General features: G+C 45.9%; 3 protein-coding genes and 1 long non-coding RNA gene across 8 annotated transcripts; 2 read left to right on the forward strand and 2 right to left on the reverse strand.

The window, feature by feature from the left end:
- Positions 1 to 4,374: 4,374 nt before the first annotated feature.
- Positions 4,375 to 28,216, reverse strand: LOC144114174 (alpha-tubulin N-acetyltransferase 1-like). Of its 2 annotated transcripts, none has more exons than XM_077647732.1 (9): positions 27,941 to 28,216; positions 27,531 to 27,585; positions 27,380 to 27,465; positions 24,265 to 24,430; positions 24,042 to 24,212; positions 21,667 to 21,687; positions 21,429 to 21,481; positions 16,031 to 16,107; positions 4,375 to 4,580 (listed from the first exon to the last, which is right to left on the reverse strand). In XM_077647732.1, exons 1-9 carry the CDS (start codon positions 28,084 to 28,086, stop codon positions 4,441 to 4,443), a joined length of 915 nt encoding a protein of 304 aa, XP_077503858.1. In that variant the 5' UTR covers positions 28,087 to 28,216; the 3' UTR covers positions 4,375 to 4,440. The 2 variants fall into 2 exon arrangements, with proteins under 2 accessions (XP_077503858.1, XP_077503857.1); XM_077647731.1 differs by having other exon boundaries at positions 27,380 to 27,471.
- Positions 28,217 to 28,417: 201 nt separating this feature from the next.
- On the forward strand, positions 28,418 to 58,566 carry Ns4 (Nucleostemin 4). 3 transcript variants are annotated; one of them, XM_077647729.1, is made up of 13 exons: positions 28,418 to 28,502; positions 28,593 to 28,756; positions 28,827 to 28,956; positions 37,504 to 37,600; positions 39,614 to 39,742; positions 39,840 to 39,980; positions 42,550 to 42,748; positions 42,888 to 42,971; positions 46,543 to 46,728; positions 48,855 to 49,033; positions 53,505 to 53,664; positions 55,052 to 55,195; positions 58,310 to 58,566. In XM_077647729.1, the coding sequence occupies exons 2-13, from the start codon at positions 28,672 to 28,674 to the stop codon at positions 58,513 to 58,515; spliced, it is 1,740 nt and encodes a 579-aa protein (XP_077503855.1). In that variant the 5' UTR covers positions 28,418 to 28,502; positions 28,593 to 28,671; the 3' UTR covers positions 58,516 to 58,566. The 3 variants fall into 3 exon arrangements, with proteins under 3 accessions (XP_077503855.1, XP_077503856.1, XP_077503854.1); XM_077647730.1 differs by having other exon boundaries at positions 28,420 to 28,485; XM_077647728.1 differs by having other exon boundaries at positions 28,440 to 28,756.
- A 7,354-nt stretch (positions 58,567 to 65,920) lies between these two features.
- LOC144114175 (uncharacterized) lies at positions 65,921 to 76,314 on the reverse strand. Its single transcript, XM_077647733.1, has 3 exons — positions 74,912 to 76,314; positions 71,600 to 71,720; positions 65,921 to 68,343 (listed from the first exon to the last, which is right to left on the reverse strand). The coding sequence occupies exons 1-3, from the start codon at positions 76,013 to 76,015 to the stop codon at positions 68,156 to 68,158; spliced, it is 1,413 nt and encodes a 470-aa protein (XP_077503859.1). The 5' UTR covers positions 76,016 to 76,314; the 3' UTR covers positions 65,921 to 68,155.
- Positions 76,315 to 122,159: 45,845 nt separating this feature from the next.
- On the forward strand, positions 122,160 to 130,436 carry LOC144093440 (uncharacterized). 2 transcript variants are annotated; one of them, XR_013306277.1, is made up of 4 exons: positions 122,160 to 122,283; positions 122,835 to 122,916; positions 125,768 to 125,837; positions 129,545 to 130,436. It is a non-coding gene; the product is annotated as an uncharacterized LOC144093440 (long non-coding RNA). The 2 variants fall into 2 exon arrangements; XR_013306274.1 differs by lacking the exon at positions 122,160 to 122,283 and adding an exon at positions 122,300 to 122,721.
- Positions 130,437 to 144,179: the final 13,743 nt, after the last annotated feature.

Below are 144,179 nucleotides of genomic sequence, written 5' to 3' on the forward strand. Positions count from 1 at the left end.
TCCCTAGCCCCTGTCAGTGTCTCGAAACTCCTTGACTGCACCGCATCGAAATGCGTCATAATGTTGCATTTCAGTGTACATCATAGAGAACGTCGGCATCCAGTGTGCCAGTGTAGTCATCAGCACGCCTGTCTAGAGCGCTCGAACGCCGCTCTGTCGCACAAAGGAAGTGAAATTTTTAAACAGGTAATCGGTTCTAGAGGCAATGTTAGCCCTGGAACGAACCAGCATAGAAATAGAATTTTGTCCTAGCAAATTCATTGTACCTACTGAGCAGCTGAGTCAAGATCTCACTTTGCTCCACAGCACACCGCTCTGCGCTCAAGACATGTAGCGTGCTGACTATCTGGATTGCCCTGAAAATGGATGTAGGTATGCATGTGGAGTGACCATTACTGGAAGTGAGCACATCCTCACTTGCGTATATGTGTCGCCAGAATCGTCCAAGAAGTGCAGATCAGGACTTTACATCTTCACCGACGCCATCTGTTGTAAGCGAGACTCATTGGCTGAGCTTTCACTCGCCATGGAGGTTTTAAAGTACACACCAAATTGTTGGATGCACTTTTTTAGCCGAGCGCTAGATAATGGTATATGTGAGCCACAACTTGTAATTCACCTACGGCGACTGAATAAGTTATTTTTTTATCGTGTCGTTTCGGTTTCAAAAGCCGAACGGCGGTTGTGACGTACCAGACTCGTTCGGATCACGTGAGGCATGAAAAAAAAAACTGCGATACAATCGCTGTTCATGTTTTGTCATTCCAACTATGAGAGGCCTTGCGCAAGAGTCGATGCGAATTCAAAAGCAGAAAGCAGCGACCATAGTGGAGTTTTTGTATGCGTCACGTAACCTGAACGTGTTTTTTTATGTCACAGCCATCGTTTGGCTGCTGAAACCGAAACCAATCAGCATTAGGGGGAAAAATGAATTATAAATTACCGCTTGTTGGCGCAATCCACAAGGCTCTTAGTTTCCCAAGGTGCTGCGCATCATTCTATAGGAATAACACATTTGGTCTCTACTCCTTTACCGTCGATGACAGGACGAAGACAGATGGAAGGTGACGCAGTTGGGCTCAGCGACTAGGTTCCAAAGGTACTGAGTGTCGCTATGGTTATGAACCTCGGCTACCGGCCACGAGATCGGGAACATGAACTAAGTCTTCGCAGCGACCAAACTGGCTACCGAAGCGATGCTGTAGGTCTCTCTTCAGTTACCATACGCATTTGTTTTACAAGATGCAGGCTGAAGTGCAATAAAAAAAAAAGGCGGGCATTTAGCGTGGTTATGCCAAATGCGAATAAGGTGCGTTAGCACTTTGGTTTTCACTTGTATTTCGGTTCGAGGCTGTTTTCAAGGTCAAGCAGGCTTCAAAGATCGGCGAAATCGAACTTAAGCTTCGCCTGAATGGTATGAGGGCTCGTTCACACTTGAGTCTCAGAGGTCGCGCGACTGTTTTGGTCGAAAAGCGACAGTCGCAAACGGTCGCGTTGGTCGAAAAGCAACAGTCGCTCGCCGCTCGATTTTGCAGCCAGCGACTGGGGGGGGGGGGGGGGGGGGGGGTTCGCAAACCACTCAGCGAGCGAGCCGAGCTTTCGGCAACGACGCCGCTCGCGGGTGGGCCGAGCGACGAACTGCGCTATCTGCTCCTTGGCTGCCGTAGTCGTTGCTAAGCCTAGCCGGTTTCACATCGATGCCGCAACTGAGGGCGTTTCGGAACTGGCCAGCGCTGTAACCAGGATGCTACTTTCGTCACGGCTTTATTGTGAACCCCGTCTCATGATAATATAAAAATATGCTCGATTTCCGCGACGCCTTCAGCAGCGGAGAAAGCAGACGCCAGGCGATCGAGCCGCTTTCGGCAACAGCAGAAAAGAGAAGAAATTTGCTTGTATCCAGCAGCTCGGTATCGGCTAACGACCCTAAAAACTGATTCATTTCAGAATTTCGCCTTCCCAGAGCATGGTATGAACGCGAACAAACAACATACTAGCGCATTTTTCTGACGCTAGCGGTCGGCATTCAGGCTGGCTGGCTGGCTGCTTGTACGGCCGCGGTGCACATTGCCGCTACATCCCCCTCTTAGCTCAGGTCGTCGCAATAGTACATTGCTAGTATCGAGGGGCCAGAGCACTTCCGAGGGCCAAGCGCGAGCGCAGGAGATGCGGCCAAAGCAGACGAAACTCTCGAAGGCGCGCGAACGGCACCATTCCCAGGAGTTCTCATTTCAAACGAGAATCGAACGAGAAGGCGACCCGCGGGTCGCCCTTGGAAGTGTGAACATCGGTGTTGTCGAACTGCGGTGTAGTCGCAGGCGACTACTGGTCACGCGACCTCTGCGGCTCTCAAGTGTGAATGAGCCCTGACACGATCTAGCTAATGGGTTAATGCCCATATATGCGGAATTGGTCATTTTCTACATTCATAGATCGCTGAGAGTCCTCAGACCACTCCTGGCGCAGTAATGCAGCGGTTAAGGGATGCGGCTCTGCCCTGCGATGGCAGGTGCTGCCATCGGTGAGGCTTGCGAGACGAAGGCTGCTCTTCCCGAGCAACCTCAAGGCCACTGAGAGAGGCTTCGGACAACATCGGCGAAATAAGATTGGAGATTGTAGTGATAGCGCACTGAAAGAAGAGTAAAATCATGCACGCATAAAGGAGAACAGTTATGGCACTTTTCAATCGACGATGCTTCGCTCGTGTAGTCAGCCGAAATGTCGCCTTTAGCACGCCAAGCAACGCATTTTGTCCCCAGGAGTTAGGCGCAGTGTGTGCGAGTACCACGAATTCGCCTACTGTTCACGTTGGCGCCCCATTTCGCAACACGAGAAACAACCTCGCGCAAAATGACTGCATCAGTCTAAGTGCAGCGAAGACCCGCAGTCTTTTCTGCCAGCCTATTATTTTTGTGCTATGAGTGTGTTTCGCTTGTTCCAACGATAAACTCCGGGGAAATGCGACACAGAAAGACAAGACCAATCGCATGGGAGTCGCGGCAATGACGGCCGGGCACCGCTCCACGGCAGTACCCCACCTTGGCAACAAACAATGACTCAGAAATAAATTGCACAATCCTTTCCAGAAGGCTTTCCATTGCCGCTGCCTATCACATTCATGGCAGTATATGCGGGCTCCATAAGAGAGGTCTCGGGCCCTCTTGATGTCGGTAGACGATAAAAAGGAAGAAGCTTACCGTACATAGCTTGTATGAAAGACAATATCAGTCAAGCAAGTACCGAAGCCAGTGGGCAGTCCTCTGCCACGCATGGGCTGAGGTGACTGTGTCCCTCGGTGCTTTAGAAAGACGTGGTCCCAAGCGTTTGTCACAATGTATGCGCTAAAACTCTTATTTACCCTAAGGTAACAATTCATACAGTGGGCAGACATCGCCTCATCTTTTCTCGGAGCGTCCACCCTGTTAAAGAGCCACCTTTGAGGGAGAAGTAGAGGCCGACTCCGGGCCCCACAATCGGCGGCCAACGCACGGCTCTTGGGCTGGCTGACCTCGGCGGCTGAAGACTACGATGGAAAACGCGGCACATGCCGCTGTGCTGTCCAGCCGCCCATGTGGGCCCTGAAGGTGATGCTACTCGTGTTGCCTGCGCTGAGCGCTAGCGGCCAGGACGCCCTCGGCGTGGCGCGCATCACTTCAGAGGCGCCATACCTGCGCGACGGTGCCGTCAACCTCAGCTGCAGCATCACGTACGGCCAAGCAGCGCACACAGCGTGGACCATAAACGACAGACCACCCGACGACACCGCGCTCGAGAGCATCTTCACGGGCCGGACGGGCAAAAGGCGCTGGCTTCGTGCCCACGGCCTCGTGATACGCCGCCTCGACCGGGTGCCCTCGGCGTCCGGCCGCTATGAGCTGCGTTGCCTCGCCGTGGCCGACGGAAAGCTGAGCTCCGATTCAGTCTTTGTGGGCTCGCTCTTCAGCGACGTATGCCGCGGACCGGAGCCATGCGTTTCTCGAGGCGCCGTGTGTCGCCAGGGCCTCTGCAGGTGTGAAGGCGCCATGCCGGTGCGCCTCACGTCCCGCCACACCACGTGTCGCCACGCTGCCATGCTCGGTTGGCCGTGCAACTTCGACGAGCAGTGCCTGCCCCGCGGTGCCCACTGCGGCTCGCAGGGCACCTGCGTGTGCCGGCCGCCGCTACAAGTCGTGGCGCGTAGCTGTATGGCGCCTAACGCCAGCCAGTGCCTGCCTTGTGCCCATCCTACGCCGGCCGTCGCGCAAACTGCCGCACAGCAGCAACCACCACTAGAGCTGGAGGCGGCCGACGGCGCCGGTCGGGACGCGCCGACGCTGCTGCTGCTGCTGCTGCCCACGCTGCTGCTTAGATTGCCCCCCTAGGCCAAGGCCCCTGTACACCGGTGCGACCCTCGAGCCGCAGGGTTCTTTATTGAACGCGAATAAATAAATAGCAGCGGCCTCAGTGCCAGCTGGCTCGGCAGTGGTCGGGCGGCGGCAGGCCGAAGATCCCCCATGAACTGGAGCACCTGGACGAGCAACGCGGCTGTAGCGGCTCCCGGGTCGGCGTCCACGAACCTCGGCTTTCAGCGGCACGGCCCTCTGCGAGAACGACTTGACTTCACCAGGGCCCTGTGACTCCTTGATGCAGATCTTCATGTTCTACCACGAACGCCCCGTGATAGATGCCCGGTCGCGACGTCAACATCGCACACCGGGATGCACCCCATAAAGACTCACGAGTGAACGCGAGCGGTGCCCCGAGCTTGTAACGACGCTAGACGCCACAAACGAACCAAGCACAGGGTGCCAGATGAGTGCTTCTATAAAGACATATCAACGTGACTGTGCCTCTTTTCCAATTAACCAGACAATGCATAAAAAGGAAGCACAAAGGAAAAATAAAACAAATCTTTGGCAGCAGATGCTTTAAAAACTGAACAGTGCAACATCAACAAAAGCTGCAACTATTTTTATGGCTTGTTACCAAGGGTCAACCTGAACTGCCTGTACCGAATTTCAAAGATATCCAACTCCTCGGTATCCAGTACTCTAAAAGATTTTACTCCCATTTATACCTCATTACTGCAAATTCAAAGAAACTAATGCCTGCCATTTCTGTACTGCATTCCAATAATGCAGCTTTGTAAATGTATGGCCAGTGTGCACACAGGGTTTCAAGTGAGGAACAGTTTGAGAAAGTTTGAGCCCACCCTGAATTCTTACTCTAGAGGTGAAGTGACAAAATGGTGTTGTCTATCCTTTCAACTGTATCCCGGCAACAAGTTACGCCTAAGTGAATGGCAAAAATCAATTTGCTTTAAAGATGAAGCAGTTCCTGGGAATTCAGATATACTAACCTCATCCGAGCTCTTTAGCGTGCCTATTAAGCATAGGTCACTGGCGACCCACAGAAATCCTGTGCTATATCAAAGCTTCTAATGCACTTTACAACTAGTCCTGCCACCAGTTATACATCCAAAAAAATAAACTTTGGTTTTTGAATATAATTAACTTTTTGCCACAAGGCAATTTTGATGCGGTTCAAAAAGGCATGGTGTGCAACTTTACTTAGTGAGCATGTGAAACTTCCTCACAGCCAGGTCTTTCTGAGAATGCTACTAGGTATCACGACTACTGGGTGTGGAGCAACGAGCCAGGATGATGCCATATAATCTGAGTTTAGTTTGGGCGAACAAAATCCCAAAAAGGCTAGCAGAGAACATCAACTGCTGCAAATCAGGAGGCTTCATTTTCTGCCTGCAGTTCGTTAACTGGTCTTTCAAAATGTTGCATGGATGTTGACAGTATTATGGTCGTTACTATGTGTACGTAATGGAGCCAAGACTAGCTGGAGCCTGCACGGGACAAAACCTTTTGCCCAGAAATAGTTCCTGTATCTTACGATGATACTATGCTGTGAAGACAATGGTGCCATAATGTCAAGCCAAACAGCTCACAAAAGCAATCAATTTTTTCAGGTGGATGATTTTTCACACTAAAAGGAATAGGTTTTGAGCCAGGACGAGTAAGTATGCCTGGATGGATATCCCAAGCAAGCAAGCCGTCACTTTGGGATAAATAAAAAATGTGCTCATGCAGACGCATCATCCATTGGCTTGTTCATTTACATGGGCATTCAATCTCCTATGATTGCATCTCTACTGGAGTGAAGCCAGCTTACTTTCTGGTCTTGTTATTCCCAGGATAATATCAAGGAGGCATTTTTCTTATTCAGGCTAATATCCAGGAGCGCAAACAGACTAAGCTAAAGCTATTTTTATGTATCCCTGTCAGTCACTAATATTTGAAACATTCTGTGCACATTATACATTGCAGCCAATCTTTTTCTCTTGTGATACACACATATAATCCAAATTTCTGCAGTTATACACACTAAACTTTTATATATCAATTTTTCTTGTGCACTACAATTTCATAACAATTAATTCAGCTTCTACTGTTCAGTAGCACACATACATAAACTTCTATTCAAAAATGTTTTTGCAAAGACTCTATATAGAAAAAATTTTTTGTACTGCATCCAAGAAACAGTTTATATAGGGTACCAAACATTTTTGTAGCTCAAATGGTTTACAAACTAGAGCACTGGAATTCCCAAATTCCCAAGTACAGCAGCCAAGAAAAGAAGAAACATTTTGTGTCCCTCAAACTTTCTAAATAATGCAATTTTATGCTATAACCTTATATCATGAGTATTTGACATAATTTTCTACCAATTTTATTGCTGAAAAATAAAATTGCAATGTAGAGCCAAAGATTTCTATATTAGGAACACATTACAAAATAAAGTATGTTCAATTGCTTCATTTTTATGCATTGTACATTAGGTAATTCCAAACAACAATTAAAAGCACCACCTAAACCAACCATTTCTCACAAGATAAAAGAGTTGAAGCATATTATCAGTAAATATTACTGTCAAACCATGTGCAAAACTGCATTTCAAAGATTAGTGCTCAGTCCCAAAACCTTTTCATTATATAGAGATTTTTTTTCTACTGAGAACGCAGGCTTCAGTCAAATTGCAAGTACACTGTAGTCCATTCACAAGTAACAGATGATCCTTTCAGAATACTCAGACTTCATTAGCAAAGAATTTATGCACTACTGTGATCCTACACCAACCACATTGATGCTGGGAGTGCTGAGTGCTCACATTGCACTTTTCCTATTTAGCATGTTCAAAACATTTCAGGCAAAAAAAGCTTTGCGTGCATTTTTTTCAAAAGAAACTTCTTGTATGTACATCTTTCCGTTACAAGATGCCACACTTGCACTGTTGTACATACGCAGTGGGCCACACCAAAGAGAAGATCACACTTTTTGGCATTTCCAACCTAAGTTTTCTCCAGAAAAGCACACACACTAGTTTTTCCCAATCAATGGTGGAATTATAGATCTATGCCAATGTGAGAAATTAAATGGTAATCCCCACGCTTCATGTTCTTTCCCCGTCACCCATGCAAGGCATAAAAGCTGTATTCATTCATATCTGACAAACATCTGATGTGATAATGCTGTCAGAGATATGTACTTCTGCTTTTGTGGGCTACTTCTTTCAAATTAAGCTCACAGTGTGCTAACTCTTTCGTTACCACGCCACTGTGCATCGATCAATGGTGATCGACAGATCTGAAGACAATTTCAGTGCTACCGGGGCCACTGTGGACTTGACGCAACATCTGTAGGTTGTTTAGACACTACTTTCACTTTTTGCATAGTTTGCACTTTTCCCGCACGGCGCTAATTTCTGAAACGCCCTTGAAGAGGAGGTTCCAGCGCAGTGTTCTTGCAGCCCAGAATCTGCCACGGAGACAGTGTGCACTCAGAAAAAAAACCACTTTGTGGGATTCTGCTGCAAATTTTTTCGATGCATCCAGCAGCAGGGACTGACAATGATATTGCTTCACTAAATTTTAATTCTGATGAATAAACTGTGCAACCTAAGCACGAAACATGCACACCTCTCAACCCACAAACTTCGTTTCCCGCTTCGTCTGTTTGTTCCTTCCTGGAGCCGGTTTACGCATCGCACTGATGTTATGAACAATATTTTTGGTTTCTGTAGTGTCTTGACATCAAATGGGCAAGACTTACTTCCGTCTACCATAAAAAAGAACCAAGTTCAGGCTCAGTACATATCAGAGCACCGACCTAGGATTGATGCTCCGTAGTAGCCCGAAGCTCTTCACGAAAGCTCTGGACGTCTTCCGACCATTGGTCGGCAGACTCCCTAATGAGTCGACTCACTCAGGTTCACATTCAAGCCATGATCTTAGTGGTGAATGAGTCCAGACTCACATTCAGATCATGATATGAGTTGTGAGTGGGTCCAAACTCATTCAAATCATGATCCAAGTCAAGGCTCACATCATGGTCTGTGTTTTCGCAACGACGGTGTATGCTTAGCTTTTTCTTCCCTCCTTGTTTGCTTAAAGTGGAAGAGAGGAAAGATTTCTGCCATAACCAAGGACGCTTGAGGGCGAGGCAGCTTGGCGACACCTGAGGAGACTGAAGAATAAGACTCCGCAGAAGCAAGGAAGACTGTTTTGTTCATTTTCCTTTGCTAATTTACGTGGGTGCGGTAACCAGCCACGTGGCAATGTGCCGGAAGCTTCGACAGAGTTTAACAAGTCACTGCATGGAGGGGATCCTTTTTGTGCGTCGTTGGCTCGGAGGCATGCCACTAGGGCACTTCAGTGAGCTCATGTGTGTCTTTAGTCTAAACGAAAGCGCGAGCCCAAATGAGTCAAGTCGAAATGAGTGAGTCCAGATGGATCACGAGTCAAAGTGAGTTGTATGTCGTTAACGAGTGGCTGATCCTGGATGAGGTGAGAGTCAGAAGTCTAAATGAGTTGAGCCTAAATGAGCGAGTTCATGAGCTCGAGTCAGCCTGGGCTTGTACGAGTGAGTTTGAGTGAGCCCATAGGCTGACTAAACTTTTGTGAGTGAGCCTGTCAGTGTGATTTTGCTGTGGTATGCTGATCGTAAATCATATGATATGTCTTCTAATACCCCTGCTACACGGGCATTTCGAATGCCTTCCAACCGAATGTCATTCGACTAGACTGCCAAACCTACACTGCTACACGAAGGCTTTCAACGGCATTTGGTTCAGATGACCTTCGAGCCGACGGAGCTCCGCACCTTCGAAACGCGAACACAGCCCAAACTGACCAATAGCCGTCGCTGCCGCCGCCCCTTCGCCCCGCCCAAAGCCACGCGACTGCTTTCTGTTCTGTGGCTGTTCATTTTGATACCCACTGCTTGCTTTTTTCTGCTGTTCGTTTAGCAAACAGCTTCTGTATAATAGTGCACCAGTGAACATTAACCACGTGAAAAAGAAATTTTCCTATTCCCCGAGGTGCTCCGATGAAGACGACTGGACTCAGTATTGTTTACATCGCTATGTAGGAACAGCTAGTGCCCGTCTGCATGACATAAAACCCAATCTGCGCTTTAGTTCTATTAAATACAGTCGACTGAAAATTAAGACGTTAGATTTTTCGGACATGCTTGATTATTTGGACTTTTTCGCGGCACCGCGACATGGCCCATAGAGCCAATGTATAAGAGCGCCTGAAATTTCGAACGCACCGCAACTGACTGCTCGATTTTTCGGACCTTGATCGCACTCGCTGCCAGTACCCAAGTCGCCATATAAGCTGCCAGTACCCAAGTCGCCACATATTGTTTGTGAGAACAAAATCTTCGATTGTTTGCCCCCTAGAGTCGCAGCGCTCGCTTCCCCAAAAAGGGGAGTGAGAGTTAAAGTCTCCAACTAGCAGATATGGCTCTGGAAGTTCATCTATCAGTTCTTGTAGATCATAGACTGTTAATGTAAAATGTGGAGGAGTGTATACGGAACAGATTGTTAGTGTTTTATAGCTGACGATGCTGACTGCAACCGCCTCAAGTTTTGTATTGAGCTTGATTTCTTGAGTAGGGATGCCGCTTTGAACGACAATGGCGACGCCTCCCTACAGTCGATTTGCCTGCTCTCGATCGTGTCTAAAAGTTTTATAATGTTTTAGGATATGCACATGTTGTGGACCAAGACTGGTCTCCTGAAGACACAAAACTATGGGTAACATTGTCCCTAAAATATGTGTTATGTCCCTGCAAATCCACAAAAGTCCTCTACAATTCCACTGAATTAAAAAAGCCATGCTTGTTTTTGAGAGGAAATGAAAGGGGTGTTACTTAGATGGTGGGCCTGTTATGAGGGGCCTGTCTTTTTTCCGCTCAAGAGAGCTGTTCCACCGCTGCAAAGTGGGCGGACTGGGATTTACATCCATCACCTCGCCAGAGGTGCTGGAGGACCGCGCAGCCGCGGTTGTGTTAGTTTCAGGCCTCTCCTGACGGGAGGAGGTCCTGCAGGATGGTGACCCACGGACCGGCACTCCCTGCTTTGGCAATGACAGGGCAGCTTTCGCTAATTCTGCCTGGGGCGTGGATGGCCCTGCCATAGGCTCTGTGAAAGCGGCTTTGGCAGGTGCCGGATTGCTGTGTGGTGCTACGCCCATGCGCACGACATCAGCGAAGTTTTGTTTTGCTGTGAAGGAGAATGTGTTTGTAAGCGCAAAACGTCTTCTCGCTTCTTTAAATGAAATGTTTTCCTTTGTTTTTATGGCGATTATCTTTTTTTCTTTCTTCCGGGACAGACACGCCCTGGAGTATGCAGCATGGTCTTCACAGTTTGCACAGCTCGGGGCTGCGTCACATCCGTCAGACTGGTGATCATTCGAAGTACATTTTGCGCAAGTTTTGCGACCGCAGCAATTCTGTGAGCCGTGGCCGAACCTTTGACAATTGAAACATCTGCGAGAGTTGGGTATGTATGGTCTTACATTAACTTTCAAATATCCCACGTCGATTGTGTCGGGCGATGTGCTGGTGTTGAAAGTAAGGATCAAGTGTTTGGTGTCTATTTCCTTATTGTCCTTCCAGATTTTGATTCGGTGGACATCTATGACGTCTTGGTCGGTGAGCCCTTCGAGCATTTCTTTTTCGGTGATGTGAACAAAATCATTTTCTGATATCACGCCTCAGGCAGTGTTATGTGATCGATGGGAAGTCACGGAGACAGGATTTTCCCCTATGGACGTTAGGTTGGAGAGCTTAGAGTGTTGGACATCGTCGCACAGTTCGAGCAATAAATCGCCGCTAGCCATTTTTGAGAGCATATAGCCAATGCCTAATGTTTCTGTCAAGCACATTGACACAAGGAAAGGGGATATTATTCTTGCCTGCTTATCTTGTTCTTCACTATGGATCACGTGATATTTTGGAAAACTTACTTTTCTTTTTTGAAAGAAATCGTCTGCCTCGTTCCGCCCTCTTTTGAGAGAGCGATCTGGTTTTGAAAGGGGGGGAGCCATAAAAAAAAATGTAGTTATTCGGTCATGGTGCCAGCCACCAACAAAGAGAGGGGACAGGAACTTGAAAGCAAGTCCTGCCCACGCCAGCTGTACACCTCAACTATAACAAAATATGACGCAACACAGGGTAGTTGGTCACACAAGGTTAACCCTTGCCGCCAGGAGAAAAGGAAAAACCAAGAAGTGAGTAGGGTATAGGAGAGCTGTGAGAAAGAGATAGGAAAGTGAAAGATGAAGAGGAGGATAGGAAAAGGCGACTGCCGATTCCCTCCCCATGTTTTGGAGCATAAATAGTGTCCTACATTCCAGCAATAAAGCTCGCTGCTCATGCAAATGCATTCCAGTACTTGTTTTGGTGCATAACTGGACAATCAATGTATTTCATTTTCCAATAGAGTCGCACGAATTTAATTCTCAGAATCACCCGCCACAAACTAGCATGCGATAATGGGTCTAGATGTGACTGCTTCATACTCTGCCCGTGTGGTGGGGCGCAATGACAGCTCATTCTAGCGCCCATTCGGTAATTCGAACTTCGCTTAATTCGAACCATTTTCCGGTCCCCTTCGAGTTCGAATTAACGAGCTTGTACTGTACGGTCATATGCCGATGTTGACCACGATGGTGTCGTTGTGGAACTAGTGTGAATGCAGTGACCGCCGTCATCGTCGTCGTGTACTGAAAACGAGCTGAAGCTTTCGAATGAGTTTGGAAAGTGTCGTGTAGCACCACGGAAGCCCGTTGAGTCCGAATGCCATTCGACTCAGATGTCACTCGAACATACCCATGTAGCACAGGTATAAAATAGTTTCTTGTAAAACCAAAGCATTCTGCAGCATTTTCAAGTATTTCATTACCTTTTTCAATCTTCATGTCAGTTGATCATCACAAATGTTATGGTGGACACACTTTGTGTTTCTGGAATTTTCTTTCGGCTTCTTCAAAAGCATTCTTAACTCGAACTAATAATGTTGAAAAGTACATTTATCAGGCTATATTTTTATACATTACATTTTACTTAGCAAACGGCCATTTTTCATGAGTGAGAAAAAGCTTTGTAGCTCAAAAAGTTTGAGTTATATTTCAAAACCTTTAGTGGCTAGTTTATAAACAAATTCCAAACATTTTGCACTTTCCAGAATGTTCTTAATACTTTTTCTCCAAAAGATATCTTGTCAATACAACTTTTTTCTTAATTTTCTACTTTCTTGTGTGTTTGCCAATTTTTTCTGCAATATTTACACCATGTAAATGTGTTGAAATAAATGTGTTCGGAAAGTACATTCCACTGCCATGAATTTTGCATTTCTTTTGCACTTCATGTATTTTGCAGGAATAAATTCTGTCTGAGACCTATCAAAAACAGTAATTTTTCCCATGGTAACGAAAGAGTTAAGGAAGAAATTATCGTATTTACTCACACAATTTGAGCACTCTTCCTAGAAGTAAGGCTTCAAAAATGGGGTGCACAAATTACACGGAGATTTCGTGAACATGTCCTAAAAGACCCTACAACAAAGGTCATAATGCTGAATGTGCCATATATGTACGATTGTAATTCAACCCATTTTTCAAAAATTGAAAATCCGAAGTGGGGGGGGGGGGTCGACTAAAAATCGAAAACAAAGCATCGCACCCACCATAAATAAAGGCGAGACAAATGAGATATCAGGCATGCTACAGCATAGTTGCATTTTTGCTGCGCGGCTCCGTCGCATCGCTCTTAGTGCTGGCCTTGAGCAGCTGCTACATCAACGCGCAGAACCGGCATCCCCACCCCACGCGAGGCGGCCGATGGTGGCAGTCGAGTTTCTCTTTGGCTATGACGCATTCAAGTACTGCCGGCCGCGTTTCACAAGTTTTAATGACGTGCGTCATTCGTCATTTGTGCTCTGGGTACGGTGAATGATCAGCGCTCGTTCAGGGCTACATTCAAATGGCTGTCATTCTTCACGCTCAAGAAACGAACTGCATGCCGGGCCGCAAGTTCAACGTTCGCAATGGGTGATATAGGTGTGGCAGCTGCAGCGAGGCAAAATTTTCAGCTGTTCCACACAATGTCGTGATGTGGCTGTTTGCGAAGTGTGGGATTTCACTGCACAATGATGTTAGAGCGATGAGCTGTGGAATCGCAGCAGCTATCACGACGGCAGTGCTAGTGAGGTTGATGGCGCAAGTGTGGACGAGTAGTCCAGTTACTAATATATTTTCATTTTGGAATGTGCCCACGGGCGCTCCCTTGCATGACAGCCGATAGCGGCTGGCGATAACCAGAGGACGCAGGATAGTGCTATTGGGTTCTGTTATTAAATGCCAAGTGTAAACGACCTCCAAGTTTTTTTGTTTTTGTTTTTTTTTTCAGAAATGAGATGTGGAGGGCCGACTTACAATCGCGTAAATACGGTAATATGGCATACTGCCGCTTATAAGTCGACTCCGCAACTCTCGCGCCCCTTTTTTGCCAGAAAAAGCTGACTCCAAATATAAGCTTTCAAAGAAAAACTGAGCCCACAAAAAGCACAAAACTGAAACAGGTGCAGACTTTGCTAAAGTTACTTTTCAAGTTTTTCAAGCACGAGAAAAAGACTGGTAAGAGTTGACGAAAGGCTGGCTAAAATGCTGATGGCACATTTGGCAAAAATGTTCAGTTTCCATGAAAGTCTGCTCTGAGCTCTAAAGAGGAGGCATTAAACTAAAACCAGTAAAGCTGTTCTTGGAAACACCTTCTACAGGCTGCATCCACTGCATGCAATCCACAAGTGCATCTCCGGTCTTCCACTTTTTTCTCCAGCATTTCATGCACATTATTCGGGGAAAGCAGAAAGTTTTCAAAATAATAGGCCCTTATTCCAATTCGTGCCAGCTTCTATTTCATGCCCTTTACCCTTTAAAGCCCGAATTATGAAGGAATCAAAGAAAAAAAATTACCTCAACATTATGCTAGCTAATGTACCCACATTCAAAAACCAATATGAAAATTTTGTTAGTGTCACTAAATTTCTAGAAATCAGCATGTCACCAATCAGCAACAAACAGCATTTGGTCCACTTCATGCAGATGGTCCGAGTTGTGTGAAAAACCAACCCCAAGGCCTCAAACCAACTCAAATGCCCAGGGATAGTAGATAGCTTTTTATCTAACAAATGTCTTGCTATTTTTCCTGCAAAAGTTGACAGAAAATGAGAGATGCGGAGTTGAATGCTGGCTGGAAGTCACACATTCATGTCCCCTTTTTCTTCACACAGCTTCCTCACAGTCACACTATACATTCTGATTGGAAAGCGCTGGCTACTTACATTACAAATCTATTACAAATTATTACAAACCTACTCCACCTTGGGGGATTCCCCTAAACATTTGACCAATACTGAGAACATATTGACATTAGAACTTTATATCTTCGTCAGACCCAAGCAAAACTTCAGCCTGTCAGCATTAATCCTAATACACATCCAAGTTTTGCAGGTCCTGTGAATGTACACACGAAATCTGGCAGCTTTAAGTTCAACAGTCCTTCCTCCTTCCCTAATGAGGTTCCTGCTCTCTGCTATGGGCCTCTGGGCTTAAAAAACGTGAATGTTTCATAGCGTACATTTAGTTAAACACATGAATGACAGAGTAGATATTTAAATCAAAATTACAAGAAATCTCAAGAAAAAGCATGAGCAACTTTGCTGCTGTTTGGTCACTGGGGGCAGGAATCCAATTTGGACAAATTCACCAACTTGAGAGGCTGCTCAGAGCACCCCTATCCTTTTACAATTTTTGAAAAACTGACTATGTGGGAGCACAGTGAGTGCCCTCTGACTTCCAATCACACTTAGGCTGCAGGAGTGATGAGTTTTTTAGGAATTCCGTAAAAGACAAATGCACATTGTAATGGACACCAGGTCTGATGAGAATACGCAGCCTCCAAGTTGTAATGAGTATGTGGCATGCAAACGATACGTCAAGAATTTGCGACAATGAGATTTAATGGGTCAAATTCAACATTTACCCATGCATCCCTTTTCATCAGCCTCTTCCCTTCTACACCATAAAGTTATCAACTGTGAAAAATCTCGCGAGTGGTGAGGAGAGTTTGGGAGAAAATGGTGGACATTTATCACTCCTCAGCAGAGCAATCATTTAGCTTTTTGGCCATATACAATATGAGCAGTTTACAGTATCAAGAAGTGCTTCCAAGGGGCTTTTTCCTTGTACACAGTCAAAAGAAAGTAACTGTTTGGTTAGCATACCGACGGAAGTGGTAAAAATCCAAGGCACCCAAGCCTATCTACCACGACCTAGCAGACACTACTTTCTTGATATGACATCTGCATAAGCAGACAAGTAAAGACAAATGCAAAGTTTATAAATGAAACCGTTTGCTTAGAGTACTGCCGTAGTACAGCTTGATGCCTTGCATAGCTGCAGCACTTTTCCCAACAAAAAAAATGTGGAATGAAAGGTGCCAAGTTGCGTTAATTTACTTTGAAATCCAACTTCATCATTGATTTTTCGTCACTGCAACTGCAACTTCATCACAACTTTTCGTCTGGCCCTAGGCCAGGGGAAGGGTTTTTTTTTGCGTTTAACTGCTCGGATGAAAAAAGCCTCAAACTTAGCGCATTGCATTTATCTGGACAGAAAAAAAGAAAAACTCACGTGCTTGACGGCCACGGTAGACTTGTCTAGAGCGGCTCACCGGTTGAGACCCATCACAACAAGGCCAATCCAAGCAGCTGCAACCAGCCGAAACAAATGTCATAAAATACAGAGCCGTGCTTGCAAATCAAATATAAATATGAACAACATACTTTCAAAATAATAGGCACGCTCCTGCATTATACAAAGCTCCTTTTAGAGTATTCTCATTTTTGCATGTGGTTAACATTATTTACCACAGAACATGAGCACTGTTCTAAAAAGGCAAATTTTTATAATTACACAACACAGGAAACTCGCAACCCTTCTAAATGTGTTTTCTGCAGCATGCCACTGTAAAGCCTTGATACTAATATGCATCAGTATGCAATAATTTGGCATCTTAGAAGGGTGAGGGCATATTTGGAATCATTTAAAAAGAATAGCTTGGCAATTATGTTAAAAAGTATGAAAAAAGGAAACAAAAGGGATGTCTGGACATTGGAGCAAAGCATACACAAAAAAGTACATAAGCACGGCACACCATTTACGAAAAAAAATCAAGATGCACAGGTGTCAATAGTAGATCAGCCTTGGCTGGATGACTATGTCCTATTACAAGCTCTGCTCAATTAATGAGGTAAGTAAGGTGTTGAATGAAGCTAGAAGTGAATGCAATCGCTCAGAAATCAGCATCCCCAAGAAAGGACGGCCATCCTGGCAGTTCACATTATTATAGGTAGAATACTTGCTCGAGGCTAGATGGTCCATTCGAAGGTTAAAATATTTGTAGCACGTAAGTCAAACATGAGCACTGGCTCCTTACTTAATGGAATATCACCACATCAAGCAAAAGGTTAAAAAACACTTATCATAGATAACCAGTTCAAAAGACCAATTCTTTGTCTGATAAGGAAACAGGGCATGATTGCGACCTTCAAGTCAGTCTCCCTGATAAAATAAGCTCTCTTCCTGTTTTTATTTTTGCTTGCTCTCTTCAGAAACATTGTTAAGCTGAACTGAACGGGCAAGCACCCGCTGAAGCTGAGCACCCGCATACCTTACGGTGGAGAGCAAGGTTGAACCCTCATACAATTCCATAGGTAAGGAACGTTCCCATGAACAATCAATTTCTTTCAGTCTGTCTGATGTACATATGCTCACAGCTTAACAGTATCAGATAAACAATGTTTGTCGCACATTCCAGATACCTTGTGGCATGTTTTGTTTTAGTACAGCTTTGGGCTAATCTTTATCAACATCGGAAAGAACTTTCAAAGCTTGCACGAGGTGGAAAAGGTAATGGTCAACTCACCTGCTGGATATACTTTTTACATTCTAAGAGAGGTTATGGATGTTAGGGATCACCTGCACTTTCTTCTGGTTATCAAATGCCTTTCTTGGCTTGTCTTACTGAACTTCTGCAGGAGGCTCTCACACATACCTGCGATCACATCAGATCGAAACCCAGCTTTTCTTCGTTTTTCAACCTGAACTTTAAAACTTTCAGCCGACCTGTGTTAGCAAGAGTTTTGGTCTGCACAAGATAAGATATGAAGGTGATGCTTATAAAAGGACTATTCAAAGGAAATGGTGCACTGCGCCAAAAACCTAAATATGATACACGGAACAATGAGAACTATTAAACTGTTTTCCCAGAAGCATAAACATTCAGCCCTTACTATTGCAAGGGGACTGAAGCTCTGGGCCCAAGCCAGGGGCACATATTTCCTCAGCCCCTTTTTGGCTAACGTCGCTTTGATGTCAGTCAGCTCTTTTTGATTGACGTCACTTTTGATAGATGTGTTACGATTTGATTTGACGTTGCTTTGCGCCCTACCTCAAGCGCAAGGTTTTCGAATGGTGCAAGAAATGGCTCAAATTAGCCAAGCCACAGAGGCAAGGATACGTGCATTTTCGAAATTCTAAAAACTGATACGGCTATTATTAACAGCCGGTTACACATCTCTAATTGCAATCAAGCACCTATCTGTGATAGTTAAAAGTTAACTATTAGAATATAGTTAATTGCTTTACTAGTTAACATAATTCACCTGTTTTTTGACATCCACCAACACTGGTATTATTATGCCACAAAAAGCTCTACTAGTTAACCTAATTCGCCTGTTTTTTTACCCCCAACAGCACTAGTATTATTATTCCGCAAAAAGCTTCCCTTTACCTGAAAAACCCCGATTTTAAAAATTAGAGGCCGTCTTCCCTGAAACACCTGGTATGTACTCAAGTGAAACTTTTCAAACCGGGTACTTCAGAGAATCTTAAAAATCCCACTTCATGTGCACTCTACAATTCTAATGGCAAGAGTAATGCTGCAACTGGTGTAGCTATAGACTGTAGACTTTTTCCAGGCAAATGGCATCAGCATTGCCATCATATGGTGCAGCCAATAACTGTGGCGTGCACCTACTAAGCGAAGAGAACAGTGTCCTGAACCTTAGCCAAAACAGGCACATGAATCTGGGTGAGGACGCTTCCAAGAACAAACCCTTTTGAGGTCATGTGATCCACCTGAGCCTTGGAGTGGACATGCTTATGATGGGGACAGAAGGCTCTTCTGGTAAAGTTATCACTGCCGCTTCACCCTGCTATAACTGATATATAACATCTGCTACAACAAGATAATATCTGCATGCTGACACAAGTAGTTCTGCCCACCAACAAACAAGGCAGTCTTGACTGTGGGCACTTAGTACCTAAGAATTCAGGCATACAATATCTGGCAATTTATCGACTGCTGAATGAGCAGCCAGTCAACCTTCTTCAGCTCTTATCTCTGGCAACCCATGGATGCTTAGTAAGTACGAACTGGAATCGAAATCGAAGAACTTAGCTGTTTAGGCAGTGCAGGAGATAGTGTTAAGATTCACCCAAAAATTATTTGTCATTGTCGCCAATGAAGTGAACAAGCTTTTGTCAGGGAAGGAAGACAGGAAACAGCATGCCTTCATAAATAATGAAAATAAAACAGATTGTGCAACAGACGGTCCAACCCCAGCTATGCCTGCACTTGCCACAGCCGTACTACTGTGCAGCAGTACCCAATCTTCTATACACAAAAATAAAAGCACTTCTAGCGCAGCTGTGTTGGCAAGATCTTGTTGCTATTCAAAGAATGACTCAGTTGGAGGCAGTACATGCCTCTAAAGAGAGCAAGGTTTGACATCAAGTCATTCTTGCTATGAGAGTCTGAAAGTGGCTATATTTGAAGCTCAGTAATATACACGTGGAAAGGCACGAACCTGAAGACCTTGTCAGTAAGAATAGAAACCATCGCACCGGCACTGAAAGTTTTATTGAACCTTGCGGAGCCCCTCCTAGACAAAGGCTACTGCATCACAACAAACAACTATTACACATCCCCAGAACTGATTGACCTCTTGCTCAAGAGATCTACCGGTATGCCTTTCAAAGGGGGCAAGTGTTTGACTGTACAGTGGATGGAAAGAAAACTGGTAACTGTTTTATCAACTGTACACAATGCTGAAATGGTGCCATTTACTGAAAAGATGGGCAAACAAACCATGAAGCCATAGGTTCTTGTGGATTACAACCATACAATAGGAGGAGTCTACACGGCAGATCAGATGCTGTCCAGCTACTCAGTGCCATGGAAGTGAAAGAAGATCTCATACAAGAAGATCTTCCAACACTTACTGGATGAGGTGACTTACAATTCATTCGTCCTCTATCAGAAAGGAGGAGGCAAAGCACCTCGTCTGGAGTACCAGCTGCAATTTGTTGAGGAGGTCATCAGCAAGTACTCAAATACTAAGAACCAAGAAGATACGAACGAAGCGGTAAGAAGTGAAAAAGTGGAAGAAGCAAAACGAAGAAGTGGTACCAAGAAGAAAGGGCAGCCAGGACGTCCCCTATACATGAAGTGGTTTGCTGAGGGCCACTTTCCGTCGCAAATCCCACCAACAGAGAAGCAACAACTGACAAACCACTGTGTAGTCTGCTACACAGCGAGATGACATCTGCAAGGAAACCGGGATCTGGCGCAGGTGGTGCCAGAAGGCCCTCTACGCACTACCATGCTTTGAACGTTATCACATGAATGGTAGTCTAGTTTCAAGGGAACTATGGATCAATAGTGTATTTTGTGCACGGCAATTCAAAGCCAACCTTTACTTTCTGTAGTTTCAGGAATTTGTTTCAGAATACACCTCAAAGGCCCCACGTATGGGGTATTACATGAGGGAGCAAGAAATGACCAATAAAACATTATCATCTGCCATAAAATGTTCTCGCACTCACAAATATTTTTCTGTTTTAAACATGTTACTAGCACTTCACATCATAAAAAAAATTGGCAATTTTGGAACAATATTTTTGTTTAATGAGCCCTTAAGAGGTTAAACTTAAGACTGCACAGCAAACTGCATCAGTCACACAAATCAGGCAGTTTATCAGCATTTGGCACTCTCTATGAAAAAAAAAGCAAACTTTGAATATGTCATTAGTACAAAAGCACGATTGTTCTCAGGAAGATTTATGCCACTTTTAGTATCATCTGCGAATGCAAAGTACAACTTATACCATTTATAACTCTCCCTATGTCCCCAGAAATATACAGCACAAACAGCTGTAAAGAAAAACTTTCTGGCCTCTTCTGGAGTGAACAAGCAACAGCAATAGCAGCACTTTTGCACCTAACCCCCTTGCCCCTCTGAGTGCACCCGCTATGGCACCGACCTTAGCAAAATGACTGCAGGCAACATATTCAAGAGAGTGACTACTCTTGAGCGCAAATATCTCTTGCACCACTGCGATGGTTCAGTGGTTACAGTGCTCGGCTGCTGACCCAAAAGACACGGGTTTGATCCTGGCCGTAGCGGTCACATTTCGATGGAGGCGAAGTTCTAGAGGCCCATGTGCTGTGCGATGTCAGTGCACGTTAAACAACCCCCAGTGGTCGAAATTATCTGGAGTCCCCCACTACGGCATCCCTCGTAGCATGTGCCACTTTGCGACATTAAATCCCATAAACCAAACCACATATCTGTTGCGGATCAGGTCCAGCATTCTTCTTGGGTAGCAGATGAACGGTGATGTTCTTGGTTACAATATATGAAGCATACATCGATCCCATTTAACTCGAAGAAAGTCCTTCATACAACTATCACCATCAAAACATCATTTCAAATGATCTGCCACATAGCAAAATAGATATCGGTTGAAATTAGTGACAGCTACCACAAGAAAAGTGTGGAAAACATTTAAAGAGAAGAAACACAGATGCTTTGACAAACATTTATAATACACGAGCCAAACGTGAGCCAAACATTCCATTTAATCCTTCCTCATTAAGCTATAAGAGGAGCAAAAGTTATACCAATGAAGCCATCCTATTTCCTTCCATAGAAATATGTAGTTATGACAGCTTAATTTAGCTTACCTGCCAACCAAAGAGGAGTCATACGAGTGTGGGCGTCGCAACCGAGTACGCACCTGAACAAAGATTCAATCAGTTAACTTATGCTGATCAAGACAGTAGGTTTACGTGGTAATGCATATCTTATTTTGAGGTGTAGCTTAGCACTGAACACGACCAAATAGAGTAGCAATGCTGCACAGAAGTCTACATGCCATTTATGCACACTTTAAACTTCGTAAAACATGAAAGGCACACTTACAGCTTTTTCACACGTGATGTGCTGAAATAAAGTACAGATAATGTTAGTGAAGCTGTTTGTAAGTATTGATTAAAGAACAGTCTTAGTAGTACATGAATATAATGCACTTGGAAACTACTGTGCAACAGGAACAATAATGGTAAAAGACAAGGTTTTTTTTCTACCTCACAAATGCACAGTTAACGACAGCCATTCTATACTCCGTTTCATACATCAGGTGCAATGCTGTGAAAGGTACAGAAGTAGTCCGTACGCAAAAATAAAGGGAGGCGTGTTACTCCGCGTACTGTCCCAGAGTGGTCTAAGGCACGAGAAAGTGATGGCTAGTCGTCAGCAGCAAGAGTGTATTTAATCAAGCTGATGAGAAATGTGTCATGTAGTATGCCTGCAGGCAAAGCCTTTAATATGTTTCGCTCGCCACAAGGACCTCACTACTTTTCAGTCGCGGATGCAGGCAGCGCAAACAAGAGCACTAGCTTTGACAGCGTTGCACCTGGTGTATGAAACGGAGTATAGGAGGCATTGGATCCATGAGCAAATATGCATTTTCTTCATTGCATGCAGACGCCAGACAACAAAAGTGCTAGCACTGCAAACAATAATTATGCCACACTACTGCAAGTTATTTTGTGCAAGACAAGAGACCTACTATAAAAAGTTATGGCTCCTATGTAAACTAGACCTTTAAATCTACTATATAACCAGCTTGATCTCTATTTCATGGAAGAATAACTTCCATGAACATATTATGAATTAGCAAAAGCAGATCCATAAGCTATTTATATATCTATACTACACTATTAAATGTAACTATCATAGCCTTACCCACAATTGTGAAATTCCTGCAATAAACACGCACCTTAACATACGCGCATGTGTTTGTACTTGTTTGAATTGCAGAACCAAATTCCACGGCCTAACAAGGCCCCTCCCCAATTTGACCAATGCTGCAGGCAATACTCATTCATCTGCATTCCTCTAGTCACAGATAATGACTGCGTCATGATGAAGCATCATGCAGTCAAATTACCATGCTCCCCCCTGCACCTGACGACGTGCGTGAGGCATACATATGTATGCGCAATGAGCAGGACTGAGGGTAAGCATGCGCTGTGATTTGAGTGCACTGTAAGAATTGTAAGACATAGTTTAGTCTTTATTAGTTATTGTTCCCAGCAGTGCACTATAAAAACAAACCATAAACCTGAAAATAGGATTAACTATAGCCATTCATGTAATCAATGGTATATTTGCGGCAATTGTTCTGAATATAAGGCAAGCTAAGAAGCACAGCTGCAACTTGACAATAGTCTGCAGGGAACTTGACAGAAATTGATATTTTACCAATAGCAGCACAACGGTTAGCATATAATATGCTCCTTTTGCCTACATTAATGCATTATAACATTATATTGGCAAATACCTCAGAAAGAAGAACAGATACTGACAGTACATAAAATATGTGCGACTGCGTCTATCACTCACATTCCACACGGTGTGCACACATAGTTCCATTCCTTCAGATAAAAATCTTCACTGTCAAAGCTATTAATGCATTCCATCTCATTTGCATAGGTCCCCTCACATCAATGTTACCAGCACCCATTTTTGTATCCCCTTCCTTTCTGCATTGTGTCCCAGTCTTACAGAACGGCCAAAAAAAATCTCCAGCACAGCATCCACAAAGCACATCCCAAGTAAATTTGCTTCATTGGAGAGATAGCAGCATACCATTGATAACAAGACACTTCTTGGTTGCTGTCTAGACCTGGCCATATTGGTAATGAGACTGCAATGGGCATGCAGTGCTTCCACTCAAGATGGAAACAAACCGCTGTTCTATACATATCAACATAACAGAGGCACACTGACAATGCTTCAGAGCTACAAAGTATATAACTGCTCTTTGGTTGTGTTGATCCTAGCCTAGTCATGATGTCAGTACAACAGAAGCATAGCTAAGATCTGCTGATTATCAACTACATTGTGCAAACTATGAGTGGTGCACTAGACATAGTTCGTGCCGCAGTCATAGTTGCCGCCATCTTTGAGACCAGAAAAGATGAAAACCTGGGTGTTTTGTTAATCCACCTATCACCAATCAGCTTCCACGTATACTGTGGATGCCAGCTTCTGCACTCAAATATGGTGCCCCTGGCATCACATGCAAACTATCTATAATTGCATCTATGACATCACATGCTTTGAGCCTGCAATGCAATAGTTTAGAATTAATATGTCTGCTAGAGTTTTTGAAATAATTTATTTTATATTACTGTATCAGCAGTCTGAGTAACAAGATTTGATACTCTGACCACACAGCATGCTAAGCAGCAACATTAAGTGCAGCGCCCAGCAAGCTTGCGGTGACGTACCTGTTCAGGGGGCCGTGGCTGCTCAACTGAAGACTTGAAAAAACCAGCGAAAACTGCGAAGTGGTTGCTTTGAGGCAGAGGTTTAGTGAGACCGTAATGCCGCTCCATGAATGCCAGCATCTTCTCAGACGGCTGGTCAATGGCCAGCTGATTTGCAGTCACTTTCTCCGTCTGCGAGACCATTCCAGTGTCAAACCATGACAAGTGGAACACCAGCACTTACCTGGGCCATTCGGTCAAAAAGTCGTCGTCCACAACCTTGTCGCTGCCTACTATGGTGCACATAGAAGTCCAAGACGCAGAGTGGTCGCACCTGACATAGTCGGCTGTGCTCATCCCGTAGGAACAGCTGCTTGAAGCCAACCTTCAGCAGGCCCAGCACGATGGCTCTGAAATTTACCAGTCACCCACAAACGCTGTTCAAGCAATGTAATTACTACTGTTGAGCTACATAGCGATTGCACAGCCCCACTTTAGACAGTGCGAGAACAGCACTTCCGCAAAAAAAAAAAAATGGTAGCTGCAAATATAAACACACGAACACAGATGAACACAGCGCTTTGTTCATCCTTCTTACCTTCTTTGGCCTTGTGCCGTTGCGCTGAAAGCTATAGACTTAAATCTACAATACCAACTAGCCAACCACTAACTCTAGTGAAATAAACATTTGCTTGCCACATAGCATTAAACAGACACGGATGCAAGGAGACAAACAGGACGGGCGCTAACTTACAACTGAACATTTAGTGCATGAAACCAGGCAATATAAGCACTTTCTTAACAGTGAAGAATAGGTAACACTCAAACAACGTTATCGTGGAACAACATTATAGGCTTAGAAGACATGAAATGCATTTCTTTGTCAGATAAAAACACAGAGGCAGCACTGACGCACATATCTTCTTTTTGCGACATTATATTGAACGCCTCTATAATTTCCCTTGTAAGCTGATCTGTGTGGCAGTCAATGATAAGAGGGCTTTTAAAATCTGGATAACAACCAGGGCACTTCTTTGTTTTTCCATCTTTTTCTTTTGCGTTGATGTGGCCAGCAAGATGCCCTTTGACACCATTCCTGACGTCATTGTTGTGTTCTCGCAACCTGTCATTGAGGCACCTGCCTGTCTGCCCTATGTATTTCCAGCCGCATTTCAATAGAATAGAATAGATTATATTCTTTTCACAGGTGACATATCGGCCCTTATGCTTCTTTTTACACTTTTCGGCTTTTTTAGAACGAGGGTTCACGCGATTACACAAGTTTGATAACTTGTCAGGAGCAGAGAACACTAACTGTACTTTCACACGGCTCATTATCCACTTTAGATTGTGGGAAAGGGTGTGGCAATATGGTATAGCAGCCACTTTTTGTTTGTTTTTATTTTTTTTTCTTCTCTGGAATAGGCTCTCTCGGTTCGGCCTTTCCGAAATTAGACATTGTATGCTTCAGCAACTTCTGAGCCACAGAAACTAGAAGATAAGGCGGGTAGCCTGCTCCTTTTAGCCTGGTGCACTGATTAAGAAAACAAGACGCTGTACAATGTGTACACGATTTTTTTAGCGCGTTAGAGAGGCATAAGTTAGCAATGGCACATTTCACTATTTTTGAATGCACTGATTGGTACGGAAGGACATTTTTTGCACCGTGGTTAATAAGACCAGCAGGTGTGATGCGCCTGGAGGTGCAGTTTTATGTCAAGGAATTGAATAGATAGATCTCCTGGCATCTCATGAGTTATGGTTAAGGGAGATAAGGCCGTGCTAAAGCATTTTAGGATTTCTTGCAGTGCCGTGAAAGTTCTGTCTGCTTACACTCGTCAAAACCAAATAGTCGTCTACATACCAAAAAATTTTAACCACAGGGAAACCTCCCAGAATCTGAGCTAACTCTGCCCACTGATGCCAGAAAGATGTCGCTTAAGATTGGAGCGATGCAAGTGCCTATAGGAACTCATATTTTTTGAAGGTATATGGTTCCATCCCAAGAGCAAAACGTCGAGGATAAGTACATTGTTAACAGCTCAAGGAACCCTTGGACTGTTCTCCGCTCCTGACACGTTATCAAACTTGTGTAATCGCGTGAACCCTCGTCCTAAAAAAGCCTAAAAATGTAAAAAGAAGCATAAGGACAGATATGTCACCTGTGAAAAGAATGTAATCTATTCTATTCCGTTAAAATACATAGGGCAGACAGGCAGGTACCTCAATGACAGGTTGCAATAATAATAATAATAATAATAATAATTGGTTTTGGGGGGGAAAGGAAATGGCGCAGTATCTGTCTCATATATCGTTGGACATCTGAACCGCGCCGTAAGGGAAGGGATAAAGGAGGGAGTGAAAGAAGAAAGGAAGAGAGAGGTGCCGTAGTGGAGGGCTCCGGAATAATTTCGACCACCTGGGGATCTTTAACGTGCACTGACATCGCACAGCACATGGGCACCTTAGCGTTTTTCCTCTATAAAAACGCAGCTGCCGCGGTCGGGTTCGAACCCGGGAACTCCGGATCAGTAGTCGAGCACCCTAACCACTGAGCCACCGCGGCGGGGAATGACAGGTTGCAAGAACACAACAATGACGTCAGGAATGGTGTCAAAGGGCATCTTGCTGGCCACATCAACGCAAAATAAAAAGATGGAAAAACAAAGAAGTGCTCTGGTTGTTATCCGGATTTTAAAAGCTCTCTTATCATTGACTGCCACAAAGATCAGCTTACAAAGGAAATTATAGAGGCATTCAATATAATGTCGCAAAAAGAAGATAAGTGTGTCAGTGCTGCCTCCGTGTTTTTATCTGACAATAATAATAATTGGTTTTTGGGTAAAGTAAATGGCACAGTATCTGTCTCGTATATCCTTGGACACCTGAACAGCACCGTAAGGGGATAAAGGAGGGAGTGAAAGAAGAAAGGAAGAAAGAGGTGCAGTAGTGGAGGGCTCGGGAATAATTTTGACCACCTGGGGATCTTTAACGTGCACTGACATCGCACAGCACACGGGCGCCTTAACGTTTTGTCTCCATAAAAACGCAGCCGCCGCGGTCGGGTTCGAATTTTTATCTGACAAAGCAATGCATTTCATGTCTGCTAATTCGTAATGTTGTTCGACAATAACATTGTTTGAGTGTTACCTCTTCTTCACTGTTAGGAAAGTGCTTATAATGCCTGGTTTCATGCAATAAAAGTTCAGTTCTAAGTTAGCGCCCGTCCTGTTTGTCTCCCTGCGTCCGTGTCTGTTTAGCGCTATGTGGCAAGTGAACCGTCACCAACTCGCCCAAGCTTCCACTCTGGGAAATAAACATACTACACGCATAACGAACATCAAATGTTAGGACCTCACCCACGGACGCCTGGCTCGACCAGAACGTAGAGACGGTGGCCCGAGTTTTGCAAACGGTCGCTTGTAGTCACCGGCGCTGGCAGGCCCTGCGCCTGCGGCCAGCCCCGTCCAGGAGTCAAGAGGCAAGTAAGAATACGCACGGGCCACTCACCGCGCAGGATGCTTCGCCCAATGCATCAATGACGAGGCCCAGGCGCTCCTGCACTCTGCCGAGGAGTAAGCAAAGGCGCGTCACACACCCACCCACGCAGCTTTCAACGCATTCGTTGTCACAACCTACGCACTCGTCTGTGGCATATGCAAGTTTCATTTGAAGGTATCTGGGCTGCCACAGAAAAAAAAAAGGTCTTCTATTCTATTTGTTTGCAATAATGGGCATCATCACATGCCGTCAATATTGTTGGAGCTGTCAGTGCGCTTGAGGCTTCATACCCATCTCAACTGGGGCTATAAATGGAATATCTGAAACATAACACTCGCGCTTCAACAATGCTCGATGCAACACCACTCGACTATTCAGCCTACACGGGCACATTGTTCGCAAAAGAACTAGATGGTTACCTCGACGATGAGTGTACAGATATATGCTGCTCGTCGTTGGGCAAGTCCTGTAGTGGCCCGACTTTGGACGCATCTTGCACTTTAAGGCCTTTTTCAATTACATTAAACTCAAATTCCAAAAAGTCTACAGTAAATGGAAATTCCATCCCCGAGAAAAGAGTAAAAACAAGGCATCAGAAACGGCACGAAAGCGCAGAGCCATGCAAGTCTTCTAATGCTCCGCGACGACTGCCGTCCTGCCGTTTGCTGCCTGGTTTGTTTTGGCAGCTACGATGGCTTTCGGCTTTCGCATTGGCTACCTTAACAGCTCTGATTGACTCTAAATGACTCTGCATAATGCAAAAAGTTCCTATAACATGTAAGAAAACGTTATTATATGCATATACTTCGCACATTTTTCTTCATTGCAGTTACTATGAATTTTTATTCAACGAGTAACTAGAAGAAGATTTCTTGATCTTGTTTTTGTCCTCTCCTGACCCGTAACAGGGACCATAACATAACTGCTGTAAGCGAAACCGTTGTGTGCGGAGGGTCTGCAAGCAGTAAGGCTGTACCAACTGTACTACGCATTCCTTACTCGATTTCGAGTTAATACAACTTATTTGTGTTATTTTATTCGTGCCAAGTGCATTTCTGTTTACTTTGACAGACTTCCTCGGCGCTGACAGCTTGTGAGCGAGGTACAGACAGCGTGTGCAGTACGTGCAAGTTGTCACCTGTGCGCAAGCATGCCGCAGGGATCAAGAAAGGTGCCTTTCAGCGCCAAACAGAAGAAGATCCAGTTGAAACAGAAACGCGAGCGCAAGAAGCTAGGTAACGTAAGTCATTTTACATGTTGTAACAAAGTTTATTTTAACTGCACTCATGTGTTGGTCCATTCCAGGCCACGAGGGTAGCGGAGCCCCGAAGCCACAGCCAGCGGAGCAAGTTGTCGCAGTTCAGCAAGAGAAGCGCTCTTTGGGCGACGTGATACGCATCAATGCCGAGGGAGATGTCGGGCAGCGATCCAGCCGGTGCGCATATACTGTCCTTCTGAGATTCTCTTGTGCTGCATATTCATAGCTATTATAAAAGTGCGCGCTTTTCGCGGCTTAGATGACATTCACGGAAGTATAAATCGATCCAAGGCACACTAGAGGAGCGAAGAGACCTTGATTACTTTCGCAGAACTAAAGCAGAACGCTCGCGAGTTTATCTTAAGCGCCATTTAAACAGGAATATTTCTTGTGTTATGAAACTTTGTCAACAAAAGTACATTCAGGTAAGTAAAAGCTGTGTACCCAATGACAGCACAGAATTGTGTAGTAGTGACCTTACTATCCACTTTCCTTAATTTTACTGCATATTTTTGTGGTATAGTGGTGCACATTTTCTGTACCTTTATTTGAGAGTGCGATCGTTATCCACTCATGAAAGTGTATCTGCAGTACTGAAGCGTTCTTGCGGGCTAGTTCTTATAGGCAAGCCAGTTGGTAAGTCTAGAATAAAACCTCACTTCTAGCAAAGAGGTAAGTTAGGTGGGTTGATACCAGTTCAGTTGAAAATAAGCAGCACAGAAAAAGGGCAGCAGACAGAGAAGAAAATATGCAAAAAAAAACTCTCTTCTGTAGTCAGATGTAACTTAAATCTGCAGTGAAGCTCCATCCACATTCAGGACTGCTGAACAGAACTCCTCCGTGTCAAAAAGTAGACCGCTGTTAGAGCTGTTCTTGTTACCTAAACAAGAAGCTAACCACAAGACGAAATTTTAAGCTGAAGAATTTTGATGCCTCTGGCTTGTTTGATACAGTCAAACATTAGAAAGCTGATTTTATTCACTGTTGTAATTGGTCAGCGAAGTAATGCTGCGGACCGTTTCCAGTGTTACAAACTGACAAAAAGAGAACAGTGCAAACACAGGACAAAGAATGATCGACACTTTGTTCGTTCTACTTCGTCCTGTATTTGCGCTGTTCCTTTTTTGTCATGTTACACCAACTAGTCCGAAACAGCACCCTCGTTACAAACTGCTGCTTTTTTTATGTTGTATTGTACTATAGTTACATTTGACTGGAAGTTGGATGTAACTATAGTACTGTAAAAGTGCAGTGTAATATGTATGACTATGTTAGCACGTTAGTATCGCCAAATGAACACAATGTTCGAGTGAAACTTGGGATAGGATAGTATGGGGCTATGAGGATTAATTCAAGAACATGCAACTAAATATATTAGCTACTTGGCTCTACTTGACTACATCATTGAATGGTATTAGCATATCTACCTCAGTCAGAGCACATGTCTTCACCTGGAGCATGGCTTACTGAGAGCATTCATAAAAATTAGCAATTGGGTAACTGGGTTAAAGTGTTGACATCACTGAGGTGTAGTAATGAAGAGCTGAGGCCATTGCACACTTTTGTGCATCTTGGCTTGCCATTTTTCTGTTGCAAGTTACGGTATCATAGCAGAGAAGGCTACCAGAGTGAAGAAAGTGCACAAACGATGAACAAGGGACACAGTTACACTGCTTAAGTGTGAATGCATGAATAATAAAAGTGGTAGCAATTATGCTGCATCAAGTGCTGTAGACAGGACGATAGAAAGATTGGAACTATAAAACTTCCTCATGCTTGTGAGTGTGTAAGCTCTTTTCCTGATTTTACAGTAAATAAATTAGTAGTAGAACCCTGTTATAGTAAACTCGGATATAGTAAAGTGAAGCGCGGTCCTATTTCGCTGTCCATAGATGACTACATTTTTTCATTTACAGTAAAGATTTTTTTGCACAAAATGGCTATAGTAAAGAGAGTCTGGCTGTGGCGATGTACCTCCCGCAGAATGGTGACATCGTGGCACGCGTGAAGTCGAGGATCGCGATTCCAACGTTTGGAGACAAATGGATACCGAAAACGATAAAACAGCGTTTTTTTTTTTTTAGAGGGCTTTACCACTATGCTCAAGAGCGCAAGGAGAAGCAAACTTTTCGAAGGCCTTGGGCCGTGAGGCAAAGCGCGTGGTGCGCACGAAAAAAAAAAAGTAAAGCTGGCTATGAATGTAGAAAGAAGGCGACGCTGCTCACTGAGGAAGGAAAGCTGGTAAAAGTGCAGTGATGAGTAGAGAAGGGAAGAAAAGGGCGAACGTTCACAGCACAGCAGTAGCAGCACTGTGTGGGCAGTTTTGCCGTGCTTGACTGTGTCGTGTGCGTTTTTTAACTATAGCCTCTTAAATGACGCTGAGGCTGCAGAAGACGACGCCGTGTTCACGGAAAGCTTTGGTTTTTACATGGAATCAAACTGGCGTTATATTTGTAGCCATGTTGTATTCATGCAAATGCAGTACTTCCACAAGACGTAAGCGAAATTGAAAACATGGTAACACAAAATGTGATTACGAAAATAAATAATTATCACATAAAGGCTCAATAAGAGCAGGCTGGAAGGTATTTATGGGTGTTTCCTTTGTGTTTAGAAAGTAGCCAGAGAGCATCCTCAGAGCCATGCCATCACCAACCACTGATATAGTAAAGACCTTGATGTAGTAAAGGTTTTTGCTGGTCTGAGTGACTTCACTCTATAGGGGCTCTACAACACCATGTCAAGGTAGATAAGATTTACACGTTTTGGGCTCAGTACTCGGTACTATACAGGATTCGAAAACTTTTTAAAGTTGAATACTGCTCAAGAAATGTTTGAAATTTTCAGGAAATCTTGAGTGAGAACTATTAGTTCATATGATGCATCAAGGAAGTAGGGAATTAATTTGCTGATAGAAAATTTTTATATTCATACAGCCCAAGAAAAATAGGAGAAAGTTTTAGTAGGGCTGTTCTGCCTGTCCTCCTGCTTGTGGAACAAGTTTGCACATATCTTGCACTAAAAGTCAGTTGTTGCCCTAATTTTTTAATAATGATCTGAACCACTTTGTTGTGATTTGACAGCTAAAATCTGACGACTATTCAGCTTTGCAGGGGAACACCTGCACATACCTGATCATTGTCTCATTCCTAATATTTCTTCTTGGCCATGATGACCGGTCATTGGTGAAGTGGGTCATCATGTTTCCCAGCTGACTTCTGTTACTATTACTGAAACAAAGTAATAGATAGAAACCAAAGAAGAAAAAAATTGATCCTTTTTGTTGAGGTAAATATTGTTATCAGAAGGTCCAGTGTCATTTTAATGGCACTTCTCTAATTTTCTTGCACAGAGAAAAGAGAGGGTGCATGTCTGAAAACTGTTGAAAAATTCCAAGTGACTGTGCCCATGGTCGCTAATGTGGCAGTTGCCAATTCTAGGTTCACCATGGGTTTTTCTGGCCTCTCATGCTGAGGCGTGTTTGCTGATTGCAAACTTCGCCCGCACACCGTACATGAGGTGCTGTTTGGATATGCATCTGGAATTCCATGAGGCTACCAACCATGGCTTTATATTTTACATGGCAACCATCAGTGGTTAAGTCGGGCATGGCATTATGTACAGTAAACCTCGATACGTTCCCGGTCCATACACTCAAAACCGTGGCAATGAAAATGTCTCATAACGGTACACTATTTTTTCTCCCAGTTAATACGTGCCTGGACAGGATGATTTCTCAGTGACTACTACGTTCAAAGTTTCAGCAAATTCTGGTCATATACCTAATACATTTAGCGGTCAACCACACATGCAAATGGGCCGAGCCTGGAGGCATGCAACACAAGCTGGATTGCAGTGGCATTCGCCCTTAGAGGTGGCTTGTCTTCACTGCCTAGATGCAAAGGGGCGAAGGATCTAGAAACTTAAGTAGTCGCTAGCTTACAAGCAGGCCGTTCCCACGGTGATGCGACATAAAGAGAGACACAACGGCTTCCTCTCAGTGCCTAAGGATAAGGAGGTGAAGCATCTAAGAACTACAATGGTGTGCTTACAAATGAGAGAGCCGGGTCTGGGAAACGCAGCATGAAAAGCAAGAATGCTGCGACAGTCAGACGCTGAAACAGTTTCCTTTCAGTGCAGTGGTGTAAGGGAGCAGAGCGTAAAAAAAAACAGCGATAAAAAGATTTTGGCTGCTTATACCATTGCCAGTGTCCTTCATGCATTGAAGAACTCTGCCATTGCCGTCGACGGACCGTAGGTATTGCGAAGTTTCTTCCGCTAAAGACAAAGCAAATGCTCTAGAAATGCACTGCAAGCACTAGAAAAGAGTTGTTCAGACCTTTTGCCAAGAAAAAATTGTCTTTGTATCTCACTCAATCTTTTCATTTTTCAAATTAGGGAATCGTGCGTTTTTTCCAGGAGCCACCGCGGTGACTCAGTGGTTACGACGCTTGGCGGCTGACCTGAAAGAAGCAGGTTCGATTTCAATGGAGGCGAAATTCTAGAGGCCCGTGTACTGTGCGATGTCAGTGCACGTTAAAGAACCCCAAGCATTCGAAATTTCCAGAGCCCTTCACTACGCCATCCCTCATAGCCTGAACCAGTTTGGGACGTTAAACTCCAGTAAACCCAAACCATGTTTGTTCCAGTATTTTTCTTTTTTACCATATCAGAGAGATTTTACTGCATATACTTCCATAAATTATGCAGTATTTTCATGTATTCAACAACTGTCTCTCTTATTAATCAAAATGGCATAGTGTGGAGCCAAATTAGCTGGTATGAATCACTTTAAAAAATAATCTGTAGGAGGTATGGGGTTCTTGAGTGAGCAACTTCTTTATAGCAGTGTGTCCAAAAAAACGGTAATCGAGATCTCATGATCAGTTTTTGTTTTCAATGAAATTTTATATGTAATGGGCAAATGTGTCGACGCAAGCGAATGGTACTGAATTTTTCAAGACGCGCTGTAGTTTTTTGGGAGGGGAAAAAAATAGTATACCACATGATGTGGAAAAAGTCGATTTTGCGATTTCGTAAAATCACTAATTTGGATCCCTGCAGAAAGTAAAATAAAGTTTTGTGTAACCTGAATACTTTTTCGATCATTGCATGCAAACTTTTCTGTTGGAAGCAGTGCAAAAACATATTTTTGTCTCCTATGATTTTGTAGCAAAAAAATTGCAAACATTGTGGAAAATGAATGCATTCAAATAAAGGCAGTTTTTAGGACACTGGGACAAGAAGGAACAAGAACCTGAGGCTAAAATTTTTTCTCAGTATTAATCTGTTCTTTTTACTATTGGCAGACAAAATTTGTACTTCTAGACTGGTCAGATTTATTTTTAGTCAGGCATTGAAGTCATCTGGAATTTTAAAAAAAGGCGAACTTTGACGAAGGTAAAAAAAAAACATCCGCGCCAATTTTCTTTAAAATTTCTCTGAAAGATCTTTAGTACATGATGATTCTTGATAAAGAAAAAGGTATAGCATTATATTGTTCTAAAATATAAATTAAAGGCTGAATGCAGACCATATTTCATTCAGTTATCCTTAGTGAATATCGTCCGCTAAAAAGAGGAACGGTCACTAATACGACTTTAAACTGAGTGCATGTTGTTGCATTTTAGTTGGGATATTGGCTTGATCTCAGAAGTTACATCGTAAGCATTGATTTGTTTGTTAACCCAGTTGCAATCATGTTCAACGTTGATATAAGTCCTCTATTTCACGTAATATCTCCAGGTCTCGGTAATGCCAGCAAAAACAAATATTATATTCTTCCTGACTTAAATGTGCTAATGTTATCTTATTGTTTAGCAATCATGAGTATTGTTAAGTCATTATATTTCTTTATTTTTTGTAATTTAATGAATTTTATACATCTGCCGATTGCCCATAAAAATTACTCGTGCATTTTAAGATGGTCAACTTTTTCAAATGTAATTATCAGTACCATCATGTGAAAATTATCTTTTAACTGGCCGGTTAATTTAGGCTAAGGTACAAGCCGAAGCAGGTGCACTTACTCCATTACTTACTTTATACAGGACATGGTCAACGCGCATTAGCCCACTAATGCTCTCGTCTCTTGGGTATATAGCGTTTTAGGGTTATGATGGTCCTGCATGCCAAAGTGTATTGACAAAATGTATCCTGCACTGAAGTAATCGTTTCAATTTCAGTGTCGTGGACAAAGTGCAAATGTCTCCAAATAAAAAGCTTTTTCAGGCGTATGACTACATTTCTGTAAACGGTATTATTAAGTAAAGTGGAACCATTCATGTCGCTATCCCCACAAGGATTGGCCCTGCACAAGATGTTAATTTCGTACAGAACTGATTTCACTCCGAAAAAGTGGTGTAGGCCACCTTAGAATTGCCTAAATTGGATTCAGCAGCTTTGCATTCAATACATATGGTTATCGTGTACTTCCTCAGCTCTCTTCCAGCCTGTCCTAAGTGCCAGTAAGCTGACCATGCCGAATGTCCTGAATGCTAATATTGTCACGCGTGAATGCGGAAGATGACTGATCACAAGAGACAGCGGCGGGCTTCGACGAACGTCTTGACCACAGCTCCAGATCTTCTTCTTTTTTACCTCAGCTCCAGATCGCTTCTTCTTCTTCTTTTGAGGCGGCGCGTGCTAGCGGAATGCACCGTGTCACTATCATTTAGCGTTCCTTTCAGTACGCCTAAGAAGCCACTGGCTCTTTCTATGCCCTCATTTCCAATCGAGATCAAGGTGTGTAGCGTTTGTTAACTAGCCCGCCGTTGCCATTACACGCACTTTTTCTGTGCCGTGTGGCTGGAAACATCAGCTTTGTTATTTGATATTCCTTGTGCTGGAGCTCATGAAACTAATATTTGCTCTTTACACGGAAACGCATGTGAAAAACAATAATGTGAGTTTTTTTTTTTTTTTTGCAATGGTATGCTTTGACTTCATTTGCAAACCCAACTGTTTAGTACTGGACAAAACGAAAATGCAAAACTATGTTCTCTACTTATAGCTCTGCCCTCCTTCATGCATAAATCCTGCTGGAATTGATCTTGTGTACTTGTGGGGAGTGATTCGGTGGGCTTCCTTAAAAGTTATTTTAATAGCAGTAAAGAAGTCTCAGCTATGTAATTATCTCATTCGACTCTCAGATTGCCATTACGTTTTCATGGTCACTATAAAATTCAAATTTTTTTCTGGCGAAAGTTAAATAATTTCGTCAACGCTTGCCTGTACCGAAGGCGGCACTGGCATGCCAACATATGCATAGAATCTTCGTATTTCTGGTATTAAGGGGCTTTCCTGGCGCATTTTTGAGTACCAGAAGCACAACTACATCATTTCACGCACCTTTCATTTAATTAAAGGAGCTATCTACGGTTGATCTGAACGCTGATAGTTTGACCTAAGTGTTTAATAAATCGAGTCCCAAGCCAAATTGCCACGAAATACTTTTGAAGTGCGGTGAAATTCTGACTCCCTTTTGACTCCCATTAGCCAATTGTTTACAAGCCACACAAAGAAACAACCATATTCTTGTTCTGACTTTAAAAATGTTTGCCAGCAAAAGCATGCTTCCAGGGTATCTTCTGAGATTATGCTATTGTGCTGACTAAAATGCAGCCACATGCGCTGAGTTCAAAGTCGAATTCATGACCGTTGCTCTTTTTAATGGACAGGATCTAATAAAGGTAACTGAACGAAATATGGTCTGCATTAGGCCTTTAATTTTATAGTTTAAAACAGTATAATGTAATACTTTTTTTCTTTGTCTAGAATTACCAGGCACTAAAGGCCTTTCAGGGAAATTTTTAAGATATCACGTCAAAGTTTGCCCTTTTTTTTTTTCAAATTTTTCGAATTCCAGATGATTTCGGAACCTAATTAAAAATCATCTGACCAGTCTAGAAGTACAAATATTGTCCAGTGGTAGTAAAAAGGACAGATTAATGCTGGGAAAAAATTTCAGCCTCAAGTTCTTACTCTTTCTTGTCCTGTTATTGTCCTAAAGAACTGCCCTTATTGGAATGCATTACTTTTTCAACAACGTTTGCAATTTTTTGCTGCGAAGTTATAGAAGCAAAAGTTGTTTTTGCACTGCTTCCAACAGAAAAGTTAGCATACAGTTACTGAGAAAATATTCAGCTTTTAAAAAATTTTAATTTACTTTCTGCGGGGGATCCAATGTAGCGATTTTGCGAAGTCACAAAAGGTACATTTTACACCTCGTGTGATGTACGAATTTTTTTTCCGAAAAAGCTGCAGCGTTTCTTGCAAAACTAAGTATCATTGCCTTGTGTTGACACATTTGCCCACCACATATAAAAATTTCATTCAAAACAAAAATTGTTCATGGGATTTCGATTACTGTTCTTACCTGAACACACCCATATGCATATTTCTTATGGAACTTGCCACAGTGATTCAGCATCTTTGGCACTCAGCTGCTGAGTGCGGTCACGCATTTCTATAAAGGCAAAATGCAAAAGTGCCCATTTGCTGTGCAATGTCACTGTGCATCAAGGTTCCTGGGTAGTCAGAATTAATACAGTGCCCTCCCCTGTGGTCCCTCATAACTTCTGTGCAGCTTTGGGGTGTTAAGGAGCACAAATATGTTTTTTTTTTTATTTTTCCATAGTGAAATGTGGACTGTAGTGCTTGGCCTTTGAAGCTAGGATAGCAGCAATGCATTAATAACCCCATTTCTTTTTCTTGTCTTTGCAGTGTGTTTCGCTACTGCCTGCAGTTTCGTAGGGAGACCCCACAGGAACTTGAGAGGCGCAAGAAAAGGGCCCGGGAACCATACACTCCCCTAGATGAGGTGAGGGCAGATGGTGATGACATCATTTCTTGCATGTAGGATTTGAGTAGTATTTGTATTAAAGGGCTGCTGACACAAAATTTGAAAGTTGTGATTTCTGTTTGGCTTTATCTCTGTGTGTATCTGACAGCAACTACAAAGAAATAACAATGTTAGCTTAGAACATATTGAAATTGGCTTCACTACTTGTTCTGAGTGGCGAAAATACAGCACATTGCAAAATGGGCATCAACACAATACAGCAAGCCTCCTTTATACACAGCCTATTTGAATCCATAAGAGTTTTCAGTCCATAAAAATTTTGATATGAACACATCTGCCATCTGTTGAAAAAGAGCAGCCATAATAAGCAAGAATGTGCTTTCACTCTTAGATTTTTTTTTTCAACAGTTCATCTGTAATTTAAACTCCGTTTGAACTCTGTGTCTGTCTATCTCTAGTTGTTTGTGTTAATTTTCAAATGCAGTAGAATCTGTAAAGCTTCTTGCGCTGGTTTTCACATCTCTCTGGCCTTTGTTTCCAGCATGTTATTCTAACCAAATATTTACGTCTGTAATTGACTTGAATTTGAATTTCCTTAACATTCTTTTTGTATTAGTCAAGGAGTGGCATTTGTGTTTCACTAGTTTAATAGAGCTGATAAAAGTTTTCATATCACTTTTGCTGACGATTGCACAGATAGTGGTGCATGTGTGTGTGCTCTTTAAGAATTTTAAAGTAATGTCAGTACACTATCTCTACTCGTATAACTTAGCAGTTCACTACAAATAGCACATAACTACCTCTGAGAGTACGATGCTTTCGATCGCTAATTTAACAACACTTACACGAACATATCCTTCGCGTTCTGCTCATAACTGGACAGTGCCTTTCGTGCGAACGACGTTTGGCCAGCAGATGCTTGCACATACTCTGCCCACTCTGTTGAACTATTTTCGCCAAAATAAAGTTAATATTGAAAATGCAAATAAGAAAACAATACATTCATTCTTTCTCTCGCAAATGTAAATTTTTCTTGTTTTCCTGCAGTGTGTTTCTCCTGTGTCTTCTGGATTTTTTGCAGGTTTGTTGCTATGTACAATTGCTGTTATTCGCTGATCATGTTTATCATTCATATTGTGCCTTTACCTTTAACAACAAAAAGACTGAACTATGTGTAGTAAGAGCTACAATGTCTGTAAATGTACTGGGATGTACTGCCTAAATTGTAAGTGCACCAAATGTTATTACCGACACCTCGCTGTTTTGCCATGTAATGGGGCCCGAGCGCCGTCAAGTGAATTAACGTTCACTTTTTGTCTCGGGTCTCTCATTTCTTACTGAAATGGAAATAAACTCCAAACTTCATGTCACTAAAAAATTTGGTAGTTTTCATTGTCTTCAAGTATAGAGGTATAAGTATAAAATGCTTTGCAGGACTTATGTAGCACATTCTAGGACACATTATATATAGTATTAAATGCACTGCTTTTATAGGTCTCTACGAGGTCTCTTGGCTGCTTGACTAGATCATCAAGATATTTGAATAAGGGTGTGCTTCTTCAAATATTTGGATCAAAATAGTTTTTTCGGTCTTTCAACCATGCTTGTGCTGCTTGCACTGTGTACGTCGCAAGTGCAGAAGGTACTAGCTGTTTATTTATTTATTTATTTATTTACATTACCACTCAGGGCCAGTGGCATTACAGAGGGCTGTTAAGGGTAGATGGTCTGTATTTGATTTCTGGCATTATAGAATAAAGAATACCTAGAATACCTAGTTTCCAACATAGGGATACAATAATGCTGTATCAAGAGTCGTAGTTATTTGGTGGTAAGGGTGGAAAATGGAGGTTGGTGATCATTGTGATTTACTGTGCTGATGCATGTTGAGCAGAAATTCTTTCAGTGTGACAGTGCCCTTTTGTGGCCATAAAAGTATTCCTTGTGGATGAAAATGATATCACAGTTCATTTGAAATTTTGGCGAACCTTGCGTCTCAACAAGTGTACTCTGTGCTTTTTCTCTGTGTAGTCAGCCTTGGAAGTCAGCCCAGAGCAGTTCTTTTTGCCTGGTTCTGCACTGGACATGCCTAAACGCCCACCGTGGAACCGTTCTATGAGCAAAGAAGCCTTGGAGGCCAGGGAGGCACAGTATTTTCGAGTGAGTACCGTTCTTATTTCTGTTTTCTAGATCCTGTGTTCGCAAATGGAAACCTGAAATGACACTTTATGCTTTCTGGCCATATAATTGTGTGCAGGAGTACCTGGACAAAATTGAGAATGCCTTTGCCGACAAGGAGCTGAGCTATTTTGAGCTGAACTTGGAGACCTGGCGCCAGCTTTGGAGAGTCCTCGAGATGTCCGAGATTGTGCTTCTAGTTGCTGATATTCGACATCCTGTAAGGGCTGTTCTTTCTTTTACCTTTGATATGAGGGCTTGGGATATTGATCATTGGTTACGATAAGATAAAGTGAAAAAGGAAAATACAGAGCAGGAAGCCAGACTCAAGTTAATTTGGCTATTCTTCGCCGAAAACAAAGGGGGACACAAAAAAGGGGGTTACGTAGTTGAGTATGATATATACATGCATGGGTGTACCTGCAGAGTCTATTAAAGGGGCACTGAGGACAAATAGAAGTTGGCCTGTATTGATAGTGTACTGTATTGTAATCATAGAGAGACGACTCTCACCGAAAACGGAGCTGTTGTGAGCTAGAAAAGGCCAAGAACCGAAATAAAGGTGTTAACATCACCAGCCGATTTCACAAGTAAAATGCATGCGTTGACACCGATTTTTGCCGTGGCTTCCAGAGGCTGCGTTTCATTCCCATTCACTTCAAAACGGTGACAACCCATCCTTTTTGGTAATGACGTCTGGAGTTTGAATCAACTGGGAGGAGGATATTTAAATCCAATGTTCCTGCCAACAAATGCATCTTTTGCTGTTGGACAAACGTCAACATAGCCAGAAAGAACAAGGGGATCAATTTTTAGGTTAACAATAATTGAATGGAGTTGTCCTCAATTTTCTTTCAACAATTACAGGGGCATATCAACTTCAGATACTACAGCGGCACTCAAGCAGGTAGCCATCTATTTCATCAAAGGGAGAGGCTATGGTCTATCAGTCGAAGTTACCATGGTGTTGGTGCCATTAACGTTTTGTTCCTGTGTTATGGGAAGATAGCAGGCTTATGGCTTTTCGTTCACTTTTTCACAAGACTATTAGTTCTTAAAGGGACACTGAGGACAAGCAGAAGTTGGTCTGTATTGGCAGGTTACATCATTCTAATCACAAATACCATAAAAGCTCGTTAATTCCATCTTCAGGGAACCAGAAAATATGTTCGAATTATCTGAAAGTTCAAATAATCAAATGACCCCCAAAAAGTGTCAAGCACTGCTTGCATCACGGTAATGCATCACGGTAAGTTTTCTCACACTCCAGCGGGCAGGTTGTGATGATACCGCTAGGTCACGCGACCTAGGTGGTTCACCTGCCTCCTAGGTTGCTTCTCTGGGCATTTTTCGCTCGCGGTCAGTGACGCTGACAACTCCGCCGGCGGATTTTCTACGACACAAGCTCCTTAACACTGTTGCGTTAATATAACAGTATAAGCCATTCATTTTGTATTCCGAGAAAGAAAGGTTCCTGATCTCCTGAAATTTGTTGGTGACGCCAACTCCTGTACTAATATTGGTGCAGCATGTGTTACTGAAGTTCGTAGTGGGCCTGGCAGGTGGGGCTTTGAAGATGAATGAACTGCAGAGATTGTGGGATGTTGCCTGAGTTGTGTCTAACCCATTTTGCCTCTGTCTGTCAGCTTTGTCTAGCACACAATAAAGGATTCGGTGTAACCGCACTGTACGTTATCTGCTAAGGGCAATCCATTCCTTGAAACAGCCAGTATTCCCGCCAAGCAGTTACTGGCACTTGTTTGCAAGGCTACCCACGGTGATGGCCTAGTGGCTATTAAATTAATCTGCAGAGCCTTGAATTAATCCGGAGACCTACGCTACGGCATGCAGCTCGGGGATGTCAGACAATTCATGCCACCACATTACATTCTTTGCAAAGTACACAGTGCCTGTGACCAGTAGTCCACTCCTCTTCATATAAAGTATGCTTTTGATTGTAAGTTAGGGTGTTGACTAAGGGTGCATACTTGGAAATGGAAGCATATAAGAATAATGTTGTTCATGGTGCAATATTTCCCTGAGGTTTATTTCTCCTCCTTTTCTCTCCCCTTCCAAGCTACAGCTCCCACATGCAAAATGGATGACTAAAGAAAAAAAGTTGCAGTTAGTCAGTTTTGGATGATAGGTTGGGTATTGGATATTTTCTTCCACATATTTGGCAGCTCATGGTGATCACTGCAGCTTTGCATTTAGAAACAGGCCAACGTCACATATTAAAGGGATAGGGTGAGGTCAAGGGATGTAAAACAGAGACACTCAAAGATTAAACAATACTCACTGTGATAATAATGTGAATTGCAACATCAACATGAAATTACCATAGTCAGTTCTTGCTCACAATCTTTAGGAAGTCAGTAGTACATAAATTTAATTGTAATTTATTGATCACCCAAAATAATTTATTTAGTGATTAAAAATGCATCAGAAAGAAAGGAGATTTTGCTGTTCTTTTTTCGTAAAGTAAAATGTTTGGCTTGTGAAGTTTAAGCGTTGTTTTTTTCGATACTGTACATAGCTAGCTTTTGTACGGGTTCCTGGAGTAGCATGCCAGGCCGACAACCAGCCAGTCTCCTGTTCCATTAAAGTTCTTTTCCTCCTTGACAACAGCGCACCTGCACTGAATGTTACAGATTCTAGAAGCTTCATTTGTGCTGTGGTGACTATGCTATGTTGAAAGTATCCAGTGCTTGTATTCCTGTGCTGTGGCACAAGGTGCAAAAATTAAAGTTTTTGAAAGGCTGTTATAATCTGCAGTTTGGTGCATGCAGGTGGTGCATTTCCCTCCAGCGCTGTACATCCACGTGACCAAAGAGCTGGGGAAACGGCTGGTACTTGTTCTTAACAAAGTGGATCTTGTCCCAGACACCCTTACAGCTGCTTGGATAAAATTTTTCCATGAGCGCTACCCAGGTTTGGTGGTGCTTCCTTTTGCATCATATGCAGGCATGACGGCCAAGGGAAAGAAAGGTCAGTACCCTTTTCGTGCTTCTGCTGCATGGGGATGATGAGAGTGATTGTGCACATATATTAAAGCGGGAGTGGGATGCCAACATAGCAGCTTAAAAAAGATAGTCTTTGGTGCAAGGAGAGCTTATGCTTTGCACAGGAAAGCGTCAGGGCAAACTACGCATGGCCTCTGAAGCCTGCCGGGGTCTTCTGGAAGCCTGCCAGGAGATGGTTGGTGATCAAGGTCAGTGTGTTGTTGTTTGTTTTTTTTAGTAATTATGTGGTTCAAATTTTGCATTAGTCAATTGAGTGCAAGTGTGTGCTATCTTGAAATGGTAGATTCATTGTTTTGCAGACTTTTTTGTGCCCAGACACACATGTGGTACATGGTCATATGGTCATGCATGTTGTTTTCTGAAGTATTGCAGACTGTTCAGATGAGGGTTGCTTCATATTTATTTATTTCTTAACTGGTATGCTTCTGTGAGGGCTGTTTTGTGTGCACATAATTAGTGGTGCTGGTTAAGGCCTTCAGTGGTTAAGGCCTTCAGTGCTAGGCCACAAACGAAGTTGATGAGGGTACATGGTACAGAGGTCAAGGAAGTGAAATATAAGATGAGTTGTGTTGTATTTGGTTTTATGGCACATAAGCATCGGATGCCATCATGTGCCAAACACAAAATAAAGGGTGACTTTTGTTAAAAAATGCTGTTGAAGCAGCCGAGGACACCATTACTATTACAGATCACTAGGCTGAGCACTGCGTGTTACGTGTTGAGGGTTTGACTCTCACCAGAAGAGCAAAATCGTATGTAGTTGAACCTCAGTATAACATAGTCATTTGTACTTGCAGCTGAAATCTTCATTAAATCGCGAATTTCATTAAGCCAAGGTTTCTATGTTTTAGTTCAGATGAAGGTACAGGTTCTAGAACGCTCCTAGTAGATGGCACCATGTAAATAAAGTAGAATCTCTATGGTACAAATACGGTTGATCTGAATTTCGTGATGACATGAATTTTATAAAACTATCCCAGCCAGAGCGCGTTATATACAATGCGGTCCGGTTTGGGATGATAATATTTCCTAAAGGGGAGGTGAGTGATACGAGCAAGCAAACCACCAGGTGCCAGGCAGCGAACACTTAAAAAGATAACACCATTCAAAAGGGACTAATTGGTGACATATCACGGGGAAAAAGGTCCAAACGAGCATTAAAGACCTTACCGGCCGAAAATACAGATATATAAAATTCCCGGCATCTTGCAGTGCCCGCGCCAATGCTTCGCAGCACTACATAAGTGACTGGTAGTGGAGTGCACCCACCGCTGGTTTCTTATGTACACAACAGATGGTGCAATGTGATCCTGTTCTGCTCCAGAGACTGAAGCTCACCGGCAACATTTGTGCATAAAAGGGCACATGCAAAGTGCTGTCTTTCGCAGCTCAGGTTTCCATTTTCATCTGTTTGTCAAGGAGGTTCTGGATATGTGCATGCGATGCGTGAGGACTTCGTTAAATAGAAAATATCGTATAAGATTGCTTCGTTAAATCGTAAAAAAATACATTGTTTTCAGTGGGGCAAAGAATGAGACACAATTTGTGAATTTCGTTAAACTGAGGTTCGTTATATCGAGGCTCAAATGTATTTGTGGAATTTGTTGCAGTATTGTGGCTACATTCAAATACCTACATCATAAATCACAGGCATTGTGCATACAGATTTCCTATCTTCCCCATATTACAACGCTGCCAGTTTTCTTTTTTTTTTCTCGCATGGTGTTTTTATACTGTCACCATACATTGAAACACGAACAGGAAAGCTAAACAACAATAGATTGCATGCTTATTGCTCATATTCATGGCACAACATTGATGAGGGGCTGTCATGGCTTTTCATGGCTTTTCATGCCAAAATATGAGCCATTTCTATTGTTCTCATGGGCAGATGTGCAACTTCTTGTATATACTTCTATGTATTGCTGCACTCCTGAACACAGCTGCGCGCTTTAATGGGTTAAACCATGCATAATATTGCAACAGCTGCAATGCAAGGATAGAAAATGACATTATGGCTTTTCATGGCTTTTCATGCCAAAATATGAGCCATTTCTATTGTTCTCATGGGCAGATGTGCAACTTCTTGTATATACTTCTATGTATTGCTGCACTCCTGAACACAGCTGCGCGCTTTAATGGGTTAAACCATGCATAATATTGCAACAGCTGCAATGCAAGGATAGAAAATGACATTCTGCTGGATAGCAAGCCATCTTAAAATTGGCAGTAACAAGAGAGCAGACAGTTATGAAGCACAAGTTAATGACTCTATAAAGGCTCCGTCAAGAAATACACCTGTACATTTGCTAGTCTTTCTCGTGTCAAGACTGTACCAAGTATATACTTGAGAACATGACAAGCTGAAGGGGATAACAAAAATTGGCGGTGGTTTAGCTCTGGTTAAGCCTGTAGTGACACAATAGCTACAGCTGGTCGAGTGGAACTTGCTCAGTTAAATTGCAATGTCAGTCTTTCGCCGCTTCATTTCGCTGGGCATTCCTTCTTCGTCCCACTTGACACGGCGCATGCACACAGTTATGGTAGCTCGGTTCTGCCGCGCGCTGCCGGCAGCAGCAGCTGCTCCGCACCACGTGATTGGTCACGTGGCCAACCAGGTGACGGACCACGTGATCAGCCACAACGGCGTGCCACCAGCAGCTGCTCCGCACCACGTGACAGCGTGGCGGCACAGCCACGGCGTGGCGGTGCAGCCGCGCTGAAGGCTCGAAATGCTACCGTAATGTAGCTATTGCTACAAAACAAAAAGTAAGCTGCACCTTGTAAAACCCATCTTGAGAGAACAGAAATTGTGCTGACACCAAGAATAGTTTATTGAAGTGATTTTATGACACCTTCACATTGGGCACACGCATCTTACACACAACTTAATACTCGTGAAAAAATGCAAGAATTGTTTTCCTGCAAGGAGGCTCGAATTTTTCACACAAGAACAATGTGATTTACTGCGATCTTGTGCGACTATATCACAGTAAATCACATTTTGTTTTCATGTGGAAAAGTGGCAACTGAGCAAGAAAACACTTCTGACAGTTTTATTATGTTTTTATGGAGGAAAAACGCTAAGGCGCCCGTGTGCTGTGCGATGTCAGTGCACGTTAAAGATCCCCAGGTGGTCGAAATTATTCCGGAGCCCTCCACTACGGCACCTATTCTTCCTTTCTTTCACTCCCTCCTTTATCCCTTCCCTTACGGAGCTGTGTCCAAAGATATATGAGACAGATACTGCGCCATTTCCTTTCCCCCAAAACCAATTATTATTATTATTATTTTATTATGCAAGCGTACCTTTTCACATAGCTTGGTTCTTGGGGAAGGTGCACTTGTGGGCTGTTCACTCATTTTTAGTTTTTTAAAAGGCACAGGCAGTTTTAACAAACTGTTTGCAAAATGTTTGGCATTTTTATTTAAAAAAAAGTAATAGATAAAGGCACACCATAACCTCACATTTAGTTTGTGCTTGCTTTAGCTGTTTATGCATCACTAAACCCCATATAACCAACCATGGTCAAGTGCAGAAACGCAGAAGTGCTCATCCTGCTTCATCAGCTTTTCATGTTTCATTGTATCTTGTTAATATACAAGATGGTGGTAAATATTTTTGAGCAGTCCCTTTGCCAGTCATAGAGCAGTTGCATAAAAAATTGTGTGTATTAAGCAATATCTTATGTGATCATTTATGTTGAGCTGCAGTGGGCTGTGCCTGCAAGCTTTCCTACAGTTTTCCTACCTTTGCAGTTGACCTGACCTCCTGGCGGAACAAGATTGAGGAAGAACTTGTTGAGGAGGCAAGAGATGATGATGATGATGATGAAGAAGAACATGATGCACTTGCTTCAGCACCGACAGAAGTTGTGGCACCTGACACCAGCTTTTATGAGGAGGAAAGATTCAAGGGAGGACGCCTCACCCTAGGCTTTGTTGGTCAGAGTCATTTCTTTTACGGCGCCCTTACTTTTGTACTCCTAATTATTTTATTACCCTGTGCTGCCATCTGTATTACTGACAGAACATGGAGTGTGATTAAACTTGTTTGCTTGTTCCTTCCTTCTTTCCTTCCTTTATTTCTCCCTTTGCTATCAATGTTAGTACAGCAGGAAATTACAGTGTTACAAAGTGTCTGGGAAGGCTTCAATGGGTAGTTACAATTCAGTAGAGTCAAACTCTGTAGTTTCATATTTCACTTAGGTTTAAATTTCTGTTCCATCTTTTGTTTAGCAGTCATGAAAACTCCTGTTACAACAGGGAACGCTCATGCTCTTTTCTGCTTTATCAAGGTTACTGTAGTATTACAAGTATACCTCCAATATAATTTAGAACAGAAATCCACCCACATCTTTGGAAACACAGTGATATGAAGATCTTGATAACATAGATGTTTGTTCTGAACTACAACAAACTCAAGGCTAGAGATGGCTGGTCTTTGGAAGCAGCTGCTGTATTTAACTTCATGCAGAAAGGGGCCAACACGTGCAAAATTTCATGTGATAAATAGCGCTACGCAGGCACAATTGTGGCTCCTTTGCTGAGCAATTCCACCACTAAAAAAGTGTTTAAAAATGCTTCAGTGAATGTGACTTATCTTCATTCAAAAACAACATGCAAGCCCCACCAACTATTCCAGCTGCACTGCTCTTACATGGCATGTCTGTTGCAATGATGCCTTCATCAGCACATTTTATGCGGTTACACCCAGCTTTAAGTTGGTGTTCCTGAACAGTGAAAGCCCCTTGACCACAGCAGCACACAATTTTTTTTTTTAGGCAAAGATGAGTGCAGTGTAGGTGGAGTACAAAACATGTATGCTTGGAGACCACGTGCTAGAATGTGCCTTCAGTGCATCCACTTTCAGTTTCAAGGACAGACAGCATTGCCATGGTGAAAGGGTAATGGCTGTGTTATTTTTACAACAACCAAATTTCCATTGCTGTAAATTTTGTCACAGGTGTCATGAATTTCACCGTAGTGGCATTCAATTGCACTGCATGACGCAGCTAAGTTATGATGGCAGGTAGGAATAACTTGGAAAGAAGTAAAAATCATTATGTTCTTATCACATTCAGACATTCTGTGTGTTTTATCATAGGGAAGCCACCGTGGTGGCTGAGTGGTTATGGCGCTTGGCTGCTGACCCGAAAGACGCGGGTTCGATCCTGGCCGCGGCGGTCGAATTTCGATGGAGGCGAAATTCTAGAGCCCCGTGTACTGTGCGATGTCAGTGCACGTTAAAGATCCCCAGGTGGTCGAAATTTCCGGAGCCCTTCACTAAGGCGTCTCTCATAGCCTGAGTCGCTTTGGGACGTTAAAACCCCATAAACCATTATCATGGGGAAAAATTTGAAATTTTGTGTATATTTGAAACCCCCTATTACAACAAAAATAACATGAATGGCTAAAAACATTTAGGAATTCACGCACGCCACACACTTCCAAGCTCACTGAATTTGAGCCCTGTTCAAAAAAATACATTTGTGCCGAATTATACACAAAATAAATCACAATCGTAGTGATGCTGACTGTGCCATTGGGGGACAAAAGTCTTCAGGGCATATAAGCAGCTGGTGAAGCCAGTAGGTCTATTGGGTGGTGATACGACTCATTTGTGGTGGTGAAAGTGTGACTTATACACTCTAGCACATGCTGGCAGCGTAAGCTTATCCCTGTTAGATATGGCACCTATGTGCCTAGATCTCTTATCACATGTTGTGGACACTTTTGGTACCCGATAGTACATTATCAGCTTTTTATTTTATTTTTGTGGCTGGTTTATGTATTACTTTTAGCCCCCTGAGGACTTTGGTAAGTATGTAGATATTAAAAAAACTTTTGGAAAATATATCTATACATATGCATAAGAACTCATTCAACAGAGTGCATGAAGTGTGGGCAAGTGTTTTTTTTTATTTCAGTATCCATATTTTCAACAATTCCTTCAAAAACATAGCATGACTGTAGGAGCTACTCTTTCGCAGCCTTGATTTCAGCATGTATTCTGCATCAAGCTTTGAAAAACTGTTCTGGTCTCGTCTCAAGACTTTTCCTTTCTGCAGGGCAACCCAATGTGGGCAAGTCATCGCTCTTGAATGCCTTAGTAGGGCGAAAAGTAGTGAGCGTGTCACGTACCCCTGGCCACACTAAGCACTTCCAAACCATTTTCCTCACCGAAAATGTGCGCCTGTGCGACTGTCCAGGTCTGGTCTTCCCTAGCTTGCAACCCAAGGCACTGCAGGTAAGACTACTTTTGGTGTGCTTTCACTGTTGCTTGCATGTCGGTCGGACTTATAAGAGACACACTAGCACACACTTACTTGACCTATAAGGCCTTACCTACTTTTATGGTGGCTATTGCTTGTCTCTTACATCAACTTAATAAGGTCACTGCCACCCTGACCTTCTGAGTGCTCCTAGTATATTAGAATGGAGTGGTGAGCTCACTGCCCTTCCTCCACGTCCTTAGTACTGAAGCAGTCAGTATTGTCTGATTTGGAGTTGTAGGAGCTCTGGGTGCTGTGTTCCAACTAGCTCACACTCTCGCGTGTGTGTTCTGTTGCTTGGTTCATTACTGCTAGCTGCTGTTAGTACTTTTGCATGGGGAATGGTCACTGCTTAACATTCATCCTGGGATTTTTGTGGCAGATGTGAGAATGCCAAGTGGTCTTGGGTGAAAACTAACAAGATATTGTGCCAGTCTTGTGCCATATTTTGGCGGAGGGTGGTGCTCATGAGGAGGCAATGATAAACGGCTGTTCTGCCTTGTTAGTGACAGCTGGGGCCATGAGTCAAGGCGAAACACTATGCTTTTTAGCCATCCATCACAGCAGATAAGAGCCTGTTTAGGCCTTTCTTTTCAACAGACTGCTACCACAACCAAACATGGTATGAAGCCTGGGCTACTACAAATGCTACCCTATTGCGAAATTTCAGCTTAAGCTAGCCTGTGCTTTAGCCAGGGGAAGCATATGTACCAGTTTGCAAAAGCAAAGCAACAGTTGGTACATATGTACACACCAAACAAAATAAGTGGCTCAGGCAGCAGAGATGTGTTGAGCCTGGCATCTTTGGAGTACAATGTGTTTAGGGGAATCTGCCAAGATTTGAAATAAAGGAGTAATTATACCCCTTAACCATCCACCCAAGCTATATGGCTGTACTTGTGTGGAATTATGAGTAATTACTCTGTCGTTTCTAGCATTTCTTGCATGCATGGAACAAGCAGTACCTTCAGATCACCCTGAACCAGGATAAAAATGTGTAATGAACTTGTATTTACTTGTATTTGAAAGGTGCCATGCTACTGCCTTGAAGCATACAGAAAAGTAATCGAAGCACGCAAAACCAAAGTTGAGCACACCTTGCAGCACTGTTGTCATTGTTTAGAGCAGGTATCCAAGCGCTTCATTAGGGTGTTTGTGGAATCGGTGTATTATTATTATTATTATTATTATTATTATTATTATTATTATTATTATTATTATTATTATTATTATTATTCCTTTGAGCCACTTGTGGCTTGAATAGGCTTGTTTTATACTGATATTCAAATTTGAGTATGTTGCAGAGCATTATGGTTAGTGGTCGTCATGTTATATACTTCGGCTCAGGGTTAGTTCCAACCATTTAATATTGATATGCTCTGAAATCACAGCACATGAGCATTCGTTCACAGTGTAAGTTTGGCCACTGCATTGAAAGTGTTAATTTCACTTGAGTATTCTGTTCTTTTTTTTTATAGGTGCATGTTACATGTGTAACTCTAGAAGTTGCATGTAGTCTTCAGGAGGAATGTCATGCTTTTGCAGTTTTTGGAGAGTAGTATTTGGGAAGTATTTAAATACAGTCTTGCTCCAGAAGCACTCTATTTAGTCAAATATAGGCCAGCCAGAAATGTAGGTCACCCTTTAATTTTACAAAGGCAGACTAAAATTTGAAGGCAGGAAACCTTTGTTTTGTCATGCATTCAGTAGAATATGAGGCTTGAAAGTTACAGGAAGCCTTTTGAAGCCTTGTCTAAAGAAAGGGAGGCAAAGTGAAGAAGTCAGTTGTAGCTTAGGCAACCAGTGTCGCAATTTGAAGTGGTGAGGGGAGGTGGTCTGCAAATTTGTAGTTGGTTGTGACGACATGTGGGCACTGTTTTATCATAATTACAGATCAGCATCACGAGTTTGGGTAATGTTTCTGGAAAATACAAAGTTTAACTATACAGTCAAGCCCAGATATATCAAATTATTGTTTATATCAAACCGTCAGAACATCTCGTTGAAAGTCCCATCCAAGAATATAGCACTGTTGTTTGCATTTATCAAAATCCCATTCAGAAGAACATTTGATATACCGAACGGCATGTCGCACCCCTGTAAGGGGCGCTTCCCCTAATGGCGCTCTTCGACAACTTCTTGTGTGCGAAGACAAGTCGGCTGCACGGCCTTGGACACCTGCTAGTAGTGCTAGCGCTGTGAAACCACGTGACAAGGTGCACGTGGGGTGTGCCTCAGGGTTGCCTTTGGCCTCGTGCTCGTTTTTCTTGTTGCATTGCTGTCGTGCGGTGAAACCAACCTACTAACTAAAGCTTGGCAGCAGTTCTCGTCTAGTGAGCTTTATTTATTTTATTTATTTGCTTAGAAATACTGTCAACCCTCAGTTGAGGGTCATTACAGGGAGGGATGTTACACATAACGCTCATACAAGAATAAAGAGCCAGATACAAAAAGAAATATGCACATGCACTACAGTGTCCTGCGGATACAACACAGGATACGATATACAGACTATAAGACACATATTCAAATGTTCAGCCATCTGCCAAGCGCACACAAACAGAAAAAAAAAGAAAAACACTTTGCAATATCCACATGGTACAGATTTTAGTAAGGGACGTTGATTGCATATGCAAACAATGTGGTATCAGAACTGCGAAGAATTTCTGCAGGCAGCTTGTTCCACAGCTCTATTGCCTCTGGGAAGAACGAAGAACGAAAGGCATTGGTTCGGGACAAGCACAGTTGAATCGTTTCACTATGATTTAAGCGGGAGCTCAGTCTCCCTGGAGGTTTTAAGTACAAATCTTTATTAATTTTTAGTTCGCCGTGAATTATTTGAAATACAGTTTTTACTCACTGCTTCTTGCACCGATCTTCCAATAATTCAAGACCGCAAGACTTTAACATAGCCGAAACTCGCTTCGCTGCCGAGGCACTGTGGAAACCAGCGGTACCCGAACTTTAATGAAATCTTTTTAATTATAGTGTACTGGTAACAGGATTAAACATCTGGTGATAGGCAGTGGCCAGTTGTAAAGCACCATCTGCTGTGGCTTCAATATGAAGCAGGTTAGGCCTAGCAACACCTGTCAAGCGACTCACTGCCAGCAGGCTGGCGGGCAACACGTCACTACAAGAGGCGCGTCACTAGCATAGGTGTATTGTATCCTTGCTTCTAAGTTTAGGTAAGCTTACCTATTGCCATTTTTTATTTACCAAATTATTGGTAGTATCAAACTATTTCACAGTCCCCTTCTAGTTCGATATATCCGGGTTCAACTGTATTCAAATAAATATGAGACATTAGACATAAAAATACTGGTCAGGGCAAGTTGGTTCATCCTGTCTTGTTCCATCCTGTTGCTAAATGTTTCCTTGTTCATCCTGTTTTCTCATGCTGTTTGTTTGTTGTTTTTTTTAGATATAACAATATGTTGCACATAGAAGTAGCTTGTCATACATTAAAATTAAGCCAAAGCTCTATCCATGTCAGGGGCCGCCGCGGTGGCTCAGGGGTTATAGCACTCGGCTGCTGACCCGAAAGGCGCGGGTTCGATCCCGGCCGCAGCGGTCGAATTTCGATGGAGGCGAAATTCTAGAGGCCCGTGTGCTGTGCAATGTCAGTGCACATTAAAGAACCCCAGGTGGTCGAAATTTCCAGAGCCCTTCACTACGAGATCCCTCATAACCTGAGTTGCTTTGGGACGTTAAACCCCAATAAACCATAAACCAAATCTATCCATGTCACGTTTTATCTTTCGTAGAGGGCACTTTATGGGAGTGGCCCAAGTCACTTTGCTGGAATTACTGTCAGTATCCATAATTTATTTTGTTGTTGGCGTTGTGATCCAAATTATGCTGTTGATGGTTACTTTTGGTACGAGTGGTGGTGGTAGTTGATGATGATGATTGTGGTGGTTGTTGTTGGTGCTGTCTGGAATGGGTGTCCTGAATCTTTAACATTTTGGGCTGAATTCATCCTTCCGCTCAAGGCACAGCTTCTGATGTCATTCCAGTTAGGTTAAGCAGAAACCTGCATATCGAGCTTTATGTGAATTATTTTCTTTGTTTCCGTTTAATGTAGAAAGAGAAACATAACGCACACGAATGTTACTGAGATTAAAAGAGCGGTGTACAGCAGCATAACAGAAGCATTGACGATATTTGGCAGTGTTGTTTGAGAATTTTTTCATTTCCCAATTTTATTCATGATGAATTCAGTACAGTCAGTCAAAGCCAGAGGTATTTTTGGCCTTTGCTGCATGTTGCCACTGTGCTTATGCTGAAGCTGAGAAAGCAAGGTGGAGCTTATGGCAGAATTGTTGCAGTGCATGTCATTTTTTATGTATTTGTGCCTTTCTGAGATTGGGAAGGTGTTGAGTTTGTCAGATCTCTGCACTGAAAGCATGAGACTTATGCGAATTAAATTCTCATTTTGCACAGGTATTGACTGGCTGCTTTCCCATAGCTCAGGTGAGAGAGCCCTACTCAGCCATTCAGTTTATAGCGGAACGAGTGGACATACCTTCCATCCTGAAGTTGAAACCTCCTGAGGGTGCCGGCGACAGTCTCAAGCCATGGTCAGCTTTTGACCTTTGTGAAGGTAGGTTTGAGTTTCAGCATAGGTGCCAAAGTCTCTTAAAAGCTATATTGCTGTTAATTGCAGTGTTGCTAGAATGAAAATGGAGCAAAACTTTATTTTAGTGCGCTAGCACTAGAGCTTCCGCTGATCTGCGTAGCCGTTGTCTGCGCGGTCCCTCCCTGTGGGCAGGTTGTGATGACATCACAAGGTCACGTGACCTAGCCAGCTAGGTTGCTTCTCTCGAGATTTTAGTGTGCTAGCACTAGAGCCCCCACTCACCAATTTCGCCTATATTTGTCCAGTCCCTCTGCAACCTTGAAGAGCTGGATGGCTGGGTGCCACTCGCCTTGGGTGGCAGGTGGGCCACTTAGGTGACGTGACCTTGTGACGTCATTACAACCTGCCCACCGTGGCAGTGGTAGGTGGCAGTTCAGTTAAGGATTAGTCACGAGAGGTTGGTCTGGAAAAGCAATCTGGGTCTCACAAGCCCAACCAGTGGCAGCACCTGCCATCGCATGGCAGAGGCGCATCGCTTAGCCGCTGCACCACTGTGCCAGGAGTGGTATGAGGACTCCCAGGAGTCAATGAATGTAAGGTAGAAAATGACCAGTAAGAGAATGAACTGAAATGCTAGCGTACCTAATTATTCACATCTGGCCTGACCACGCTAAATAGTCAGTCATTTTTTTTCTCTCTAAGATTGCAGCACACCTCATCTGCATGTGGTGTTTCCTCATTTTGCTTCATTTTAGACATTTTGCTCCCAGTATGAGTGGAGTTGTAAAAGGCATTCGGTAGCAGATCAGGTTTGTGGGTCTTGTGAGAGTGCAGACAAGATGGAGCAAACTGAAAGTCAGCATGAAGAGAACAGCTGAAAACAGCACCCGCCTTGGCTGCGGGAAGTGGTTGGTTCGAAACCTACCGCCGGACACCCACTGGTAAAAATATGTATACAAGCGTCCCCCAGCCTGGCGCCCGACTTCCTCAGGGGTGTGTGCTTAGAAGAGGCTCAACAAACCCCATTGTATCCCTACAGGGGCAAAACCAATTTCGAATACCATCAACCTGCAAAGGCGGTTCATGATTCAGTTTGTGAGAGTTTCATGAGTTCGTTCTACAAGAGTTTAGCAGATGTGAGTCTGAACCGTCGAAATGAGTTTCCAGAGTTCGTCATTGCATCAACAAGCATTGTCATTCAAAGCATTGTCATATCAAGGCAGTGCTGTTGCAAGGGCTGTAATTTAAACTGGCAAAAATTGTAGTTCACGTGGAAAAAAGGACTACCTCTGTCAAGTTTCGAGCTCATGCAGTTCATGTGGAGTTGATTGTTGTGGTTAACTGTTTCACTGTTTTTGGAGACAACTACGTTTTGAGCCATTGTGCTTTTCTGTTTTCCTGTTATTCTTAGCCTGGGCTCTGGAGCGAGGATACCTGACAGCGAAGGCAGGCCGCCCTGATGCCTACCGTGCAGCCAACAGTCTGCTCCGCATGGCACTTGATGGACGGACACTATGCCTTGCATTTCGGCCACAAGGTTATTCACAGTGCAAAGGTGTGTGCCTGTCCTTTCCAGAATGTGTGCTTATTAGAAATTAAGGGGAACTAGTCTGCTTCTTAGTGCAAAACCTTGCACAGCTTTAAGAAGCTTTGGCAGGCTAGTTGATTATGAAGCATCATGAAATGAACAGCGCAATCTGAGACACACACACAGTGTTAGGCTCATTCTTCGTCCTAAAGTTGTGTAATGTAGCATGTGAATGTGAACAAAATTTGCACTTATGTGGACCACTTGCATGCTGTGGCAAGTAGGGCTTCTCGTTCCTGACTGCTGTGCCTCTGAAGCAAAGCTGCTTTATAATGTACAAACATCTTCCAAATGATGCTTTGCAAATTTATACCATGCTATGTTGCACGCACCTGTACCTGGAACTATGCGGGCACTGTGATGTCAAGGTTGGAACCTTTCTCGTTATTTTACACCTGCCCTGTTTACTCATTTTTTCCCATATTATTATTACTCTTAAAGTTCTGGTGCGTGTGGGTCCCACTCTCTGCATAGATCTTGTAAAAAATGGCTGGGCATTACAGTATAATTAGTGTCTTCTTCAAAGATTTTCGGGATATATGTATTTTTGAAATTTCTTTGAAATAGGTGAAGAGGGTAGTGATAGAACATGGTGAACATACGAACAGGAGAACGTAGTGGTAGAACATATTGAATATATGAATAGACGAGCATAGTAATATTAGCAGTAATATCAGCATCATGATCAGTCTAGTTGAATGTATTTATAATGCCGTGTCTTTGTATTTGATGTCATCTATATTTTTTCTAACTCTGTGTTCATAAAGTGGTAATTATTGAAATTGTTCTTTGTAAATTTTATGTGGCAATACTTAACTATATTTAAAGGTGTCTGCCACTGAACATGCCAGTCTAGTTGCGAATTCTGTCCAGATTCAACCGCAACACACTGAAGCCATCTTTGTTCACAATGGTAGATGGCATGAGATGCAGTCGTTCTGTTGACTGGAGCCTAAAATGCAAGATATAAATGAAAATCAAAAAACGGCAGTTCAAGGCTTCAGCATTTTTGGCACACCTGGTGTTACATCAGCAGACAACGATGAAGCCCTGTTTGGTACTACCTGCTGCTGGCTTGCAGCCATGTTTCATTTAAGCCATCCAGGAAGCCAGCCATAGGGGGCACCTAAAAATGGTAACTTGGCCAGAAGCTTGTTTCGTGGGACAACATCAGAAATCTTGTAGAAATCAAGAAAGAGTTTTCCTGAAAAGCGTTGTCAAGACACAGTATCAAATAAACCTGATAGTTACAAAGGAAAGGCCTGAATGAAAGCTATGTGGAGCTTGAGTGAGCAAGTTGGAGCTGGAGTGAGCAAGTTAATATTTCGAAGGTGTTCTATCTACTACTGTGCCAGGATATATGATGCAATTCTGCATTTTGCAACGAACAGGAGTTGGAGATATCATCCTTCTGTTAGAAACTTTTATAACAGTAGCTCCACTGGGTGTTTCCTCTGGGGTAAACATTGTCGTCATCACCGTTGTATGTCGGAACTGAAAACCTTCAGGTTCAAGTGGTGGGCAATGAGATTGCTATCCAGGTAGGCTTACGCCGTAGGGGCCATGTTGGCTGGAGAGCAAGTGCAGTTAAGAATGTGCCATCTGTGGTCAGTGGACACTGATGGGTGGGCAGTCTGGTGAAAGGTGCTGTATGATTATCACTGTCTCTTCTTCACCCACGGGAACAGCAAAACATCTGGAAGTTTTGCCTCGGACACCAGCTTTATGTATAGCTCTGTATATCACCAGGTACATTTTCACACAGCAAGGATTGGTTGTTCAAAACAGCTAGTAAAAAAGCACTGTGAGCTGCAAAGTATTATAAAAGTGTTAGAAATGGCCATCTGGTCCATGCACAGAAGTCTGATTCAAATCTGCCTTTTCCACAATACAACCCTAGAAGAAAAATAAGGTAAGCAAACTGGCAGCACTAGCACCATCGACTTGCATCATCTTTCAGTTCGATCAACATCAAATGGCGTCAGCAACTTGTGGCTGCAACACCCTGTATACAGCAAGAAGTTACTTCTGCTTTTCATTTCTTTTTTTTTTATGCACTACATGAGATTGACTTTGATGGAAAGCATTAGTACAGTCTACTCCGCAGCAAGATGCTCATGGCCACCCTTGGGGACCATGGAGCGTAACACGACTGTGAGCATAGCACTTATTGAAACGTGTGGAGTAGTAGAATGGGCATTAGGGATGAGCTGAACTCACACATTGAAAATAAGCAATGATAACATGTATGTTACAAACCTGTTTTCATCTTAGTAGTTATATGGAAAAATGTATTGAAAACCACTTTGGGATTTAGTAGAAAGGTGATTACGGGGTTTATTTTATGATTAGCTATTCCAGTACTCAGCAGACCTTAAATGCTGGATTGTCTCTTGTGCCATATGTCATTTGCACCTCCATTCTGTTTCCCTCCTCTGCAAGCTATAGTTCTTCCTGTGGTCTTTGTGCATGTGCGGGTATGCATTTTAGAGTTCAGTTAACGTAGCTTTGCTTCAGTCGGCTGATATGGCCTAGTCGGTGAACCACTCAAAGTCTGGCTCAAGCAAATCTGGCTCAATTCCCACCTATGCCAACATTTCCCTTCTTTCTATCTTTGAAGTTTTGAAGTGCTAGAGCCAATTAAGGTATGTGCAGGTGCTGCCAAAATATCAGCGTTTGAAATTTTTTCACGCGTTATGTAGAGAAGAGATAGGTAGTTTCTTGGGTTCATACGGGAGCGTATTAGCGGCATGTGCTAAGATATATGTTAAGTTCTTCCCAAAGTTTGCAAGGGAAGGCATGAGAAGAGTTTGATTTTGGCATACTCCATATTATTATGGCCGGGACTGTACATTGGTGCGTTAATGGGTGTGCAGCATAAGTATGCAATTTTTTTCACCACGTGTGCCTGTACAAGCAGCAGCACCATGAATTGCTGCTCTACATCTCATGTTTAGAGACACCAACGTGACCCTGTTAAGAACTTGCCGTTTACTTGAGTAAATAAGGAAAGCAGTACCCCATAGAAAGCTCGCCCTACGCGTTACAGTGATGGAGTGTTTGCCATACATCTGCCTGCAGGCTCTGAAGCAGACAGTGCACTGTTAGCCCACCTTGCGAGAATTCGTGGGGAGCCTCCAGTCAAGAGTGCTTCCTCTGACAGTGAGCAGGAAGAGAGTGGAGATGACGATAGTGAAGACGAAGAAGACGAGGACGAGGAGGAGGAGGAGGAGGAGGACCATTTCCAGAGCAACAAGTTCGCAGCCCTGGCCAATGCAGCAGTGTAGGTGCTGGAATCCATCCTGAACAAATAATAAACTGTATTAAGAAATTCTTCAGTTATGTTCCCAGTTCTATTCTTCGCATGATTTCTTTTTTCTTTGCAAAGGGTTGAAGCCATGCTTTGTGGTTACAATGCTGTCAACAAAAATCTTTATATTATAAACTTGAAAGTGTTATAAAGTGCCCTGCACGGGTTATGCTAATTAGCTAAGAACTGATTAAAAAAGAACCTAACCCCTGCTGCTTTTTGACCCTGTAATGCCCAGACATTGAAAACTTTGGATAAAAGTTACGAACTTTCAGGGTTTCATCGCAATGTTCTCTTCATTACAGAAATGTAAAAAAAAAAACTGGGAGATTTATCAAGATAAATTTATATTTTGAAAGAAAAAGGCAATAAAACAACTAAATTTTGCCTATTCTGATGATTCCTGAATGCCTTAAGATGATAAAACTGCACACCAAATATGCAAGCACATAGAGTAAATCAAGTGCAAAATTCAGTGCTGCTCCATCACCTGCCAGTGCAGCATTAGTCAGAAATTTTTGGTTGTTTTGCTGTTGGGGTTAGCTTTTGCATTAATTTATTTCAGCAGGCGTCCTGCTTCTCTGGCAGCTCACACTTTGACCTTGCTTGGATAACTATGTTGGGAAAGACCATTTGTGCAGTTATATCAGCAATTTATGCAAGTCTGCTTGCAGAAATGGTTTTACGGGGTTTAACATGCCAAACAACTTGGGCTATGAGAGATGCTGTAATGGAGGTCTCTGAATAATTTCTACCATCTGGGGTTCTTTAACTTGCTCTGACATCGCACGGTACACGGGCCTCTAGCATTGCGCCTCCATCAAAATGCAACCGCTGCAGCCGGGATCGAACCCACGTGTTTCAGGTCAGCAGCCAAGCACCATAATCACGGAGCCACCGCTGCAACCTTGTGCAGAAATGAAAATTATTCTCATTATTACATTGTACTGTATGGGATACAAGGGGCATTACAGAGTTAAAAGCAGTAGAATGCAAAAATGTCGCTGCTGATGATTTTTATGCACACCGAATTCCAAGTGATCCTTTGAACAGCCACTAAATGGTCTTTAAATGAGGTCATTGTTGTCTAGAACACGTAGGGTTTACAAATTGAGCAGAAACGTTATTTAACTTATCTGTTCAGAAGGCTTCACCACGCTTTGTTTTGATGCTACATGGCACAATAGAAAAGCTGGCACGTGCTGCCAGGTGGTCATAGTGTCATATCCAAGGCATGAAAATTTGAGGGGACACTTAAGCTCCACCTTAAGGGTGTGATGCAATAGCATTAATGGGTCCCTACACCAGCATTTCACTTTGCAGACAGAGTTATTCTCTACTTTACATTTTCATAGATCACGGGGAGTCCTCATACCATTCCTGGTGCAGTGGTGCAGCAGTTAAGTGATGCGCCACTGCTTTGGCAAGTGTCTGTTAAAACACAGCCACCAATGGAGCTTGTGAGACCCAGGTTGCTCTCCCTGAGCAACCTTTCACAACCAATCATTAATTTAACTGCCACCTGCCATGGTGGGCAGGTTGCAATGATGTCACAAGGTCACGTGACCTAGATAGCCGGTGGACCACCTGCTTTTTTTGCTCAACACCGATACCAGATTTCCTGCAGAACGGAAGACTGTCGCATTAATGTGCAACATGCAACATTTTCTAGAGGGGCCACAGTTAACATAACAACAGTTGTATAGTACCGGTTGTGCGTAAAAAAAAATGACAGAGAATTTTTGCCTAAATTCTATAAACATGCGAAAGTAGAATTGCCTGAATGTTGGCTTGTCTTGTTACTTTGTTGCTGGCTTTTCATGCTATTTTTCATGTCGTAAATGGTAGGGTTTTAACATTGTTAAACCGAGTAGGACAAGCAAAAGCAATTGAGGCAACACCACCTCAAAGGCAATCACATGAAAAGACACTGCACGAGCAGCGCGTGTCCAACGCTGCTGCACGGTTGCTCGCGTGATTTCGACCACGACAGCACTCGTGAGTCGCGAGCGGGGACAGCGAAGTACATCGCAACGCGATGCGGGTGAGAGTATCAGCCAAGTGGGATGCCAGGAGTGTAAATGATGTTGTGGGATGGCGGCACCATCAGCTGTGATGCCGCAAACCCACAAGCATCGCAAGTTCTTGCTGGGGTCTACCCATTGGAATTGTGCTTTTGCAATAAAGTCTTCATTAGCCTTAACATTACTCTGTATGTTCAGCAGCGTTGATAAAAGGCGTCTTGGGCTACTTTAATCTAAAGCTTCCACCCTTGTGCATCTCACTGCCTTCAGCTCATTCTGACAAAAAGCCATAAATTCATGTTACAGTAAACTGTCACACATATTCACCAATGTGAAAGCAGTCGTGAATACTGTTGGTTCTAGAATTTTCATGATGTTTCATTTTGTGACACATTTCCTAAGTTGTGTCTAATTAGGTAAAACTATTGTCCCTGAATATATTTTGCATGTACAGTTTAACCTTGTTATAACGAAGTTGAAGGGGCCTGGCAATTACTTCGTTATAGCCTGTGTTGGCTGAGGTTCCAAGAGGAATCGTCATTCTTTTGTTATATCCAGTTTTGTTATAAACCGTTTCATTGTAACGAGGCTCGACTGTACTATGTACGGGCCGGGTTTCAGGTATTGCTTAGTAGTAAAAAAAACTTTCAAAGTCTTGTCAGCTGACATACACCAAATGAAACAATGCTTAGGTCAGCAAACCGTTCAGTATCACAAACAGGAATGCAGATGAAATTATTCCATGGCAGTCGCTGCTGTTGAATGGGCATGCAGTGTGAAAAATACATATTGCTGCTGTCAGATTGCAGTTCTCAGTAAGTCACGTATGCATATTTTCAGAGCTACATTGTGCATTATACACCACAACTTAATGAAGGGCTCCAGGTTAATTTTGACCACCTGTGGTTCTTTAACCTGCACCAAGGTCACACAGCACACAGGCATCTTTTAAATTTTGCCTCCATGGAAATGCAGTTGCCGTGGTAATTATCGAAGGGCTTTTTTTGAAAAATTCCAGGCCACCTCAAGTGCCCCCACTTGGCAAGCTCCTGTACTTCCCTATCTGTGAAGGTTGAAAAAGCAGCCCTCCTGAACTCCACAGTTGCAGAGTTGCCATTCCAGATTTCAGATGATTTCATTATTGTTACAGCTTTCTGCAGGCCTGGAACGAAATGGCAGTGGAAGGTCGCCACTGTTACAGGATTGGAATAGGAATGACAGGGCTTCATTCTTTGCAGTCTACTAACGCTGGTACACACCTTCTGAAGTATGAAGCTGTTGCAAAAAAGGGCTTGTACCTTGGACCAAGCGTTAGTGCCAAGCATTAGAAAGCATTAGTACCAAAATGAGGACATTGAATTTAAAAGAACCTTTAAATGCTTTTCTCCTTTTTTCTGCTGACATTAGTGCACAGAATTTGACTTTACAGCTGTTGTGTTTTTTTCACTAGTTGCCATATTCTTTTGTATAGAGGATCACAAAATGGGCAAATTTGTCAAGTTTCATTGGAGAACATCGCAGAAAAAAACTAGAGATGGAAAAAAAAAACTTCCCGTTTCTCTCAAGGCGGTGATTGCTAATAGGGTTTGGATTAAAAGTGTGGACTATGAATGGGCCAGAAGAGCAGATAGAGGGGAAACAAGTTGTCCGCCCTCCTTAGTTGCATGAACAGTCATTTTGAAAACACTCAACAGGATCAATCAACATTTCACGTAAAATTTCATGTGCTTGAGGACCTTTTCTTGATAGTTCTGTTTATTATAACTGGAAACAAAAATCTCTAAATAATGAAACTTGCATAATTGCAGGGTTTGTGCACCCACACACCCATGTTCTGCATTTTCAAATTGAAATATTGAAATGCAAAATGTGAAATTCATATTTTGCTATCTGAAGAGAGGTGAGCTTCTAATAAAGTACTTTTTCATTAGCAGCATCACATCAGAGAGAGCTTTAGGCTGAGGTTGTTGAGAGACGGGAAGAGAGCATTAAGCTGTTGCCTGTTTGCCAACTGACAGTGAGGTGACTTATATTTGGGGTGAATTAAGTTTTTTTGCAAAGAAGACTAATCACAGCTTTTTCGTGTACTATCAGGAACAAATGAAATGCAAACAAGAGAACTGAAATGCCAACACAAATATTAGCTCTTGGAGAGAAAATCCAAGTGGGATTAACATTTTAAAGGACAGTCTCCATGCCCTCAAAACAAAATTAACCTGCGCTAGTACTGAGCTTCCCCCAGATAAGATCTTTTTGCTTTACGTGTTTCAGATGCCTTGTTTGCATTTCATTTGCTGCTGATAGTAACTTGCACAGCAAATGAACAAATGGTACTCTTTTGCATACATAGCACCTTTTTAATTTTATGGATTAGTGCACTGGGGCCAAAGAAATGCCTTTTGAGCATATAGTACATGTGCACAGGTGAGAAATCATTTGCTGTATCCTGCACCACTAGGAAGTCAGAGCAATATTGTAACCTCCTGCTGTTCTTATTCCTATATTGTTCACATGTTGCTAATGCTAGGTTGAACTTAGTATTTTAGGATATAGCATTTTTTTTTTTTTACAGAACAGAATTTTTCAGCATGTGGCATTGTACTAGTTTAATTGCCACTTCAAAAATGGGAATTGGCTAGAATTCTGCACTTCCTCACTACCCAGAATAGATTGCATTGGAATTGCTGGTCCTGCTTGGCCTCCCGATCTTCCAGTGCCTATAAAGGACAGGAGCCCCTTTACACACGTTGGCAACTGTTCTGGTCATTCAAAAAGTAGCCTGGAATCCCTCATCAAAATTCTTAGGAGCCATGAACTTCCATGGGCACTTAACCTTTGTGGGCACTGAGCAGTGTGCAAAGTTTAATTCTTGCATCTTTAAAGAGCCCACTCCCATCTCATAAAGTGGAAAAGTATCAATTATATCAATTATGTTTCCGTAATTTCCAATTCTCATGCAGCCTATTATTTACACAGGTAGTGGTGATTGCATTGCCATGATGGTCAAAAAAGCTGCACTGATGTTTCAGACCCTTACTTTGTTTACCGTATTTTCTGGTGTTCAAGGCGCACCTTTGTATAAGACGCACGGTGAAACAAGCCTGAACATCGACCGCAATTATTTCTGCACTAAAAAAAAAAAACGCATATAAGACGCACCATTGTATAGGACGCACTAGCAAAATTTTTGAAAAAAAATAAACGCGTATTATACACCAGAAATTACAGTACTTTCCCTTACGAACTGATGCTTAACCCTTTGCAGTCATTGCTGGGGTGCCACCTGGGTAACTGAGAAAGGAGATTTCAATCAAATGCCGGGCTGTGCCTGCCAAGCTTTTCAACATTTTAGCTCAACTCGACCCTGAGATGCCTATGAAACTACCCACGTTCCAAGAGGTGACAATACTCCTGCCCCGTACAGAGGTTTTCAGGTTTTGGGGTGTCGTAAATGCCCCACTACAAGGCTCAAAAGTAGACCCTGTGGCCTAGGAACTTTTGACACATCCTTTTCCTATACCTACACCATGATCACCATCCTCATCGGCTCGCAACACATCTGCAGATGCTACCTTCATGCTGCCCTACCCTACACCACTGCCCACTTATCGTAAAAGTCACTCTCAGACTCAACCAATATGCATAGTCTGGGTAACTGGTCATGCTGGCTTCCCTGGAAATATGTGCGCTCATGTACTCGCCGAAGAATTATCCCACCAGACCCCCAAGGAAAAGACGCCAAGCTTAGACCAAGACACTCCTTTCTCACTACCCACACCACTCTTGGTGACACTATCCTCACGCTCAGCCAACCCTGGCTCATCAGGAAGCAACTATCTTCGGGAATTTTCAGACTAACACTTTTCCTACACGGCTATTTTATTCCCATGTTCATCCCTCTGTCCTCCTGCCTGTCCCTTTCATGGCGACCATTCCTCCCTCTTCCATATGGTCTGGTAAAGCCAGGCCATCCCTCCCTGCTGTTCTACCATCATTCATCCCACCCACGCCTTTTGGAAGCAGCTAGCCACCTCTGCCCTCACAGACCAGCAATGGTTGGTCGACCGGATGGACAAGGTGGCCACCGCCACTGAAACTCCTAAGGGCTCCACCTGGGGAGGTTGTCTTTATTTACCTAAATAATTGTTCATTCGCTCACTCCTGAGGGCTTTTCCAGCACACATTTTAGTTTCTTCCCTCAGAGGGAAGTGCAAAGCAAGGAAGTAAACTTCAGCACCATAACCGATCATACATTTTCAGTATTAGCATTTTACGGAATCAACTTCCACGAGTTCACTGGTCATGACTTTTTACGACGATGTTCCTCCAGCAGGAGCAACATCATTGTTGCTCAGCACTGCCGTGAGCTCCCTATGACAAAGAATATCGCAGGGAGCTCACTTAACAGCTCCAGTACAGCCAAAAGTGACTCAAAGAAGAGGGCATTTCACAACAAAACACGTAGCAAAAAATTGGCGGTGGTCTAGCCCTGGTTAAACCTGGAGTGACGCGATAGCTACAGCTGGCCGAGTGGAACTTGATCACGTGACGAACCACATGATCAGCCACGGTGCCGCGCCACCCCGCACCACACGACCAACCACGTGACAGCGTGGCGGCGCCACTACGCTGAAGGCTCGAAATGCTACAGTGATGTAGCTATCGCTACAAGAACATTTGCTTCCATGAGGGATGATGCTTCGAGAAATTCCATTATCACTGAAGGACCAACAAACACAGGAGCAAGGTGCATCTAAATGTTTCACTGAGCATCCAAGGATAGCAGCAGTTTTCTTATTGTCCCGGACCATAGCGACCACAAAGTTGGAATAACTTCACGACTGCATTGGGTTAAAAGCATGCCTACACGTCACACACTTCTGTTGCTATACAGCATTCACACGTCTTTCACAGAAGCAGCATTCATTTACATTTACAGCTGTTCTCCAAGTAAATAGCGTGCAGCTAAAGTTCGGCATTTTCTCTAATCTGCTGTAGCTGTACCTTAGTTACAATCGTACGGTCATGTATACTTTGCTAACCAAGTTGTAATGCTCATAGTAACCTGTGCTGGAAAAATTCAGACTAGGAAATTATTTATGCAGGAGACTGCTTGTGCAGTAATTTTTGCTATTTTCAAATGCTTCATTGCAGCACTGCCTTTGTTGAAGTTATTGCTGCTGCACGCTCAGAATACCTGATAAAAGCACAGGTCAAGGTATTTATCAAGCAAATCTGCATCCGAACTGCAATCACTCGCTACACATTGCACAATTCTATGTGGTGTAGGTTGCCGAAAAGTCATGCAATAAACCACGTAATCTCGATTGCCAAGAAGTAAAGAAAAGGCTACATAGCGCTGTGACAGCGAAGTGCCATTTATTTAGCCAGAAAACATTGTGCAAAAAATTTATAGAAAGGTAGGAGCTGTCAAAATCACGCAGTGCAAAGTTTCCACAGTCAAAAAACTTGCGATTGCCACTGTATAGTAGGTGTTAGTATCAACTGGATATTTAAAATACTGAAAGCAATCTTTGGCAGTCAATGTAGCATGGAACCATGGGTAATTGAAGGCCACAGTCCAGGACAGCTATGCTTGCTCCTTACACTTGGCATTAGTGCACTCCAAATATTTGTCTTGTCCATTTAGTCATGAAAATGTATACGTATACAGAGGTCACTGTAGTTGAACAGTATAATTTTAATTGTCTAGTGCAAGAATGCTTAAAAGCATTACCTGAACCTTTAGAACAACAAAGTATGAGCAAATTATTCCATTAACTATGCTACAAGACATCAAATCATTTCTCCACTGCTACTGCAAAAAAGTTCCCACAAGATTGTCACTTCTTAAGCCACAACAGCCAATCAAGTTACAAGCTACAAGTACTAGGTTATCTATCCATGAAACAACTGAACTCCCATGTGGCTACAATCAGCAGGTGGAATTTTCCAGCTTGTAATGGTGCAACACAGATACAAAACCTGTACACTGAAGACACTGCCTCACATTAAGAGCACAAAATTCCTCATGTTTCACGCATAAGATGTAGGCCTAGTGCGAGATGTACCAGTCAGTAGCATGCTTGCACAGGCTACTTCAGCACATGCTCAGTAAGACTCGCACTATCATGGTAAAAGCCTAAATGCATAGACTACTGATCTTGTCACGCTGGTAGCATCTTTACTATATGTCACCCAACAAGATTAACCAGCAAAGTAAAAATGCTTATGACAACATACCTCTTGTATTGCCACAGACAAAGCACAAATATAACATCGATACTTTTTTTTTTTTACAGAGTAGTTTGGAACAGCAGTTGTCAAAAACAAAAGCATTTTACTTTTTTTTCTTCTTGTTACTTTGTCATAATTTTACTACAACACACTCATCAGTAGCTTGAATACCAAAAACAAACTATTACAACTGCAGCAATATGTTCAGACAACGTGCAAAGCGTGCTATTAACTCAATCATATTCTGGCTCAAAGTATTATGTAGCAAACTTGGTCCATGCTTTATTGCAAGCCGACATCTCCTAGGCAGTCTTACACCACTGCAAAGTGAGCATGAAAGCAACCTTCACAAGCAGGGACTCAAAACAAATGTTTGAAAACACGGCATCACTTCACTCTGCTCTCAGTGAGAAAATAGCCTCGTAATAAATAGCCAGTGCCTCTGATGTGGGCACAGCAGACAAGATCAGAGCACAATAGAATACACCCATGCTCTTCACAGCTAACATAAAAAAACCTGAGAGTTGACAGCACACGTAACTAGACATGTAGACCGCCAAACACCTTCTCACAACTGCACATTTTTCAGATCTGTTGGAACACGATCCAAGAACCTGCCAAAAGAATCACAAGCTTTTTTTCTTCTGCACATAAAATCACTATTTTGCTCAAACACAGGAACTTGACTGTGTGAAGTTTTGGCAGCATTGGAACATTGCACATAACAGTAACACTAAATGTGCCTTCAGCAACTTATGCAAAGAAGATAAAACTGGTGCCAGCTCGGTTATTCAGTCAGTCTAACCAAGTACTGATACTAAAAATGAACCAGCTATCTATGCTTGAAAACAGAGGAAACATGCACAAGGTCTCTGCAGCCTATCACTCCCACAAAAAAAAATAATAAACTGCCACTCTTATGCCACTCTTTACAAGCAACAACTTGCGTCAGCCATTGACCATGGAAGTCTGAAATGATCATAAATGTAACACTATGCAGGCTGAGTTCTCTTGACTACAAACATACAGAACAGCTCACAAGAACTTCACTAAGAGGAAGAAACGGAGGCAGAAAGAAAATAACGACCACTGGCTTAGTTACAATTCTTGAGTACAACCAACTAGAAGGTGCCTTGCCGACTGTAGGCACGGTTGCATAAAAGCAAAAAGAGCACTGCAGTAAGGTAAAAACACCACGATCATTGCAATGAAGTGGCAGCATTGCGATGCTGCTGTATACACCCAGCGAGATTCTCAGTAGATCGAGAGGCCCCTGCTGTAAATGAGTCGGCAGGGGCAACCCGCAAGTCAGGAAGGATGCGCAAACAGGAGCCAAACTGACTAGGGGCCAAGGCCTCAAAAGAGCAGGTCCGAACTGGTGGCTGATAGGGACCAGGCCGTGGCAGGGGCGGCTGGTGGCTCCTCAGGTTCAGGAACCACAGGTGGCTCAGGGGCCGGCAATGGTCGGCTCGGCCGGCATAGCCCCAGCTGGAAGCCTTCACCACTGCTGATAGCACTTGGCGTGTAGCTGCCCAGAGAGCCTCCTGCAAATAAGTTTCCGCAAATGAGCTGCTCAGTAATGCAGAGGGCAATATCAGACCACTTTGCATGAGACTTCCTGTGGCAATTTAAACTGCAACATTCGTTAACAGAGGCTAATTACAAGCAATATGTACTATTGGGGACATAAGTATCCAGAATGCACAATAAGCAATCTAGACTCATAAATTCTATGTTTCTCAACAGTACCCTGATGCCACAGCCAAACATTGCAGCACATAAGTCCAACTTTCATCTCCACAAGTGTGGTCTCGAGTCACTGGGCTGATAACAGAGCTATCAGCTTCAGTTGCAGCTCACACACCTTTGAGACCTTTGTACAACTCGAAAATTTGCAGCGCATGTCCCAGCTAGTGAACATCAATGCAGCACAAGTAAAATGCTTCACTGCTCAAAAACCACCAGCTGGCTAAAGCAAGACAGCTGACTAATGGAACATGCTTGTAGTGTGCCGTTAGACAAAACACAAGCACAACAATACAAATCAAAAAGCAAAGATAAAAAGGAATGAAACCATAAAGTTTTTGCCACATAACCAGTACCCATGACAAAATCGTCCTTAACAGCCTCCATCATTGTGTTGTCACATGTAATGGCCTGTTTAGGTTTCATTTGTCTGAAACCCCCAAGAAATTAATGGAACTTAATTTTACCCTTGCCATGCTTTTTGTATACAATAGCAAGCAGAGGCCAAGAGTGGTGCATCTACCTGCATCTACAGCCAATGACTCTCCAACGGATACCAAAACCATTAACCAGTAAAACAGTCCCAGCAAAAGTGAAGGCATAAAACCTTGAGGATGAAGTCTTATGTTCGCATGGCACTAGTTTGCACTAATGATTTTGCTGTCAGGAGCTAAAGTTTTGTGGTATGAACATGGACAAGCTAACCTGAAATGACAGGGTAACAACCAAAGACTGCCATTGACTACATGCAGCTTTGACATGAACCTATAACTAGATAAACACCAGCACAAGAGTGCAGACAAGCATGCCTAGATCAGCATAGTTTGTTACACAAACCAAGGAACGTGCCTCTGTTGCACCTTGCATCATTCCAATAATCAATCCTTGAGCACTTTCTACTACTGCAATAATTCCCTATTACGTTTTCCCTCTACTGCTTAGTTTTGAAAATATGGCTTCACAGGTGTTATCACCGCAGGGCCATTCCACTTAAAAGGATACACAGACAGCACTCTCATGACGGTGTTAATATAGTTACTGGTTCAACAATGGTTGATATTCTTCTGGCTGCACGGAGCCAGCGGTGGTTTTTGACCGTCACACTCACATTTCAGGTTAGCTTGTCTACAAATCTACAAGTCAGGATAGATCTAACTGCATCACTTCGCCATCCAATGTTGCACACTTGAGTGCACACCTACTTTTGAGACGCACATTTTAAGCATGCACATACATCCCTGCTTTTACAGCAGGCAGGCTTGTCTGAGTTTGTTGAATTCAACCCTCTTAGCCAGCAGGATAGAAGCACCGCTTTACAAAGCCAAGGCTATTTTTCGTCCGTAGGCCTGGGATGAATGGCTGAGTCAGTCACTAAATAGAACTGTCATTCATGCTGGTCCTTTTGAGTCGGGTAAGCAGCTCGGCATCTTGAAACGCACTACCTTATGTCAAGCAAGCGCATTGCACAGTAGCTAGCAAACAAACAGGCCCCCAGAATAAAAGTGACTTGGGTGCATAAAGCAGAAATTCTGAGAACAGTACGCAATGTCAATGAAACAGCAATATGGTAGTTGGTAGTTAATGGGTTTTTGCATGCCAAATCAACACTGACAATAAGGCATGTCATAGTGGTGGGTTCTAGATAATTTTGACGAATGAGGGATCTTGAATGTGCACCAGAATACTGGCATGCTGAAATGCAGCGATCACGGTCAGAATCAAATAAACAGCCAGCTTGTGCTCAGTAGCAGCAACTACAGCGGGTAATCGTTAGTTGCTTGTGCAAAATTTTGCTGCCAACACTACTCTCCACAGTTTCCAGCCAGCCTAACCTACACTTAAATCTCCCACCTGAATACTGCTCCTTGTTTAGCATAATTCCTGCAAAGATGAAGTACCATCTTTGCCAGAAGTAATCAAGCAACGGGTTTGTTTCTTAGCCGTGTAGCAGAGCATTTATGGCACCCCTTAAGCTCTCAATCTGCGCAAGGTAAGGAGAACCCTCGTCCTCAATTTGAGACCTTTTGGTTTTTAGGGGTGCCGTAAGGGTTCCATTATACGGCTGAGACACAAACCCCGTTGCCTGGTTACTTCGTGCAAAGACTGCACCTGCCTTCACTCCCCTCACTAAAACATTCAATGACTATTCACAGACTTCCCAAACAAGTATTTATTCACCCAAAACTAAAATCTCATTCTGCTGCTTGCATTTGAAGCATGCTTTGTTTGTCCCCAATGGCACTTCGAATTCTGCATTCACTGCATATCAGCATGAAGCTCTGTAACGGTCTTGGCTGCTGAATGCAGCTTGCACCATTCCTGCAACACCAGCTATGCAATGACAGACCAAACAAACCACAGCCATTAACTGAAGTGCACACTATGGTTAAATTTTTACAACTAGAAGGCAAACCACTAGCAGAGTGTCATAGTAAACTTTCCACGGTGTATACAGCAAACATCATCTCAGTCACAGCTTTTGGTTCAGTGTGCATCTATAGCAGCACAAAACATTCATGCACAATGAACAATCATGATACGCAAAAGCTCGTATACCATGGACAGAATGCTGTACTGCACTGGCAATTGGTGAGTTGTTTCAAGTGGTTTCCTTGTTTCATAAAAATTACTTCCATGCTGGCTAGGCAAGAGGATAAAAGGTTAGGTTTTTACTGCAATGAGAAATCCTGCCACTTTCCTTCCACGTATGCACTTCACAACTATGTACGTAAAAACCATTGGTCCAATTATCTCAGTTAAAAGCTACAACAAGGGTCACTCCACAATGCCAGTTCCATGTAAGAGTGGGTTGTGAATGGCCAGTACTCTAGCTCTCAGCTATCAGCGTGTGTGCACAAACTAACAGTACACAGGCATTTCCAAGAAAAACCACAATAACATCTGGACCTATTCATACATCAGGTCCAGTCTCATAAAAATGCCTCTCATAAGTTTTAAACACTTGTTAAGCCATCTGGACTGCCCACTGCAGATAAGGGATTAAGCAGATGTTCCAGCAAGAAGGAGGCCCCCATAGTGCTGACAGCCACTTACCACAATTCCTGCCATTAACGGTGGGTGCCTCTGAGTCATGGCCATTTCCTCGTGGACTGTGGCATTCTTCAGCAGCATATTCTATGGTCACCAAGGCACTATCATTAAACTGTATCTTCAGCTGAAAAAAAAGAAAATATAAAAATTTATACTACAGTAGGATACTACTTAAAAAAACAGCAGTTGTTAACACTGGGCCGTGGCGTACTATATTACTCCGCTAGCCAGTCACAAAAGTAAACGAAACCAGCTTTTTAATATTTGACTTTATTAAACAAGTCATGTACCAAAATTCTAGACCTTATAAACTTTTTCTCATGATTAGCTTCTTGTTTAGGTGACAAGAGAAGTTTTAACAACGCACTACTTTTTTGTCATGGGGGAATTCTGTACACTGGTCCTAAATGTGGGCGGCGCTTCACTGCAGACTTAATTTGTATCCAACTATAGGATATCATCAACTCAAGTCTGCATTTACCTTGCTATAGCATACTGTGCTGTAAGCAATTTATTTACAGGCTTTTTCATGAGTGGTAGCTTTTACAGGCTATACCACCCAACACTGTTCTGCTGAACATAGTTGCACAAATATCTAAATAACTCAAACTTATTTACTAAAGCTGCTATATTATGCTGAGACACTGTAGTACAAGCACAGTACAGAATTAGTGCAATAAAGTTAACAAACATGGTTGAGCAGCTGCTTTCAGATGATTGTTTGCTGACTGTAAAACAGGCAGTGGATCTAAACCAGCAAGGGCTGCAGTATGCTGGACAGTTCACAGAAGAGATTGGAAAGCCAACATAGCTGTTGATGTACAAAATTTAGGAAATAGTGGATGCACACTTGCATGTGCACCTATGCTTAAGCAAATAAAGAAATAAGGTGTAAACAAAACAGTAAAAAACAATAAACATTTATTGTTTACAATAAGTTTCTTTTCTATTTTGTAACTAAAATTGTACATTGTGACACCAGCAAAACTGCAGCCATAGCAAGTTTTCTTCCCAGAAACGTATGAAAGGCACATACACCCACCTCACTTTCAGTTACTCCTTCCCTCCGCAGTTAGTAATACCTGCATTTTAATTCTGGTGCCTACCACAACTATTATCTTTTAAAATTTTGATAATGATAACCACAATGACGCATACCACAAACAAAAATCAGTCAATCATTAGAAGTAACAAGTAGTTTGCTCTTAAAATCTTTATGTGTATAATAAACTATAAAGCCATTTAATCATGCTACACTAGCATTAGTGCCAATTTGCCTAACCCAGCACAACGGTAGGTAAGGGATGTAATATGAAAAGCATTCTATCCTGAAATAATTCAACATTTAAGACCACTTTATACAGTAAAGCTGAGGTCCTCTGACGCATACGTTTTAAGTAGCTAACATGTATTCATATCATTCATAGAGGACGAAAAGACAAAGCATATACTTAGACTACCCCAACTCTTGAACAAAGATTCAACAAAGCACTACACTTCAGCTTGAATCACTGCAAGGTGAAGTGTAGAATACAATGTGCTACGTTCAGCACATTGTCAGCGGCTTCTCAACAAAGAAAAAAAAAATGTCCCCATAGCATCAAGCGGCGGCTATAAAAGTATAATCAAGCTTTGCACTACATGAGTAAACAAGGTATGAGCTGTGTTCAGGAACAATACATCCTGGCCAAACTCTCAGCTTTCAAGCAGTCATCTCAAAAGATGCCTGGAACTAATCCACCAATAAAGGTACCCGAATATTGCTAAAAATATGTTTTCCATAAAATCTGCGTGCAAAAGAACAGCAGCTCGAAAGAATAACATTGTTGGATTCATTATGCAACACCTGGATAGAGCTAACATGGTATTACTTTTTGAAGCCAAAATAGAGTTCTATCAGTAAGTAATAGCAGTGCATTCACTGCAATTCTTGCAGTACTTCCATTTCTAGTCAGCAATAATTTTCATGAATATAACTCAGAATTTACTGTGATGAGAGGTGACAAGGTATGAAGTGAGCCATATGAAGGAATTGCATGGCTACTGTTAGCACCATTCATTATTTCGCAGCATCCCAGACATTACAACAAAAATGAATTGCAAATGCTGTCCTTTCTCAATACATAAGCACTTACCAGCAGCTTAGGCATGTCACTTCACGAATATTTTGAAATATTTATGTCAGGCATGATTAAATAGTATACATTACATTTATGTGAAAGTTGCTAACTAGTTACCAAGCTGCATTCATGACTGCTTGACGAGTGACTAATACAATATGGCACATACCAGCAGTAGATAGATTAAAAAGCACCACATATGTCTAAACGTGCCCAGGCAGCACAACTGTTCAATTCTGAAGGCTCTAAACAAAATAATAATAACAACGAGATTCTAAGTTATGGAGGCCACACAACCTAAATTTAGAGAGAGTTCTGTTCACAATGAAGACGGAAAAGAAGAATTTAAATCAAATAACCTAGCTGAACCGAATATGTGTGAAGGGGGTAAAGTGCGGAACATGTGGTCGCAAAAATTTAAAGGCTGCAGGCTTGTGCGCAGTGTCCAGTTGTCAGCACCAGACCAACTATAGTAACATTTACCAAACCTCTTGTACACGGCAACTTGGGTTTTCAGTGTGACACAACTGAAATTTTAAGGAGGTTTTGAACTGAAACACTAAGATGTTATCTAAAAGGTTTCCAGAAACATTCGTTGACACAGCAGCGAAAAGTGCACAGAACCTGTCTTGCATGGAATGTCAGCAGCAGTCAAAAAGCATGAACTTTCACAGATGTCAATTAACATAGCAGTCTTGTACAGCTCTAATACGTTAAGGAAACTAATGACTACGATGAAACGACAAACTGCTTACGAAATTCAACACTGCAAATCAAACAGCAGCTCACACTTAGTACAACTCATAACTTTGGAGCTTGTTTGAAAGGTGGTTGTAATGGAATAGAACTGCTAAATAGCAATCTGGCCAGGATTCAGCTGCTTTATGCAGTGTGCAGTAGAGCTGGTTTACTGTGCTATGAAATTATTTTCCACTTCAATGAAGTAAAGTTACATTAAACGGTGGCATGAAGCATGAAATTGGTACGCATAGGTGTTGCCACAGGCGTGTACTGGGCAGCGAAGACTGGTCAGACACTGACTGCTCTTACGTATGACACTCCTGGTGCAACACCTTTGCTCGGCTTGGGCCACTCGGTGCGAGCAAGCCGAACTCATGTCTGTCCATGCAGCCGAGAGAGTCGAGCGAGAAAGAGGGGTGTGCCCCGCCGTGGCCCGGAGGGGTCAGCGGCCTACCTGCTTGTTCCTGGTGGTGAGCAGGGCGCCGCCGCCGACCACCACGTTCTCGCCGACAAACACGATGCCCGACGGGAACGGAAGTGGCTCATCGGACGAGTCCAGCTCGTCAGAGTCCAGCGGACTGCCGCAGGGTGCCCGGGTCACGGCCACGTGCGGCTTCACGTCCTTGCCCCGGAAGTCAAACACCACACTGGTGGCCGCCGGCGAAGCCTGCCGAAGCTGCGGCCAAAGGGGTCCCGGCGCGGCGTCTCGTCGTTCCGGGCGACTTGCAGTGAGGGAGGTTTTCAGCGGTGGCTCATCTTCGTTGGCAGGCGGCTCGTCCTGCTTTCGCAAAGGCTTGATGTTGGCCACGGGCCTGGCAGCCCGCGGCCTGGCCAAAGGCTGGTTGTTCTCCTTGTCAGCGCGCAGGGGGGCCCGAGCTCGCAACACGGGCGGCCGCCGGCGCAGTGGCCGCCGGTTGTCAACTGAGGCCTCGAAAATGCGTTTGCAGGTGCGGACAATATCTGCCCGCGGCAACTCACTGGTCGTTGTGGAACTTCGCTCGACGATAACAACGTCCTCGTTGATGAGCGGATCCAACAAAGTTTCCATGCTGCGGGCCCGCTGGAACGCAGGCTTGGGCGCCGACGCAGGCCGGACGCTGGATTTCGGTTCGAGCAGGTTTTCCACGCTGGCGTAGGCTCGCAGGGGCTGCTGCAGGCCGCTGGGCTCGCGCAAACTTAGGCTGAGAAACTTGCATCGCAGCCGGTCGACGAAGCCAGGGCCGTACTGCCACTCGTGGTCCTCCGAACTTTCCAGCTCGGCCTGGGCGCCTTTGTCTTCGCCCATGCTGGGGGGGCCACCTCCACGGGGCGACTGCGGGCAAACCAGTCCGGCCGGAACGCGCGCCGCGTCGCCAAGGTGAACAGCCTTCTGTACGGTCCGGTCGCCGCCAGAGCCGGCCGCCAGCGCCGCCCAGCTGGGGAATGCCTTCTGCATGGTGCGCTTCTTGCGGAGCAGCTCCCGCTTCCAGTCCGGCATGGCCGCTTCCTGGCGCCCGTACATTTCCGACTGCGCTTCCGTCCGGCCCCTTGCAAGAAGCAACAGCGGGCCGCCGCTCATGGCTTCCGCCCGGCGTGATGCGGGTGCCGCCGCTGGCCCGCGCGCACAACGACCACCGTCACAGCACGCGCTTGTTGACTGTTGTCAGCCGGCCCAGAAAGAAAGCAGCTGAAGCCACCTGTCGGAATGAGTGCGCGACCTACCGCGGCTGGCGCGCGCTGCGTGGCGCTACTGCACGCGAGCGGCGGCGAAAGCGGCTGCCCCGCTGCCCGGCCGAAAGGGGCCAAATTGCTGCAGGCGGTCGGACTGCTCAGCGCAGCGCTTATCGCGCCTTGCAGCGCGAATCTCGTTCGACAACTGTTAGCTCCTTAAGTGCGAATAGCCGCCACGCGTGGGGTGGAAAGCGTTTGTGGCTGGTGTGCAGACTAAATCTAGAATTAGCCGCCGCTCGAAACGCGTACGTGGCACGCTTCCTGTGAACAAACAGGTATTATGACATCATTTGACGCTCGTGGCGGAAGCTACAATCGCTACGATTGCAATGCAGCACCGGCTGCGGGTATGGGCTGTCTCGCCGCGAGATGTAAATACAGCGTCGGCTCATACCTCGGGTCTTGCTCCCTGTACGTACGTCACCGCGTAGAACTGAAGGGGCGTGTCCGGTCAAGCGCGGTCTAACACATCCTAGAAAAATGCTAGCTATGCGAGTATCATTAGCGACCCAAGGAGCCCCCCCTCGCGGAGCCCGGTCCGACGAAGGACAGGATGAATCAATCAGCGCTTCAATGAGAGGTGTGGCGCTTTGAAAACGAGCACTTATAGCTTTAAATGCATTGCTCCTCACAAGACCAGCTGTTTCGTTTCGCATAGTGTACGCTGCCAAATTGCACAAAATGCTGATTTATTTCTTCGTTCGTCTGCTGCCTTGTTCTCTTGCTCTCGTTTATTTCCAATGCTGCACGAGTTCTTCCAGAGCGCGTCCACTACGGCCACGGGCACACAACAAATAGATAAATAAACTGCAAGTTCATTTTGAACAATTACGGAAATCAGACGGAAGTCAACACACAGAAAACGTCATCGAGTGCATATAAAATTCATTAAAAAAAACAATGACGCGTGTATTTCAAGCCGTGTCGAATTAGTTTTTTTAATCACAGCGTTAAATTTGCCGGTTTATTTTCTTCAACCAAATTATCTCCGAGTTGATTATTCCGGTTTGTTACTTCAAGAAAAGGAAAAACAAAATGCTGGCGTACATGTTGCAAGGAAATAACGTTGATGCGTGCATGGTCGGACAGCACTCGAAAGATAATTAAGCTTCCTTGCTCGGTTGTGTGAGTTGGTGAATGAAAATTTGTAACAAATAAGAGGAAGCGGCAGTTCTCATTTTTAAAAATGTGCATAGTTTGCCAAGGTTGAAAATTGAATTTTGAAACGCTAAGGCACCCGTGTGATGTGCGAACTGACACGTTAAAGATCCCCAGGTGGTCGAAATTATTTCGGAGCCCTCCACTACGGCACCTCTTTCTCCTTTCGCTCTTTATACCTTCTCTTACGGCGCGATTCAGGTGTCCAATGATATATGAGACAGATACTGCGCCATTTCCTTTCCCCCAAACCCAATTATTATTATTATTATTATTATTATTATTATTATTATTATTATTATTATTATTATTATTATTATTATTATTATTATTATTGTTATTATTATTATTATTATTATTATTATTATTATTATTATTATTATTATTATTATTATTATTATTATTATTATTATTAAATGCACGCTATGCCATAACAACATATATCAACTCAATGCTTCATTTTTCAATCGTCGTTTTTCTCTGTGTAGCATTCATGCTACTCGCTGAAGACGTAGCGCGCACACCCCCTTAATGGGCATTTCCGGCTAGCAACGTTTCCATGGGTCGGAAAGCGGTCAAAGACGGGGATTTTAAGGAGAAAGGTTTGAAAGAAATCAAATCATTTGTTGTAAAAACACAAGTAACCTCTTCTTCCGGTTTGTAACACATAACTACTACCCCTGTATGAGAATACCCGCGCATGCATTTTAAAACTTAAGCAATGAGACGGAGAATATGTACGTAATTGAGTTTATCACTCTGACGAAGGCCAGACCCTAGCTGAAACATTAGAATAAAGGAAGTCGTTTTTCCACCGTGTGTCAACTCAGTTACTTTTATATCCATCCGAGCTTCACCCCCTGGTTAGCGTGTTTGACCTAAAATTTTGCACTGTTTTTAATAATAGGTTTTTTGGGTTAGAAGAGCGCTTTTTTCGGCATTGCATTGGCAGTGGTGTAGTACATCAGAATACAGGTAAGACGTGCTAACTAGCTGTCTGGTTAAGTAATATTGAATAGTTAACTTTTTAACTATTACTGTTAGGCTCCTTAATTACTGAGAGGCGTGTAGCCCACCCTAAGTAATATCCATATCAGTTTTTAGAATTTTAAAACGCGGTTACCTCGGAGCTGTGGCCCAACAAAAACAAATTTTGGCTATATCGTTCAAAAATACATGCTCTTTCGAGAAGCTTGCCTGCAAAGCAACCTCTCCAGTGCACGTAACTCGTCGAAAAAGCCAAAATTTTGGCTACATCGCTCAAAAACACATGCTCTTTCGAGAAGCTTGCATGCAAAGCAACCTCTCCAGCACGTAACTCGCCGAAAAAGCCAGGCTATATCGTTCAAAAATACATTCTCTTTCGAGAAGCTTGCATGCAAAGCAACCTCTCCAGCGCACGTAACTCGTCGAAAAAGCCAAAATTTTGGCTACATCGCTCAAAAACACATGCTCTTTTGAGAAGCTTGCATGCAAAGCAACCTCTCCAGCACGTAACTCGCCGAAAAAGCCAGGCTATATCGTTCAAAAATGCGTTCTCTTTCGAGAAGCTTGCATGCAAAGCAACCTCTCCAGCGCACGTAACTCGTCGAAAAAGACAAAATTTTGGCTACATCGCTCAAAAACACATGCTCTTTCGAGAAGCTTGCATGCAAAGCAACCTCTCCAGTGCACATAACTCGTCGAAAAAGCCAAAATTTTGGCTACATCGCTCAAAAACACATGCTCTTTCGAGAAGCTTGCCTGCAAAGCAACCTCTCCAGTGCACGTAACTCGTCGAAAAAGCCAAAATTTTTGCTACATCGCTCACAAACACATGCTCTTTCGAGAAGCTTGCATGCAAAGCAACCTCTCCAGTGCACGTAACTCGTCGAAAAAGCCAAAATTTTGGCTACATCGCTCAAAAACACATGCTCTTTTGAGAAGCTTGCATGCAAAGCAACCTCTCCAGCACGTAACTCGCCGAAAAAGCCAGGCTATATCGTTCAAAAATACGTGCTCTTTTTCGAGAACCTTGCATGCAAAGCAACCTCTCCAGCACGTAACTCGCTGAAAAAGCCAGGCTATATCGTTCAAAAATACGTTCTCTTTCGAGAAGCTTGCATGCAAAGCAACCTCTCCAGCGCACGTAACTCGTCGAAAAAGCCAAAATTTTGGCTACATCGCTCAAAAACACATGCTCTTTCGAGAAGCTTGCATGCAAAGCAACCTCTCCAGCACGTAACTCGCCGAAAAAGCCAGGCTATATCGTTCAAAAATACGTTCTCTTTCGAGAAGCTTGCATGCAAAGCAACCTCTCCAGCGCACGTAACTCGTCGAAAAAGCCAAAATTTTGGCTACATCGCTCAAAAACACATGCTCTTTCGAGAAGCTTGCATGCAAAGCAACCTCTCCAGCACGTAACTCGCCGAAAAAGCCAAAATTTTGGCTACATCGCTCAAAAACACAAGCGCCTTCGAGAAGATTTCAGGCAAAGCAACCTCTCCAGTGCACGTAACTCGTCTAAAAAGCCAAAATGTTGGCTACATCGCTCAAAAACACATGCTCTTTCGAGAAGCTTGCATGCAAAGCAACCTCTCCAGTGCACGTAACTCGTCGAAAAAGCCAAAATTTTGGCTACATCGCTCAAAAACACATGCTCCTTCGAGAAGCTTGCATGCAAAGCAACCTCTGCAGTGCACGTAACTCGCCGAAAAAGCCAGGCTATATCGTTCAAAAATGCGTTCTCTTTCGAGAAGCTTGCATGCAAAGCAACCTCTCCAGCGCACGTAACTCGTCGAAAAAGACAAAATTTTGGCTACATCGCTCAAAAACACATGCTCTTTCGAGAAGCTTGCATGCAAAGCAACCTCTCCAGTGCACATAACTCGTCGAAAAAGCCAAAATTTTGGCTACATCGCTCAAAAACACATGCTCTTTCGAGAAGCTTGCCTGCAAAGCAACCTCTCCAGTGCACGTAACTCGTCGAAAAAGCCAAAATTTTTGCTACATCGCTCACAAACACATGCTCTTTCGAGAAGCTTGCATGCAAAGCAACCTCTCCAGTGCACGTAACTCGTCGAAAAAGCCAAAATTTTGGCTACATCGCTCAAAAACACATGCTCTTTTGAGAAGCTTGCATGCAAAGCAACCTCTCCAGCACGTAACTCGCCGAAAAAGCCAGGCTATATCGTTCAAAAATACGTGCTCTTTTTCGAGAACCTTGCATGCAAAGCAACCTCTCCAGCACGTAACTCGCTGAAAAAGCCAGGCTATATCGTTCAAAAATACGTTCTCTTTCGAGAAGCTTGCATGCAAAGCAACCTCTCCAGCGCACGTAACTCGTCGAAAAAGCCAAAATTTTGGCTACATCGCTCAAAAACACATGCTCTTTCGAGAAGCTTGCATGCAAAGCAACCTCTCCAGTGCACGTAACTCGTCGAAAAAGCCAAAATTTTGGCTACATCGCTCAAAAACACATGCTCTTTCGAGAAGCTTGCATGCAAAGCAACCTCTCCAGCACGTAACTCGCCGAAAAAGCCAGGCTATATCGTTCAAAAATACGTTCTCTTTCGAGAAGCTTGCATGCAAAGCAACCTCTCCAGCGCACGTAACTCGTCGAAAAAGCCAAAATTTTGGCTACATCGCTCAAAAACACATGCTCTTTCGAGAAGCTTGCATGCAAAGCAACCTCTCCAGCGCACGTAACTCGTCGAAAAAGCCAAAATTTTGGCTACATCGCTCAAAAACATGCTCTTTCGAGAAGCTTGCATGCAAAGCAACCTCTCCAGTGCACGTAACTCGTCGAAAAAGCCAAAATTTTGGCTACATCGCTCAAAAACACATGCTCTTTCGAGAAGCTTGCATGCAAAGCAACCTCTCCAGCACGTAACTCGCCGAAAAAGCCAGGCTATATCGTTCAAAAATACGTTCTCTTTCGAGAAGCTTGCATGCAAAGCAACCTCTCCAGCGCACGTAACTCGTCGAAAAAGCCAAAATTTTGGCTACATCGCTCAAAAACACATGCTCTTTCGAGAAGCTTGCATGCAAAGCAACCTCTCCAGCACGTAACTCGCCGAAAAAGCCAAAATTTTGGCTACATCGCTCAAAAACACAAGCGCCTTCGAGAAGATTTCAGGCAAAGCAACCTCTCCAGTGCACGTAACTCGTCTAAAAAGCCAAAATGTTGGCTACATCGCTCAAAAACACATGCTCTTTCGAGAAGCTTGCATGCAAAGCAACCTCTCCAGTGCACGTAACTCGTCGAAAAAGCCAAAATTTTGGCTACATCGCTCAAAAACACATGCTCCTTCGAGAAGCTTGCATGCAAAGCAACCTCTGCAGTGCACGTAACTCGTCGAAAAAGCCAAAATTTGTTAGGCCACAGCGCCGACGGTAACCGCGTTTTCAAAATTCTAAAAACTGATTTGGATATTACTTACGGTGGGTTACACTCCTCTCAGTAATTAAGGAGCCTAACAGTAATAGTTAACAAGTTAACTTCTCAATATTAGTTAACCAACCTGCTAGTTAGCACGTTTCAGCTGTATTCTGATGTACTACACCACTGTCAATGCAGTGCCGAAAAAAAGCGCTCTTCTAACTCAGAAAGCCTATTTTTTTAAAAATGCGTAAAGTCTTACGTGAAACACCCGACACACACACACACACACACACACACACGCGCGCACACACACGCGCACACACACACACACACACACACACACACACACACACACACACACACACACACGCACGGACGCACGCACGCACACACACGCACGGACGCACACACACACACGCACGCACGCACAACGGAAAAGTTAAGGGAAAGGGGAGGAAAGGAAACATTTTTCGTTTTTTTTTATTTCTCGCCGTGCGGTGAACAAATAATTTCGGTACACCTAACTTGTTAAAGACATCACAAGTTCAATTTTTTTAGAAGCTCTTAATTTCAAATACAATAAGGAGATATTTGCCACTACTTTTAATCCGGAGATTATGTACCCTATGATACAGATTGCGAGGTCCTTGCTCAAGAATAACATCTTTAATTAAATTGTACCATGTAAGGTAGTGGATTTTTTTTCTTACATATAGAGGCTCAGTCAGCAAGTTCAACTTGAAGCAAGCTCAAGAGGAAATCAGCAAGATCATACTCTACAAGACTTTCACAAACGCCAAGGGGGAAAAAAATAGACGTTGAACGAAAAAGAACTGATATTTCAGCCATTAAGGTACCATTAACCATAGAGTTTCTTACTATTAACTAGAGGGAAAGATAACGGCGCTGCACCTGCCCCTCCATGGGCGCGCAAAGCATCATGGGGGATGAGCTACTTGGTGCGGAACAGTAGGTTTATTTTTTTTAGGAACAGAGAGTGGCGTTACTAAAGATGTCCCATTCGTCCACGGCGCGCTCCGCGCGCAGACGACTTCGGCGTGAAAGTATAGTGAGCAAAAGTCATAGTAGCGAAAACGCAACAGCACAGGACAGCATTAAAAGGTTTTTGTTTTCTGAAATACCGTGGAAAAACCTTTTAAGTTGTTAAAGCGACAAAAATTTTTTTAAAAACATATTTATTTTTAAAATTGCATCTGTCAAGCACGAAATATTGGCTTTTGTGGTCTGCAATGCTTGACCAATAGGAGAGCAAGCCATTGCTTATTTTGAGCAAAATTTTCATTTACATGCTTTTCTGCTCGTTTGTTACGATTTATGGACAGGATATTGAATGATAGGATATTCTTGATTATCGAACAACGTTTCTTTTTTTAAATATTTTTTGGCCAAAAATTGTAGTTCTGCAGTCGGTAGCTCTCCGCCCCATGGTGCTTAGAGCGCCCATGGTGGTGCAGGTGGTCTCGAGGAAGCTCCATGCAAACTCCCATAGGCAGGGTGCCAGCTTTCCCTCTAGTTAATAGTAAGAAACTCTATGCCTTTAACCGAGTGGAGTTCTGCTTCTTATCTTTATCTAAACTTGTGCCCACAATAGTCGAACAAAAAAATCATAACCTCCGTATTACGTGAGCTGATGCGCAGACATTCAAAAGTCCAATGTAAAAGATTTGTTAGCGCTGCTGAATTCTGTGAAATCGGCAATGGGCGGTTGGTCCATTTTGTACCACCAGTCCGAGTTGTGTGGAAGGCATGCATGTTGCTCTTGCTTAGACAGAGGTGCAAATTGCACCTACAGTACGAGACGACAAACCGGAGATAGACAAATTATTTGCCAAAAAGAAACGTTTCAAACACCTGCTTTCGACTGCAGCAGGTACTGGGATATATCTGGTCATTGCATTACAGTCACTTTCTTCATTTTACTGGCAGTGTGACTTTTTCAGGACCGTCTGTTCTCGTCTATTTCACACGTTTTTTTTTTCCACTGTTGCGAGAAACAAACAAAGGCTTTTGTTGGCTCTTGCCCCTGCACTCACCGTCATCATTGTTGCTACCCATTTTCACAGTTAATCTCATTTTGAAAGGTACAGAAAGTGTGAGTCACCATTGTCATCGTCACTCGATCGTGCAGCAGCTCACGGTAGAAGAGCGCGACAAAGATGCTCCTTGAAGCATAGGCTCGAACAAAAGCAGGGAGCAGGAAGCCTTAGATTTTTAGCTTGTTTTCAACGAAATAAAACTTGCCTGCGACTGAGCAATGGGCTTATTCCAGTAGCGCGCCCCTCTAGCGGCCTCCAGCAAAGCCACCTAGTCTAGGTGGCTTTGCCTCCAGTCGCAAATAGAAATTTGCGCTGAGGAAAAAGCATACGAGGAGACGTCATTATAAACGCCTGTGCAGGGGCCATTTGAACTTACTTTAGGGCGTACTGAAAACAGCGCTGGCTCATGAACCATCTGTGGGCACACCCTGCCGCGCAGTACGTTGTCAGTACTGCACTTAATCCATATAATACCTGACTCAAGGACGATTTAGAACCAGACCGCGTGTTCTCAGTTGAAGGCGGTGCGTGGGCATAGAACATGCTAGCGCTGCACCTAATTATTGCTCGGAAGTTTGCGTCGCTGGGCGAGAAAACATCGTCCGTGAAAGAACATGAGCAGCCATGGTAGGAGCGAACTCGTCGCCGATTTTCGTACGGCATGCCATGCAGAAGCGGTGGCGAGGAGGTTATGCGCATGCGCGGGGCGTTGGTTTTACTGGAAATCGCAGTGGGATGAAGGAAAGGGGAAGCTGTGGTGTGGGAAAGTGTAGGGAGGGTGGCGTACGTTAAAGGGGCCATGACAGCCTTTTTTCACGCATACCCTGCTTATCGCATTCAATTCTCAACTAGTTAAATTAAAATTCCCCCAAGTTTCAGTTGATTCTGTGCGGTAAATATTTTTAAAACGAATTTTTTTTCCGTTTCTTCTGCGAACTGCTTGCAGGTCTCGCAACCACTGATCGCTGGCGTCAGAGGGGTAGAGGTGTGCGCCGAGGCATCGGCGCGCCGGCGCCGTCTGCCCTCGCTGCTCCGCCGCCGCCGCCGACGACGACGCAAACTGATCCGCGCGCCGCCGCCGACGTTTTCACTCCATCGCGCCCTCTAAATATGAGTAAATATATTTTCCCCGCAAATCTAGCTGCGTCTGAGAGTTTGTTTTGTCTTGTTTAATTCCCTGCCTGAGGCAGATAATCATGTCAAGAGGTTGAACAATGAAGCAACACAAAACAAACAAAAAGCAACCTTGCTCTCCGCGCGTCTGCGCATGCGTATCGTTACCAGACAACGTAACCTGGGACACCGAAACTTCTCCAAAAGCGCAACATGGCGCGGGTGTACTGAACCGGAATGCCTGGGTTCGAACCCTATCGCGGCGGCCGCATTTCGATGGAGGCGATACGCAAAGGGCGCCCGTGTGCTGCGCAATGTTAAAGATGAAATTGAAATAATAATAATAATTGGTTTTCTGGGGAAAGGAAATGGCGCAGTATCTGTCTCATATATCGTTGGACACCTGAACCGCGCCGTAAGGGAAGGGATAAAGGAGGGAGTGAAAGAAGAAAGGAAGAAGAGGTACCGTAGTGGAGGGCTCCGGAATAATTTCGACCACCTGGGGATCTTTAACGTGCACTGACATCGCACAGCACACGGGCGCCGTATCGTTTTTCCTCCATAAAAACGCAGCCGCCGCGGTCGGGTTCGAACCCGGGAACTCCGGATCGGTTGAAGATCCCCAGCTGGTCGAAATTATTCCGGAGTCCTCCACTACGGTCCTCTTTCTTCCTTTTTTTCTTTCACTCTCTCCTTTATCCCTTGCCTTACAGCGCGGTTCGGGTGTCCACCGAGATAAGTGAGACAGTTACTGCGCAATTTCCTTTCCTCAAATCCAATTTTTTTTTCAAGAAGATAATAATAATAATTGGTTTTTTGGGGAAAGGAAATGGCGCAGTATCTGTCTCATATATCGTTGGACACCTGAACCATCGTTGGACACCTGAACCGCGCCGTAAGGGAAGGGATAAAGGAGGGAGTGAAAGAAGAAAGGAAGAATGAGGTCCCGTAGTGGAGGGCTTCGGAATAATTTCGACCACCTGGGGATCTTTAACGTGCACTGACATCGCACAGCACACGGGCGCCTTAGCGTTTCGCCTCCATCGAAACGCAGCCGCCGTGGTTGGGTTCGAACCCGGGAACTCCGGATCAGTAGCCGAACGCACTAACCACTGAGCCACTGCATGCGGCATTTCAAGTTCAACGACAAGAAATAAAGGTCTCGGAGAATCGGAATCACGACTCGATGGTCGTGGGCACTGTGGCTGCTGGTGTAATCGGCGATATGTCCGAATACGCATCAACGCATCATAACGTGTTTCAGCTGGAAAAATGTTCACCTGGTGCTGCAAAAAAAAAAAGTACTTTAATTCTTTTTTATTTTGGGAAAAGGCCGTTATAAGAAAAGTTCCTTTAAACAAATGGTGATTAATATTCAAAACGAGCGATTTCACAAACTGCAAAGTCGGAAATATTTGTGTTATAACATCTACTCATTTGTTGACAGGTTAAGGGCTGAACCAAGCAAAAGTTGGTCATATAAGAGGTCTGTTTCTTTTTACGTAAAAAATAATCTATAAACACAATCTCATTCAGAACAAGTGGAAGTACGATTAACATATCGAGTGTCACTTGGGTAGGCGTCGGCTTAGCAATTCTAGACGAATTGATTGATTCTGCGCAATGGGAAAAATTAACAGAGGAAAAGCAAAAAAAAGAATATAATTGCGACTACGGCGCTGAAAACAAGAAAGGTTCTGCACTTTCGTGGATTAAGAAATATATAACCACAATCAACATACGCGCTTGAGATATATGCCTATTGTTTTAAATATTGCCCCTAAATAAACAAAAGATTTACAGAATATTTTACATTTCTCTCACCCTTCAAACCGTCTGTATTCTGTCCTCTCAGCCCTTAGTACGAAAAGCCCTAAAATTTCAACCAGTTTAGCAAAGAAGGCTGTGGGGAAATAAATTTTTAAATTTGTGCGTTAGGTTTTCACGCCACCGGCGCCGCCGCCGCCGTCAAAAAATGGCCTTGCGCCGCCGCCGATGAATACCAGGCGCCGCGCCGCCGACGCCGCCGCCGCCGACTAGAAACGACGCCGCCGTTCGAAACCGATACGGCGCACACCTCTACAGAGGGACATACCCGCCCCGCGTCGTCTGCTGCGCGCTGTCGCACACCGTAGACAGCGGTCGCTCGAAAAGTTTTTTTTTTTAGCTCATCGAAATAAAATGCATTTTCAGTGCTTTCTTTTCGGAAGCCGTCAGCTTAGTACGCGACCTGATTGCAGAAGAAACAGAAATCAATGAACTCCTGCTTTATTATTTACGCTCATAAAAATGTTATTTTTATGATATGAGTGTGGTTTCTTGTGAGCAGTCAAGTGCTCCCATATGTGAAAAGAGGCATGTGCCGTGCATGCATTCGCCGATATGCGCCGTGAAAGCCGTGGCGTTTTTTAGCTGGCTATCAATTTCTTGTCCGCTATTCATCGCCTCGATAATTAAACTCAAATTATCACAAGGTGGCAGTAGAGTAACCTTGAGGCACGAAAGGAGCAAAGAAAAGTGCCGAATGAGGCGACTTCCCTGCTGCATGTGTGCATTTGTGAGTCAAACACATTCCCTTCGGTTCCTAGAACCCTTTTGCAGGAACCAAGCCGCTTGCAAAACCCTACGTGACTCGAATGCTTTCACTGCCCGCACCGATGAATAGTCGCCGTCGTCTGAATGAGTGCTTGAAAATAATAGTACATCATTTAACGTTTACTGTGCGTGCGCATGGTGGCCGAGGAATGCGACGATCACGACAACTGCAGCCCCGCGCTGGGGTTGTTTACATAGCTGTGCAGAAAACAGTACTGCTCGTTTGCTCGACATAAAAAGCAAGGTGGGCTCTCCCTATCTTAAATATTACGTAGTATTGCCCACAGATTGTAGTTTTACTCATTTACACAAAATGATAACACTGCAATAAACGCCGCTGATGCTATATCGCCTGCTTGGGAAACGCTTCGCGTAGGACCGGCCCTTCCCGCTAATTGTATCTGCTTGTCATCGGTATGTGATTTTAAAGCGCTTTAGCTAAAAATACGTTCGGGCATTACTTGAATTAATAAAAACAACCATATTTGTTGTCCACAGTCGACGCCGACGGCCGCTTCCCCCTTATTGTACTCGCGCCCTGCGATGTAGGCCGTCGTCGCTTTGAGGGCACTGTAGCCAAAACTACGCTGGACAGCTATTTGCAGGCGCTAAAACTTGCGAATTCGCTCTCCGCAATCGCCGAAATCGCACACACGAATCCTGCGTACTCGCTAGGCCTCGTCACGAAAGGGTACACCGTCGGCCGAAATTCAAGCATCTGGCAGGAGTTCCCCGCTGATTAGTAAGAAAGTGTGAAGATATGAAATGCACTCGCTCGTTTCGCTTTTTTTTTTTGATAAGGATAAGGTACACAAGCGCACTTTTTCGGGCCGTCTATTCACCGGGCGTGAAGCTTTCGCTCGGCCGCACAAGCACTGGCGACGGCGACGAGCGGCACTGTCATGCGGCGTTTTCTGCCCGTGTCGCTCAATTGCATCGCTGATAGGTTCTATGCGCAGGCACCGAGTGAAAGCACATCTTCGCTGGTGCACGCACATCGCGTATGTCGCCGTGGCTAGCATGATCAGGTCCAATAAGTTTTAAAGTTCTTAAGTTTATAGAATGTCATACCAACTAATCCCCCACCGCACTCTGCCAGTTCCCACTTAGTTCACCATTTACACTAATGCGATACGGGGTCGTTGGTCTTCGGCGTCGTCGTGAGTCTAACTTGACAGACCGGTGCGCCAGTGATGGCATTTGCATACCGACCAGTCAATCGACCGCCGATCGCCATCCCATCGGCCTAGCCTAACCGGACCCTACCTATACCGAAGAATAACTGCGTTACTGTTATTAACGCTTTTGCGGCACCAGTCACTCATATATGGGGGACAACTGCTACTGCGATAGCCCGCGGAAGTACAGTGGACAAGAGACCTCGCTGCGCACATTCCAGCAACGAGAACAGACGACGCTGCTCCGTGTACGCCCTAGTGACGTCACGATAGCATTCAATGTGGCTGTCGCTGCCGGTGGGAGGATTTTCCCGTTCTCAATTTCGATCGCATTTTTTGGAATATAGAGCGCTTCCAGGGCAGCCAAATTTCGGAAACTGAATCAGAAGCGCTTGTATTTGTTACTGAAGCACAGAACTGCAATATGAAGAACGACGATGTCATAGCCCCTTTAAGCTTATTTCCAGGTGAAAGGGGAGTGTTCTGGTCAGTGGATTGAGGTTTCCCCCTCCCTCCTGTTGCTAAATTTTATGCATTGCGCAGCAATCGTCACGATGTTTTCTCACAAAACATGCGTGCTTTAGCCTGCTGTGCTCGTAACAACCTGTGCTGCACATTTGTGTACGCAGAAACGCGGAAATTCTTCAGCGGGATGAGTTTCAACATGTTTTCATGAACAAGTAAAGCGTGATGCAAATGCCCAATGTCGCGACAAACCGGAAATAGTCAAATTATTTACCAAAAAGAAACGTTTCAAACTCCTGCTTCCGACTTGAGCAATCTTCAAGGGCGCCAAGGGAGTAAACAGTGTTTTAGCCAGCAAATTCCTCCCTATTCTTCAAGCAGCAGTTCTGACAAAATGAGGGACGAGGAGCTGTTGAACGCTGCATGCAAGTCGCACATTCGCGCCCCCTTTCCTTCACACCCTCTTCCTCATAGTGGCGTTAAGCAATTTGATCATAAAGCGCTGGCTATACTGGGAACGTATTGGCATCAAAATTTCTCCATGGCGTGCAATCGGTAGGTCGCAAATTCGCGACACTGGGAGTTAAGGATTAATAGTGTACTCTGCTGCATTCTAGTACATTTTTGGTGCAGGAAAAGAGTATATTCTTTCGCCTTACCCGCGTTGTACTTTCACGAGAAGGAGTTATCTTACACTTTATAACATTATTTTCGTTCGCACAGCTCAACCTATCTTTACAATTACAGTTGGAGAGCCGTGAAGTACTAAATCCTCAGAAGATTGGTCGTTGTGCTACTGGCAGCGCTACCTTATGATGCCAACCAAGGAGGTGGTGCCAACCAATGGTGTGGCTATTTGATGGGCCAGGTATGGCCCCGGATTGGAACATTTCTCTGTGCGGCACAGTAAGCAGTCAAGGACAGGCTCGCTCTTTTCTTTATTCTGCAATGACATACCGCTTTACTCGTGCTTTATGGACCTTTGTCGCGTGCTAAATTGTTGCTTCAACTTGCCTAACTATCCCGACCGCGGCGGCTGCGTTTTTATGGAGGAAAAACGCTAAGACGCCCGTGTGCTGTGCGATGTCAGTGCACGTTAAAGATCCCCAGGTGGTCGAAATTATTCCGGAGCCCTCCACTACGGCACCTCTTCTTCCTTTCTTCTTTCACTCCCGCCTTTATCCCTTCCCTTACGGCGCGGTTCAGGTGTCCAACGATATATGAGACAGATACTGCGCCATTTCCTTTCCCCAAAAACCAATTATTATTATTTACCCAACTATAGTTTATGGTCAGTCCGGTTTTCAAATGAATGAGTGATATTACTTAAAAACTAAACATTTTGACAGATTTGCCTGTCTGGTTAGGTTTGAAGACATAATAAACTGCACATCTCCAACCAAGAACTTTAATTTTAAACCAACGTTTCGAAGCCGACTCGGCTCCTTCATCAGGGGTGACTGAGGGTAGTAGCTAGCGGTCTTTAAGGGGGGGGGGGGGGGGGGGGTGGGGGGGGGGGTGGGGGGGGGGGGGGGGGGGGGAGGCAGTCAATGGCGAATTTTTTTCGTTGAGTTGAAGAGCGAAGTCGCTGGGCATATACTGGGGGCAGGTTTCCTTTTGTGCGGTTGATGTTGTTCGGGGTGGTTTGGATGTGCCAGGATTCCAGAAGGAGCCTCTTGTGGTAATTTGTTTCGGTTCCGAGGAAGCTGGTTTCTTCGAAGTTGATTATATGGTCTGAGTCCGCGGAATGTTCGGCTACAGGAATGCGCTGTCCTGCGAATTTGCGGACGTTATTTTTAGGTTGCCGAATTCTTTGAGATTTTTGGTTTCGCCGATGTAGCCTGCGTCGCATTCGGAGCAAGGAATTTTGTAGACACTTCCTTGGGTTCTTTCTCTCCGCGGCTGGTCTTTATGAACAGGTAGGCAAAGCGCAACAGTGTTTGTGGGCGTGTGCGCAACCTGGAGACCCCCTTTTTTCAGGATTCGGGCGACGGTTTCGTGGTGGTGGTGATATTTTTAATACGCGCTTCAGCACGAGGTCTAATATCCAAGTTGAACTGTTCAGCAACACACTATAAATAACTGCTTTCAAACAGCAAAAATCATGATGGTATGGTATGTGCAGTTTAACGTCCAGAGGCGACATGTGGACTATGTGGTACGCTGTAGTGGAGGGCTCCGAACGTGCGCCGACATCGCGCAGCGCGTGGGCGTCTCCATCGAAATGCGGCCGCCGCAACAACTCACTAGCCTACTCGACAATTTTCCAACTAAAAACTCTCGTTCGCAGACGGCAATCTCGCATTCGTGTTCGAAAAGGGAGGGGGTAGATGTCCCTTTATCTGTAAGAGAGGGAAGTTGTTGAAAGGACACAGTAGAGCAGGGGGTGCGAACGCGAGGAGCGGGTCGAGACAGGTACTCGTCAAGGGAATGCATCACTGCAACCTTTCGACAACTCTACCTCGAAAGCTGGTGGTGGTTGTCGGGGCTTCAGGTTTACGCAGATTAATGCCGATTCACACGGCGGACTGTTTGCTCGCGGCCCGCGCATCACGTGTTCGTACGTCACCAAATCGAGAGGCGTGCTGTCGGCCCGCGGACTGGACAAGCAAGGAAGTTCAAGTGCCTCTCCCCTCGTGGGAAGTAGCGGCGGCCCGCGAAGATGCGCGCGCCAGCTATGGCAACTACCGCTCTTGCCAGTATTTCGGCTGCCGCATTTCGCTGAGTGGCGTTCAGCTGGCGCGCAGTTTTGACAAGCTGCACTGCGTTCGCTAGCATGACGAAGTGATCGACTCGGCTAGCAAGACGGCCCAGGCCATTGAGGAATTGGACAAAGGGCCGCACCTGCACCATTCAATAGCAGTCATGGGTCGGGAGGAAAAACCAGTTTGACCACCGTTGCCAAACGCTTTGAAATAATCTGGCAACAGTGGTACATCCAGCGCGTCGTCCGCTCTTTTGGGCCGTCGCATCCGCTTGACGTCATGGGATCACAGGCCAGTTTTTGTGGCGCATGAACACGTGTTGCGCGGGCCGCGGGCGAACGGACCGTCGTGTGAATCGGCCATTAGGATGCAGCCCCCCTCACCTTTTCGAAAAAAGGATGCTGTGGAAAGCGAATGACTCGTCTCCCCCCGCGCCAACCCCTTCAGTCAGCAGACATGTAGTAAGAAATTTATGCATTACTTTCAACGCTATTCAAAAACAAGCCATTTTGTTTTAGTTACTTGCTACTAGTAAATAGCTCGTATTGTGACTGGGTCATCAATAAATACGCCGCTCTATTTTCGTGGCGTACACATGCAGAAAAAAGGGCCAGTAGCGATATACCGCGTAGCGCTAAAACAGCGAGTTTTTCCAAATGTTTTCTCGTTTTTATAGAAAGCCAGCAAGAGGTCCTAAACGCGAGGAAAAGTTACCTACACGCATACCAGAAATAGCGACTGATCGTCTGGGTAACGGATTGACCTCTCTCTTTCTGGAAGCGGATGCGGCCTCTCGAGTCGTCCTGTTCGCGGTTCGGCACATATGGGGCTTTTATGGCCCCATATGTGCCCAGACAAATGCCCTTCTGTATATTTCTCATTTTAACTGCGTCTGTGCCCCAACTGACAATGCAGCTGTTATTTGCAGTTCGGTGTCGTTTAGGAGGTCCCCTACATCAACAACAGCAAGTTGCATCGCGGGCGTTACAAATTCGAGCAAAATATGGAGATGAGGTTGTCATCTCTTCCTTCTTTACTTTAATATTATTATTTTTTTGCACAGCCATACGTTCGTCGCAAAGTTTTCCAAGCAGCGCCAACGCGTCGATGATCCGATAGGGCCCGGTGCCGTACGGCGGCGCAGTGATGGCTGCTCACCTAAAGCTTTACACCAATCACTGTCGTTCAGATTAAATATGACGAAGAGGGATCGGGTTGTCGCGCTCGAGCTTGCGGGAACGGATCAAAGCAGCCGTTCTGCTGAGAGCCGCTTGAGCTCTTGTTTCGGCCAAGGCCACGTTGGCCTGGTAACTTTGGCGACATATGGTACTATCAGCAACGAATGAAACGCGAACAAGAAAACTGAGGTAGCAACACAAATGGACCAATATATTAGCTCCTACAGAACAAATACGAGCGAGGTTGATTAACAGTTCTGTAGGAGAGTCTTCGCGCTTTCGAAGCGACATTAACTTCCGCTTGTACAGAGCTTCCCCTGCCAAAGAACTTTTTATTTTGCAGTTCGTGGCTCAGTTGTCTTGTTCGCGTTTCATTGCTTGCTGATAGCACTAATGCATGCTCATGCTGACCGAAGCACTTACACGGCACGGCGCGCCGAAGAAGAGAGGGAAAAGAAAATCTATGTGCGTTGTTCCAGTAAGCAAATGTGCTGATCTTCATTACCACTTCTGGCTATCATGGTGTCACGTATTTTAATTTCTGTTCCTCTTATTTCAATGGAACTGGAAATTTCGAGGAAGAAAATTGCCAGGAACAGCTATTTCCTTCAGTTTATGGGGCAAAATTTTCGCGCATGCTTTACTAAGGATCTGCTGTTATGCGGCAATTTTAATTATCAAGCTATATATAGTCTGCTAAACAGGGCGCCCAAACGGCCGTTTACTATATCATTCATTTACCCGGCGCTTACTGGAATAAATTAGAATGCTATCTGGTCGTATTGTGCGGAAGCGCTGTTTCCTTTATTTCACCAATTGAAGTTGGCAAACTCATGGCGTACCGCTCTGGAGGTATTTTTTGCCTTTTTTTTCATGCAGTTCTCTGTGTTGTATTTCGCTTTGCGCGCAGCTTAAAAAGGGCTGGACGCGACGTGGCGGCTCAGTGACCCTTGTTCTCATGCTGGACATGAATAAAAATGGCTGTAAGTGTGCGCTTGTGATGTGCGTACTTTTGTCCACTTGTGTCTTATCTCCTAAGCAGTGCGTACTTTCCATCATGATCAACCAACTGGCCCTTGTGTTAGCCTTATTAGTTATCTTGCTGCTGAGCAAGAGTTCTATTCACGGCCTCAGCGGCCACATTTCGGCGACGGCGAAACGCTAAAACATTGGCGTACCGATATTTCGTTGCGAGCTAAAAATGTCATGCGGCTGAAGTCAATCCAGAGCACTCCCAATATATACGGCTCGTCTCACAGATGTATCCAATCTGTAACTTTGACACGTGGAAGTTCATTGTTGTCAGCGCAACAACCACGTGCTGTATGCTTGTGAAGTCACATGTAGAGACATCACCTCAGGCGATTGGAATGTTCCCATGCTATAGTGCCGTATCGCTAAAAATTGAAGGCAGCAGCGTTCATGCGTTGAAGATGTCGTAAAGTGTCGAGTTCGAAACGCGCACTATAGCGTCATGAGCTAACCAGGAAGGCGGACATTTTGGCCAGAAATTAGCAGCAGATCATTTGCAACTCACAGTTGAGAATAAATTTACACCGTCAACAGCAACTTAGACGTCTAGAATTTGTGACGGACGTCTGTGAAGGAGAGAACTGCCTTACCTCGTGGAGAAGTCAGAGACCCGCTGCGGCGGCGTCAGCGCGTCCTACCGATCGGTTCGGCGACGCTACGATGTGCATGATTTACTCCTCGTCGGTGCATCATAAACACCCTTCTTGCGCAGTACCGCAGACTTACTGCTCCTAAAATCACCCAGTTCCTGGCTTGTTTACTTGAGATGCGTTCTCCAAGGAAAGTGTCTGAAGCGCAAAAATATAATCTCTCTATAGTCTGACTTACGGAAGCAACGCCTACCAGCGTGGTTTCTCTTTTGACTAGAGCGTCTTCTAGCGCAACCCTGTGGCACCAGCGGTTACAAGTGATAACAGCAAAGCGTGCGTGGTTTTCAGCTGAACTGAAGCGAAAAAAAAAAGTCGATTACGTCTGATGATGAATGGCATACGCCCGCCTCGATGTTAAATTCGCGGGAAACGAAAACGGTAAACATAGAAATTGTGCAGTTTTTCTTGTTTTTTTCTGGCGTCACAGACGCTGTTGGCACACTCGCCCAAAACATCTTCCCTGTGGCTCTCCTTCTCCACCGCGCAGCCAGGCATGGCGTCGTCTTTCGCTGTCACGTGCGCTCCAGCGTATCAGGTCCCCGCTGGTGTCAGTGTCCACGAGCTATTCTCTTCACGCAAAGGGCATTTGTGGCTTGACAACACACGCCAAGAAAGCGAAAAAGGACAGCGCTGAGGGCAGCTCTCTCCGACGGCTGGAGCATGGCTAGTGCGCAGTTATAGGAAACACATCAATCCATTATTTGGTCTGAATCTCTTGCGCACCCGCGCTCGTGCCTTGTAGCCATGCAGAATTCTATAGCAGGTTCTGTCTTCTGTTCTGTTTAGTCAGGTTCTGCAGGTTTAGCAGGTTCTGTTTAGTCAGTATTTCCTCACCATAGGAGTCCTTGAGAGAAAATAAGTTACGGCGGGGATGAAGGCGTTCGCCGGGTATCGCGCCGGTGTAACGAAGTGCATCAGTACAGCGCTCGATGCGAAGTCACGTGCGATTCCGGCCAAATGCTAGAAAGAGAACGTAAGAATTCGTTCTGCGGCACGAAAATTGCACTCTCCCAGGCGTTGCGTAAGACGCGCGAGCCTGAACGTCCGTGTTGAATTAGTGGCGCGAACAGCGTTGCATGCCGTCTGAAGCGGAAAACGCGACGCGAAAGAATCAAGGCGGCAGACGACTCGTTAATCTGCTTTGAAAATGATTCCAACAAGGTAGTCGAATACCTCATTTCAACTAAAAAAAATTTCAGGAAGCACCCATTTTCCGCTGCCCCAGCTCAGGTGCTTCAGTGTCGATGGCAGATGCCGGGGCCAGCAAAAATCTTTTCCTCCCTTTTTATTATTATTTTAATAAAACCACTTCCTACTATACTACTACTACACCCATTTGGGTTTTTATGCGGCTTTCAAGGGAACAATTTTTTTTTGTTTCCACCGTTATATACATTGTTTAGTTACAGCCAGTTCTGTTATGGCAAGGTTTATCTATTATTAACCTTGGCAGAATGTGAACATTACCTCTTTGTTAAAGTTACCATTTTAAAATATCTTGACGAGAAAGTTGAAATGTCTAGTTAACTTAAACGCTATGATGCAAAAAACCCCAACGTCATGTTCTCACATGGCATTTAAAGTAAAGCCTTTCGTCAGAACGCTTGAGAAACTACACACTTCCTATTTAAACAATGTTAAAGGTGTGTTGACTAGACTGAAACGGCGAAACAGCTCAACCTATACATATAATTCAGTACATGCGAGAAAGTCGCAAAAGGACAAGAGGTGGCCATGGACAGTCGTGAGCAATATGAGAGAGCGCAAATTTAGACCAGTTCTTTATTTATTACTCTATAATTATGTGCGGCAAGCACAGTTTTTGTCTGTTTCCTAACAAGTTTTACTCTTGTCGTATAATATGCAGAAGTGATTTTCAAATTTACCGGAGAAATAACCAGAAGATTCCCACTGTTGTGCTAAAAGTTTCTTCCCTCTCATATTGCTAGCGACTGTATACACATACATCGAATTTGCTAACCGCGGGTGCCTTTCAGCTAGATTCAAGAAAACAAACTTTGGTATAATGCTCAACTTAGCAGCAGTTATATGGACTACAAGAAACAATGAAAATATTTGAGTTTAATGGACTCTTGGTTTCGGCCGGATCCAAGTTCGGCCGAAGTCATGGGTGCTGTTTTTATGAACCTGCAGGCGCAAACCCGCCGCATTCCGAGCTTTTGAGAAGTGCTTTCGCAGGCGAGCCAGTCGCCGGTCTCTTTTTGCACTGTCGAGATTCTTCGTCCAAAGCATCCCTTGTCTGCATTCCGGGCACGTTGACGCACCTCGTCGACTGCATCGGCATCCGCGCTGTGGGTGGCAACAGGAATTTTCGCATCGCCACGCGTAGACGAATCACACTTTTCCTCCATCGTATGCGTCATCTGCAGTTGCAGAGTCGGGCTGGTCACTTCTTTCCACGGACCTTGGCGACATTGCACCAAAGGCGCGATCAACTTCGCAGCTGTGCCGTAGTATGCTTTGGCTGCGCGCTATTAGTTTAACTTCTTTTCCACTGTGCTCACGTGAATTGCGTGTTCTTTCGATGGAGGCAAAATTCAAAAATACGCCCGCCTGCTGTTTGATGTGAACCCCATGTGAAGGAAATTAATCTGGAGCCCTCCACTCGGTGATTATGGATTTTTATGGCGCAAGGGCGTCTATGGCCAAACAGCGCCATGGCACAAGGTATTTTTCGATTACTCAAGGTGGGGTCAAAGACCCATTTTCCAAGCATTTCAGCCCTTACTAGCCGAGCACCAGGCCAGGGGAAAGCTTGTACCCATTGTATCACCGGTGGGTACCCGGCGGCACAGGGGATCGAACCCCGCACCTCCCGCATGCGAGGCGGATGCTCAACCACTCGGCCACCGCTGCGGTGGAGCCCTCCACTTGAACGCCTTCCCAGTTCCTCCTTCATTCCTCTTCTCAAGGCGCGGTTGTGGTGTCCACCAAGAGTGAAACAGTTCCTGTCTCACTATCATCATAAAGAATTTTTACCGCTCTTTCCTCATGGCAAAACCGGTCAGCAGCAGCGTTTCACATTCGAGGACGAAACGCGTTCGAAACTGACGCAGTAAGTGGAAAATAAGATGAGAAACGCAGCCAAGTGCCGAGAGGAATGTTTCAGGGCCCCTACAAAAGAAAGGAACCTGCATGGATAAGACAAGAAACTCTAGTGGATAATATCCTGTCCAAAATTAAGAGTAAGAGATGGACATGGGAAGTGCAAATAGCCAAAATCCGGTTTACTATAGCGTGAAAGAGTGCACGGACACCCTGCAGGGAAGGCGAAACGTTGTCGGAGAGAGCAGAAAATCAGACGCGGGGAGATGTTAAGAGGTTCGCAAGAATGCCACTAAAATGCAAGCTGGATGTACAAGAGCTTCGATTTTTTTTATTGTTCCACAGATGCGCAGATGGATACAAACACAGTTGTAAACGTGGCGTGCCAAACGAAGGACGATACATATAGCACACAGCGGCACTACATGAAAACTCAGCTCTGCGGCGTAAACAGCGAGTTCACGACTGCCAAATGGAGCTGTCAAGAATGACAGCGCGAGAAAGCAAACTTGACAAAACAGGACGCCCAGCACTGTCATTGTCAAGTCTTGTGAGCGCGAGCGACTAGTCTAGACTTTAAATAAAAAAAAACATTTTATAATACCATGTGCCCTGAAAATAAATATCGTTGATTGGCGCTTGGTGCGTGCATGCCTTTTTATTTATTTGATCACTTCTATAATATATTTACGAACACCTGTGCGCAGTGGGAATAAAAAAAATAATGTGAATTAGCTCAGCTAATCCAGGAGTGCTTGGCTTGAAGCACTCTGGCACAGGCCGGCCCGGTATCGCACTGCCTCCGGGATCGGTTCTGGGCATATTAGCGCGGCGCGTCTTTTCTGTTGCTCTTTCCTCTCCTATCCTTTACCCCTCCTACTTTCATTACGCGGCAGCGAGCGTGACTCGGCTTGAGCCAGTAGGCAGGCCCGTGCTCTTTCCTTTTCCTTCTTCCTCTCAAAAAACATCAGTCATCAGTCAGTCCAGGGTATACAAAGCGAAAGATGTCGACGTTCACTGTGTTCATTGGCGTTGGCAATGTTCTAGACGGCGATGGCTTTGAGAAAAGCAAGGGCGCATAACTGACTCCCCGGATATGCGGACGCCTCATTGGTGAGAGAGAGAGAGAGATGTGGCCTGAGTGCATTAGCGCTGACAGCGTTGTGGCTGACATGCGGCACTGCAGCAATAGCTAGGCCGCAGCGTTCATTCAGCGATCAATCTCTCGCGACGCAGACAGACAGAAAAACTTTATTGAGCAAGTGAGTTTTAGACCCAGCTGGGTCCCTGGGCCACTGCGCGGTACCGCACTGCATCAAGTAGGTCATGCCAGGACATGACGCCGGCAGCCCGAGTCACCGCAGCAAGCTGCGATGTCGGGTCTGCAGACATGAGCAGGACCTCCCAGTCCTCCCAGCTCGAGATGGCGTGCTGTCCCCGAGGGGTAGGGTCAGCAGGGCAGCCGAAAAAGATATGGGAGAGTGTGGCTTGGAGGTCACCGCATAGGGAGCATGCAGGGGATGTTCCGCAATAGTGGGATAAAAGCTGAGGGGATGACAGAGAGCGGGTCTGGAGGCGTCTGAAGAGGATCTGTTGGGAGTGCGTAAGAGAGGGGTGGGAAGGAGGGTAAGTCCGACGGTCCAAACGGGGTATTTGCGTGAGCTCCGAAAAGGTGTGCGCCCGCTCCCTCGAGAACCCTGGATCGAGACTGTCCTGAGCCCGGCAAATCAAACATCGGGCCAATTTATCGGTAGCCTCGTTTCCAGGGTTCCCAGAGTGACCCGGCACCCACTGAAGCTCTACCCTGCGCGGTAAATTTTGGGTAGGGATGTTCAACAATTGTCAGGCAGGGGCGTGAATCTTGCCCCTGGCAAAGTTGGACATAGCAGTTTTGGAGTCGCTGAAGATGTATTGGGCGTCCGAATGTGCAAGGGCTAGGGCGATCTCCTCTGCCTCCTCAGGCGTAGAGCCCGAGGGAAGACGGTGAGTTAGGGGGTGAGGTAGGGTTGGATTGTATGCAACTGCTACCGCTTCATGCGCTGTACATGCGGCGTCTACCCAAACGGCATCGTGGGCTTGCCCATCATACTTATGGAGGGCATTAGCGCGAGCTACGCGGCGAGGGACGTGATATTGGGGATGGACGTTTCGAGGAAGGGGTTTCACAACGAGAGGTGTATGGACGTGTCGAGGGATGGCTATAAGGGTTGACTGGTTATAGCGGGTATGTTCCTGCGAAGGGAAGGGAGTATATGGCGGCCAGTGGCGCTCGTGGCAAGTCTAAGGTACTGCGTCTGAAGGTGCGCGTCAACTAGTTCCTGAATGGTGTTATGCATGCCTAGTGCAAGAAATTTGGCTCTGATAGTACTACGAGGTAGGTTTAGGGCTGCCTTAGTCGCAAGGCGGATCATTGCATTCACGCGTTCGGTTTCCGTGCGGTTCAATTTGAGATATGGGGTTGCATATAAAATGCGGCTAAGCGTAAATGCGCGCACTACTTTCATGTTGTCTGCTTCGTCTAAACCCTTGTTAAGGGAGGACACTCGGCGTAGAAGCTGCAACACGGATTGCATGGAGGCCTTGAGTTTTTTAAGGGTATGTTCATTTCGTCCAGAATCCTGCAAGTGGAGGCCAAGCATGCGGAGGGCGGGTGTGATGGGGATAGGGGATCCTTTTAAATTGATTTGGATGGGCGAGTTAGCGCCAGATTTTGGCCTAATTAGGAAGAGCGCGGACTTACATGGGGAACATTCGAGCCCGATGGATGACGCGTGAGAGGAGATGGTGTCTGCTTCAACCATTAACTGCATGCCACATCCCAGGGTGGCAGGGAGGGCGCGCTGCCTATTCAGTGTGCGGAACGCAATCAAAGCAGGCTTTTGCAGTTGCTATTTTTAAAGCGAAAGCTTACTGGCCGCGAACTTGCGATTTCGCCGTGACGGTGCTCCGAGGAGGCACATGACGTCACAACGCGCGCCTCGCCGCGGATATTTCTCTCTCTCTCGCTCCCTAGACACTATTGCCACTGTGTAAGAATAACATTCTTGCACCGTGCTATTGCCATGCGCCACTAGTAGCACCGAGCCACAGGTGTTCCGCCGCTGCGCCTTTCCTCAAAATCAAACTTTTTATTTTCAGTTCTCTCTTTCTTCTTCCCTTCCCCCCTCCTTTATCCTTTCTTTTACGACGCGATTCTGGTTGGTTGGTAACAACTTTATTTAAAAGTCCTGCAGAGCTTTCGCCGACGGGGCCTTAGGTCTCCCACGCGGGGACGTCGAGGTGTTGCCTCACCGTCGCCTCGCGGGCCTGCTGGACGGCAGAGAGTTGGTCACCGAAGCTGGGGCTGCACAAGGCAGCGGCCCACCGCGGCGGGAGGGTTCCGGAGTTAGCACCGTCAGGGTTTTTGCTACAGTCCCAGAGCATGTGGGGTAAAGTTGCTATAGCAGTGTGGCAGACCTTGCATATATTTGTCGGGTATGTTCCGGGGTAGAGCCTGTAATATTGTGCCTGATTGGGGTACGTGAGCGTCTGCAGTTGTCTGAGGGCCACCGCGTGCGCCCTGTCCAGCTTGTCGTTGGGCGGAGGGAAGGTTCGGCGGGCCAGGCAGAGGGCCTTGGTAATTTCGTTGTAGCTGGTCAAACAGTCTTTGGTGCTGTCCCATGGACGACGGCCGCCGGCGCGGTTCGCGAGCTCGCGCGCCTTGGCGTGTGCCGTCTCGTTTCGGTTGCGATATGTGTTCGATACTGCTCCCATGCGCGCCGGGAACCACTGGATTCTGGTTAGAAAAACTTCCTCCCACTGGACTTTTCGATTGCTCAGGATTCGGGCCGCTGTCTGCGAGATCCATCCTTTGGCGAAGCTTTTGACCGTTTGTCGCGAGTCGGAGAGAACTGTGGTGCACGTCGGATCAGTGAGGGTGAGGGCCACCACCGCTTACTCCGCTTCTTCTGCGCGCTCGCACGCTACACTTGCCGTTATGCGCGTTTCGCCACTCGAATCGACAATCGCAACCGCGAATCGCGAGCGTTCTGTGTATTCCGCGGCGTCAACGAACCTTGTCCCCGTTACGTCTCCGTGGCTGTGTAGGAGAGCTCTGGCACTGGCCACTCTTCTTCCCCGGTTGTGTTCTGGGTGGACGTTCCGTGGAATCGGGTCGACTCTTAGAGTTTGTCTGATCGCATCCGGAACAGCGACTTTCACGCCTTGTTGTGCATGGTAACGGATGCCGACACTTTCCATGATCTGGCGTCCTGCTCTCGTGCCCGCTAATCTTTCTAGTTGTGAAGTGCGCTGCACCTGGGCGATTTCGGTAAGCGTCTTGTGAAGCCCGAGCTGTAGCAAGCGTTGCGTGCTGGTGGACTCGGGTAGACCCAGTGCTATCTTGTACACCCTACGGATGAGGACGTTGAACTTGGCTTCTTCTCCCTTGTACCAGTTGTGGAATGCCGCGACGGTACGCAATACGGCTCATGACGAAAGAGTGTATGAGTCGTGTGAGACTCGCCTCCCTCATTCCGTTTCTTCTGCTGGTGACCCTCTTGAGGATTCGCATAGCGTTAGCCGTCTTTTGCTGTAATTTAGTCATCGTTTCGCCGTTGACGCCATTGGCTTCGATCATCATGACACTGACCCTAATTCTGCGCACTATCGGGATGGTTGCTCCGTTTCTCGCGCGTAGTCTGATCTCTTCGTATTCTCGTCTGGTCGTTGCCGCATTCCGACCACACCCGGGTGGTCTGTCCCTCTGCGTAGGGCGGTAGAGTAGGAGTTCCGACTTTGTAGGCGAACATCGTAATCCCGTACCCACAAGGTATTCCTCTATTGTCTCGATTGCTAGTTGCAGTGCCGTTTCGATGTGACCGTCGCTGCCTTCGTGCACCCAGTGTTATGTCGTCGGCGTGTATGGTGGGCCGGACGTCTTCGAGTTCTTGTAGCTTTTCTGCTAGCCCGATCATGACGAGGTTGAAGAGCATGGGCGAGATGACAGAGCCCTGCGGGTTGCCGCTGCTTCCCAGCGTTTGCTCTTCTAGCTGGATATCCCCTGCCACTAAAAAAGCTCACCTGTCTGTCAAAAAATTTTTTACGTAGTTGTACGAGCGTACACCTAGGTTTTGCCGCGATATCTGGTGTAAGATCGCTGAGTGCGCAATTCTATCGAACGCGCTTTCAAGGTCGAGGCCGAGAATTGCTCTGGTGCCTCTCGTCTTGCCGTCAAACACCTGGTGCTTCAGTTGTAACATTGCGTCTTACGTGGATAATTGGGGACGGAATCCTATTATGGATGATGGTGTGCCCCTTTCTGCTCTAAGTGGGCTTGCCAGCGGTTAAGCAGTGCGTGCTCCATGGTCTTGCCGACGCACGACGTTAGGGATATGGGGCGAAGGTTGTCGAGGCTCGGCGGTTTTCCGGGTTTTGGGATTAGTATCATTCTCGCAGTTTTCCACTGTTGCGGGAGGCTGCCGCGCTGCCAGCAGTCATTGATGAATGCCGTTAACTGTTCCACAGATCGGTCGTCGAGATTCTTTAGGGCGCGATTCGACACCCCGTCGGGGCCCGGCGCCGATCTGCTGTGGAGGTTGTGCAGCGCCGTCCTGATCTCTTCTACGTTAAAGTCCTTATCCAATTCTGCGTTCGGATCCCCCTCATATGGGCCGTGTTGTGCGGTCGAAGTGTGCGGCAAGTACTTCGCTCGTAACCGGACGGTCACTGCATCTTCACCGTGCTTCTCGAGCTCCTTGTGTAATAGACGTGCGAGACAGTTCCTCTGGTGGGACTTGGTCTTCGTTTCATCCAACAGATGCCTGAGCAGGTTCCACGATTTCCCGTTGTGTAGTTGGCCGTCGACTGCATTGCATAACTCATCCCATTGCTGGCGGTTGAGCGTTCGGCAGTGCTCCTTAATGTTGCGGTTGATCTTCGCTATTTTCTTTCTCAGTCTCCGATTGAGTCTCTGTCCCTTCCACCTGGAGAGGACAGAGTTCTTCGCCTCGATGAGATGCGCCAGGCGGCTGTCCATCTTTTCAGTTTCAACCTCGGTTTCGACGGTCTTGGTTGACGCTTTGGCGTCTGCAACTAGCGAGCGGGTCCAGGCTTCGATGTCCGTGATCGTATCTCCTGAAGACTCTTGTTGGTCTCGTTTATTTCTGAAATCTTCCCAATCGGTCCATTTGAAATTTCGCTTACTGCCCTGCGCCTTGTCCGGAGTCTGTACGTGTATTTAGACGATCATGTGGTCACTCCTTAGGTCGTGAAAGAAGAAAGGCAGAAAGAGGTGCCGTAGTGGAGGGCTCCGGAATAATTTCGACCACCTGGGGATCATTAACGTGCACTGACAACGCACAGCACACGGGCGCCTTAGCGTTTTGCCTCCATAAAAACGCAGCCGCCGCGGTCGGGTTCGAACCCGGGAACTCCGGATCAGTAGCCGAGCGCTCTAACCACTGAGCCACCGCGGCGGGTTGTCAGCGGCGGGCTGATTCGCCAATGACTTTCCTAGAAAATATTCGTTCTGTAAGTGGACCGAGACAGGTTGAGACTATGCCTTGCGATATGCATAAATGGCGTCAGTATGCCGCGATAGTAAGCCGACGACATCTGCTCTGCAATCCATCCTCTTTGCAATGCCATTCGCAGCCAAACCACTCAAGCCATTTTCGTCTTCGGAAGCTTCGCACTCGATCACGTGGGATAACGCATGTATAGCGATGATGACGATCTGTGAAACGCAATCCACTATTCTGAAGCCATGCGATGGTGACGAAATAGGGCACATTTGAGAGTGCTCGCCGCTCTCGGCGAACGCACGTCTACTTAGCCGGCTGCGTTCTGCAGAAAGCCTGCTGCTGGGCTGAATTGTAATTATAGGTGACCGCCTATCCTATCGCACGCGAAAGTCAGCTAGCCGGACTCTCGTTTTCAGTGACCACTAGGCCAGTTTCGCCAGAATCGCTTCCGAGCTCTGTGCCGAAAATATTCGGCGGCCTCGTTTCCGGCCGCCTCTGTCTCGCTTCTGTTTATCTCCCCTTCCAACTTCCTCACGAATGCGAAGCACGACCACTTGAATGACCGCTGGAGCAGTTTTCTCGATCGTGCCTCGCATTCGCCGATATTCCGCCATTACCGCCGCGTATCCATTCGGGGAAAGGGCACTCCCGAGGCGCGGGGGGAGAGAACCAGACGCCGTCGAGTGGCCAGTCCAAATGCGCAGGCTCCGTTGCGAGACAAGCCCAATGGCGGAAGCAGTGTTACGGGGAAACGCAGACGCACCTATAGTGAGTGTTTTTTTTTCTTTCTGGGAAAGCAGCGGAACCTGGAGATGAGAGTTGTTATCGGGCCCTCTGAGATGCGTCGCGGGCGAAGTGGGCAGTGTGTGCTGTGTACTACGTGAGAATGTGTGCATGCACGTCTGTGATGACAGAGTTGATGTCCGCCCGTGGGTGCGCGCGTACGAGCGTGTGAAAGCAACCGCGTGGAGTCGTGCACCACGCTGTTCGGGCTTGGATCGATGGTTGAGAACGATAAACCCTCGCGAACGGGCTCCTCGGACTTCGACTCGACACACACACAGCTTGCCGTATCAAGTTAATCGAAAGTTTATTTCGCTAACACATCAGTGCACGTCCGGTGTACTCCATGGCACCGTTCAAGTGGAGCTGGAATGGTTTCGTTATTGGGAGATGCCGGCCAATATTCCTTGACGGTCAGCTCTGATAGCTAAGCGCTTTCTTTACTTTGACGTGGAAAAAAAGAAAGAACAAGCCGCAGGCTCTCCTTTCTAACGATAATACCTAGGGCACTGCACGCGATGTCATTTTTCCTTGCAATGCTCTCACACACAATGCACACGATGGTAGTCCGGCGCTTGTGACGCCGACGCCCTCGCCTCTTCGGCGCCAGCATCGCCGATATACCCTCCACCGTTTTTCACGGTTCCGCCCGGGATGTGGCAACACATGCGCCCACGACGCCACAATGTGGTTCCACCTAAACCGCGATCAGACATACACCCGAACGGATCGTCTTTAAATTGCTCCTAAGAATTTCCGGCCCACTGTGCGAGCACGAGCGACGTTCTATTGTGCTTCCCTGGCGCGCCGCCATCTGTTCTGCATTGACGCAAGGGCAAGGACATGGCCGCATGTGCCCTTGTCATTTCTCGAGCGCTGCGTCCGCGCCCGCTGCAGGAGATATGTTTTTGTAATAAAGTGTAGGTGTTTTTTATGTGTATAATTTGTTGCGGTACACGGTATAGAAAAGCTCCAGCTATAGCTGTACCAAACTAGTGGCATTTTTCGCGTGTGCTTTGACACCTCCAGCAACCAACGCCCGCAATAGCGTTGCACAAACTGCACATTTTCTGTCTCTACATGCTACCACACTTGAAACCAAAGTATGAAAACAAGTACGAGTGTGCAGGGCGTATTAAAAGAACGCTCTAATTATCCACTGCGAAAAAATAAAGGGAGAGAGAAAAGAACACGCAAACACATGCCTCTGCGGCTGTTGAGCACGAGGTCGAAGGTTCGATCCGGTCTGCGGCGGCCACAATTCGACGGAGGAGAGTGCCATGATTTAGGTCCAGATAAGACAGTCCTTTGTTGTCGAAATTATTCGGGATCACCCCACTACTGTGCGCCATAGCGCACGGGTTTGCCGTATTTTCTGGACTATATAGTCCACACCCGGTGTCCGAAGGGGCAAATTTTGTTTTGAAATAAAAAAGCTTTTGCTTAGATAGTCCGCACCCGGTGTAGAGTATACTCCGCGGGGACGAATTTCGGCTGAAAATAAGTATTTTATATTGTCCGCGGATATTCCAAAGAAGAGGTGTTTTTTTTTTCAGATCTTACAGAGAAGCAGCTTACATCGGTGGTCTTATTTCATTGACGTCAGATTCTTTCTCTCCTGCTCGGTTCGACTTTACCGCTCGCACTCCACCACACTGAGCTCGAATGCTGCCAGGAAGGCTCTTCATCTTTTCGTGGCCACCGCACCGCAACCATTCTACATGAAGGACTTCAACGCCTTCGACGTCATTCATACAAGTTTCTCGCGTGTGCCCACAAATGCAAACACTGAAAGTAGCCACTCTCAGTACCGCCAGCAGCATTCGCTTGTATATCGAAATTGATTGCATATCGGACCTGATTGCGCTATGCGATTTAGCACGGCTAAATGTCGCAGCTGCAGTCGGGTCCGCTTTTTTTCTTATTTTTTTCATCTACAGCCGCGCCAGCGTTTTTCTGATATGACAAATGATCTTAAACAATTATATCATGTGTAGTCTGCTACCAGAGACAGTCCGCACAGCGCGAAATGTCACCTTTTAAACATGCATAGCGGACCATATTCCGCAAAATTCGGTACTTTTATAGATTAAAATTGATCGATTCCAGGACCTTTGTGAAAGCACCACCGTCCGGAGGAGTAAGACGGAAAAACTTTATTGGAGGCCAGTGACTTCGTTAAAAAGAGTGCTTGTTCCGCTAACGTTCGTACGTTAGTCACCCGAAACATGGAGGCGCCGCTATGAAAGTTGCTAGTCGTCCTCGCTATCAGCACATTTTAAAATTTGAAAGTTCATTTTCACCATTTCATGAAATTGCAATTACTTCTTCTCGTAAACAAGCAAAAGCTGAGCAAGGAGATTATCAGGGTTGTCGACCGCTCTTCAACAACGTTGCTGACGATGCTCACAATAGCACTCTCCCCCGTCTTGCGGCGGCTGAACTCGTCGACTTCGCCTCTTCACCAACGATCGAAGCTCGAGCTATAATATGTTTTTCAAAAATGCCCTAGCACTCTTAGGGTGAACACGCGAGTGCTCGGCTACGCGCTTCGACATGGCCGTGCATGAAAGTAAGGTGACACAGGCTAAGAGGGACCTGAAGAGAGGCTCTGCGTCGTCTGCCTCTTCGATGCGCGGCTCCGACGGACGCGCTGGCGCTCCGAGTAGCGCGGCCGCGCACTCGCGTGTTCACCCTAACAGTGGACGACCCTGCACATGTTACGGTTCTGTTTGATAAAAAAAAAGTTCGTGCTCCTGTTTTGCATGACGTGCGCTCATGGCGCTTTCCTTCCGCCATAATGATTTTGTCATTGCTGTCTCATAAGCAAATCATCTGGCGTTTTCTACAAGGACTCTACTTGCCGTCCTGGTTCGCTTGTATATGGAAGCAGGAGGGCGATTAGAGTCACTCTAAGGGTGGCGGGGAAATTAGACGTACGGCAACCGTGCGCGCTGAGTATAGCAGCGTTTTTACCGAACCGAACCGAAACATTAAGGAAAGCAATATTTATGTGGGAACGTACCGAAAGCTGATTTCGCCCTTTTCTGTTTTTTTTGCTTAGCGAAAGCGAACATTAACCGTCATTGTTCTTGACTTCAAAACATAGATTCTGGAGTCTGGTCTCATCGTCCATGTACTCTAAGTGCAAACACCGCATTTAAGATCGCTGACAGGTCTTGCTGTAGCTGCAGTTTGGGAGCCGTATACGACAGAGACGCGAGTATCGTCGAGGTATGTTTGCCTGAGGGCTTTCCGCATGGCAACATGCCCCATGCCCCGGAGAGACTTGAGAAAACGTCGCCAGGGATCGACGCGCATACGTTGAGATTTGTGTCGGTGACGAAATGGCAACGGCAACCATCTTGGTGAGTTAAACAGAGGACATGCATGATCGATTCTGGGAGCGCAGGTGACCGAATCGTAGGCAGCGCAAAGCAATGCTTTTTATTCCTTCCTGTTTGTTGGCTCGCGGATACCGGCAATGAACTCCACCCGCTCTGCCCTTCCTTCTGCCCCGTCACACTTTCTTTCACAGCGAAGCAGTAACAGAAGGCGTGCACTTGCCTTCGCCCTGTCAGTTGCGAAGGGGACTTTTTCGTAAGGAACGATTTTCAGTTCAGTTTCACCTTCTTGTTGGTTTACACACAACCTTGTGTTCCACATGGAAAGCTTCTGCTCCAGATCATGGGCTCAGTGACAGTCGCCTTCCTCCGAAGCCAGGAAATCATCCTTTGGTCGCTCATCGCCCGGCACGTTGAGAAAATGCTGCCAGCTACGCCGTCGAGGGAGTTTGCGTGGAGAACTGCAAAAAGAAAATGTTGTAAATTTAATTTCTGCGTTCGTGCCGTGTGTTAAAAAAAACATTTCGGGACTGTTTTACGCGCAAGAACGAAACGGAAAATGCCCTACAAAGGAGGCCCTCCAGTTAATGGTGTTGGCTGGTTCTCATGACGTCGTGGATAATCTGTGGTTAATTCCCATTCACACTAGGTAAATCCCCCATGTCACGCTAGCATGACATGGGATTAACCACAAATCAGAATCAGAATCAGAATATATTTATTTAACATCATGGCGATGTTGGGTGCACCGGCAAAAAGCCAGTGGCAAGGCTTGACGAGGCCGGCGCACCCTACAGAAGCTTGGCAGTGATATACTTGTTCACGTTAATAAAACAAACGAAAGAAACAATACGAGGGCACTTTCAAAAAAAATGTACAAACATACAGGACATATAACAGTTTTTGGCATTATTTAGCTATATATTTATAAGGATTTCTTATTTAATAAATGTGGGAGAGTGAAGTTCAACATTTGATACCCGTAATTTGTGCGGGTCTTAGGTACAAACCAATTCAAAACTATTCGAGTAGAGTATTTAGACTCTTTGTATTTCAGTCCAGACAGCTGTAACATAAAGCAATTGTTTTTAACAACACTTGTTTCATACCGTCTTAAGAGCAACGTTTCATACAACTGGGGAAGGGGGGTGATGCCGAGTGCCTGAAATATCGGGCCACTATGCTCTAGTCGCGGAGCATTCACAATGCTACGAACAGCTTTTTTTTGAAGAAGGTGCAAACGATTAATGTTGGTAAAAGACGTAGTGCCCCAGACCAAAAAGCAATAGTTAAGAACAGAAGAAAAAAGTGCGTTATACAGCATTTGCTTAATACGCTTCGGCATAAAGTACCTTAGTCGACATAAAATACCGACAACCTTGGACTGTTTGTTTATTACCATTTCGACATGATAATTCCATAATAAGTTCTCATGAAAAATCACACCTAAACTTTTGATGACTGGAACAATCTGGATGAGTGACGAGCCCAATCTTAAAGAAAGTGGCGATCCGTTAATAGGCTTACTGCGAGGTCTGAAGAGCACAGCTTTTGTTTTCTGGGTATTAATGCTTAACAAATTGCATTTAGACCATTCTAAAAGCGAGTGTAGACAATGTGATGCTTGTTGCTGAAGATCTTGTAAATGTGAGGCTCTAAAAAATAAGGTGGTGTCATCTGCGTAAATAATGAAATTTGGCAGCTTACTAATGCAGACGACGTCATTAACATAAAGGAGGAATAGGAGTGGTCCCAAGATACTGCCTTGCGGAACGCCTGAAGTGATATGCCTAAAATCTGAGGAGTCATTGTGTATGTTTACCTGTTGTACTCGAGAACCTAAATAAGACTGAATTATTTGAAGAAACTTTCCGCGAAAACCATAGTGCTCGAGCTTAGCTATCATTATTCTGTGATTCATGCGGTCAAATGCTTTGGAAAAATCAATGAAAATGCCAAGAGTGAGAAGTTTCTGTTCAAAGGACTCTAAGATTAGTTCTTTCTGAGTTAGAAGCGCGGTTTCCGTCGAGAAGTGTTTTCTGAAACCATGCTGACTGGGCGTTATTATGTTATGTTTGTCACAGAAACCAGATATTCGTCTAAACAGGATTTTTTCAAAACACTTTGAAAAAACAGGAAGAATGGATATTGGTCGATAATTTGACAGAATGTTTTTGTCTCCGCCTTTATGTATAACCGTGACTCTGGCAATCTGCATTCTTTTGGGGAATACTGCATGTTCAATGCAACAATTAAAGATATATTCTAACACTGGGCTAATTACATCGGCTACATACTTTACTGGGGAAATTCTGAAACCATCAATGTCAAGTGCCTTGCTGTTGCGTAAAGACAAGAGGCAATTTTTAATTTCAATAGCATCTGTTGGCGATAGGAATGCACTGGAAACAATCCGTACGTCAAGACACTTCACATCCGTGAGATCGTCATTCCCATCCGCCTGAGACACAAAATGATTATTGAAATTATCTGCTAGCTTTTTCCCACTCACTAGCTCATTATCAACAAAAAGTTCAAGTACATCAGTGGCAGCAGAACCTCGGTTTAAAATTCTTTTAATGTTTTGCCACACAAGATCGCTCCTTTTTAGTAAGTCTTGGTTGAATAGTTTTTCCATGTACTGTTTTTTTGCCTGACGGAGAGTAGACGTAACTTGGTTGCGATATGTTTTAAATCGTACAAGATCATCGGGTAACTTTGTTTGAATGAAGCGGTTGTAAAGGTGCGTCTTCTTTTTTATCATTTTAAGACATTCTGCAGTTATCCATGGTTTTCTGGCTTTTCGAGGTTTTTTGAAAGCGACAAAAGGAAAGCTTTGCTCATATATAGTCCTGAATATGGCGATGAAGGCATTGTAGGCATCCTCTGGAGCATTTTTGTTTCGCACAACGTTCCAGTCAACATTTGCAAGTGCGCCTCGAAAGAAATTCAGTGTTTCATTATTAATGCGCCGGTATTCTATCGCAGAAGGTACGCATTGTTTCCTAGATGTTTCACACTCAACAATCAGGTGTATTGGAAGATGGTCACTGATATGGACATTAATTATTCCTGATTTAAGATGATCAGCTGGAGAATTAGTAAAAAACACATCAATTGACGTTGCAGCCTGTAATCGTGTTGGTTCATTTATGACATTAATAAAACCGTTGCATTGCAGTATAGACTCAACTTCTAGTTTGTTAGCAGAATGTGAAAGAAAATCTATGTTAACGTCACCACCTAATACTAGGTTAAGGTTGTTATCTGAGACCCATTGGAGATATTCATCAAGAAAGCAAGCAAAATTTGAGAAGTTGCTTTTAGGAGGCCGGTATATAACAGAGAAGACATTTTTACCACTTTGTAAGGACAGTACTTCGTAGTCATCATGAATTTGAGTGAAATCAGCGAGAATACTGCATTTAAAACCTTTTTCTATTGCTATCAAGACACCTCCGCCTCGTTTGTCATTGCGATTTTGTACATGTGTGTTGTAGTTCGGCAACTGCAGTATTTCACAACTATTTTGATACCACGTTTCAGTGACCATGACAACGTTGAAACGGAAGTTAAGTGTGGAAAAAAACGCCTCAAATTCGTCGCCTTTATTTCGCAAGGATTGTGCGTTGATATGAAAGCAAGAGATAGTTTTTGTTTTCTGCGAGGATGCAGCGTATATATCTGATGGCAGGAAGGAATGACGCGCTGTCTGATTGAAAATGTTATTTAACGTGTTAGCTGTCATGTTCATGCAATCTTAGCTAGGTCCTCTTCTTTATCTATGCGTATTACTGTTCCCCCTTCCATCTTCCTCATGTATATCCTTCCATTGCGCACCCAGACAAAACGGTACTGTTTTTCTTTGGCGGCACACTTTGTCAACCAGTGCAGCTTTTTCACAGAGTATGTGAGATTCTCATTGATGAAAATGTCTTCATCTCTTAGGGCTGTCCTTTTCTCGATCCATTTTTCTCTTTTTGCTCTCTTGAAAAATTTGACCAGTATTGGTGGTTCCTTGCTCGGTTTACCTTTGATTCTATGCACCGCGTCGACTTCATTTTCATCAGGAACGGGAAGTTGGAGTTTGTCAGCAATAGATGCCAAAACTACATCCAGGTCTTCATTAGCACTTTGTTTTATTCCATGGATTTCTATATTGTTTCTACGGGAGTAAGTCTCCAGTTTATCCACCTCCGTTTCCAACTGCTGAAGCCGCGCGTTTGACGTTGCTAGTTGATCTGCTAGGTCGCAAGTCTCTTTTCTTATGTCTTTCAGCTCGGTTTTCTGTATTTCTAGCGACTGCAGGACAGTGTCGTATTGGGAAGAAAGTAGGTCTAGCGATGCTTCCATACCTTGCATTGTCTGATTTTGATGCTCTATACTTTTGTTTGTAGTATCTAGTTTCGTCAGCTGTTCTTCCTGCCTTCTTTCGAGTTCGTCCAGGCGACGCAGTACAGCATCTAACTTTGACATGACACTTGCTAAAGAAGGTTCATCAGGGTCACATGACGATATTTCACTCAAGGAATCAGTGTCCCTGTGACGTGCGGTTCTTGACCTGCCCGCTTTGCAGGTCGAGCATGCCCATTGTCGAAGCATTTCCTTCGACATGCTTTTGAGATTTGTTTTTGTAACGCCCGAGCACTTTCCAACATGATAAGCATTCTTGCATTCGGTACAGATAAGACTTTTGCCATCAGGTGAGATCGCTTTTAAACATGCAAGGCATTCTTTACTTGACATTGCCAAAAAAAAACTGGCGGGCAGTCCAGCGGAGGGAAAAGGCTAACAAAGCAAGTGTGAAAGGCAAAATATTCTCACCTACACAGAAGAAAATACACAAGTGAGCGATGCCCTCGTAATCCGCCGGACTGCAGCCTTCGAAGAGAAGCGGCGGCTTTTATAGCTTGTCGATCCGTGTTGCTTGCGCTGATTGTCCTCGTCCTGGATGACGTTCCACCATCGTAGTTCGGCAGGCCTCGTGGGTAGAGCAGGGTGCACAGCTGATACCACAGTGATATCGCGGTTCGAACACACTCAGCTGTCAATCGATGGCCATACGTTCGTCAGCCCAGAAATCGGTCCCTACACAGAAGAAAATACACAAGTGAGCGATGCCCTCGTAATCCGCCGGACTGCAGCCTTCGAAGAGAAGCGGCGGCTTTTATAGCTTGTCGATCCGTGTTGCTTGCGCTGATTGGCCTCGTCCTGGATGACGTTCCACCATCGTAGTTCGGCAGGCCTCGTGGGTAGAGCAGGGTGCACAGCTGATACCACAGTGATATCGCGGTTCGAACACACTCAGCTGTCAATCGATGGCCATACGTTCGTCAGCCCAGAAATCGGTCCCTACACAGAAGAAAATACACAAGTGAGCGATGCCCTCGTAATCCGCCGGACTGCAGCCTTCGAAGAGAAGCGGCGGCTTTTATAGCTTGTCGATCCGTGTTGCTTGCGCTGATTGGCCTCGTCCTGGATGACGTTCCACCATCGTAGTTCGGCAGGCCTCGTGGGTAGAGCAGGGTGCACAGCTGATACCACAGTGATATCGCGGTTCGAACACACTCAGCTGTCAATCGATGGCCATACGTTCGTCAGCCCAGAAATCGGTCCCTACACAGAAGAAAATACACAAGTGAGCGATGCCCTCGTAATCCGCCGGACTGCAGCCTTCGAAGAGAAGCGGCGGCTTTTATAGCTTGTCGATCCGTGTTGCTTGCGCTGATTGGCCTCGTCCTGGATGACGTTCCACCATCGTAGTTCGGCAGGCCTCGTGGGTAGAGCAGGGTGCACAGCTGATACCACAGTGATATCGCGGTTCGAACACACTCAGCTGTCAATCGATGGCCATACGTTCGTCAGCCCAGAAATCGGTCCCTACACAGAAGAAAATACACAAGTGAGCGATGCCCTCGTAATCCGCCGGACTGCAGCCTTCGAAGAGAAGCGGCGGCTTTTATAGCTTGTCGATCCGTGTTGCTTGCGCTGATTGGCCTCGTCCTGGATGACGTTCCACCATCGTAGTTCGGCAGGCCTCGTGGGTAGAGCAGGGTGCACAGCTGATACCACAGTGATATCGCGGTTCGAACACACTCAGCTGTCAATCGATGGCCATACGTTCGTCAGCCCAGAAATCGGTCCCTACACAGAAGAAAATACACAAGTGAGCGATGCCCTCGTAATCCGCCGGCCAATCTTGACAATCAGTCGATGCTATTGGCGGCCTTAATTGTAGGGCATTTTTTTGTATTTGTTGAGGGGCAGTTGTATCAGACTATACCAAAGCCTCATTTGTGGTCATTTCAGAGACGTTTCAGGGCCCCTTAAAGGCAGGAGAATCTTTACACCTGTTGTTCCTGTGAAGGTGAACCAGAATAAAGAAAAAAATGCGTTTTGAGATGCTTCTGCGGCATTTTAACGCGAGTTTTAGCAGACATCAGAAAACAAGTGAATTATGTTTACTATATATATCACTGTTAAAATTTTCACATAGTTAAAGGGTGCATAATTTCATCCACACTCTTACACCTCACAAATTAGGAACACATGCTCTATCCTGCACCCATGAATTTTAGAAGTTTGCATGAACGGGTGCATGTGACCCTAATACTCCTGGTAGCGCCGTCGAGGTGCAAGGGTGTTCCTATAAAAAATGTCAAGCTGGTTTCACCTCAGTGCTGCTTGTCCGGCTAAATGAGGAAGAAAAAATGATAAAAAACAGAAAATATAGCCCTAGCTCATGTGCTTTACGGAACAAAAATGCTAGTGTAGTTCCTGTGACAACATCACATGCCCATGTGAAGCAGTAACATGCATGTTCAGCATTCAATCCACGTTTTACTAATGCTTCCACGCCACTGCAACATTCCACATGGCGATAAAACTTAATTATGAAAGCAGTACAAATGCGCTGATGGTGCCAATAGTATGCCCTCGTTAGGATTTCACTTTGAGGCATGGTTTAAATTTTGAGCAGCCGAGAACATACATGCAGCGGAAAGAAAAATTTGGTTCACTTGCAGCATAAAAAATGTGAACAAATCTAAAAAAAATTGTTGGAATAATACCTATGCCGTGAATGTGGGGGCTCATTGATTGTTTTGATCATAACGTGCTCCTGTGCTGAATCCAATCTAGGCAAAGCAGTTACGACTGTATCGTAGTGAATAGAGAAATCATTACATTGAAGTCTTGCGACAATATGTTTCAATCGGAGTATTGCCTGCGCCAAATCATTCTGCTTTACACACCAAATCACGCACAAGAAACAGGACCAAACTTAGCTATTTCTTGAAGCAACTACTGTGTCAATTGAAAGAAAGGCAGCTGTGGAGGCCTGAAGTTAATTAGGTCCCGAGAAGAGCTTGAGAAACCCTAAGTGCGTAGTGGGAAAAACAAAAAATTTATTTTGCCTCGACGTACGTAGCTCCCCAAGACTGAACGAGTAGCAGGAGGTGCCTTTGCAACCCCTAAAAAGAAAATGCTGTGATTAGCGGCGTTTTATATCCGAAAGCTAAACCTGGGCTATCGGAGACGCTGTAGTGGAAAGGTCCATACTATTCTCGGCAATCCGGGGTCCTTTAACGTGCACTTGCATTGCACAACACATGGGCGTTTTAGGCATTTAGTGCTTTCAGCTCCCATTCTGGGCAAACTCGCGAACATGGTCTTTGCATCGCAGCGCACCGGGCACATAACCTGAGCTAGAACTGCTAGAACCTGAAGCGATCATTTCCATCCGCCCACTGAATTCGGAACCGGCGCGCTGCGAGTGGAAGCACGCTGTGCGGGCCGTGAGGGCGCCAAGGGGAGCCGAAGGTCTACTGGACCGCAGAAGCATCTGTCGAGCGTTTCGATGGTTTCGATTCGACCCTGCAGTCCGCATTCTGCCCTCTCTTCGGTATGTGTTGCTGTCAATCGCCGCTGCGTTTTGTTGATTCATTTAATTTTATGAAGAGCAATGCTGCAGACCTAGGGGCATTATGCCTATCCAACACGGCACCCTCGAGCCCCTCTTCCGCCTCTCTGAGCCACCTCACCACGAATGCCCTTCCACCGTCCCTGCGCGGACATTCGAAGATTGCTCGGGCTACAAGCGCAGCGCGTAAGCCGAGCGATCTCTCCGCTCGAAAGCCGCGGCGCCAGGACGACGCGCGTACAGACGGGAGGCTGAGAAGGCGCGTGCGGTAAACAGCAAACAGACATGACGCATCCATGAAAGACTACACAACACCGCCACTGAGTGCATGCCACAGATCCATGTTACGTGTGTTCGCACGAACGCTGCCGTACGACCACACTACACCTGTCCCGTGTCAACAACACTGCCGCCGAATGTGTCGAACTAGTGAAGAAACCGCTCCAGGAGGCAACGTCCCAACTTCTTCGAGAGCATTTCGAGATGTCTGTTCGGGAGGGAGCCGTCCTAAAATATCCTAAGCTTTGCCTGCCGTACATTTTATGCTCCCCTCCTCTTTCGACGACAACGTAGGCTATCATTTTTGTTACACATTTTGCCACCATCGAAATGCAGCTGGTGGAGTGAAAATAAAAAAAAAATTCAGAAAGGAGGCCAATTCATGGCAACTTTTTTATCCGAATATAGCATGTTTAATCGCTTTTTATTTTCCATAACTGCACAGTTAGCAATCACTGTGTATGCTGCTCCGATGCTGCAAATGCATTTCAGCTCCCGTACACAATGTAAGTGAAAAATGAATGCGAAACTGCATTTCTGCCGCCAGGCGGCCACCGGTACTGTCACGCCTTTGTTGACTTTTTTTTCCAGCCTGCTCGTCATGGCGTCGCGCGCGCGCGCGTCCCTGTGTGTGTGTGTGTGTGTGTGTGTGTGTGTGTGTGTGTGTGTGTGTGTGTGTGTGTGTGTGTGTGTGTGTGTGTGTGTGTGTGTGTGTGTGTGTGTGTGTGTGTGTGTGTGTGTGTGTGTGTGTGTGTGTGTGTGTGTGTGTGTGTGTGTGTGTGCGTGTGTGTGTATGTGTGTGTGTGTTTAAGTACCGTATATGACGTATCAGGACAGAAGCAGCCGCCGTGCCGAATGCATTTCTTTATTCTGGATTGGCAGAAAGTGCGGCGCTCGATCACATTGTAAAGATGAGAAGTCAGAAAGCACGGGCAGTGTTATTATGTGCGCGTGTTCATGCGCCAGAATGTATTTGCAATGTAGCAATTGTTGTCCTTTAGTCAGCGTTAGTGAAAAAGACGAGCGTTGCCGTGATGCGGAGACGTAGAGCAGCTCGGCACTACCACGCACCTGCCTCGAATGGTAAGCAATCCTAGTTTTTCATGCCTGCTGGTTTTCATTTTACAAAGGATATGTTATGGAAGAGCGGTCTCAGGGCTTGCCGTTTCTAAGTGCCTAACTGCCAAGATCTGCAGTGCAACAGGCCGCTCTTTCCTTGTATTCTAGGAAGAGAAGCAGCGCTGGACAGAGTTCGGCTAGAATATTTGTGCACGCAGCTGTTTTTGTTTTGACGAGACGAATGTTGCAGTGTACTGCCGCATGCTGCTTAAGGACACGTTCACACTTGTCCAAAAATCCTGCGAGCGAAGCGGATTTAGCCGCTTTTGACGCCGAGCGAGGTGGAAAGCAATCGGGCAATCGGGCTGGACCCAAATTTTTCACGTTCGCTGCCAGGGCGGCGCCCTTCGACACAGTACCCCTCACCTCTTAATGAATTCGTCGTTGTTGCGGCCTTTTTCAGCGCGTTCACTGGCCATAAATCGGACACCGGTACATCGCTTCGTCTCACCTCACCTATAAACAAAAGTAGAAGTGATAAATTTGCATTATTTTTTATTTAGAGTGACGATTCTGCCGCTAGTAGGCTTATGGCGCGTTCACACTTCGACATTCGGCGGCGATAGCGAGCGGAATCCGCTGCCACGACAGAGATTCCGCCGAAATACCCAGCGGAAAGGCCGATCGGTCCAGGACCGATGCCTCCGGAAAAAAAAAACCGCCGAATCTCGTCAGCCAATAGGAAGGCGAGTACCCGGGGCGAGAAACATGGTGGCGCCCTTCGATGCAGGACTCCTAGCTACGGACTGAATTCGTCGCTGTTATGCCTTTTTCAGCTCGTTCACTGGCCATAAAAGAGCCAGTGGTCTTTCGCTTTGTCTCATCTCGCCCATAAAAAAACGTCTGAGCGGTAAATTTGCTTTACAGTTTATTTCGGGGGACGATTCTTCCCTTTTTAGGCTTAAGAGGGGTGTTGGTTTGTTGACAAGAGTGGATCCCGTCCTAACCACCAGATGGCGCCACTAGGCTAATTCGAAGAGAGCCAGAGGCGGCTAGGAGCCGCTACATACGGCGAGTACATGGAAGCCTTGCGTGCGATAATGCGCTCACATATGGTCCACAAGGGACATAGGCAAGCCTACAAGAAGCCATGGTGGGACAGGCAGGTGGCAGAGGCATGGCAAGCGCGCCGGGACGCGAACCGCGCCCATCGCAGGGCGGTGAAAGATAAGGACCAGGACGCAGCAGCAGTGGCGTGGGACATATACCTGCAACGCAAACATGAAATGCAATCACTGGTGCAGGAGAAGTTGGCTGCCGCAAATCTCAAGCAAATGCAAACCCTGCGGGCAGAAGGCAAGTCGGCGGCTCAGAAATTCTGGCGGTATGTCAGCTCTCTGGACAGGGAAAGGGTGGGGCCAACAGAAATGGTCGATAGTGCCACTGGACAGCCCATCACCGACCTGCAACAACACGTCACGGACTACTTGTCAGGACTCTATGGGCCACCAGCCTACATGCCTGAGGACAAGCTTGAAGGGTCATCGCCCTCAGCTCCATCCCAGGACCAACCAGATATCGCATGGCAGGTCACACTGCCAGGCATGAACTGGGCACTGGGCCGCATCAGCGCTTGCACAGCCACGGGACCCGATGGAATACCAGCTCGCCTACTAAAACTACTCGGTCCAAACTCGAGAGAACAGCTGGCCCAGTTGTTTACCACCATTATTAACGGCGGAGACATACCCGAGGACTGGCGCAATGGCAGGGTGGTGCTCCTGCTGAAGCCCGGCGGTAATGCAGCCCACATCGGCGACTACCGGGCACTCACGGTCACCAGCGTGGTGTACCGAGTTTTCATGCAAGTCTTGAAAGCGTGGATCAGCGGATGGGCAGAATCAGCGCACGTCCTAACGGAGCTGCAGAATGGGTTTCGTCCGGGCAGACGGCTAGAAGACAACCTCTTCGTACTCACCAGCTGTACAGACATTGCCAGGAAGGAAGGCAGGAGACTCATCTGCTGCTTTCTGGACGTCGAAAAGGCTTATGATAACGTCCCACACGAAACTCTCTTCCATCGCCTTGGTACTCTGGGAATGGCACCACCACTTCTCGAGACGATAAAGAGGTTGTACAGGGAAAACGTAGTCACAGCCGTTTTTGGCAATGTGCATTCGGAACGGGTCTACGTACACAGGGGGCTTCGGCAGGGATGTCCATTGTCTCCCCTCCTCTACCTCCTGTATGTGGCCGGACTGGAAAAGGCACTCCTGCAGGCAAACCTGGGATTCGGCCTTATGTACAGAACCACAGGAATTGACAACTCCAGCCGACTGCCGGGTCTTGCCTTTGCTGATGATTTGGTAATCATGGGAGAAAACACAGAGGATGTGCAAAAAATGCTAGACATTTGTGCCGCGGAGCTGCGAAGCCTTGGCCTCAAGTTCAACCAGCGAAAATGCAGGGTTGTTCAGCTGGCAGACGAGGCGAATGATCAGCTATCGCTGACGTTGAATGAAGAGACCCTGACAGTCGACAGATCGTATAAATACCTGGGCATAAATTTGTGTGCTGAGACTGACATGTTCAGACTGCACGAGGCCAAGGTCCGTCAATCTGCACTTCGAGCGCAATGCATCCTCCGACGTCGGTGCCTGCGGGGGTGCCGCCAGTACACCATGGTCCGCGACCTCTGGAAGCTCGCGCACGTGCCAGGACTCACATTCGCCAACGCGGTGGTCTGCCTCCCACCAGCCACCAGAAATTGGTTAGAGCGCAGACAAACAGAGCTCGGCCGCACTGCAGTCGGGTGTCATGGACGGGTGGCCAATGCAGCCATTCAAGGCGACCTGGGATGGTCTAGTTTTGAGGCAAGGGAGGCATGCAGCAAGCTGGAGTACCGCGGTCGACTGCAGTTCATGAGCCGGAACCGATGGGCAAGGCGGGTCTTTGAATACCTCGCTGCGACATGCCTACGCACTACATGGGTGAAGTGCCTCCACAAGATAGAAGGCAAGTATGGACTTTTCCAGACACCCATAAGTGCCGAATCGGCAACGGCATGGAAACAGGGGGCAAGGAGACGGGTCCAGGAAAAAGAGAATCGCCAATGGCTGCAGGCGCTCGCGGAAAAACCGACACTGGCTGTGTACAGCGAGTGCAAAAACAGCATCGGACCTGAAAAGATTTTTGACAACGGCCTGGGTAGCGCATTGCTGTTTGAGGCCCGTGCCGGAGCGCTGCGAACACTGGTGTACCGCCGTCGCTTTGACGCAACACCAGAAGCACAGGCAGCAATATGCCGAGCGTGTAGCGACGCGGAGGAAACCATCGAGCACCTGGTGATGTCGTGCCAGAGACTCCATCCGATGCCGACAGAGGGCGCCACATTCCCACAGGCGCTCGGGTTTCACGGTTCTGCAGCGGACGACGAAGGAGACAGCTCCAAGGTCAAGAGCGAGGGATGCTGCGAACCAAGCGTCGACTAACTCTTTGGTGGAGCAGTGTCTAAAAGCGCGAAACCGCAGTCGGAAGTGAACGAGGTCGATGAGCGAACCCCCCCCCCCCACCTCCTGGCTTTAGCCCTTGCGTTTTTTTTTCTTTTTTTCTTCTTTTTCCATTTTTGTGCGTTTTATCTTTCTCTCCTTGTGTGCTTCCATCTTCTTGTTTTTTTGGCTTTTTTGGTCCGGGTGCCCAACCTAGTGGTGCCCACCCGTTACAAAGGACAAGGCCTCAAGTATCTATCTATCTATCTATCTATCTATCTATCTATCTATCTATCTATCTATCTATCTATCTATCTATCTATCTATCTATCTATCTATCTATCTATCTATCTATCTATCTATCTATCTATCTATCTATCTATCTATCTATCTGTCTATCTGTCTGTCTGTCTGTCTGTCTGTCTGTCTGTCTGTCTGTCTGTCTGTCTGTCTGTCTATCTATCTATCTATCTATCTATCTATCTATCTATCTATCTATCTATCTATCTATCTATCTATCTATCTATCTATCTATCTATCTATCTATCTATCTATCTATCTATCTATCTATCTATCTATCTATCTATCTATCTATCTATCTATCTATCTATCTATCTATCTATCTATCTATCTATCTATCTATCTATCTATCTATCTATCTATCTATCTATCTATCTATCTATCTATCTATCTATAGTTTTAAAAGCGAGAATGTTAGAACTGGCGTAACGTCCGGCAAAATAGGTGCATTTAGCGTACGTAAGTGTGCATACGGTTATGGTACGTAGACAACATCGATTCACGTCTTGCCATATCTGTGAACGCCGTGAGCAGACGACACACATACGATGAGCGGAGACGCGGTGGCCGGGAAGTGTCAACGATGCAGCTTTCCGGCGGCAGCGGATTTCGCTTGCTCTCGCCGCCGATTGTCCAAGTGTGAACGCGCCATTAAGAGGAGCGCCGGTTTTGTTGACAGCACTTGTTCCTGTCCTGAAGAGCAGATGGCGCCACTAGGCTGGGCGTTTCGTTGCGAGTCTGCATACGCTGAACTAAAAATGGAAATGTGCCTGCGTTTACGTACGCAAGCGTGCATACGGTTATGGTACACAGACAGCATCGATTTATGCTCTTTTCTAACCATATCTGTGTACGACGCGAGCGGTGACGTGGTGGCCGGTAAGTGTGTGGAAAAGCGAGAAACAGCAGCGGCGCGGCGGTTCCGCCTCTCCCGGGCGTCAACAGATGAGAACAGGTCCTAGTTTTCCCGGCGAGCGAATCCGCTTCACTCGCCGGATTTTCTCTTCTATGTGTGTTCTGTAAAATTTAAAGCCGTTTAATTCTATTTCGTCAAATTTCTTGCCCTGCGGTTTATTCGTGCGTGGTGATTTTTGCAGCTGACGTGTGTAAGGACTGTGCCGTATCTCTGCGTAAAATGCATTGCGTAAGCGTGACGTCTGAGATAAACTTTTAATTTTGTCTGCTGCACAGGTGCTGACTGCCGGTCGTTTTGTGCATCAGGCCCATATGCAATTTGGTGACGCTGCCATCTGTTTTGGTTTTGAGTTGTTTTTAGAACGGCACCCAGATTAAGGAATCCTGTGCGGTTCAAGCTAGGTATATTTAGCTTGCTTTTGCAAATTCTTAAAATTTCATTGTTTGGCCAGAGTGACCTAATTAATAAATTTTGACGGTCTGTAATCATGATGGTAATAAATGGATGTCTGCAGGGGAAACATCCAGATGGGAGCCCACAGCTTTCACTTTAATTGTTGCCACTGGGAAATATTCATGAGCAGTATGGAAGCAAAGGTGCGTTTAGGTTTTTCACCATACTTTTTTTTCATGTTGTATGTTAGGTTCTCTTTTGTGTCCCTTTCCCTTCTTTTCTTCTTCAAGCGGCTTCATGAAACACGGTCATAGCCAAACTGTGCCCTCATGCATTTGTATACATCCTTGCTAGTTGGTACTCAGCGCAGGATTATTGCAAACCAATTTGTGTGTTCTTGAACGTACGTTCCTGTAACCCTGCATTAACAAATAAGCGCCAAATATGTGGATGATCTTTTTATATTTCTCTAACAATCACCAAAAACTTTTGCAATACCTTGTCCTTGGCACACAAAGTTCTCGGTTGCCTATCTGACATAAAACCGAACACAACAACAACAAAAAACAAAGAACCTGATAAAAACGTTTCACAGATGAAAAAAAATGTAAGCCATGTCAGCAAAAAAATTCAAGTTTTGAGGCATATTCAGCCATCTGTTACAAGGTGACGTAGTCCTCATTTGTTTTCTAATGGCAGTGGGGTTTATTTCTATAACTAATTGCAACAATTTTTGTTTTAAGCAAGAAATAAATTTGCGATTTGCGTCCCTGTGTTCAATCCCAGCATTGCACGGTGCTCCAGGTGGATGCTACTCATATTTGCAATTTGAAAGGTCCGCTGGCATGTTCATTCACATGTTGTCTCTTTCAACTCGATCAGGATGTAAGTCCAGCATGCACCATTGAGAGAGAGATGAAGGCTCTATATGGTGAAACTTGCGTATTCCTCTTAATGGTAGTGCTCTTGTAAATCGCCTAGCGAGTCCACTTTCGTTTTCTTCAATCATATGTTGGAGCACCCAGAGGGCTACAAAACATTTGATAGTTTCGTTCACCCATGTAAACAGCTCATAGAGCAGTATTTTACCTTTGAATGGCCTGTGAGTACTTTCTGTTGCTGCCAATAGCCTCACAGTTCCTCCAGTGCAGTCACAAGGACTCTTCGCATGTGATGTGGTGAAAAGTTCATTTCAAAAAATTGAAATCATTTTCATGGTAGTAGAGGCTTTTAACTGATTGCTTGGTCAGACCGCAAAATGTGCTTCCCGGCTCAGTGCTGTTTGTGTTGGGAAACATTAGCAGTTCTGCCATCAGGCCACTTCATTTTTACTTTTTATAAATTTACCCTTCTGCAGGTTTCTGTATTGCCGAACCTGGCGGAATTAAAGCCCAGCATACCATTGTATTCGGGCAGTGGAGTGCTGGTATTGTGTATATTTGCAGCCGGCGGCAAAATGTGTTGCAATGAGAAGGCACGGAGAAATGTCAGATGTTGAACGCAGGGACTCCACTTACAAAATTGTTTTCTCACTTAAAACAAAAATGCTCCGATTAAACTTCTAGAATTAAATGGCCTTGTGCAACTTGCTATCTTTCATAATTTAATTAAGATCACCTCATTATGGAATAGACTGCTGAATGTCTCAAAAAGCAAATTTTCTCAACTTTAGAATTCTTTTGTGGACATGCATTATGCTTTTTGCTGTCTGAAACATTTTTATCGCTTTTTTGCCTTCGGGGCAGCTTAGAAAACTAGTTGGAATAACCGCTGAGAGAACATAAAATTTGTTATACAATTTAAAATTTTCATATTTTGTACCTCCTTCCATCCTTTGTTTAAAACAAAATAAGTTCAAATTAATGCATATGGAAGTGCAATACTTTTTACTTATGTAAAAGAAGTTTCATAGTCATGCGTAAGAATGTTTCTTTACAAAGTTTTTGAATGGCTAGGTTTGGCTACTACTTCGAAACGTGAGATAGCGAGAGTGACACAAAAAAATTTATTGTGCCAAAAAGAAGCTGGGCTAACGTTTATGGTAGTAATGCACTAAGGCATTATCCTTTTTAAAGAAATCGAAGATGGTTGAGTACTATGTCTGAATCCGTTGGCATGGAATGACCCAATAACATTTAAATGCCAACTGTGTGCTGGTTGATGGAGCCTTTATGCAATTTTTGTAGCTCGATTAATATTGGGGTGTAGGTAGAATGCAATTTTTTCTGCTTGAATATTTGTAATGGTTCCATATTATGCCGTTTACTTTGACTCTTGTGTGGAAATTCTTTTTATGTGAATAAACTTTACTTCCTCGTAACTTTATTTCCTCGTCATAGCGAGTGGAGACTGGGATTAAAGGTACCAATGACCTGAAGAAAGGTCCCAGCCCCCTACAGTAAACAGTTTCGACAGCAGTTATAAGAGAAGGAAATACATATACAAGGCAAAAGTACAGAATTTACACAAGTGCAAACATATTACACTTGTAATACGCACTACACAGCCACAATGCACACATAGCACACTGCATACACTGTATACACTGTGTATACGCTGTGTATACACACTGTTTATATACACTGTATACAGTGCATACATAGCACACTGTATAGCACACATAGCGATTTTGTGAACGGATGTATGTACATACAAAGAAACAGAATTGGAACAGAATGACACTGATCAAGAAAAGGAAACAACATCGGGTAGTAGCAATGCGGCTAACTCTTTTTTGAAAGTACTCAATGGAGCGCTAATGTCTAACAGTTCCTCAACCTTGTTTATATTTCAGTTGACTGATATAAAAATGTTTGCTTTCCATAATTTGTTCTTGTTTTCGGCTTCTGTCGGCTGTTTCGCCGTAGAAGGTGCCGAGATGTATCTGTATTGAATGTTTTAGAGAATAATTTCTGTTTGTGTACTGTAAGCAGAAGCTTCTTATAGTAAATTTTGTCTGCGCGAAGTGAATAACTCTGGAATAATGGAGCGGTTGCAAGATATGCATAACGACCGTGGTAATTTGTATTTCTTTGTAACTAATTTTTGGTGCAGGCATTCGCCCCATATGGATACTGCTGCTGCTGAGCAGTATACTCAACTAGACCATTGGAGTGGTATGACTGTATGTACCTTTGCTAAATTTGTGAGAAAATTTTATTCACTCATCTGGGTGCTTGGTATTTTCATGATTCATATGTAACGGCAGATGAAATGCATATCTGTCCTAAGGACGAATGTGGCCATTTGTTAACACCATTTTACAGTAGCGATGTTTGCAACATGATTTAATCTCTTTATCTACATTGTACTCTCGTTCACTACATGATGCATGTATGCCTTAAAGAGAGGGAACCAGAACTCGTGGAGTAAAAAAATTTGACAGACTTGTTTGTTTTGAACATTGTATATGCCACAGCTAGCATTGTGTGATCTCCAAATGCACACGTTGATGTGTATGTATTTCTTCGAGAGGGGGTTTAGAAAGCAAACATCTGCTTGGAACCCCTTGTGGTCGTTTTCCAGATCTAGACTTCATCTCTTAAGAATATGTGACACTATTTTAGTGTTGGTAAAACAGCACGCTGGCTAACAGGACACAGGCAAGACACAGATAGAACGCTGACTAACAACTGAGGAATTCATTGCTTTGCTGCTTTGCTCAAAATAAATACTGGAAGCATCATCCAAATTCCAGAGCAGGAAAGTCATGGAATCGTCATTTGGTCACATCTGTTGTGATTATTTATCCAGATGATCCATTTCTTTTTCCGGTAATATTACCGACGATGTGCTTACGCAGGTTGAACATTTCTTACGTATGATGTACGTCTGTTATACCTCGCCCATGAGCTATCGATTATATATCCTCAGAATTTTACATTCTCGAAATTGTGTAATGCACAGATATTTCGACAAGTGTCTTGCTACCGTGATGCCATGTCCTGTCTGTGTTGCCGACATGTTCCATTAGATGTATGTTGACATACCGACCTTATTTCCCAACAATAATAATAATATTAATAATAATAATAATAATAATAATAATTGGTTTTTTGGGGAAAGGAAATGGCGCAGTATCTGTCTCATATATCGTTGGACACCTGAACCGCGCCGTAAGGGAAGGGATAAAGGAGGGAGTGAAAGATGAAAGGAAGAAGAGGTGCCGTAGTGGAGGGCTCCGGAATAATTTCGACCACCTGGGGATCTTTAACGTGCACTGACATCGCACAGCAAACGGGCGCCTTAGCGTTTTTCCTCCATAAAAACATAAGACGCTCCTCATGACAGAGGGACCCTGTACACTAAGCCACTGTCGCATACTGTGAATTTGTCTCTGTGTTTCTTCTTACACGGGGCTGTCTTTGAAGCACCTTTGCTGGGCGTGTTGCATACTAATTTCAGCTACTTTCTACAAAAAAAATGAAGCCATTGCAAAGAAATTCTACAAGCTGCAAAAGAAGGTCAAGTGCCAAACATTGAAGAACAAAGCCCAAAAACTTGTGTGAAGTCAACAACTTGATCAAACTAGGGCCTGCTGTGAAGATGGCTGAGGGCCTATGCTTTCGTTACGGTAGAAACACAAAAGGATAACTGGCCTTTTGGTGTAATTTTCTCTGAACAAGGATCGTCGCAGCAACCCTTAGGGTCGTATCTGCAATAATTTCTCACCGTGGAAGACCTTTTCCTGGCAAAAAAACCCAGAAATGTCTTCATTCCTCTCGAGCAGCTGTCCAGAAGAAGTGTGTACTCCATTGTAATCAAGGACTTAGGTACATTACACGCTGCCACATACCGCCTTGTTTGAGATGCTAAGAGAAGGCATTGATTCCATGTGAGCAGTACAATTCCAGAACCAATGCGGATGGATTCCTGGAGTTGTTAAACATCTATTTTTGTTCTACATATGTAAAGTTTAATGATGATCTGTACATTCAGTGACAAGGAGTATGCACCTGTTCATGCGTTGCACCAATTCTTGTGACCTTCTGCTGACCTGCCTGTCAAGATTGTCAACTAATTGAAGCTTTTCGTAGTACAAATATGATAACAGCTTCCCGTTTTGTGTGCAACTTCTTAGTAATCCTCAAGCTAAGCAAGGGCAGCACAAAGACATTGTTGACATTTTTAGGACCTCTGAAGCTCTTGCCAACCTTTAGCTAACCAAAGAAATGCCAGTGGAGGTACAGTTTCAGTTTCTCGATCTATGACTGTACATCGGAGAGGCCCATATGTGCTTGTGTTTTTTTAGCAGTCGAACAAAATGCTGTGGCTACAGACGTACCGAAAAATTCCCTAAACAGATTGTGTATTGACCGTCAGCAGGAAAGTGTCGAGGCCCAACTGAGACGGTTACGTGAAGCTAATTTCGCAGATGACCTCATCTGCAGTCTTGGCTTCAAGGTAATGAAAGAAATTTGCCGATCTACTCCAACGAGGCTTCAGAAAGGAAACTGAAGTTAGCTGTCACGCCATATGTGCACGCTATTAGCCACGTGCTAAAGAAAGTGAACGGGTGGGCTGCTGTGAACTTAGTATGCAACGCACCTAGCAAAGGTGCTTCAATGACCACCCCGTGTAAGACGAAGCAATGAGACTAATCCACAGCATGCGACAGTGACTTGGTTTACAAAATCCCTTTGTCACGCTGAGCACCATATGTTGAGAAAAAGGCTGGCGTGTTAACATTCGTCTAATGGAGCATTTCGGCAACATAGACAGGATACGGCAGCAAGCAAGCAAGGCGCGTGTTGTACAGTGAATGCATTCCGCACTTTCGATGTTGTAAAATTTTGAGGAAATATAATCGATAGCTCTTGCGCGAGATATATAAGGTGTACACCATATATACGAATTCCTCAACCTGCGTAAGCACCTCATCCATAATGTTAATGAAAAAAGAGATTGGATATATAATCCAGTCACGGATATAATCCGTGATTATATCTGTTTAAATAATCATGAGGGATGTCACAAAATGATGATTCCATGACCTTCGTTCTTGGTATTTTGGATGATGCTTGCTGTATTTATTGTGAGCAAAGCAATAAATTCCTCAGTTGTTGGCGCTGTATTTGTGTCATCTTGTCGGTGTCCTGTTACCCTGTGTGGTTTTGCCAAGAATCATGCACCAACTGGCCCGGCGGCTTTCTGTGAAATAGTTTAGTGACCTTGCGCAAATATTTCTTAATAGCTTTTTAGTTTATTGGCTGCAGACACAGAAGATATGTTAACTTGGTACTGTAGCCTGCTTTTCAAGATATCACATACTTGGTATAGTAATGAATGCATGCTTTGTGTTGCGTTGAAGCAGACCACTGTCATGGAAGGGGTTGCGTCGCGGACTTTGACACAGATACTATATTGCCTTCTGTCACAGTGAATGTTACACCTGACTTATCGTTGGTGTGTTTGTGAAGCATTATGAAGTGCGCTATATTTTCGTCTCTTGTCGTGGTGTTTTGGGTCTTTTATAGTCAGTTCACTCTCCAGTAAAGCTAGTGGTTTTGCACTAGCTTGTAGCAATTTATGCAGAATTAATTGCATTGCCTGATAACCTTCACTCCATTGGCTAACAGGTAGCTTTCCAGATTAAACATTGTTTTTATAATGCCTTTTAGAGCTATTTTCTCTGAAACCACAAGGGCCTCATTGGAATAATTTAGGGAATAACAGCTGGTGCTTGCTCACCGTATGGGCAGATTTTATTCTCTCTGTTAGCATTAGCATGCATAATATCACAGATCAATAATGAGGAGTATGTGGCATTTTATAAGGATCATTGAGCAATGTAATCTGATATGAAATGTACTGTTTTTGTGTAAAATGCAGACTCGCACCATGCATGCCATTCTGCGACGGAAATCCTGAGGTGGCTGAAAGCCTGTTCGTCGAGGGAGGATGACTACTCAGGCCCGTTTCACATGCATGCGATTTTCTCCAGCGATACTGCGAATTCAGTCGGTCTGCGACTGGGGAGGGCCGTCGGCTTAGTCGCAGACGGCTTGCGATCGAGTTCCGTCCGGTTGGAATTCAGTCAAAGCGTCGGTGTGTTCGCTCTGCGGCTGACCATTGTGGAGCGCCGAGACGGCGTGCGACGTGGGGTCACGTGGGAGCTGTTGCCGCGGTGGAAGCAAAACTGTTTATTCTCCTCAAAACATGCGAAATATTGCCTTGCGTCTAAAAATACGCTGGTCATAATATTATCAACACATTCAGTGAAACTTTTCTGTCGCGTTTAATAATGGGTTGCCTACGCAAACCTCAAGAAACCTTGCCTATCCCTCCGACCGAATTCGTTGTGTCGGTGTTGCATGTGAAAGCAGTGACCGAAAATCGCACTGCGGCCTCACCGACTACACCGGGTATTTTCGGTCCAGTCGCAGCATGTGAAACGGGCCTCAGCAGGCTCACTACTGCGGTTCACTCTGCATCTGCCATACTGTCAAGATTACGGATGTTCAGCATAAGCTACCTTATGTTTGTGTACAAGCTATTCCTGGGTGTTAGTGCCACAGTCCAAGCCTTCCTCAAGCTTGTTTATAGTGATGCACAGGCTTGAAGTTTTTATTGTTTCCTCTGAAAAAGTTAGGAGGTAGATGTAACAGCAATTGAATCTTAATTTTGTAGCACCATAACACCAATAAAGCAGGCATGGTGGAGTCGTTCCCTGGATGGCAGTAAGGAATTCATTGCCGAAGCTTCTTGTGCTTTGTGGAAGTCTTTGTTCTGACAATAAAAATGTTCCACAATTCTACAGTATTGTGATTTGCTAGTCAATAAATGATTTTTGTAGGCGCACAGCCTGTCTACTGCTATGAAGAGCTCCAGCAATACCGGTATATTACATTATATAAGCTTTATAATGGCAAATTTAAAGAACACTTAAGAAAAGCAATAAAAGTGGGAACAAAATATGAACCCACTGCGTGCATTTTTCTTGCCTGTAGGGGTGTAAGAAGCGCTAAAACGCCAATGTCTCGGTGGTAATAGTGTGCGAGTCGCCCCAACGCCTTTGTGTCACTAATAATAACAATAATTGGTTTTTGGTGAAAGGAAATGGCGCAGTATCTGTCTCATATATCGTTGGACACCTGAACCGCGCCGTAAGGGAAGGGATAAGGGAGGGAGTGAAAGAGGAAAGGAAGAAGGTGCCGTAGTGGAGGGCTCGGAATAATTTCGACCATCTGGGGATCTTTAACGTGCACTGACATCGCACAGCACACGGGCGGCTTAGCGTTTTTCCTCCTGCACGCGGGGTGAAAGAAAACACCAAGACCCATCTGGGCCGGGTGCAAGGGTGCTAGTTTCGCGGAACACCTAACCTGCAAGGTGTATGAAAACACCAAGACCAATCTGGGCCGGGTGCAAGGGTGTATTGCTCTTTACAGTATACAGTCAGATAAAACTGAAGATGAAGCGGCAGATGCGCCTCAAAGGAAGCCCTCTAGCCAATGGCTTCGACCGATTTTCATGACGCCGCGCCCCTTTATTCTGCCACCCACTGCGATGTCACGCTAGCTGGTCAGAGGAAGATCACCATAACATAAGAGTCGGTCGTCGCCATTGGCTGGAGGGCATTTTTAGGGGAATTTTCCGCTTCGTTTTTGAGTTGCATCCTCTACACTAACCGGCTTAACAAATTACCAAAGGTAAACTTTTTTAGGCGCTTGATTGCAATCAGAGGTGTGTGGCCAGCCGTTAGTAATAACCATATCACTTTTAAAATGACCGAAGTCAACAGTCACCGATGCCAAGGAGCAAAGGGAATGTCTTTTTTATTAATTTTGCAGCTTTCATTAATAGGAGAATAATAAAGGCAGAAATAAAAACCACATGCCACCTGTGGGTTCCGAACCCACGACCTTCGAATATCGCGTCCGGTACTCTACCAATTGAGCTACGGCTGCGGATGTCCAGTCTTCTGCTTTCGGGGGTATTTATGTGTAGTGTAAGCGAACCTTGAGAGTGTCCCAGGGTGGTGGTGGTAGTGGTTTTATTAAAAATAATAGTAAAGAGGAAGGAAAAGATTTTTGCTAGCCCCGGCATCTGCCATCGATACTGAAGCACCTGAGCTGGGGCAGCGGAAATAAAGGACAGCAGGCAGAATGGAGAAATGAAATGAAAGAGGTGAGGGGACAGGAATAGAGGACAGGGGGAGAAGTAATATGTACAAACTATTTACACAATAAGTAATGTGTCCAGGTTGTGCGCGTGATTAGTTCATTTAAGAGGAATGAAATCACACACGCGCACAGCACTGTGTAGGTTACAACTGGAGTGGGGCGTCCAGTTATTAATCGTTCAAGGTAGAACTCGCGGAGCGTTCGGTCACTGCGTGTAACTACCTGACGGAGAACAGACGGGACGTCAAGCCCGTGTGTTCGAGGAATGCACAGAGGCTCACCAAAGTTCGCTCACGAGTGCGCGCACTGCCCTGCGGCCACAATAGCGTCTTGATGGAGTCTGGTAGTATGCCCTGCGCCCTATAGGCCGCGAGCATATCGCGACGAGCATCGGCGAACGCGGAGCAGCGAAGGAGCAGATGTTCTAGTGTTTCCACTGCACCGCATCCGTCACACACATCACTCGTCGCGATTCCGTGACGCACCCGTCGTTCCCCGGGCCACACGCAGCCAATGCGCACGCGGAGGATCATTGCACGTTGCGACCGTGTAAGTGCGCGACAGCCGTTGACACTGTCGATGCGCTCACCTCCCGCGATGCGTGGGTCGGGGTGCTGCTTTCGGAGATGGTCGTGAATGACCGCACGCACGTCCTCCAGCGCAAGGGGCAGATCGCTGGCAGGTAGTTGGTGTGCAGCGGTCGCGAGGTCGTCAGCTTCTTCGTTGCCGGCGATGCCGCAGTGACCGGGCACCCACTGTGCACGCACGGCACAACCTCTCTGCGCGAGGCGCTCGATGCGCGAGCGAATTTCCCGCACTAGTGGGGTACCGCGGCCGTTAGATTGCAGGCGGCTGAGGGCGGCGCGGGAGTCGCACAGCAGAGCACTCCTGGGCGGCGGAGGGCCGAGGGTGAGCAGCAGGTCCAGCCCGAGCCGGATCCCCATCAACTCCGCCGTGGTGGAGGAGCCCAGGAAGGTTGCGTGTTGCTGGCTGTGCAGTCGCAGGGCGGGGATGGTGGCCGCCGCAGCAAGGGAGCAGCTGTCGCGGGCCACTGAGCCGTCGGTGTACACAAGGAGATGGTCCTGGAGCTCCTCGTGTATGACGGCTCTGGCCAGCTGCTGCACAGCGCAGAGGGGTGTGCTCCGCTTTCCCGCGATGCCGACGATCTCTCGCTGTACCTCCGAGGCAGCAGGCCAGGGCGCGCAGGAGCCGTAGGGGGGTGGGCCTTGGGTCAATTGCTCATACTCGAGCAGCGCCGCGCCCATTCGTGAGCGCGGGTGCGAGCGCATACGCTGCAGCAGCGAGCCGCCGTCCGGTGCGCGGTGAAGCCGGTCGATGTGATTCAGTGCCCTGCGCGCTGCTTGGAGCTCAAGGAGCCACGATCCTGCCTCGGCCAACGTTGCGGCGCACTGCGAGTTTTTGGGCAGGCCTAGGCACACGCGCAGGGACTTGCGGTGCCGAAGCTCGAGCTTCTTCCAGCACGGCTTGCGCACCGTGACGAGCGGCAGCGCATAGAGCACCGCCCCCAAAGCTGCGGCATTGTATAGACGCAGCGCGGCTTGCTGGGAGATGCCCTGGCCTCGAGCGGTGAGCTTGTGCACGGCGGCGGTGATCCTCTTCATCTGCAGACAGGCCTTGGTCGCCGCGGGGCGGAAGGAAAGGCGCCAGTCGATGTCCAGGCCAAGGTACCGCACCGATTTACGCCAAGGAATCGGAGTTTCGTCCAGTGACAGCGGCGCAAGGTGCGCGCGCGAGCGCGAAACGCAGGCCATGGCCACCGATTTGTCCGCGCTCAGCGACAGACCAAGGCCGCGCAAGCTGGCATCGATAGTGGTCAGGGCTCCCTGAAGGCACCCCCGCACGCGGAACGCCTCGCCCGGTGGTCCCCGGCACCACAGAGCTATGTCGTCTGCATATATGGACATGTACACATGGTGTCGCCCGCTCGTGGGGAGGGAGGCCGGCACCACCGACATGGCCACATTAAACAGAAATGGTGATAGGACAGAGCCCTGCGGCACGCCCATGTCGACCGGGCGAGGCTTGGAGAGCTTACCCCCTACTCGTACGCGCATGGTGCGCCCGCTCAGGAAGCCATGAACGTATCACAAAAGGCGCCCGCTCACACCGGCCCCCTCAAGCACCGCGAGAATTGGTGCGCGGTGAACGTTGTCAAAAGCGCCCGAGACGTCCAGTAGCAGCAGCAGCGCAACCTGGCCTGCTGCCCTGGCATGCTCCAGCGCTGTAACAACGTCCGATATAGAATCAGCCGTGCACCGACTCCCACGGAAACCCGTCTGCCGCTCGTCAAACAAATCAGCCTCCGCAGCCTGCTCGTTCAGACGCTGCAACGCCATATGCTCCATGAGCTTACCTGCCGCCGATGTTAATGCCACTGGCCGGTATCCGCTCAGCTCCGTAGGTGGGCGCCCTGCCTTTCGGATGGGACAAACGACCGCGGTTCGCCAATCCTCCGGTAGCTCCCCGCGTTCCCACACCAGGTTGATCTGCTGCAGGAGGATCTGTCGTTGCTGCGCATCCAGATTTCGCAGCATTTGGTATGTCACCCCGTCCGGTCCGGGCGCCGAGCGGCGGCGGCAGCGCATTGTTCAATTCCGCCGCGGTGAACGGCGCATCACATGGACCTTCCGAGGCGACGGGCGAGGGACTGGCGTCGCTTCTGGGGCTCTCAGGAGCAGCTATGTTAGCGGCGTTTGCGGGGCTGGGCGGCGCGAACCGATCGGCAAACCGCTCTGCCAATTCTACAAAGCTGAGCCCGCTGGAGATTGCGAGGGCGGCCAGCGGTTGACGGTTTGCCTGTGGTTCGGTGATGCGCCGCAGGGTGTCAAACAGTCTCCGCGAGCTGACATCTTCCTCCATCTTTTGGCATAGTGAAGCCCACTGCCGGCGGTATAGCTTGTTGGCGTGGCGGCGCGCTGCTGCGTCCAAGCGGTTGTAGACAGTCCAGTCGGCGGCTCTGTCTGTCCGTCGCGCCCGTCGCTCTGCGCGATCTCTCTTCTCTGCCCTTACCTCTGCTCGTTGGGTGGCTGCGAGAGCGCTTCGGACTAGACTTGAAAAGAAATCTGCGCCAGTGGCCGCCGCCTCGTCGACCGCCCGCCTGAACGCACTCCAGTTGGTAATGGAGTAGGCACGTTTGGGGCGCGCCTCCATCGCAGTGGGTTCAATTAGGATGGAGTAATGATCCGAGCCCCAGAGAGATGGTGATCGGCGCCATGTCGCCTCGATGCCTCTGGATGCGAAGGCAACGTCGATGCAGGAGCCGGTTGTTCCGCGTCGTCGAAAGGTGGGCTCGCCGGTGTTCAAGGGGGTGAGTCCCTGCTGCGTTGCTGCGTCGTGCAGGTCGTCTCCCCGCGCGGAGTGGCGCGCACTGCCCCACGCACTATGGTGGGCGTTAAAATCACCACAGATGATTTGGCGCGGGGCACAGCACGAAGACACAGCACGAAAACACAGCGCGTTCCACGCGACAGCTGGACGCACATAAACACTGGCCACCGACGTGTCAACACCACCGACGCGCACTGTCACCACCACGCACTCCTGGGCGTCAGATGTCGCCGCCGCCGAACCGACGAGGGTGTGCTGGACGTCCTGCCGCACGTATATCGCGCACCTTGATTTCCCGGGGCGATGAGATGTGACACAACAGGGCACTGCAGCACAGGTGGGTTCCTCGCACGTGGTGGCTGAGTGGTAGCCAATGTAGCCAGGTAGCCGCATCTGGGGCTCCCCGTCATGTGAACGTACGTACGTCTCCTGCAGCGCGATAACTTCCGGCGAATCCTGTGCGATGCGAACTCGCATTTCGGCGTACCGCGACGCAAGTGAGCGCACGTTCCACTGCAGGATGGATGGTATGCGGGAGGGAGCCCGGCGGCTAGCCATCATGCTGGCTTATCTGTGCGGGAGCACCCGCTGCTTCTAAGCAAGCCCGGTGTCCATCGGTGTCCTCCGGGAAAAGTGCGCTGAGGGCGCGCAACGCCAGCTTTAGGCGCGCGATCTCCGCGTCCCGTGCGTCAGGGGGCTGGCCGTGAGAAGCGGCCGCAGGCTCGGGCCGCGCCGTACGGGACGCCGGGCAACCGGATCGCTGCTGCCGCTGCCGGCGCTGCCGTTGCTTCTGTGTCTGCTGCTGCTGCTGGGGTGTTCCCCTGACGACCTGCGCATAAGAAAGAGCACGCGGCGTCTGCTGATGTTGCTGGGCTGGGGCCGCTGTCTCAGCCTGGACGACGGCTCGGACAACCCGCCTGGACATCGGGGCCATGGATGTGGCCATTAAAGTGGCCACGTGACGCTCTCGCTGCCAGTGCGGGCACGCTGGGTCAATGGCTGCGTGCCGCCCCCCGCAGTTAATGCAGCGGGGCTTGCTCGCGCAGGTACCAGGCTCGTGTGGCCCGCCGCAGCGCGTGCATCGGGCAGGAGCACGACACACCTCAGTGGCATGCCTTAGGCTGGCGCACTTGGCACACTGGAGCGGCCGGGGACGGCAGGGGCGGACCGCGAGCCTGCGCTTGAATATGGTGATGAACGCCGGGGGTGTCGGCGCCGCAAAACGGAGAGCGAGTGTGCTGCCCGACAGAGACGCCGACACCATCGGTACCGTTGACTCCGCCGCCGCTAGCAGCTCCTCCGCCGTCCTGCGCCCGTCCACACCGAAGACCAGGCCGGAGCTTTGATTCCGAGGAGGAGGTTCCTTGGCGCAGACCGGCACGCCGCGGATGACGGCCGTGGCTAGCAGGGCCTGGAGAGCATCGCTGCTCCCCGCGTCCACTGCCACCACATTCCGCCGCATGTTTACCCGGACGGCGAGGACGCCCGGGCGGGATCCGATCTCCTCGGCCAACTCCCAGCCCTGTTCCCTGGTGAAGGCGGTGCCCCGGTTCGCCGGCCGAAACAGCACCGTCCCCACCAGGCTGGACGGGACCTCCACGGCAGCCGCGGCTCGCTCCAGGGCAGCTCTCCGACGACGCTGCGCCTTGGTAGTGATAATGCGCCATGGACTAGGCTGGCCCCAGCATCAGCGTCGCCGCTGCCTGCGGGGCATTGCTGCGGCGCGCCGCGGAGTTGGGCGCGCTCGCTGCCAGCAGACGAAGCCCCAGCTGCAGCCTGGTCTCGTGCGGCGGGGTTTGGTGAGGTCGCACCCGTTTTTCTTCCGGACGCCGTCGCCCCACCAGCAACAGCAGCAGCATCAGCAGCAGGCTGGAGGTGGGCTCCATGGGGCTCGTGCTGCGAAGGCCCTGCTCCTTCGAGTGTGGAGGGAGAGGGAACAGTGACGGTGGGGGGCCTTCGAGCTTCCCGCTTGGCCTCCGCGATGTCCCTTTTGGTTTCCGAGTCCCTCTCCTCCTCGGACCCCGTTGAGCGTCGCCGTTTCCGGAGAGCAGACTCGTCCATTGGGGTGCACATGCTCTCCTCGGCTGCAGGTGTCCGCGGTGAGCCCGCAGCAGCAGCATCAGGGGGAGAGGGCATCACAGCCGGTTCCCCAGGAGCATCAATGGCGGCAGGAAGCGCAGGGGTGGCCAGAAATGGCGGGGAGGGAGCCGCCATGGAGTTCTGCGTCTGGTGAGCGAGCGCCATGGCGTCCCTCAAGGCTAGAACGCGTGGGTCCGCCGGCGAGACGTCCAAGGTCCCGATGACGGACTCAAGGTTCTCCGAGGTGGTGATGAGCGCCGCCGTCAGGCACCTCACCGTGTCCCGCAGATCAGCGATCTCGGCCTGCATTCGCCGAATGGTGCTGGACGACCTTCCTCTGGACGGCGTTCGTCTCCGTGATCGTGAGCGTGAGCGGCCTGCCCTGCGTTGCTGATTGTCACCGCCGAACACAGGCCTTCGCTCGTTCACGGTGTCTGTGGCCTCCATGGGGAGACCCCGCAACGCCGCGAAGCCTTAGGCCCAGCGTCCGAAGGAGCAGAGAGCTAAAAACACGTCCGCTCGCTTCGAACGCCCACCGAAGAATCAGAGTGTCCCAGGGAAAAGTTAGTTTCGCTCGCAAGTCCAGCTTTCTTCGACATCACTTTGCCAAAACATACCATATGTCTCTTTTGATGACATTCTATGTCAAGCAAATAAAATAAAACATGTCGATGCAGCATGTGTGTGTATTATTTAGCTTGAAATGTGTAGCTGACATTTTCAGATTCACGGTTTTGTACATGCAGGAGACACAATAAAATTCGTGTAAAACATTACAGAGGGCGGGACGGAACCCTGACCCTCCGACAACCGAAGGATCCGGTTCAATGCCGGCTGCAGCGGCTGCATTTCGATGGAAGCGAAACGCAAAGGGCGCCCAACCGCACATTAAATGACCAGGTGGTCTAAATCAACCCATAGCCCTCCCGTACGGCGCTTTTCATCCTGGCTTGCCTAGCTTTTGCATTGGTTTAATCTCGGACACAAATACGACGTACGGGATGGCCTACACCTCTTTTGCTTCACCTTTAGGATGCTTCGATAAACAAACGAGACTAAGACTTTAAGAGAGAAAACGGAATATGAAGTAACTTTGAAGACGTGCTGCTAGGCTTTTCGACGTAGGGGCAAAATTTAAGCCCGAACTTTACGCATAGCCGCCAAATCTACGCGCGTTTAAAATATTGGCATGACAGTATCGGTGATTCATACAGTCGATCTCATTATTAGCGGTTCGCAAGGAGACAATACCTTCTCGTTGGGTTATAACATTATGATATAAAGCGTCAGAAAAAAATCGATGTGGATTATCTCAACTAATCCAGGATATACAAAGCGAGATTGAGGTCTCCACGAAGCCGGTGGTGCGCATTTCCTTTCATGAAAATGAACGGCCTTTGCAAAGTTCTCTATGACCTCTATGAACGGCGTCGGCTCACTTGTTTTGCTTGGTTCTTGAGGAAAGGAAATGGCACAGTAACAGTATCACATATCTCTGCTGACACCCGAACCTCGCCGTAAAGGAAGGGGTAAAGGAGGGAGGGAAAGAAGAAAGAGAAAACTGAAAGTTGAATTTTCGAGGAAAGGCGCGGCGCTGCGCAGCGGCGGAACGCCAGTGGCTCGGTGCTACTAGTGGCGCATGCGCAGTAGTGACTAGGGAGCGAGAGACAGAGAGAAACGAACGGTCAGGCGGCGGAGTGGGCGGCGGCCAGCTGCTCCGTGCGCTTTGCGCTTCAAAACCGCAAACTGAAGGCCCAGTTCACTGCGCGCAAGCGGCCACGAACGCCAGGTCACCGCCCTCGATGGCTAGCCAGATGTCCCCGCTACCAATGATGTCCAGATGGATAGCCAGATGTCCCCGCTACCATACAAACTGCGTCGCTGATTTCGCTGTATTTGTAAGCCTGCCAATTTTTAGTGGTTGGACATCTAAAAAAATGGCTGGCGGTTTAGCATTGCTAAGCACAAAATAGTGTGCGAAAGCAGTTTCTTGTAGATGTACGACTACAGCTCCGTATACCTGAAAGCGCGATTGAGGTGCCCACTGACCTATGGAGCCAGCTATGCACCCTCGAAAGAAACGGATTCCTGTGCTGAGGAAAGGAAAGCCGCATAACTGCCTCAATTTGTAAGTGAACGCCACCGCCGACTCACATAGCGACTGAGGTGTCCACTGACAAAGTGAGCTCGTTACACTTCCTACTCAGAGGCTTCGCACACCACTGAAACCCAAGGAGTGCGGCTACAAGTGCTGTCGCACAGAACACTTCTGCATTATCACATTACAGTGGTAACTGTGTATTAGCCTCGTTGCCCCGGTTTCGCGTAGTCATCCCGTCCGCAACGGACCAGGTGGTGGAAGGTGAAGAGGAGGAGCAGAGAGAGCGAGGATGGTGAGGACGCGTGGTGCATGGTGTGAGGGAAGAGCAGTTGCGAAATCCATGAGTTCCGCACGCATGTGTTCCCGAAAGATGGCGCTTTCTCACCAGCGATTTCATGATCCGGTTGTGTCATGTGCCATGTGTAATCAGATGTACCCTCAGCTGTGTAAGAAGCTCTGTGTACGTGACTACGCCGTGGTGGGCCGCCACAGTTGTAAAACCGCGCATAGCATGGAGGCAAGAAAACTCGAGAGGCTTGGTGGTAAAATTCTGCGTTCCTCGCGGCGGCACAGCCCAGTTACGCCGCACTTATTCTGTCTAAGAAACGCTTTACAAAGAAGAGTGCACTAAGTAATAACGGCTGCACTTCGTAGCCGCATTGGGTTACGCTACGCGACTATATGTATACTGTTGGCGTGCGCAGTCGCCTCCTGCATGGCCAGGCTAAATGCACATTTTAAAACGACAGCTTTAAGGAGCTCGTGTCGCAGAAAAGCCGCTGTCGTCGGCGGCGTTGGCCATGAGCGAAAAATGGCGCATCTCGCAGCTCCATTAAAAACGCAGCAGCCGCGGTCAGGTTCGTACCCGGGAACTCCGGATCAGTAGCCCCGCCGCGGTGGCTCAGTGGTTAGGGCGCTCGGCTAATGATCCGGAGTTCCCGGGTTCGAACCCGACCGCGGCGGCTGCGTTTTTATGGAGGAAAAACGCTAAGGCGCCCGTGTGCTGTGCGATGTCAGTGCACGTTAAAGATCCCCAGGTGGTCGAAATTATTCCGGAGCCCTCTACTACGGCACCTATTCTTCCTTTCTTCTTTCACTCCCTCCAATATCCCTTCCCTAACGGCGCGGTTCAGGTGTCCAAAGATATATGAGACAGATACTGCGCCATTTCCTTTCCCCCAAAACCAATTATTATTATTATTAGCCGAGCGCCCTAACCACTCAGCCACCGCGGTGGGTACAGCAGCGTCGAGCGAGAATTTGAGACAGGCGTCACTTCCTTTCCTTAAAACCAATTTTAATTTCATTTTCCTTACTTGCCGGCCCGGTTAGGGTGTCCACCGAGATATGTGAGAGAGGTGTCCTTTCATCAAATGGTTCAACGGGCCACGCATCGCGCCGAACGGGCGCTGGCGTTCCGTGCACTCCTTGGCAACGCTGCAACACGCTGTCGCGTCTTACTTTTAAAGACTAAGCTTAAGCGTCCTCCAAATTTTTTGATCGTGGCAAAACGCTAAGGCGCCCGTGTGCTGTGCGATGTCAGTGCACGTTAAAGATCCCCAGGTGGTCGAAATTATTCCGGACGTCTCCACAACGGCACCTCTTTCTTCCTTTCTTCTTTCACTCTCTCCTCTATCCCTTCCGTTACGGCGCGGTTCAGGTGTCCAATGATATACGAGAGAGATACTGTGTCATTTCATTTCCCCCAAAACCAATTATTATTATTATTATTATTATTATCTTTGATCGCAAGTGTCGCCGTCTTTGTCGGTCCGTGCAAATTCTGTATATTCGCAATTGGTGGGCCTGCGTGCTCTTTCAAGGTTACTTTCATCATCAGTATCATCATCATCAGCCTGACTACACCCACTGCAGGGCAAAGGCCTCTCCCATGTCCCTACAATTAACCCTGTCCTTTGCCAAGGACAGGGTTACTTTACCATTTACGGAAACATGCATTTATTGTTTAAATGTTTATGATTAGGGCAAGGTTATTCCAACTACTATTCGTAACGCCTCAGAAAAGTTAGAAAAAAACGACGTTCACAACAATATAGTGCTCAGGCAAAAAGAAGTGTACGCTGGTTGCGCTCGGATTAGAGGACGTTGAAGTTCGCCCCCCAATTATTGGCCAATCACCCTATGTGGGTTTCTGCCATTGTGTGAGGATAACAACAACAGCAACAAGTTCGCCGTCTCCCTTCCTGACGGACGTGCTGCCCAGCCCTATCGTGCCAGGTCCCTGTCTTCTTGTCACCAACACCGTGACAATATTAACGTTTCGCCATAGCAAAACCATAACGTCGCTGTAACGTTAACGTGGTATCTGGGACACAGGGAGTACGTATAGCGTTTTTAATCGTGCTGCGATTATTTTATTGGTCAGGCTTTTGTAGCAGATATGCCTCTTAGAAGTGTTTATCTTAACTTGTGATTGAGGTACTTGCTTCATATAATATAGGAATTGCACCGCTAAAATACTGTCTCATAGTTATTTCACCCAGTTGAGCTGCAAAGTATAGCAAGCCATCGTTGAGTTATGGCGTTGATTTTCTCCACACTGTATTACTAACCATACTCCTACGGGAAATGGCATACCTGTTTCTTTATTCGCATTGGTGCTGTATTGCGAACGATTTGGGGACTTAACGACAGAGGCTGTGTGGAACAGTTTTGTGTTTTAGTGCAGCAATCTATTATTAACCCTCTTCGAAGCCGCATATCATTTTAATTAAAAATATGTTTCGACCTAAATTGCGTGTACGTCCAGGCCTCATGAAAGCCAGTTGGTTAGTTCTACAATGAAAAACGCCGATGGTTAATTTTTAAAGCATATGCAAAATTTCTTACAAAGTATCAAATTAGTTAACTGTGTGGGGACCTGCCCTGCAGCCCCCTGTGTTTGCTTTTCCGAGAGGCACCGTGCAGCAGCAGTCTCACCCCGAGGATGAACGCATTCCCTTGTCAGCTACATTAACTGGCAAGAGAGGGCGCCAGCGTCGCTGCGCGGGAGACTGCTGAAGCCCGCCCGCGGGAGATGGGCGCTTCGGCTGGGATCGACGGCGCGGGCGGACGTGTCGCTCGCTACCCCGCTCTTGGCCGGCGGGGCGAGGAAGCGACGGGGAGACAGGCTCCCGTACTCGTCCCGTCCGGCCTTCGGAGGATATATCCCTTGCCCTAGCGCGTGCGAACATTCGCTCGGAACCTTGCTGGTGAGTCGGACGTCCTAGATTCATTAGCGTACTTTGTTGCTAGCTGGCGTTATTGTTTCTGCAGCAATAAATGCCTGTTTGTGTCAGCCAATGTGTCGTTCCTTTGTTCCCTCAGAGCAAGGCCCGCCGTGATCGGCGAGCGCTCGGTAGCGTACGCGACCAAGGGGTGGGGTCCGGGCGGCTGTGAACCGTGTCAGCCGCGATTGAGTGGTGAGAACGTACTTATATCCCGAAATCAAACCCCTTAACTGCAATATTAAAACAGCAAATCGACACCATAGATTGTGGGTGTAATTGTTTAATTAAGAATTAACACCCTAGAGATTGTGGAATTTTTTGCAAATAGACATTTAGTAACAATTTGGAAAAACAGCTTTTGGTAGAGCATTGACAGTGGTTCGCAGCGTCTTTTATTACTCTGCTGACAAAACACAGCAGTAAACGAAATAAGCTTTTTAATGTTTGACTATATCAAACAAGCCAGAAACATCAAAATTATTTAAGTTATCATTGTGTCCATTACCATTTTGATCGCGATTCGTGCGGGCACTGTGCTCGAGTACTGCCGTGTGTGCGACGTGACACGATCTTGGCTGCACGGCCGTCAGACTGTTTTCTGCGGCGACAAAAGTAACGCCGCCATCCTTTTGCGTCTTGATGCTACATTCAATAAATTTTGTGATTATGGGTGCTCGGGTTACGAGTGGCCGGCGGCACTGTGTGACTAGTGTGAAAACATGGATCTGCAGTGCAGATGTATCTTCGGGGGCGTCATTTACTTTCATTTCCTGCCCGCTGTGCGGACATTTGTCTGCAATAAATACTTGCGCGATGAATGGGTGACTGAACACTTCCTCTAGCCATTTCGGTTTAGGCTGTGACAAAATGGTGTTACGCGATTACGAACAAGAATCATTGCCGCATTTAAATCACGGCTAGTTCACAGTGCAGATTGTGTAATATGTGTTAACTCATGAGTCTACTTTTCAATGAGCATTCAACTCGAGCTGAGCTAACCGCCCGGCTTGGTTGCCGGTAGCGCGCACCATTCGATCTCTGACGCTGCATGAGTACGCGTCACAGGGCTTGACATCCGATGTACTCTGGTAGATACGACTTCGACTCGTGTTCGCTGCAGAGGATTGTGAAACACCAGGACAAGCGACGTGGCACTGTGAGGGACGGTTAATCGCGCTAGAATGAAAAGCAGAATCAACACATCGTCCCAAAGGCTGGCCAGTTAGTGCAATCGCCTCGCAGTGATGTGTTACAAGCTCAAGAAGCCGCTTACAGTAACAAGCTACATGGGCACGTATTAGCGTAAATGGAGGAGTGATGCGGCTTCCCCAAAGAGAAAACTGCCGATTCGATCATCAGTGTAGTTGTGAAATGCTAGTGGCAGGCGACCGTGAAGAAAAAAATCATTGTTGGACGTTGAAGAATAATCAGCCCAAAAATAGGTGTGCATTGTAGTCTTTTCATACGGCCCTTTCAGGTTAATTATTTTTGAAGAACCCTAAACACTGCAGAGCTTATCGTGGAGGCAAGTGTGAGCAAGTGAACTCTCGTCTGTTTAAAATTTGCCTTGTGTTTATGTGAAA

This window comes from Amblyomma americanum, chromosome 1 (genome assembly GCF_052857255.1).
Source record: "Amblyomma americanum isolate KBUSLIRL-KWMA chromosome 1, ASM5285725v1, whole genome shotgun sequence".
Classification (NCBI taxonomy): Eukaryota; Metazoa; Arthropoda; class Arachnida; order Ixodida; family Ixodidae; genus Amblyomma; species Amblyomma americanum.

Bases quoted from the DNA above. Each gene is read 5' to 3' on its own strand.
- LOC144114174 (XM_077647731.1), bottom strand. From the start codon at position 28,086: ATGGAATTTCCATTTACTGTAGACTTTTTGGAATTTGAGTTTAATGTA. The intron at 21,688-24,041 runs GTACGTCACCGC...ACTTTATTTCAG, and splicing joins AGCCACGGCCCCCTGAACAG to CACATCACGTGTGAAAAAGC. The intron at 21,482-21,666 runs GTAAGTGTGCCT...ATCTTTGTTCAG, and splicing joins ACATCACGTGTGAAAAAGCT to GTGCGTACTCGGTTGCGACG.
- LOC144114175 (XM_077647733.1), bottom strand. From the start codon at position 76,015: ATGAGCGGCGGCCCGCTGTTGCTTCTTGCAAGGGGCCGGACGGAAGCG. The intron at 71,721-74,911 runs GTAGGCCGCTGA...CTTTTTTTTCAG, and splicing joins TCACCACCAGGAACAAGCAG to CTGAAGATACAGTTTAATGA. The intron at 68,344-71,599 runs GTAAGTGGCTGT...ACTTATTTGCAG, and splicing joins CGTTAATGGCAGGAATTGTG to GAGGCTCTCTGGGCAGCTAC.
- Ns4 (XM_077647729.1), top strand. From the start codon at position 28,672: ATGCCGCAGGGATCAAGAAAGGTGCCTTTCAGCGCCAAACAGAAGAAG. The intron at 39,981-42,549 runs GTAAGGGCTGTT...TGGTGCATGCAG, and splicing joins TTGCTGATATTCGACATCCT to GTGGTGCATTTCCCTCCAGC. The intron at 46,729-48,854 runs GTCAGAGTCATT...TCCTTTCTGCAG, and splicing joins CCTCACCCTAGGCTTTGTTG to GGCAACCCAATGTGGGCAAG.